At 37.4% G+C, this 139,185-nt stretch overlaps 2 protein-coding genes across 2 annotated transcripts; both read right to left on the bottom strand.

Annotated features, from left to right (window-relative positions):
* Positions 1-19,513: 19,513 nt before the first annotated feature.
* On the bottom strand, positions 19,514-123,089 carry myo5aa (myosin VAa). Its single transcript, XM_081372883.1, has 42 exons — positions 122,787-123,089; positions 105,814-105,924; positions 101,438-101,609; positions 101,209-101,353; positions 97,734-97,890; positions 95,922-96,065; positions 88,161-88,242; positions 85,036-85,143; positions 83,865-83,971; positions 82,670-82,935; positions 82,487-82,568; positions 82,226-82,366; positions 78,906-79,031; positions 72,786-72,869; positions 67,643-67,801; positions 67,377-67,474; positions 65,219-65,305; positions 65,014-65,122; positions 64,571-64,782; positions 63,010-63,166; positions 61,034-61,273; positions 59,686-59,934; positions 57,677-57,770; positions 55,646-55,794; positions 55,375-55,488; positions 55,052-55,189; positions 52,507-52,563; positions 51,847-52,074; positions 51,273-51,373; positions 49,357-49,413; positions 48,518-48,598; positions 45,837-46,035; positions 32,977-33,042; positions 32,302-32,395; positions 30,867-31,010; positions 26,311-26,465; positions 26,106-26,195; positions 24,552-24,702; positions 24,169-24,451; positions 22,955-23,129; positions 21,643-21,723; positions 19,514-21,538 (listed from the first exon to the last, which is right to left on the bottom strand). The coding sequence occupies exons 1-42, from the start codon at positions 122,811-122,813 to the stop codon at positions 21,386-21,388; spliced, it is 5,673 nt and encodes a 1,890-aa protein (XP_081229009.1). The 5' UTR covers positions 122,814-123,089; the 3' UTR covers positions 19,514-21,385.
* A 5,541-nt stretch (positions 123,090-128,630) lies between these two features.
* Positions 128,631-138,044, bottom strand: arpp19a (cAMP-regulated phosphoprotein 19a). The gene is made up of 4 exons (XM_081372119.1): positions 137,978-138,044; positions 137,752-137,894; positions 131,567-131,686; positions 128,631-130,529 (listed from the first exon to the last, which is right to left on the bottom strand). The coding sequence occupies exons 2-4, from the start codon at positions 137,794-137,796 to the stop codon at positions 130,359-130,361; spliced, it is 336 nt and encodes a 111-aa protein (XP_081228245.1). The 5' UTR covers positions 137,797-137,894; positions 137,978-138,044; the 3' UTR covers positions 128,631-130,358.
* Positions 138,045-139,185: the final 1,141 nt, after the last annotated feature.

Below are 139,185 nucleotides of genomic sequence, written 5' to 3'. Positions count from 1 at the left end.
TCATGGCAACACTCTTCTTTGCATTATATTGCACATCATATTAAAATAACTTGCATCTAGGGTTTTCTCTTTACTTGCAACTATACTGCAAATGAGCATCAGTAACTCAGTGGTTGTTTCTGCTAGATCTCTCAAATTTTAATACCTGGTAGCTACATTTGTGTCAGGAACGTAAAGAGAGAACTCAAACGCAGAGGATTCGTGCAACAGTTTATTTGGCACAACAGAAAATCCAATAAACATCCAATGTGTGTAGTGACACACACACAAACTTGTCCATGTGTTTTCTGGATGTGGGTGCGTGATTCATCTGCCTAACGGGCACGAGCGCTGTTTGGCGTGTTGGGCTTAATCACGCTCGGCAGCGCTGTTTTCTTTGCGGGAACATGACCATTGTGATGTTTAGATCGAGATTCAATGATCTCCGTGTGGGTAGAGTCCCCTCTGCCACACCCCAATCTATCTCTCCCTCAACAGGGGATACTTTGGCTGGTGGCCAGGGAGATCTGACGGTTACGGTGTGGCACAATAATCTACGAGTCATTCCTCTGGCCACGCCCCCCTCCTCATCGCAAACCGTGGAGCAGATGGCCATGCTTTGCTGGGCAGCTGAAATCATTGGTTGGAGTGGCATCAGGACGCCTCCAGGTTGCCAGAGTTCCCGTGACTTATCACAGCCCGCGGGCATCTTCCGCCTTCACTGCCCTCGTTGGTGAGGCGATAATGGTCTGTATGTTCTCACCGTGGAACGCTCTTGCATGATTACCATGAATATCCACGATAGTATATATTATGGTACATAACAGTCTTACAATATTTTACATTATTCCTGTAAGGAGGCCAGCTAGCTACATCTCTTATTCAGATAGCTTATTGATATTGATCTACATAGAGTTAGGAGATTGTGTGTATACTGTCTCGTTTTTAATGCATCTCTCTTTTTCACACTGTTCTAAGTATGAGTGCCACTGCCATCATAAATTAATTCTCATGATCTATTTTAAGTATTAATGTAAAAATGTTTATGGTTATATTACTTCCATAGAACACAGATGGTGTTGCTAAAATATCACCTAGCTATCATCATATAGAGACTGTGTCTGTTCCCCGAACTTGGAAATCCAAAAAACGTTTAAACTAGGGCTGTCAATCGATTAAAATTTTTAATCGCGATTAATCGCATGATTGTCATGAGTTAACTCGCGATTAATCGCATTTAATCGCACGTTTTTTTATTTGTTCTAAATGTTCCTTAAATTAATACTTTTCAAGTTTGTAATACTCTAATCAACGTGGGCATGGATAAATAGATGCTTTATGCAAATGTATGTTTATTATTGAAACCATAGTCAATATAGAGCATAAGGAGGAGACATGTTTCAAAGGTCATAGATGTTTTTCAAAGAACTTGTTCATGTCTATTAGACATGTAGAAAGAACAAAAAAATGCCAGGTTACCATTACTTCTCTTTCTTTGCACTGAGCAATTTACTAACACAAACGTGTTTAGATTTTTGCATGACAGGGGCAGCTCTTCTAAAAATGCTAAAGGCTACATTAATTATTTATTATTACATTGTAGTTTCTCTCTCTCTGTGCCCATTTTGATGAAGCAAAATTCTCAATAAAAATGTTTTCATTGGTATATTTTACTGTTTCTGTTGTCAACGGAATGGATTTGAAAAGGTGACTGAAACGCGACCCATTAAGACATAACCAGCTCTTCCTTCTAAGATGTTAAGTTAATCTGCACAAAAATTCTGATAATCGAGCCGTCGTCTGGTGAAATCAAATACACATAAGATAAAGACAATATCTGTGCTCTGATTTCGGCTATACTTGTAAAATTAGAGAAGCAACATAATATCTGTGAATTAAAGAGCTGCTCCTCCGCGCGAGACGCAGAGAGAGAGAGAGAGAGAGAGAGAGAGAGAGAGAGAGAGAGAGCGCGCGCGTGCTGGGAGAGCAGTACCGGCGGTATACCGGGAGATTCTCAGAAACTAAATAAGGTTTGGGCGCTTTGTTGAAGGGAAAAAAAATCGCTAAAGGGGTCTGCAATGTCGCTAAGTTAGCAACACTGTGTATCTCCATTTCTCCAACTAGGGGTTGGGCCACGGGTCAAACAGAAAAGACGCGCTGCGTTAATCGCGCGTTAAAAAAATTAGTGCCGTTAATATGATTTTGCGTTAACGCGTTATTAACGCGCTAACTTTGACAGCCCTAGTTTAAACCCATCCAAGGTTAAAAATTTAATTGATGTTCAACAAATAAAAAACAGCTATAATACAGAGGAGCAAATGCTAAAGCTTGGGTTGCTGAATATTCGATCGCTTACTTCAAAAGCACTCGTTGTTAATGATATGATTTCAGATAATAACCTAGATGTGCTGTGTTTAACAGAAACCTGGCTAAAACCAAACGATTACATTACTTTAAATGAATCAACCCCGCAAGATTACTGTTATAAACATGAGCCTCGTCTGAAACGCAAAGGGGGTGGTGTTGCTGTAATTTAAAGTAATAGTTTCAAAACCACTAAGAAATCAAGTTTTAAATATAATTCTTTTGAAGCATTGGTGCTTAATGTAAAAATATATAGTGTAAACGATAAATCACGTTTGAGATTTGTGCTGGCTACTGTATACAGGCCACCAGGGCACCATAAAGATTTTTTAAGATTTTATCAAAGAATTTGCGGACTTTCTATCAGAATTAATATTGACTGCAGATAAAGTACTAATTGTTGGTGATTTTAATATACACATCGATAATGAAAAAGATGCATTGGGATTGGCATTTAAAGACATTGTAAATTCAACTGGAGTTAGACAACACGTGTCAGGACCTACTCATCGTCGTAATCATACTCTAGATCTAATATTATCACACGGAATAGATGTTGATGCCGTTGAAATTCTGCAGCAGAGCGATGACATCTCAGATCATTACCTAGTCTCGTGTAATTTGCATTTAGCCAAGGCTGCAAAGCCGACTCCGTGTTTCAAATATGTGAGACCTATCACTTCTGCTACTAAAGATTGCTTTATTAATAATCTTCCTGATCAGTTTCATCATCTCAGCATCCCAGATAGCTTAGAAGAACTAGATATTACAACAGAAACTCTCTCTTTTCCAGCACTTTAGACACAGTTGCTCCGTTGCGCTTAAAGAAGATTAAAGAAAATAGTCCAACGCCGTGGTACAACGAGCACACTCGGGCCCTTAAGAGAGCAACCAGAAAAATGGAGCGCAACTGGAAGAAAACAAAACTAGAGGCATTTCGCATTTCATGGAAGGAGAGCTCAATTACTTAAGGAGAGGCTTTAAAAAGCTGCTAGATCTGCTTATTTTTCAACCCTATTAGAAGAAAATAAACATAATCCTAGGTATTTATTTGAAACGATGGCTAAACTAACGAAAAATAAAGCTTCAAGCCCAGAAGTTTCCAAGCAACACAGCAGTAATGATTTTATGAACTTCTTCACTTATAAGATTGATAATATCAGGGAGAAGATTATAACTATGCAACCGCCCACTACAGTATCGCATCAGGCAGTGCATTGTAGTCTCCCTGAGGAAAAATTTGATTCATTCGTTGTGTGTGTGTGTGTGTGTGTGTGTGTGTGTGTGTGTGTGTGTGTGTGTGTGTGTGTTCTGTTTCAGCTTACAGTTCGTTCAAGTGCTACCAGTCTGATCTACGGTTTCATCTATCCAAATATCTGAGTAAAGTAAGATTTAATACTTTTTCAACTTGATTTAGCCAGATATTTAGTCAAATACTGGCACTGGTCCCCACTACAGCTTTTAACACTGTACACTGTACACTGGTTTGGTTAGGTTGGTTCATTTTGGTTTACATCATGACAAATATATTTTCAACCACCTCCCCATGTAATGTTGTTTCAGATAATTATTTAATATCATATTAAGAGACTGTGTGTGTGTGTGTGTGTGTGTGTGTGTGTGTGTGTGTGTGTGTGTGTGTGTGTTCTGTTTCAGCTTACAGTTCGTTCAAGTGCTACCAGTCTGATCTACGGTTTCATCTATCCGAATATCTGAGTAAAGTAAGATTTAATACTTTTTCAACTTGATTTAGCCAGATATTTAGTCAAATACTGACACTGGTCCCCACTACAGCTTTTAACACTGTACACTGGTTTGGTTAGGTTGGTTCATTTTGGTTTACATCATGACAAATATATTTTCAACCACCTCCCCATGTAATGTTGTTTCAGATAATTATTTAATATCATATTAAGAGACTGTGTGTGTGTGCGTGTGCGTGTGTGTGTGTGTGTGTGTGTGTGCGTGTGCGTGTGCGTGTGTGTGTGTGTGTGTGTTCTGTTTCAGCTTACAGTTCGTTCAAGTGCTACCAGTCTGATCTACGGTTTCATCTATCCGAATATCTGAGTAAAGTAAGATTTAATACTTTTTCAACTTGATTTAGCCAGATATTTAGTCAAATACTGGCACTGGTCCCCACTACAGCTTTTAACACTATACACTGGTTTGGTTTGGTTAGGTTGAGTTTATTTTGGTTTACATCATGACAAATATATTTTCAACCACTATATTTTCAACTCCCCATGTAATGTTGTTTCATGTTAGCTTCAAAGAACAGGGATATGGGCTGATTGACTCCAAAATACTTGAAGCAGCATTTAAAAATCTGGTCGTTTAACCCCTCACTGGTTGCTTTATGAAATGTTTGATGAAATGAAATGTTTCTTTAGAGGAAATGAACAGAAAGACTGTGCCAGTTTCCAGCTCCACCATAAGACGGAGGACCCGTGTAGATGTGGGAAAACGACTTGAACAAATTAGGGATGAGGATGACTATCTCAATCTGACTGACATGGACACAGAGACAGGGCTAAATGACAGGCATGAGAATGACAATGACAGTGTAGGCTTGTTAGAAGATGGTCTCGGTTGTGCAAATGATACCTCGGGTATTGCAGCAGGAGCAGTCTTTCATGAAGAGGAAGGTGGCATGGAGTTTGAGTCAGACTATACTGAGGGTCTCTTAGCTAGTGGCAGTGATAGTTCCGAACCTGAAGATGAGATCTATGAGATGTCCTTATCTGACAAGATTGCGGACTGGGCCAGACACTTTGGAATTTCATTGGTTGCTCTTACTGCCCTACTAGGCATCCTTCGCCTCTCCCATTCTGAGCTTCCAAAGGATGGCAGGACACTCCTTAGGACAAATACTAAATATTCCATTCAAGAGAAGGCAGGGGGAAAATACTACTATTTTGGCATCATCCATTCACTTAGTTCTACACTCAGCGGGTATGCACACACGCTAACTGATGGGTTAACTTTGAGGCTACAAATAAACATAGATGGGCTACCATTATTTAAAAGCTCAAGTGTTCAGCTGTGGCCCATCCTGGGTCTCCTGCTCAGTGTCCCTATGAAGGAGCCTGTAGTGATCGCATTATACTCTGGAGCAAAAAAACCTTCATCAGCAAAAGAATTCCTCGAAGACTTCACCAAAGAATTAGTTAATCTGGAAAAGGGTTTCTGTTTCGAGGGAAAGACTTTGACGCTTAAACTTGATACAGTCATTTGTGACACACCGGCAAGAGCATTTGTGAAACACACCAAAAGTCATAATGCCTACCACGGCTGTGATAAATGCACAAACCCTGGTAGACACGAACAGAGCCGAATGAGTTTTCCATGTAAAGATTATGCACTAAGGACGGATGAGTCTTTCAATGACAGGTTAGATGAGATACATCACCATGAGGGGCCACATGCATTTGAGGGTACTGGGGTTGGCATGGTGTCACAGTTTCCCCTAGATTACATGCACCTCGTGTGCTTGGGTATCGTTAGGCGCTTGCTCAATATGTGGCTTCGTGGTCCTCTGACTGTCCGTGTCCCTGCAACTATAGTTGAACAAATGTCTGCTAAATTGGTATCCATGAGGCCTTATATTCCGGTGGAGTTTGCCAGAAAGCCGCGATCTCTTAGAGAATTGGATCGCTGGAAGGCTACTGAGCTAAGACAATTTATTTTGTACACTGGACCTGTAATGCTGGCCAGTTTTCTGGACAAAGACCTGTATCAGAATTTTATGCTTCTCTTCTCTGGCATCTCCATCTTAGCAAGCCCAAAACTTTCCTACCTCACTGATTATGCTGACACTTTACTGAAGTCGTTTGTGCAGCACTTTGCTACATTTTATGGGAGACACCACGTTGTGTATAATGTACACTGCATAACCCATCTGGCAGGTGAAGTTCAGCAGCATGGTCGCCTTGACTCCTTTTCTGCCTTCCCATATGAAAATTATTTGCAGAAGATAAAAAAACTGGTTAGAAAACCGGAATATCCTTTGGCACAGATCATTCGTCGTCTGTCAGAAGTAAAAATTCGGGAGGTCACATTACCTGGCAGCACTTTAAGACGGCAGCATTTTGTGGGCCCTATTGTTGGGGGGATGGCCATCAAGGCACAGTATGGCGAGATGTCCACTGAGAAGTGGACTCTCAGAACATCGACTGGTGATAACATCTTCAGGCTTGGAAATGACATTGTCTGTATCCAAAATATTGTGGAATGCATTGGAGGGGGCATTTATGCAATATATAAGGAATACAGAAGGAAGTCATTGTTCTTTAGCTACCCATTCAGCTCGGATACACTGAATATTTACATCATTTCAGAAAAATCTGAGATCATCAAGGCTGCCAATGTTTCAGAGCTTGATGGGAAATGTGTTGCCCTGCCCCACAGGGAAGGTTTTGTGGCCTTTCCTCTCCTGCATTAACATGCAAAAAATGCATTTCAATCAGTTTTTTTAGTTCAGACATTTAGTTACTTCATTACATTAGTTTTTGTTCATTTCTTTAGTACCAATCATAATCATAGCATGACTAGTTTAGATCAGGGTCTGAGGACTGACCAAAATTTGACTTTCTGGCAGTGGTTCTGCTGCATCAGAAAACGGGCTGATAAGTTGCTGTAAGTACTTTGCTGAAGTTAATCATCTTTCAGGTGTCAACTGTCAGTATCATGGTTGTGCAAGTGTGTGCAAACACTTCACATGAGCCCCTATATTATCAAAATCAATAAAAACAAAATGTCTAAGCTTTTTCCACTAGATCTTCTTACTCTGACTCACAATAACTGTGCATTCACACTTGTTTCTTTTCTTGTCTTCTCCATTAAGGATGTTCCATGTAGTTGAATTTGTTACCAGTAAAACCGTAGCAGTGGTGCCCCAAAGCTGGTACGAGGATGGTTGTGCAACATGGCCAAATTATAACAGCGATGAAAGAATAAATAGGGCTGTAAAACATGGAGAGGAGCCACAGGATGACTGGCAGACACATGATGTCAGAATCATCAAATCATCTGGTATGCCAAATCTCAAAGTTGTTTCTTGGCAAAGTGTTTTTTTTTTTACAAATCCTACACTTAAAAATCCACTACCACCACTATTTAAAAGAATATGCCACCGTTTTATGAAATTGGGTTATTCACGGTCTCCCCTTGAGTAAGATAAGTGACAAAAATGTTTTTGCGCACTTATCTAACTGTAGGGGAGACCGTGAATAACCCAATTTCATAAAACGGTGGCATGTTCCTTAAGACTCATGTCAAGCTTCATGTTTACCTTTCAGATACTTACATGGAGGCACATCAAATCCTGAAGAAGGCTCTGACATGTAGCACCTCGGACCTCCAAACTGAGGATGAACAGGAACGGCCTGGGAGAAGGAGAACAACAGCGAAGTTAGTGTTTGTATGTGTAACATGAAGGAAAAACACTAACACCATATACTTTTATTTAAAAAAAAGACAAAATCAAAAAACAGTTTAACCTTATATTTTCTCTGCATACAAGAACATACGAATGCTGGACATTCTGAACCACTGTTTCATGTAAATTTCTGCTTTAGAAATCTCCACCAAAAATACATCTTACTAGTGGAGTTTCAATGTCCTCCCTGAGACTTAAGCCCCTGAGCCCTCATGGACTTAAAAGGATTAGTTCACCTCAAAGTTGAAAATTGTGTCATCATATACTCACCCTCAAGTTGTTTCAAAACTGTATGAATTTCTTTCTTTCTTCAGCTGAACACAAAGAAAGATATTTTGAAGAATGTCTGTAACTTGGGTCCCATTGACTTCCATAGCATTTTTTTTTCCTACTATGGACGTCAATGGGACCCAAGTCTGTCTGTTTACCGACATTCTTCAAAATATCTTTGATTTGCATGTAGATAAATATCTTTTTTTTTTAAACAGACATTTCTTTGGTGACACTGATGTAGAGGAGGACTACCGACCCCCAAAGAGGTCCAAATCCGGGTCATCTGCTGGGACAAGTCACCAACTCCCTGCAAATAGTCCAGAGCTCTGTGAAAGTAAGAGTCAGAGAGTATTGTGGGATTACAAATTTATTAAAATGTTTAATTTAGGTTTACATTGAATTTAGCATGTTACGGTTAGGTATAAATTATTATTATCAGAGTTTTCTAGCAAAAGACTCCGGTCAGTCCTGTTTTACTGAAACTCTTAATGGCTCTTGGAGTTTGTGTTTTAGCAAGAGAGTCCTGCCAGTCCTGTACTCGGGTCTCAGCATTTGAATAGAGATGCTGAGTGAATTAGGGTGGGGAGCACTCTCAGTCTAGAACCGGTTCCTAAACCCGTCTCATCTCCAAGTTTTGGTCCCTGCCCCTAAATGTATATAAACTGTAAGAGAACATTCACTTAGTCAGACTTTGTGACTGCAGCTGATCTCAATAAAGAATCCTGCTGAAGAAACAACCAAGTCTCCTGGTCTTCGATTCTGAGTTTAAAACAGTATTCATGTCCTAAACATTTAAAAAAAAATAAAAAATTAAAAAATGGAAATATGTGTTTCTATTTCTCCACCACAAAAAAAACATACACAAACCACAAAATGACCCCCACTCACTACACGGAAGAGCAAGTTTAGTGGCAGACTCTTGTCACTAGCATGTTCAACAGACAGGCTGAGGAAGTCCTTTCTTCCCCGGGCCATCCAGCTTTTAGCTTTATCTGCTCTATGCATACTGAATATGTAGTCATTTTACAGTTGTCCACTGAATGTTTTTTAAGTCTGTGTGATTGTGTTGTGTATGTTGTATAAGCTTGACACCAATAACCCCCCCGCCCCAACCCCAACAACAACACAGTGTTTGGCAGAACTGCCCCTCCCCAACCACTACCACCACTACCACTACAGACACTCCTCTCTCAACCTGCACAATGCAACCAGCAACAACGGGGGCCAGAGGAGCCAAGCCAGGTCTACAGACCTACCTGGAGAGGTGGGAGACATGGCCCAGAAACCATTCCCTGCTCTGGTAAGAAATAACTGTAACTACAAACTAAAATACCTTGACTTTAACCACAGGGAACATGGAGGGACTTAAGTGCATGGAATGGAGGGGGAAAAATTATTTTATAATACTATGTATTCAACAGCTGCTCAGGTCCACATTTTAAGCCTGCTGGAGCACATTAAGCAGCAGCAGGACCAGCTGGTGGCCAAGGTCAATCACCTGAGCAGCAGGGTGCTAAACACCTCAACAGCTCAAGAGCCAGAATGTCCTGAATGCATTCAGCTCCCCATCGAATCACTGGAAGCGGTGGATGAGCTTGAAGCATTCCTGAAAGATGCTGCCAATGCAGCAGCCAAACAAAGAATGGTATGCTCCTGCCTGTCACTCTCAACTCTAATTGGTGGGTGTGGGGTGGAGATGGGGCAAAGATTGTCGTACAAGTTATTACATCAGGGCTTTATACTGTACCTTGTCTGTATTTTAAGGTGTTTTGTGACTTACTTTTAGATTTCTTCTTTGGCCACGATCGGTGGCCAAGATGTGAAGAGAGTGGCGTGGAACATCCTCTCTCGGATGTTCACTGAAGAAGTGGCCAAGACCATAAGCTGGAAGGGGGCAAACGGCAAGAGGGCATTCGGTCACATGTCGTCAAAGACACTGCTGTACCGTAAGTCACTTTAAGTATTCAGCAGCAGGGAAGGGAAGTGTAACGGCTCCCACACACAGCTGCGTGCTCGTGTCCTACCGAGGCTCGTGTCGTCCCCACCCCCTTCCAATGTCAACTTCCGCGCATGATGTTAGCTGCTGGATATCTCAACTATTGAGCGCTAATGTTAAAGTTGCATTATAGTTCTTAAAGCATATCATACAGTAATTTGAACATGTGTATGTTGGGGTACTTACGTCATGTGGTCATGTCACTTTTACCGTCTTCCCCAGTGTAGGCTAAGAAGTATCTAGGGTTAAAACACACACACAGTTAGCTTGGCTACTGTACCATTACGGCATAGAGAATATACAGCCAAAGCAACTTAACTTACCACTAAATAGCAAGAGGGCTCTATTTTTTAACATTAGCAGCTAGCCCAGTATTAAAATGAGCAGTTGTATTGGTAAGTAGTAACGTTAGCTTCAATTATATGCAATATGGTACAGCAGTTAGCTAAGTTCCATTTCAGACGAATACAAGCTCACTACACCTGTTAGCATAGCGTTACCACAGATCATTGAATACTGACGACCCACTGCAACCATCTCTGTACCATGTTAACAACGACGACAACTTTTGCTTGTAACGTAAATCAGCAAAACTTAGCGCGGTTATCTAAACAAAATAATAGGGGAGCATACCTTTATGTGATGTTGTAGAAAATCCGCTGAGGCTCCACGTGTCCGTCGTGCTGAGATTTTGTGCGCCTGGGGTCAACTGTGAACGGTGTTGCCAGATTGTGTTGAGTGATTTCCACCCAATCATGATCGAAAACCCGCCCCCTTCAGCAAAAAATCCGGCCCCAACTATGATTATTTTCCCCAGCCGACGAAGTCAAAAGATGACAATCTGGTACACTGATTAATTCCAGCCAATAACTGGGCAGCCCGGGCTTAAGTCATAAGTAGCCTACCAAATACATGTTGAATTTAAAACCTCATTTTGTGCTTACAGGTGCTGTACGTGCAAATGGTTTGTGTCGTACAGCCACAGACACAGACATTCAACGGTATGCCATAAGATGGTTCAATTTGGCTGCAGACCGTGGTGCGGCGAGGAGGCGCCTGACCAACCGGTCTAACCAGGCTGAGGCCGAAGATTAGGCTACTTATTTGTATGTGTTCTTTTTGTTATGTTTATGTGTTCTTTTGTTAAATAAAATGTTTTATTTCTTTCAAATTGTTTGTTTTAATTTAAATAGTCTGTCGCAGCAGGCTACACATTGTTTTCCAATTCAGAGACCATGCCCTTTACAAATTCCATTGGCCTGTAGCCCATTTATAATCAGAGAACATCTCCTCTCGTAGCACTACTTACACAACTAGTCTTGCTGATCCTAGCACTTAGAACTGACACTCGACTGTTTAAAAACAGAACTCGACACTGATGCACTTATTCTTATTGTACTCTATACCTTTTTAATATATATATAATTGTTGAGAGAATTGCCTTAAAATGCAAACTGTAGGCTACCATATTAAAAATGGATTCATTGCATTAATTTTGGATGAGGAGGATGTTATCAGGCAGTGTGGGGGGAAAAGTGGCATTGAAGACGGAATTTTATGAACGGGTCCAAAACGGACCCGGGCTGGATACGATGCTCATATGAACGGGTCCAAAACGGACCCGGGCTGGATACGATGCTCATATGAACGGGTCCAAAACGGACCCAGGCTGGATACGATGCTCATATGAACGGGTCCAAAACGGACCCGGGCTGGATACGATGCTCATATGAACGGGTCCAAAACGGACCCGGAGCGGATATGCGGACCCTTGGGGTTAGGATTTCCCAAGATTTTCCAAGATGGCGCCGCCCATACCCCCCATAAACGGCTTCAAACCCGTTCTTCAGAAAGTCTATGGGTGACGTCACAGACACTTTGTCCATATTTTTTACAGTCTATGGTTTTGACCCGTCCACACTAAAACGCCCTCCGGAGATTCAAAACGAAAAACGGGTCGGCAGCGTTTCTAAACTTCTCCGTTTTGAGTCTCCGTTTTTGCCGTTTTAGTGTGGACGGGAGGTCCAAACGTAGCAAAAGGTCTCCGTTTTTAAACTAAAACGCAGTAGTGTGGACGGGGCCTAAAGTGAGTGTGGAGAAGACGCGTTCAGCCGTGATCCACGGATGTAACCTATAAGAGTATCCAGCGTTGGATCACTAATGGCTCATTTCCACTGAGCGGTACGGTATGGTACGGAACGGAACGGTACGCATTTGTTTGCGTTTCCACTATCAAAAGTTGTGAATGGTACCAAAATGCCGAACCGTACCGTACCACTTTTTAGGTACCCTTCCATTGGGGTACCTAGCACCATAGATATCTATGCCTAGCACAGTGGTACGTTACTAAAAGGTGGAGCTAGACTCACTGCAGGACGTTGATTGGTTGACAGAGAATCGTCACTTGCGCGTGCTACAAGGAGAATGACAACATAAGAAGCGCCATTTTTTAATATACAGTTTAATATAATATTACTGTTACTGTGTCACGAAATTTAATTTTAAGAGTTTTTCAGGCGAGAATGTAGTTGTTTAAAGCTCAAATCTGTGGTTTATTTATAAAGATGTTTTTTTTTTTTTTTCGGTTGTGAGATCCATGTGATCAGCGGGCGCTCGGCGCTCATGTTTCCCGGCTGGATGAGCCTTTCCTCGGCTAGTTCTTCTGACGTTCGCCGCTGACTCCGACGGTAGTGGTTAAACATTAGATATAATTCTTGATAGATATAACTTGTGTAGACCTAACGGGCGATCTTTGGTCTCGTGAATATATAATTCGTTCCCTGTCAATCGTTTTGGCTGAGGGCTAAGTTTAGTTTCATATTATAGGCTATTTGTATTTAACTTTACTGTTGTAATGTTAGACTAGAGCGCTGCATTTGTTTGCTTTATTTCTTATTGTATAGCTTCTTGTACCTTTTACTTAAACTTTTATATTGGCTATTATTGATAAAACTTAAATTTTACAAAAAGAAATGGTTTCTTGTAATTTTTTTATACAAGATTATCACTGATGTTTATTGCAACATTTGTACAAATGCATATATTGCCTGGAATATGTGTATTTTATTTTTATTTTATTTTAAACGGAAAGAGGTAACGTTAGGGTTGTGTTTTAAATTTCGTTTTGTTATAAATAGAATAACGTATAACGTGCAGTGAATAATCTGCGTTGCGCACTAACCACATTTGTGTCCCTATAATGTTTAATTTATTTAAATGAAAACGAAAAGAGGCAGAGTGGTGTTTTATAACATATTTCGTTTTATTGTTGCTTAAAATGTACATACAGAGCAACAGAGATAACCGGAGTAGCAGAGCGAGCTGAGTGGCGCTTTTAAGAACGTGCTGTAGGCTACCATTTGCATGTAGGAGTCGCACATGGCAAGTACAAACTTTACGTACTTGATATTGAGAAAAGCCTAATGTCGGCGCTTCTCTTCTTGTGACACATGTCGAGGAGCAAGAACAAGATCTGCTGTATGTCATCCATTGTAGTTTACTGTTCTTATTCGCACGAAAATGACGTCGATCGAAACACCACGCCTATCAAGTAAGGGTATTGTTGGCAGTGGAAACGCTAGCCAGATCATTGTTAACAGACCCGAACCGTACCGTACTGTACCGTACCATACCGTACTGCTCAGTGGAAACGAGCCATAATAGGCTTGAGACACGTCTGCTCAACAGTCCGCGTTGTAACTATGAGGTTTGAGCAGTAGTGCTTCTCAGTGAGGAAAAGTGGAAAATGTTCGTTGTGAGTGAGTTTAAAGAGAAAATCAAGAATTATAAATCAAATCGATAGAGCTCCAAAGACAACAACGTGTTCAGACGCAACGTGTTCAGACGCGACGCATGCGCAAACAAAAAAAATTATCGCCCAATCAGCATCCTCCCTGTTGTATCTAAGGTTGCAGAAAAGTGGATCGCCAAGCTGCTGAATAAACACCTCAGTCACGGCCATTCTCTCCTGCACCCCATGTAATTTGGGTTTCGCCAGTACTACTCCACAGAGACGGCAAACTGTGTCTTCATAGAAACAGTGAAATCCTTGCTTGATAAAACCACATGTGTTGGTGCAGTCTTTTTGGATTTAAAGGAGACATATCATGTTTTTAAATCGTTCCTTTTTTACATATAAATCATACATTTGTGGTCTATATAAAGCGGAACTGGGTCTGAATTCCTCATTATTATAGCTCCACAGGCCCCTTTTCTGATGTGCATCTGAGAGCAACTCGTTTTGGTGCGGTCTTTTTAAATGCAAATGAGACACGTCATACCCCGCCCCCTCTCCAGGTTGTAGAGGTGACACTTGGTTCAACTCCACCCCGTTCGGCCATTTTTGTAGTTTGATAGCAGAGATACGATTATCTAGCGGCACAGAAACTTTTGGACATCCAAGATTTGTGTCAACACAGAAAACATTTCATCATTGGATAGTTTTTTCGTTTTATAAAAGTGTTGTTTTATGTCAGCTTAATGCCCGGAATGCTTTTCAGAAAAGATAAGGCAACTTATTTAGCACAATTCACACGGTAATTCAGGAAAAAAATATCTCCGAATGCTCCACATGAAACTTTGGTCTTCCGACCTTTTACCACCGTGTCGAAGTATTTTGATTAATATGTGCGAGGGAGAGAGAGCAAGACAGCGTCTAGTTTGGAGACGGTGAAGTCTTGTTTACTCTTTCGCCTGGCTCAGGAGAGAGAGCGCGCGTGCACGACCGGGTCTCTCTCTCTGCTCGTTCTTTCAGTTAAACATGCGCCCTGTCACAAGCGCGGCAGTTCATCTACATTACTCACCGATCAAATAAGACTTTGGCGGGACAAAAAAATCGCTTTGGCGGGCACTAAAACAAGTTCAATGCAGGAATAACCCTGTTGTTGCTGAAGTAACTAGTTATCCTTGAAGTGCTTCGCGTTCGCGCACACAAAATGACTTTATGGGTACATTTCCGTTAAAAATAAAACTCAACCAGGCACTTCGAAGAGTTTCTGATGCTGGGAGACGGTGTCATGAAGCGTGTGGGTTACTACATCCAACAACCGAACATTTTGACTTACCCTCTCGTAAGTTCTGCATCTTTGAGCTTGGACTACAAAATCGTAGCGAGAAATAAAAATGGCGGTTTTGAGCCGGTAGTCGATGTCCTTATTTGGCAGTTCCGCAGCAAATACTGTGACGTAATTGTTCACAAAACGTCATAGAGAATAGAAAAATCAGAACAGGTTGAAAAATAAGGCCAAAACCATAGACTGTAAAAAATAGGCCAAAACAGAATAAAAAGATATCAACGAAACACCTGAAGAGACTAATTTCAAATTTTCTATACTTCTAAACTAAAAATATACAACAAAATGCATTTAAGGGCTAAAAAAGTGGATTTAGCATGATATGTCCCCTTTAAAGAAGGCGTTCGATACAGTAGATCATCGAGCCCTTCTGTCTAAACTAACTCACTTCAACTTTGCAGAAGATGCGCTAGTTTGGTTTCAATCTTACTTGTCCAATAGAAGACAAGCTGTGAGTGTTGGTGGCACTATGTCGTCTTACCTTGAATGTTCAGCAGGAGTCCCACAAGGCTCTATTTTGGGACCAGTACTATTCTCTGTATATATAAATGATCTGCCAAACGTTTGTCAAAAAGTCCATTTCCAAATGTATGCTGATGATGCGGTTATTTTTACACCTGCTAAATGCACACAGGAAGCATCATCCATTCTTACATCAGCACTGGAGAATGTTCAGCATTGGCTGCTTAAATCCTGCCTACTATTGAACAAAAAGAAAACTGTTACCATTATTTTTTCAAAAAAATTCATAAAACTGGAGCGGTCCAATGTGTTCCTGGGGGGAGTGGAACTTGACATTGTAGAAGAGTTCAAGTACCTCGGGGTCACACTGACTGGACCCAACGCTTTCATTCAAAAAACACATCAAACTTACGGGGAACAGAATCAAATTCAATTTACATCACTTTAAACAAATCAGACCATCAATGACAATTACTTCAGCTAAAATGTTTCTACATTCAATGATATTTTCACATATTGCATCTCAACCTGGTCACTTAATTTTAAAACCCATAGAAATGTTAGTCAAAAAATCTATAAAAATACTTGATCAAAAGCCTCTGTCATTCCATCAGTGTAATATTTTGGGAAAATACAATATGCTCAATTTTGAAAATTTAAAAAATAGCTGTTTAATTTATAAAGTTTTTCACGGACTGGCCCCACCTTCACTTTCTACATACATCAAACCAAGGTCTGACAGAGGTTTTTGTACCAGAGCCTCATTTAGAGGAGATATAGAGATCCCGCACAGAAAAACTACCTTTGGACAAACTGTTCTGTCTATCAGAGGAGGTCATTTTTGGAACAGGCTCCCAACAAACATTAGAGAATGTCCTACTTACTGCACATTTAAAATGCACCTTAAACAGCTTCTTAAAAGTTCCCAGTCATGTCCTCATTTTGACTAATTTTATTGATGTAAATGTAATCTGCCTGAATGTGTGCTAATGTGTTTCTTGCTTCATACTGTATATTGTCTGTTCTTTTGTGTTGCATGACTATTTATGTTGTTGTCTTCCTGCCTCGGGACTACAGGTGAAAATTACCATTTATGCTATAACCTGGCTCATTTACAATCTGTACAGAAATGTTAGATTGTTCATTAATGTGCACTGTCCCGAATAAATAAATAAATAAATAAATAAATAAATAAATAAATAAATAAATAAATAAATAAATAAATAAATAAGTATGCTTTTAATGTCTAACCTGGAAGTTTGTTTTGAAATGCTTTTATTTTGTACAAAATGGCACAAAATCACACGTGGTGTTCCTGGCCTACAAAAAAGGCTATAAATCTCGTTATGCTATATTATCACCAAAAATGGAATTCATACATTTTATCAACTTGTTTTTCTTGTTAATCTTTCAATTATTATTTAATTTTGAATCCGATTGATCGTAGGCCTCATTGATCTGATGATAAAGTTAATCTCTGTGAAAAAGAAAGCCTGTAATACTCAAAATAGTTTGTTTGTGTGCATGAACGTGTGTGCGTTAGCGCGAGTTGCATGTATCCACACACGCACAGGTCCGAGGCCTTAATCTATGCATGCACACATATAAATATGTGAACATGAAAATGAATATGCCTCTGAACACTAAATATTTCTCTTATTTTCGATCATCTCCCCCATTCATTTTCAATGGATGTCATTTTTGACCAATATAAGCTCGGATCAGTGAGGCCTATCAATCAGTTTCAAAAATAAATACAAAACCTGACCTAATTTAAAGAAATCAAATTGACAAAAAGATTCAATCCAATATTTGGTGATAATATAGCACAACAAGAGATGTATAAGCTATTTCTGTAGTTTGTTTACCCTATGTGAGCAAAGTCTGTAAGTTTTAATCTAATGAGAAACCAACTAACATTTTCAGGAAAAAGAAAATCATCTCTGGGTCAGAATGACCCAAATACAACATAAGGATTAATCAGCATAAGACAAAAACTCGTTTTGAAAAAAATTTTTATGATCTACTGACTGTATTTGAACAAACAAACAAACAAAAAAAAAGTTAAAATGTACCTTTAAATGCATCATAATGTAATTAAAAAGAAAACATTCAGGTAGTGCTGAATTCATTTATTTGACTTGAACAGCTTTTGACATTAGTATATCACTCCATGAAATTGCATTGATGAACACATGAAATAATTACAGCTACAGGGACTACAAACTCTGGTCCTTCAGTAAGAGACATTCCCCCCAAAAAAACTCAATCTGCCATCTGAACAAGTTGAAGGAGAAGCAAACATATGAGATGTGAGATGTTGAACTGATCTGCATTACTACAGCAACTATTAATGTCTGTATAAGCTGTCTTTATACAAGCATGAGAGCAGGCTGATCATGACACTACATTGAGCATCAGACTGTGGACTGGCTGTTGTCATGTGAATGTCTTTTTTATTTTTGTTATTTTTTTTTTTTTTACAAACCATTTAGAACTCAGAGCTGAGGAACTCAAAGACTGAAGCAGGGCTGTTGGATCAGTGTGACAAGATTTTTTAAGATGTGCAATTTAATGTTTTAAGAGAAATTCATTTGAAAATTAATATTATGGGTTTATGCGTCACAAATTTAAATAAAGCAAATGAATAGAATATGAAACTTGACAGAGAAACAATGTTTACATTGACATGTCGTCCACTCAGAGGTAAGGCTTCATCTAAAATATGACAGTAAATAGAACCATGAACAAACACGTCAACATTCAATGATTTTTTTACATTTTCATTTGTTTGTGTTCCAGTACAATTTGATAATTTTCCATTTGAAGTGATATGCATTTTTATCAAATTGCATTTGTAAATCTTCCACATTTTTATTTCTGTTCCATAAGAACTGAACAAACAATATTAATAAAAAAAGCTCAAAAAGGTCACACACACAATGGTCCCATGATCATAAAACTCCTGAATGATTCTGTGCACTGATGCTGAATGCTGAACTTGATACAATGCAAAAACAAAACAAACAAAAAAAGCAGTACAAAAAAAATCTCACTGGAAAATAACACAAAAATACTTGTTTACGGAAATGAGCTTTGCACTGTGATGTATGCACATACACACGAGTCACGCACACACACACACACACACACACACACACACACACACACACACACACACACACACACACACACACACACACACACACACACACACACACACACACACACACACACACAAGCTTTGCTAGATACAGGAAGGACTGTAACTACAGTAAGGCATGGCATGATAAAATCCCAGCGCACTACAGTGAAATTACATCAGATTCTCTTTTCTAGATTCTCTAGAACACACGGAACAAGTGTGGAAGATTTCAAAGCCGAAACCCATGCAGTACAGAGCAGAAACAAAGTATCAACATGAATCCTTTTCTGATCCCAAAACACTGAAATAATGTAATGTAGTATAACAGTGTGTGTGTGTGTGTGTGTGTGTGTGTGTGTGGGTAATGGAAAGCAAAGCATGGCTGTACTAAAGTGTACTACACTTCAATTTCAGGAGTTACAGATCAAAACAAACAGCTTTTCAATAAAAAGCTGCCTGACACATTCAAGATAATACTGATATCTTGTCAGACATGAACACAAAGGACAAACAAACAAAACAAAACAACGAAAAACATAAAAAAAAAAAAAAATGTGTCCATATTTATTAACTCATCCAACAGCACATGCCAGAAAAACAACAGCTGTTTCTAACTTTTAAAAACGCATAATACTGAAATAAATAACAGCAGGTTTTTGATAAACATCTTCATGTCTTGAGAGTCAGTAGTTTGGGTTTCTTTAGTTCTGTAAACGATATCCAGTGTGTTTTTGGGCCTTTGTGAATCTCATGAAAAATATCATGACGTTTTCTTATTTGTCTTATTTCACACCAAAAAAAAAAAAAATAATTAATTCGGAAGAAAAAAATATTGTATATTACTGTATATATACAGTATACTGACAATACGATTTTTTTTTGCCTATTTAAGCTTATTTAACCAACACATCCTCATTACTGTACTGTAAAATAATAAATGATATTTATATTGTAAAGTACACAAGTATAGATCATGATCATTTATGCTGATTTTAATAAAATACACTTGTTGAGATAGGATGATATTTTATTACATTGCTACAACGTATGCGAGTTCATATATATATATATATATATATATATATATATAAAATGAACTTGCATACATTCTATACTGTATATATAGTGGGACTATTTGGGGGAAATATGCTTGTCATAAAAAAAAATGCAATCATACTGTTCCCAAAATTGGCTCCTAAAATTATTTGTGCAAATCTATTTAGTTATTTTTTATATTTGATATTTCACCGGGACATTTCTTCATGAGATTCACCCATGTATAGAACGGTGGAGGGCCCAAACCATCTGAAACCTTATTAAACCTCATTCAGGAGTCTAGATCCCACCTGAACTAACTCTAGCTCTGATAAAAAACCTGTAAAACAAGGACCTCAGGCTCTTGATATGTACGATGCTGACAGAGCAGGTCAGTATGATGCAAACCCAAAAAATCCCATCATGCACTGGGTCTGGACTGTACCATCTCTTTGGAAATGATTCCTGAAGATCAGAGATGTAAACTTGAGGAAGCTCTTGAGTAAGAGATCAGCTCGAGGACTGTGCATGGATTCTAAGTTTTCTTTTCACCAGTTTTCACCAGACATGACTACCTATTAGCTAATCACCACACGCTACTAACCGATAATAATCTACGCTAATGAAGTCAGCTGAGCTCCAAGGTCTAGGTTATTTATCTGATATGGATGAGAGCAGAGGACTACAGTATGTTCCACAACTGGATATCCAGATTAGCTAGCATCTGAGAGAAAACAAATAAATGATAGGGTAAAGCAATAAATAAGATATCCTAGCATCATACACTTTCATAGATATTTATATATGTATAAGATTATACAGCCCCGGGAAACATATTCTGGATGTGACAGTGGTCTGAAAAGGCATTAGTGTTAGAATGAGTTATTTTGACCTTCATTCTTACTTTCAATAAGCGAAACATCTCTGAAATATTCCAGGTGAATCTCGCAAAAAAATATATATATCCAGGTTCCACAATCGAAAGAATGAAGTAAATGAAGCCCATTTTTTAAAAACATTGTTTTGTATTAAATATAAACAATGTAAAAAAACATTGTTTTTTGTTGTTGTATTGTGACTGTTGTCATGGATATTTCTGCCCATATTCTCCTTACTTTTGAGCAGTTTTGAGCATTTCTTTTATTCACACTATCCTCAATGTTACTCAATAATAATATATATATATTTTTTTACTGCATTCCAGTGAGTTCCAATTATTTATTTGATTCAGCATATGCCAGCAAATACTGTACAATGTGAATAATATTATTTGTTTTGACAATAATAAGATTTTTTTTTTTGCAATAAAGCAATGAGAATTTGTGAAGGGAAAGTGCTTAATTATCATTAAAATAGCATCACAATGTCCAAAAACTTAATGGTATAAAGATGGGCTTAATTTTCTTTAAGTAAAACAGGTTTTTGCAAGATTCACCCTTTTAAGGAATAAACAAAAGTGATGAAGAAGAGCAAAAAGAGGGATTGGTGACATGGTCTAAATTGCATTCTCTTTAATTATGTGGCTTATTTACCTATAACAATTAATTAATTATTTATTTATTTATATATTTTGGCTCCCTGTTCCTGCCGTGTGATTGGCTGAGGTGAGGTGATTGACAGGTCTACACGCGAGTGAGGAAGGCCAGATTGAGGCTGCCAGGGATCTGAATGGTTTCCAGGGCCAGAGAGGAGGGGTTAAAAGGGAAAGTCACGGGGTAGATGACTTTGGTGTCCATCAGCAGCTGAGGCGACTCCTTTCGATCCCGTAAACGCGTCTGTCAGAGGAAACACACAAGTAGAAGCATTCAAAATCAATACAATTATATAATGACTTAAAGAGCACAAGATCTACTATGAGGTTGAATTTTTTGAAACATACCTGTATTGTTCTTATGAACAATACTGACACACGCTCTTCAAATGCATTGACAGGCGTATACAAGTTCAGCACCTTCACGATCTGGATAGAAAATAAGAAATGATGAGGGTGTGTGTGTGTGTGTGTGTGTGTGTGTGTGTGTGTCAGGTTGTGGTAAGCAAAAAACATGAGAGAAAAAAAAAATGTATGAGCAGTTGCATGACCAAACAAATCCAAAAGTAGGCTTCCAAAAAAGAACAAAAGTTTGTTTCGGTCAGTCAACCATGTACAACCGAAAAATAAAAAAAACTACGGAACCCCTAAAGGGACATGGTGACGGAAAAAGATATGAGATAAGAAGAAATATTCAGTATAATCTGTGTTATTCTGACACAAGTAAAAAAAATCTGTAAAACATTACCACAGTAAAGAAGGCCAAAATAAATAAATAAATACAAATTAGGCAATACAAGCATAAATATTACACTGTAAAAAATGCTTTTCTTACACAGTATTTTTGTCTCGTTTCCAGTCGAAATATCTAAGAATTTTTAAATCAAGAAGCATTACTAGATAAGTAAAATGACATAAATTATATCTTGTTTTCTGAAAAAAGTAAAAATAATAATAATAATAAATAAATAATAATAATCAAAATGAAGTTTTTGCCTAAAACAAGCAAAATTATCTACCAGTGGGATAAAAAAAAAAAAAAAAAAAAAAAAAACTTAATTAAAATGGAAAACAAGATTATTTTTCTTACCCCCTTGGCAGATAATTTTGCTTGTTTTAAGCAAAAACTCAATTAATTTTGATTATTTTAGAATAGAAATAGAAGAAATTAGAATTTCTTATGTCATTTTACTTATCTAGTAAATGCTTCTTGACTGGAAAAAAGACTAAGTAAGAAAAGCATTTTTTGCATTGTAGTCCATTTCATTTTGACTCATCACACTGAATTTAAATAATAAACAAACAAACAAAAACAAACAAACAAACAAACAAACAAATAAATAAATACTGTTTAATCTATTTTTAAAACAAAAATATTGCCTCAAGGAATATTACAATGTTTTGCACGTTGGGAACTGCTGCTATAAAAATGTGATCCTTGAATTTATTGTAATGTGTATTCTTTTTAATGATTAGTGGGTCGTTTTGTTTTGTTTGCCTGAAAAATCTATGCTATAAATGGACTTTTTCAAATAACTAATATAGGCTTCATCAAGATGATATGAAATCTACTTGTGCAAAAGAAATGTCATAAATCTCTAAAATGATCAGGGAAATGAATCATAATGTATAGAAAGAGACAGTCTGGAGTGTGTGTTACCTGTGCTGTAGAGAGGGCGTTACACATGGAGCAGATTGCCTCGGCATCCTCATCGGTTTTCTTCTTCACCTGCAGTAGTTGTGCGGCCTGAATCAGCGGCTCCAGCGTCTCTTTTGCACCGCATGTCATGAGATTCTTATCTCTCAGCCACTCCTCCAGCTGACTCACGTTATACCTGAACACATACACACATTAACCCTTGTACCAGAGACTATATTACTGGAAATAAATTCAAATATGGCCAACAACTGAATTTCTGAGCTAATCTTGCCAATGCTACTTGTATATTTAATGTAATCTACACCACCGCTTAAAAACTTGTGGTCGGTAAAAGTTTGTATGTTTTTTAAAGTTATGTTTATGCTCACCAAGGCTATAAAAATACTATGAAATATTACAATTTAAAATAACTTTTTTTATTACTTGAATGTTTTAAAATGTATTCCTCTGTTGTCAGCAGCCATAACTCCAGGTTTCACTGTTAAGATCATTCCAATATGTTGATTTGGTGATTAATATTATTATCATCATCATCACTACTGAGAACAGCTGAGTTACTTAATATTTTTGAGAAAAATATCATCGTTTTTTTTCCAGGGTTTTTCTCTAAATAGAAAGTTTAAAAGAACAGCATTTTTGTAATTGTTTTAAAAAAGTCTTTACTGTCCCTTTTGATCTATACATCCTTGCTGAATAAAAGTATTAATTTCTTTAAAAAAAAAAAAATCTTACTGAATCCAAACTTATGAATGGTATTGTAAATCTCATGTGCATACTGATCGATAATAATATTGATATACTATAATATTTATACTATAATTAATAAAGAAAATATATATTATATAAGTCAATGGTGTCCATCAACTGTTTGGTTACCAACATTCTTTACAATATCTTCTTTTGTGTTCAGCAGAAGATAGAAACTCATACAGGTTTGGATCAACTTGAGGGTGAGTAAATGACAGAATTTTCATTTTTGGGTGAACTATCCATTTAACTTTTATTTTGTGATTTAAATTGAATGATTATTATAATATTTTTAAATAAAGCAGCATGTTTTAAGGCCTTATTTTTCACTATGGTTTCAATAATTATTGGTATTGATTAATTTCGAATAATTCCAACCCTATTTGGCAGCCACTATATGTTAATCTGGTCTGCATATATATATATTTGCACTGTTCTGCAAACATCTAGAAGTGATTTGCCCGCACCTGATCTGCATGCCCTTGCTCCAGGAGCACATGTCTTTACGCAGCAGCAGGTTGTTGAGAGTAACGGCTCCGATGATGTAGAACTGCTGCTTGACCACCTGTTTGATGAGCTCCGGGTCGGTCCCGTGCTGACACATGATGGAGTGGAAGGAATTGAGCTGGCGGATGATGGAGTCCAACGTGTACGTGCCCTCGTCTGCGATACTCGATGTCCTCTTACGGAGACCCGTGGGCTTCACCCCGGAAACGCCCTGGATGGTTTCATGTTCCAGCATGCCAGAGACTGGCGAGAGCAACAACAGACAGAGGGATAAATACGGAGAGAGGGAGAGAGAAAGAGTGATACAGATCGAAAGAAAGACACCCAGAGGTCACGTGCTCACCGATCATGGGCTGCAGGATGTTCTCCATAGACTTGATGAGCTGTTGGTAGATCTGAATGGCCAGATCGCTCAAAACCTGCCGGTACTCGGCCAGGTCAAAGTTGGAGAGACAGTGATCGTTCTGTTTAGGGGAGTTATGCTTCATGAATTGCTGGAGAGAGAAGGAGAAGAAAGTGTTGATTCTGTTTAAGCAACAAGAAACTGTGTCCACATATACACTGCAGAGACATCACACACCTTTAGAACAATGGATTTACATTATTTTTCCAAGACATGCCAAGCAGTTTGTGATTAAACACCATGATGATTTTTTTTCTCATTACCGTAATGCATACTGTTCATTCAGACTTTACTAAATTTAAGATTTTTTAAAGTCCTTTTTAAGACCAAGTAAAGAGAATTGATGTTCTTTAAATGTAAATGTCTAGGGAGAAGCACAATGAGCTGTATTAGCAACTTCAGAGTTTGACAATACAACTTCCAACATATATATATCCATTACTTTTTAATTCATTGTACAAAAAGTCGCTTGAATCGCTCTGATTCTAATCACTAGAATACGAACATAACTTTTACTGTACAGTATCTCCTGATAGCACTGCAAAAAAAAAGTGAGGTTCTTCCTCAGTATTTTTGGCTTGTTTTCCAGTGAAAATTGTCTAAACGATTCTCTACTGGAGATACAAAATTACATAAAATATGAAGTCCTGTTTTCTGTAAAAATAATCAAAATGAAGTGAGTTTATGATTAAAACAATAAGAAATAAAACTTATTTCAAAGGAAAGTGTTGATAACTCATTGAAAGATATTTGTTCTTGTTCTTCGCATAAACTCGCTTAATTTTGTTTAATTTTTCAAGACTTAATTTTACAATTGCATCTCAAGTAAATGTTTTTTTATAGATGTTTAAATAGTTGTATTGAAAAACAGCATAAAAGGACGAAGATATCTTTTTTTTTTTCAAGGCTTCAACATTTAATGCCATGACTTTATGAATTTAAGACTTTCTGCTAGGATTTACGATTTTTTTGAGACTTTTTTAATGCCCGCAGAAACCCTGTTATTATGTACTTATCTTTCATCATTATCATTAGTAGTGATTCTCATTAGATGCTCATGTAATACATGAATTGTTCCTTTATTATTAATGTTTTAAATCAGAATATATATTAAAGGCAGTACAACAAATACTACCACAATATATAATAGTTTATATTTGTTTACATTAGGGAAATGAGAATGACATATTTTGCATTACATTTACAAGAATTTGGGAGGAGTGTCATGAAAATCTTCATGAAAAATCTTCATGTTATTTTTGAAATGTAATTTCTTATTCATTTCGTTTGATTTTGGAGTGAAATGTGACATGAACATGTTCTTGACATGCAGAATTGTTCGAAAGTGAATTTGTCAAAAGCGTTGTAAATAACCACATCTTGCTTATACAAAGTGAGATTCAGGGTTCCCAGAAAAGGGCTTCAAGGGCAAAAACACAAGAATAAATTCACATTTCTGTAGTGTATATACATGTACAGTATGGGTGATCTCACCTCATCGCCACTGTACTGTTTCAAGCAGTGCAGGAAACGACACGTGTTGGACAACCAGAAGGAAACAGTCTCAAAGTCGTCGCCTCTTTTCTGTAGAAAAAGCAAAACAGTGATAAAGGAAAACAGAGTTATTCTGCCTTTAAATACTATTGTAAAAAGAAGTGTCTGTTTTAGCATTATAAATGTGAATAGTGTGTGTCGAGACCTTGAGGATCTTCTTAATGCTGTTGATGACAGAGGTGAGAAGAGATCGGACTTTCTGGTCATCATTAACGTAGTCGGCATGGCGTAGACACATGAAGAGGATGTATGCCGGCAGACCTGGTATCAGATTCACTGCCACACCACGAGGCTTCAGCTCTGACAAAAATCACACATGCACAGATCAGAGTTTAATGGAACACTTTTATTTTATTATTATTTTTTCATTTCACTAAGGCTATTTTTATTAAGGCCCTTTACCAGTTTTCTTAAAAAGAGTGTAGCGTGGAATGGAAATCATGTAAGCTGGAATCGAACTTTAAGTTTAAGTTTAAGTTTAGATATTAATACTAATAGAGGACAAAAACTGTATAATAAACTGTATAAAATGTATAATAATATTATTAATAATAAAATAGATCAAATAAAATGAATTAATTAATCAAAAGATCTAATGGGGAAACTATTTTAATTTTCATTTAATTTGTTCATAAATGTATTTTAGTAAAATAGTAATAAAAATAATTTAATAGATTTATTGGTAACTTTATTTTGATGGTCCACTTTGGACATTCTACTAACTATAAGTAACTTTGCATATACATGTCAACTAACTCTCATTAGAGTATTAGTAGACTCTGCTTGAATAAATGTATATGTGAAATACATTTATTTGTGAATAAAAGCTATCTGTTCATTCATATGGATTAGTTTTATGATCTCTTTATGAACTTTTTGAAGCGTCTAAGTGGTAGTTGTGTACTGTAGCTGTCAATGGAGAGTTCAGAACAGGTGATGTCAGAACTTTAATTTTTGGGGGACTATCCCTTTAATATCTGCTAACGCATTATTTTCATGGTCCCGCAACAGACATTCTACTGACTATAAGTAACTTTCCAACTACATTTCAATTTATTCTACAAACCTGAAACTTAATATCTAAAAATCTACTACAGTCTACTACTACTGTAATGAGAGTTAATTGACATGTAGTTGCAAAGTTACTTAGTAGAATGTCTAAAGTGGACCATCGAAATAGAGCATTATACAGTGGTGTGAAAAAGTGTTTGCCCCCTTCCTGATTTTTTATTTTTTTTGCATGTTTGTCACACTTAAATGTTTCAGATCATCAAACAAGTTTAAATATTAGTCAAAGATAACACAAGTAAACACAAAATGCAGTTTTTAAATGAAGGTTGTTATTATTAAGGGAAAACAAAATCCAAACCTACATGGCCCTGTGTGAAAAAGTGTTTGCCCCACCTTTTAAAACATAACTTAACTGTGGTTTATCACACCTGAGTTCAATTTCTCTAGCCACACCCAGGCCTGATTACTGCCACACCTGTTCTCAATCAAGAAATCACTTAAATAGGACCTGCCTGACAAAGTGAAGTAGACCAAGGCCCTGTTTACACGAGAACGCTCGCGGGTGAAAACGTAAAAATATTTTATCAGATGTGCCTTTCGTTTAGACGGCGACGGCGTTTTTGGGGCTTAAAAACGCAAAAAAGTGAAACCACCCTCCAGAGTGGAAATCTTAAAAACGCTCCACCGTCGCGTTCCCGTCTAAAGGGTAAAAACGCAAAAGTCTGCTAGACAGTGAATGCGCCGATCACCGGTCCATTGCCACCTAGCCGCCTGGAGTATATACTACATCGAATTTCACTCACTTTTGCGTCACCATATGCACGCAGATTTCCCCCCCATAACGCTCGTCTAAACGCAGAATAAAAAAGTGATAACGCAACGCCACTTTTGCGTTTTCTCTTCAGTTCGTTTCCGTGTAAACATAGCCCAAAAGATCTTCAAAAGCTAGACATCATGCTGAGATCCAAAGAAATTCAGGAACAAATGAGAAAGAAAGTAATTGAGACCTATCAGTCTGAAAAAGGTTATAAAGCCATTTCTAAAGCTTTGGGACTCCAGTGAACCACAGTGAGAGCCATTATCCACAAATGGCGAAAACATGGAACAGTAGTGAACCTTCCCAGGAGTGGCTGGCCGACCAAAATTCCCCCGAGAGCGCAGCGACGACTCATCCAAGAGGTCACAAAAGACCCCAGAACAACATTCAAAGAACTGCAGGCCTCACTTGCCTCAGTTAAGGTCAGTGTTCATGACTCCACCATAAGAAAGAGACTGGGCAAAAATGGCCTGCGTGGCAGAGTTCCAAGACGAAAACCACTGCTAAGCAAAAGCAGTCTCATTTTTGCCAGAAAACATCTTGATGATCCCCAAGACTTTTGGGGAAATGCTCTGTGGACTGACGAGACAAAAGTTGAACTTTTTGGAAGGTGTGTGTCCCATTACATCTGGCGTAAAAGTAACACCGCATTTTAGAAAAAGAACATCATACCAACAGTAATATATGGTGGTGGTGGTGTGATGGTCTGGGGCTGTTTTGCTGCTTCAGGACCTGGAAGACTTGCTGTGATAAATGGAACCATGAATTCTGCTGTCTACCAAAAAATCCTGAAGGAGAATGTCCGGCCATCTGTTCGTGACCTCAAGCTGAAGCGAACTTGAGTCCAGCAGCAGGACAATGATCCAAAACACACCAGCAAGTCCACCTCTGAATGGCTGAAGAAAAACAAAATGAAGACTTTGGAGTGGCCTAGTCAAAGTCCTGAACTGAATCCTATTGAGATGCTGTGGCATGACCTTAAAAAGGCAGTTCATGTTCTAAAACCCTCCAATGTGGCTGAATTACAAAAATTCTGCAGAAATGAGTGGACCAAAATTCCTCCACAGCGCTGTAAAAGACTCATTGCAAGTTATCGCAAACGCTTGATTGCAGTCGTTGCTGCTAATGCCGAGTTCAGACTGCATGATTTTAGCCCCGATTTTGGCTCGCCGACAGGTTTTGAGAAATCGCCGACAAATGTCCGAAATCACAGGCAAATCGGTGCTCGTTCACGCGAGTGACAATCACGCAGTGTGAATGAGCAAAGACGCGATCTGAGAGAATCACAGACGAGTCGCCGACGCCCGTGAGATATTTGGGATGCTAAATATATGGACCTGTCGGCGATTCAAAATCCTGCTGTGTGAAAAGTGTTCTGACTGAAAACTACATCGGCGATGACCGACAGCCAATGAGAGAGCAAGATACAGAGCAGCGGGGAGTTCGGGGAGGAGTTATAGGCAACAATATCAGTATTTTAATAGATATATTTACAATTATATCAAACAGAAACAAAGCACAAACATTTGCTTGACCAGCAGCAACAGCAGCACATTGCAACATTATTTACCCCAAACTCTCTTTGCAGAACACACAGTCCTTGCTCCCCTTGCCTTCCCAGCCATTTCCTCACGCATAATGTTTTTCTTTTTCTCCTTTTCGCTGCAAATCAGTGCACAGACAATTTGGATAGCAAGCTTCTTGCAGGCTATCATAAACTCGCGCGAGAACTGCGGTCTTACGCACGCGGGATTTTGCGTTATTTCCTTATCACTTCTCTTGTGTGTTTGGTTGCGAAACGTAGTTTGCGGGCCAGACAGGAGTTGTCGGCGATTCTTCCTCCTGAAAGTCATGCAGTGTGAAACCTCCTGTCGCCGATGCATCGTGCAGTGTGAACACACCAGCAACTGAATGTTACTCTGGATAGTCATGCAGTGTGAAAAGAACAGTGACCCGACTACTTTGAAAATCGTGCAGTCTGAACTCGGCATAAGGGTGGCCCAACCAGTTATTAGGTTTAGGGGGCAATCACTTTTTCACACAGGGCCATGTAGGTTTGGATTTTGTTTTCCCTTAATAATAACAACCGTCATTTAAAAACTGCATTTTGTGTTTACTTGTGTTATCTTTGACTAATATTTAAACTTGTTTGATGATCTGAAACATTTAAGTGTGACAAACATGCAAAAAAATAAGAAATCAGGAAGGGGGCAAACACTTTTTCACACCACTGTATTTGCAGTTGTGGGTTTATGTGCTAGATTTACTAATTCCAGCGCAAACCCTCTTTTAGCATTAAAAAACTACTTTCAAAATTGACCAAAGACGTGCAGTGAAAGAATCCAAACCTTATCGCTTATGTTTTTTAGGAGTTTTCCATTCAGAAGAAAAATGTATGGGAGGAGAGTATTTAAAAAAAATCGTGCAGTGTGATTTACTAAGGTTAGTGGTAGTCAATTTACTGGTACTTGTGAGATCATTTAATGCCCCAAATCCATTTTGCACTTTATATGGCTGCAATAGTTGCTTCTAGGAGGAGGCACTGTATAGAACAGAGAGGTGGTAGAAGGGAGAAAATATTCTCCACTCAGGTTCATTTATTTGGATTGCCAGAGGCGCTACGTTATCCCAACATATGGTTTGCAAAACCATGTTATTTTTGCGTTTCTTTGCGACCCAATGCTAATTTGCACTGATTTTGGTAGATTGCGTTGGTCATAATGGAATTGATCTGGCTTCGTCTGTGTTCTAAAATTTGTGCACTGTCAATATAATCACCAGTATTACTTTCCACTCACATCTGCCCTTTTATGGTATTTTGCAGTCTTATGTTAATTTACCCAGTTTATTAAATCTGGCCCTAAGTATCTTACCAAGTATGAGATTTTTGACCAGTTTGAGTTCATCCTCTTTCTTGTATTCCAGCATTCCCTGGAAATCTTTCTCCCTGCGTGGAATGTTCACTGGATGAACAGGCTCATCGGTCGTCTGTCCTGGAGACACATCCATCTGCCCGCCTACAAAACACAGACAAACATCCACACACAAACATTAAGGCTCATATCATGTAGATTTAACCCTTAGGGGTCGGGCGCCGCGCCGGCGCGATACCCCTGCTTTTTTTTCTTACCAGTGTGAAAGAGACTCAACTAACTCTGTTGATTTTTGTCATACATATAAGTGTCATATATGATTCAAAACTGTAAAATGTCTACACTCATAATAAAAACAAAATGTTGTGATTTTCGTAAAAGGTGTGAGTTTACCTTGGATTTACTTCAGAAGAAGAACGCGATTTGAAGATAAGAAAGATTTTTAAGGTAAGAAATTTATTCTCACTTATATTAGCGTGTTATTGTTGCATAATCTTCACATTGTACTAGTTGAACTGGTGCCAGACTAAAATGTATGAAATCGACAGAAACATGTTGAACTGTAGACAGGTAGGCAACACTTCAATGCTAAATAAATATGATGCTATACTATTAATGAATTTACCTACTATTAATATAGTATAAATAACAACACGAGATCTGACAGATGATTTCTGAACAGGGTCACTAAACAGCCAGTGACACATACCCAGTGGCGTAACTTTGTTTTAAAAAGTGGGTGGGACGTTTTTTTTTTTTTTTTTAAGGGGGGGGGGGGGGGTTATGAATGCTGAATCATAAATCGATGTATGTACAATAACATTACGATGTCCAGCAATCGATTGAAATAGTGCATGGGTTTAATTTGTCGTTTAATGAGGTTTGATATGTTGGTGTGAGTAAATCCATAACATAAACGTGTATATTGAAATGGTCCAGTGGTAGAATTTTTGCCAAGCGTGTCAGAGGTTGTGGGTTCTAATCCACACTCGTATAGTTTTTTTTTTTTTCTCTTCTCATTAAAACCGATTATGTTTATCAGTGGTTGTATATCAGGCAAGCATACGTTTGTATGCATTTTGTTTGGTAATTTCACCGGAACGAATAGAGAGTCTCCACAACGGATTGAAGCGCGCGTCCGAGTGAAGACTGTGCGCGAGCCACAAGAGAACACAGTATCAGCGCCACTGATCGCAGCGGCAACGAGCACTTTGACCACTTGATTTCAAAAACAACACATTTCAGCGGTAGATCGCCTCTTACAAACGAACTAAATGAATGCTCTGCTAGTTAACTGGAGATGTTTTATTTATTTGTATTGGTACATTCGTGCCGCGAGATGTTTCAAAAGTGGTGGGGACAATATCGACCTTAGCAAAAAGTGGTGGGGACATGTCCCACCCGTCCCACCTGCAAATTACGCCTATGCACATACCTTCCAGGTCATTGATCTTCTTTGCAAAGACTTTGAGCTGTTTCTTCAGCTTGCGGACGGTCTTATCCTGTTTCTCCAGCTGCTCCATGAGATCCTGTCACCAGAGAGACCAGACATCATCATCAACATCACCACCATCATCATCATCATCATCATCAGACTACTGTAGCAGCGTATGGAAACTCTTTGGCAGCAGAGTGAAAAATAGGGTTTATTTTAGTGAATCGGGACAAAGCAGGTCAAACGAGCATCTTTCAGTTCTGCAACAATCTGAAGACATCAGCTCTGTCTTTCATCTGTCCATGCAACTCATTAAACAGAGAGAAAAATAGAAACAAAGATGGGTGAATCTCACAAATAAATGTCACTTTTCACCCCATCCAAAAAAATTGAAAAATAAAAAAGAAATATTTTGCTTAATGAAAAAAGAATATTTTGAAAAATATAATAAATTTTTTTATGATGTGGTGTCATTTTTGTGAGATTCACTTACAAGAGAGAAACATTAAAATATATGATATATTAAAAAGAAAACATTAAAAAGTGTGTTGATTCACACTGCTGTGGGTTAAACACACAGTTAGAGTTCAACGCAGCTCAGATTCTGTGCAACACACGCTAGTTTCCGTTAGTGTTCAGATACATGCACACACACACACACACAATCCTACATACAACCATCCTGCGTAACATGCTGATTCTGTAGGCTTTATACTCCTTTGGATCATCAGAGTGAAGCTCCTGTGAATGAAACATCTCCACATCAGATGAGCCCTTAAACACCTGATGCAGGTGCATAGTACAGCACTGAAACCAAAATCACACTCCACGGTTTCATGAGTGAGTAAATCTGAAATCATTTAGAATCACATGAAACAAAAGATTGAGCAGCAGGATATCTGAAATGTCTTTTCAATGCAAATACCACTTTTGATACTCATATTCATCTGGACATCTGGAGTCTATGGTCCAATATATCTGACACATTTTACCCCATAGCTACCATTTGGGAAGAATTATTCTTTTAATAATTCATGGCTAATAATTAGTCAATGTTTTATACACTGGCAATTCAAAAACATATATAATACCGTATATCATATATGTATGCTATATATGTATTTGGCGACACAGCTTACCCACAGACACATTCTACTCCACTCTCCCCTAAATGTGCTTTCAGCCTATCAGAAGTTTCAGCCTAAGTTAAGTCTGCAGTCCACCCTTGTCAAGCTATTAATTAAAGACCCCATAAAATGGTTTAACAAAGGCAGTTTTCTTTCCTGTGCTGATGTTCTTTCTATTGAAACAGGACAACACAGTCAACACTACTGATATCAAGTCAAGTCAAGTTTATTTTTTTATATAGCGCTTTTCACAACACAGGCTGTATCAAAGCAGCTTCACAGCAATAAATTAGAACAATACATCAATGTTTGTTTCTAGTGGAACGTCTACGTTTGGTAATGCTGATCAATAGTATCGTTGATTGATTAATTAAATTAAATATCCCCAACTGAGCAAGCCAAAGGCAACAGTGGCAAGGAACCGAAAAACTCCATCAGGTGACCTAATGGAGAAAAAAAAAACCTTGGGAGAACCCGGGCTCAGTCGGGGGCCAGTTCTCCTCTGGCGTTTATATGCTAGAGGTCGGATTTAACTGTAAGATTAAAAGTATTATATGAATGCCTGGCTGAAGAGATGCGTCTTTAATCTAGTTTTAAACTGGGAGAGCGAGTCTGTGCAACGAACAGTATCCGGAAGACTATTCCAGAGTTTTGGTGCTAAATGTGAAAATGCTCTCCCTCCTTTGGTGGATCTGGATATCCTAGGTATGACCAAAAGCCTCGAATTTAGTGATCTTAAAGAGCGCGATGGATTATAGGGCGATAGAAGATCCGTTAAATAGACTGGAGCTAAGCCGTTTAGGGCTTTATAAGTCAGTAGCAATACCTTGTAATTAATACGGGACTTTATAGGTAACCAATGTAGTGATGATAAAATCGGTGTTATATGATCATATTTTCTTGATCTAGTTAGAACTCTAGCGGCGGCATTTTGGACTAACTGTAGCTTGTTTATTGAGGATGCAGGACAACCAGCTAATAAAAAATTACAGTAATCTAGTCTCGAATTCAGGAATGCATGAACTAACTTTTCTGCATCAGAAACAGATAGCATGTTACGTAGCTGAGCAATGTTTCTAAGGTGGAAAAGGGCTGTTCTTGTTACATATGAAATATGATTTTCAAAAGACAGGTTGCAGTCTAATATAACACCCAGGTCTTTTACTGTAGAGGATGAAGTAACAGGACATCCTACTATGTTAAAGTTGTATTGTGAGAGGTTTTGTGGGTGGTTTTTTGAACCGATAAGTAGTACCTCTGTCTTGTCTGGATTTAATAAAAGAAAATTACGCGTCATCCAATCTTTTATATCTTTAACACACTCTGTCAATTTGGATAATTTAGCGTTTTCATCCGGCCGTGATGAAATATAGATTTGAGTGTCATCAGCATAACAATGGAAACTAATTCCATGTTTCCTTATAATATTTCCAAGTGGCAGCATATATATTGAGAATAATAGAGGGCCTAACACAGATCCCTGCGGCACTCCATAGTTTACTGGAGTTATGATAGATTTTTCTCCATTTAAATAAACAAAATGGTAGCGGTCAGATAAATACGATCTAAACCAGCTTAATGCTTGTCCTTGAACACCAGTATAATTTTGTAATCGATCTAAGAGTATTGTATGATCTATAGTATCGAACGCAGCACTAAGATCAAGTAAAACTAATATTGAGATACAGCCTTGGTCAGAAGCTAAAAGTAAATCATTTGTGATTTTAACGAGCGCAGTTTCAGTGCTATGATGCGGCCTGAACCCAGACTGAAACTTTTCATAGACGTCATTTTCTTGTAAGAAAGAGCCCAGTTGAGCGGACACAACTTTTTCTAGTATTTTAGACATAAAAGGTAGATTTGAAATGGGTCTATAATTTACTAGATTATTCGGATCTAATTGTGGTTTCTTAATGAGAGGTTTTATAACTGCCAGTTTAAATGTTTTTGGAACATAACCTAAAGATAAAGACGAGTTAATAATATTGAGGAGAGGCTCTTCCACTACAGGTAACACTTCTTTCAATAGTTTAGTTGGTATAGGATCTAGTAAACATGTTGTTGTTTTAGATGAAGTAAAAAGTTTATTTAATTCTTTTTGTTCTATAGTTGTAAAGCACTGTAATTGTTCTTGTGGGGTGATAATTGAGGCTGAATTATAAGGCGCGATTGAGGATTGAACGTTTACAATTGTGGTTCTGATGTTTTCTATTTTCTCAGTGAAGAACTTCATGAAATCATTACTACTAAACTGTAATGGAATATTTTGTTCAGGAGTCATCTGTTTATTTGTTAGTCTCGCCACGGTGTTAAATAAGAACTTAGGATTGTTATGGTTGTTTTCTATTAGTTTGCGGAGATGCTCAGCCCTGGACGCTTTTAGGGCTTTTTTATAGCGTGACATACTGTCTTTCCGTGCGATTCTAAAGACCTCTAAGTTTGTTTCCATTTACGCTCTAAATTACGGGTTTCTCTCTTTAGAACACGCGTAGTATTGTTGTACCATGGTGCTTTACTTTTCTCTCTGACCTTTTTTAATCTAATGGGTGCAACAATATCCAATGATCCAGAGAGAATGGTGCTCATAGTGCTAGTTAATTCCTCAAGTTCATCTGTTTGTTTGGGTTCACTGAGCAGCTGAGACAGATCCAATAAGCTATTTGAAAAATGATCTATGGTGGATGGAAGGATTGTTCTGCCTAATCGATAACGCGGCGCAGCATGATATATTACAGGAGTTCGTAATATGCAAGTTACCATGTAATGGTCAGTGACAACGTCACTTTGTGGAATGATATCTATATCGGTTGGATCGGTTCCATGTGATATAATTAAATCGAGTGTATGATTAAATCGATGAGTTGGTCCGGTAAGGTTTTGCTTGACCCCAAATGAGTTTAATAAATCTGTAAACGCAGCCCCTAACGCATCATTTTGATTATCTACATGGATATTAAAGTCTCCAACAATTAATGCTTTATCGAAGTTAACTAATAGGTCTGAGAGAAGATCTGCAAACTCTTTTAGGAAATCAGCGTAAGGCCCAGGCGGTCTATATACGGTAGCCAAGGCTAGAGATAATAGGGATGTTTTTCGAACATCTAAGAGCGTAACATTTAGTACAAGTACTTCAAATGAAATAAACTTATAACCCGTTTTCTGAGTAACATTGAGAATATCTCTATAGATTGTTGCATCACCGCCGCCACGACCAATCAGACGGGGTTCGTGCTTATAGGAGTATCCTGATGGAGTAGACTCATTTAGACCGAAATAATCATTTGGTTTAAGCCAGGTTTCAGTAAGGCAAAGTACATCGAAGCTATTATCTGTGACTATTTCATTTACAATAACTGCCTTAGGTGTGAGTGATCTAATGTTTAGAAGACCTAGCTTTAGAAATTGTTTTTGATTACCAATAGCAACATTTTCTGGTTTAATAACAATTAGATTTTTTCTAGATCCTGCAGTAGATTTATTATTTGATCTCACTAAACGAGGAATAGACACAGTTTCTATGCAATGTTCTACACTATTTATATCAGTTAAATTGGTGCAGCAGAGACTATGATTTGGACTTTTGGTTACTAGTCAAAAAGGTATTTAACATTTTGGAGATGTTATCTGACAGAAGATCCGATCCGAATCTGCTTGGGTGTAAGCCATCAGCACGGTAAAGCCTAGGACGCTCCCAAAACAGATTCCAATTATTTACAAAGAGCAGTTTCTGCTCATTGCACCATGACATTAACCATTCATTTAGCGCGAATAATCTACTAAACTTTTCATGACCTAGTCGGTACGTGGGAAGCGGTCCTGACACAATAATCGTTATATCAGGCGATGTGCTGCGTACCGTATCGATCAGATTCCTGAAGTCTTTCTTCAGAACCTCCGTCTGGCGCAGTCTGATGTCTGCCCCTCCCGCGTGCAGGACCACAGTTCCGACGCGCTCGTTCAGAATCTCGGGAACGTGAGCAGCGATTTCAGAAACGCGAGCACCAGGAAAGCAGTGATTATGCACCTTACTTTTATTTAACGTGGGGTGTACGTGTCGAACGATGGAAATCGCCGATGATCACAGCATTGCGTTCTGTTTCGCGAAGAGGGGAGAAACGGTTTTGTGTGGATATCTCGAAAACCGGGAGGGTCAGAGAGAGTTTTCTTGGTCTAGACCTGGCTCGCGTCTTCCGCTGCGGAAAAATCCAGGCTTCGTGATGGCATGTTGGAGCCGGGGTGAACGAGACCATGGCTGATCGCGACCTCGACGTTCGGGACCGATGTTGAGGAACGCACGGAGTAGACGAGGTCGGAGTCAGCTGGTTAGTAACGTTAGTCTCTGATTTGTGTGCCTCGGCGCGCGATGTTTCAAGAGCTAACCGCCGGTCTATCAGCTCAGCTTTTCTCACTAAAAGGTTGTGGATCTGTTTCTCAACAGCTTCCAGCTCAGACTGCACCGCGTGCAGCTCAAATGTGTCCTCACCTGCACCAAAAGGTAAACTACTTACATTTGATATATTCGCCATTTTAACAGATGGACAGTAAGTTAAGTTAGCAACGACGCTACCAGTGATGCTATCAATATTAATACTATTTTATGGCTTAAGTCTTGGATATAATCCGTCTTTTTATGGGTACGGGTGTAGAGTAGACGCACGATAGGCGAGAGAAAAAAATAAATAAATGTTTGTTTGTAAATGAGTGCGGAGAAGACGCGTTCAGCCGTGATCCACGGACATAACCTATAAGAGTATCCAGCGTTGGATCACTGATATCTGGTGGCAGGTAATTAGGGGGAGGGAAATTCTTATTAAATAATAACAATACTACTACTACTACTAATAATAATAATAATAATAATAAATAAAAAAGGATTCTGTGATCTTGCAATTGCAATAATAAATGCAAATTCAGTCGTTTACTGAATTATTAGCAACAGCTTGCATTTTTGTCTAATTTCTGCAATTTATTCCTGCAAACATGTTAACCTGACAGGGGATGCAATATTTGCGATAATACTTTATTTTGATGGTCCACTTTAGACATTCTACAATAAGTAACTCTACAACTACGTCAACTAACTCTCATTAGAGTATTAGTAGACTAGCGGCTTAATATCTGCTTTATTTTGATGGTCCTTCAACAGACATTCTACTGACTATAAGTTACTTTGCAACTACATGTTGTTAAGTCTCAGTTTGTAATATTGTAAATGTTATGTGTACATGTGTTTGCTTGTCTGTTCTACTTTCACTCTAATAGGATAAGTAGAATAAGCAATGTCAACTTATTCTACTAACCTGAACCCTAACCTAACAGTCTACAACAGTCTACTAATACTCAAACAAGAGTGAGTTGACGTAGTTGCAAAGTTACTTAGAATGTCTAAAGTGGACCATCAAAATAAAGTGTAACCATATTGGCTAATCAAAACCAATAAATCTGAGCCCTGACAAATGATTCACTATGTGTTTAACTGTCACACTGCTGTATTGCAGTGCATTCACTGTAAAATGAGCAGAAATGGCTGAACACATGGAGCATCAACCACAATTGGTCAAAAAATATACAGGTAATTGTGCTCTTACAGGCCCTCATTTACAACAGAAAAATGGGCATATGGTCATTTCCATGCAAAACTTGGCATTTATCAAAATTGATGTGAACAGTGGCTCGAACTTCAGTTTTCAACTCGTGCATGCAAGTGTTTTATAGGGGTGACCCCGAATAGTCGAAGATTCGATGCTTCGATTGGAGGAGCCTGATTCGACTACCGATCTCACGGTCGAATCTTCGCAGAGGTGTTATGAAACGAGGATCATGCCACTTTGGCTATATGAAGGGTGCTCAATGTCTGATTTCACATAGAACTACCAGTTTTCTGTCAATATGTTAATATTCAGCCTATTATGATAATGCTGTATATAAAAATGTGCAAAGAAAGAAGCTTTTAATAAATATTTTTTAACGTGCGTAAATAAATCCAAACACCCCGTGACAGATTTAAGTTTCACTTTCAATCCGTGACCGACAGAGGAGTGTCTTGGCTGCCAGGATTTAAATCTTTAACAATGTCTGGGATAAAAAAATCTAAAGTGGGAATGTACACCATCAGAAAGGATATTCTCCAAGGCTGGATTTAGCATCAGGAAAATCTGATCGCACTTCTGCCGGCCAACATTAACAAGTTGGTTTCCACGGGACATTCTAAAATGCTTAACGTGAAAAAAGCTTTTAAAACGCTTAAAAGGCACTTTAACGTGGCTTAATGCATGTACACAGTACACACTTTATTAAGAAACCATACTATGTGCAGATAAACAGATGAACCCAGAATATGAACACAATGCGTTCCTCCTATAGTAAAGCGTTTTCTTTACATAATTTGATATTTTAATTGAACTATTTTAGGAGATTAAGTCGTTAAACGTTTTTCACGTTAAGTGTTTTAGAGTGTATTTTATCCGCACGCACAAAAGACTCCAACGGACACAGACAGAGTGAAAGACTGGATTTGTTCTCTCGATCAGGTAGGGTACAAATGATTTCAAAACTTTTCAGCCAGTTCTAATTTGATTTTTGGATGCTGTGAACATTTTTAGCTAAAAAGACTGCCACTCCAGTTTAGCATTTACTGTTGTTTCTGCAGTTAAAAAGACAAAGTTGAAAATTCTGGCTACTGTCGTAATTTTAATAATTTCTTTATTTTCATTTTATTTATTGATCTGTCAGGGTTATCTAATCTAACTATATGTGGCTTGTGTTTTGAATATGTTCCACTGCACTTTAGGCATTTTGCACACATTTGCTCATCTTGTGACTTGATTCTGATTTATTTCATTTTGTATTTTTATTTATTAGAAAGGTATATTCTGTTCTAATTTAGTTTAGTAAATTAATTGTTTATTTTTTCGGTGCATCGATGTTGTGCTGTACTTAGAGCCTGCTCGCACAGGTCATTTAGCCGATTTAATTTCATTTGCATGTGAAATGCAAATCCTGTCTGCAGTGTGGCCTTTCTGGAGTTATTTATGTTATTTCTTAGTTTTATTGATCCAAAATGTTTTTATTAGAGGTGGGCATAGATTAATTTTTTTAATCTAGATTAATCTAGATTAATTTTGAAATTAATCTAGATTAATCTAGATTAAAATGGCTCATTTGAATTCTGACGAAGGCATTCAGAATATGTGTGCTACCCAAATAATGACTATAAAAGTAGCCTAAGTCTTTGAGAACGGGTTTCTCAAGCCAGGTGGCGCATTAGACCAGGGGCTCATCTCCTGTTTCCAAAATGCATCACTAACTGCTTGAGAAAGCTGTTCTACTCATAGACTGTAAAAGGTTACTTCTGTACTGTTACCGTCCATAGGCAACATAGGCCTATGTTATTATCAACTACTATAGGCTATCAATTAGGGATGGGCGATATGGCCTAAAATCTATATTTTGATATACATTGCAGCCTCTTGCGATAACGATATACAGTATATTATAATAAAACCATTTCAAAACAGGTTACACAGACCCTGCTAAACAACTGCAAATTTTTTTTTAAAGGGTATATGTAGTTTTGAGAACATATATTGTGCAAAACTGTAAGTATACAACATAATTTTGCAGATAAATAAAATTTAAGTACACTAGCTGCAGAGATCTTAAGTAGGTCTAATGTTTATTATAGCTTTGAGCTTATGAAACCCCAAATTTAAAGTTATAATATTGTCTAACTGATGTCTTTTCAGTTAAAAAGAAACACAACAACGATTCTTAAAATCGGGCGTAGACAGAGATTATGTGTTAACGTTACACCACTAAAATATATTGGATTGAGAATAGGCTAATACGCGCGCGCTGGTATTCAGTGATATCAGTTTCAGTTTCGTTTTGAATTTGAGGTGGTAGAACGGATTAGTCGTGTGTTAACTTACCGAACCGTTACCCCACACACTCGGATAGTTTGCTGCTGTTTGACGGACGGCTTAAATCCGAACCAAGTCCAAATAATGGATGTTGCAGCTTTCACTTTCAGCCGTGTTTACTTAAGATGACGACGAATATGCGTTGCAGCCGGGTTTACCTCGCGGCCGCGGGTAGATTGCGTCATCATAGCTTGTGTAGTAGAGCCATCTCCCAACCCAACTTGGGGAATAGATTAACGGCGATATTTTTTTTATCGCGCGATAAGAGTCTCGCGTTAACGCAGCGCGTTAACGCCGATAACGGCCCACCACTAGTTTTTATACATTTTCTTCTATATCTTTGTGTGATTTTCTGTACATCGCGGCTTTGAAATGTTAAAGCCCCGATAAGCCAAATAACCCAAGCTAGTTCGATTCAACTTGTGAGGTCAAAGTTTCAATCTCCAGGTCAGAGAAGGTCCTCTTCTTGGCTGGGTTACATTTCTCCATGTCATAGACTCGAAGGGCAAGGCTTCTAAACCGTGAATTTATAGGGGCGAGATATTTAAATGAAGACTGTTTTCAGATGACACATTTATCAATGTCCAATTTGTCACTAATGCTAATTACTTCAAATGAAAACAATGAAATGCCAAAAAAAAAAAAAGGCTTTGCTCATCCTCATGCCTTCCTAGATGCATATGAGTTTCTTTCTTCAGATGAATACAAACAGAGATTTTTAGAAAAATAACAGTTTAAAATGCATATAGTTATATTATTTTTCTCACACACATGAACCGTTTAATTTCAGAAGACATTGATTCATCAACTAGGGTTGCATGGATTACCGTCATATTCACTTTGCATGGTTTTTGAAGCATCAACTTTGAGGGATCTATCCACGTGCATTATATTTTCTCACAGAAATAGATTCTTTTTCTAAAAGCCTGCATTTGTGTTCATCTGAAGAAAGAATGTCATATACATGGGGGGTTAGTAAATGATGAGAACATTTAAATTTTTGGGTGGATTATCACTTTAAAAACATAATGATAATTGGTGGTTTTTACTGGACCACACTTTTTGATAACAGCTGCAGCAATTCCAGTCATTTTGGGCCACAAAAAACAGAAAAAAGTTATCCTGATGGCAGGGGAAAAACATCCATACCCATGAATAAACTTTGCATATCTTTGCAAACTGTGCATATCTCCTAAAGGTTAATTTTTTCAACTTACAGGAGAAAGTCTCGGTTACATATGTAACCCTCGTTCCCTGAGCGTGGCAATCTCGCATCATGTTATGCTGAGGAGCCGAGACTGAACTCCTGGCTGTTCCAGCGGTACAGCGGTTGTGGCAGGGGGACGTAACTGTTGGCTCCGAAGCAAAAATATGATGCGAGATTGCCGCGCTGCTCCTTTTATACCCACGCGGTGGGGCAGAGTTGCGCTATGCATTGTTTTGCCATTGGCTCGTTTTCTAGAACTCGAAGGTGATAGCCTTCTAAGCGAAACCCCCATTTCGTCATTCACTGATGTAACTCGTAGTGACTGAACGAAAGAGAACACTAGCATACAGATGAGCTGAAATCTAATATGCATGGACTAAATACCACAAAACTACATTTATGATCTCATGGGGTCTTTAACTTTTACCCGAAATTAAGAAAATAAACTTAGATTTAAAATGCTTTCTGCTGAAGGCTAACATTTATAAACTTCAAACAACCTTTTTATATACTGAGATGGATTAAGGGCCAAGAACAAGTCTAAGGCTACGTTCACACTGCAGGCTGAAACGACCCAATTCCGATTTTTTTGCCCCTATGCGACCTGTATCTGATCTTTTCATGACAGTCTGAACGACACAGATCCGATCTTTTCAAATGCGACCCAGGCCACTTGGGTATGTGGTCCCAAATCCGATACATATCCGATCTTTTGAAATGCGACTTCAGTCTGAACGGCCAGGTCGCATGTATCCGACCCGCACGTCATTGATACGCGAAAAACGTCATAATTCTGTAGTCGTCGGTTTGAAAACGGACTGCATATTCGTCGAGCTGAGGTAAATCTGCCGAACGGGTCGACCTCGACGAGCACGTTAATAAAAAAAAAAAAAAAAAAGCCCACGGCCATTATATATACACGTTATGTTAACTTATTTGTCCTGAATCTGATATTAGATAGGTCAGCGGCTGCTGTCTGGCTCTTGTGTAACGGTCGCTGCGCGCGCTCGTGTGTGTGTGTGTGTGTGTGTGTGTGTGAGGGAATCACAGTTAGTTCAAGTTTAGCTACTTCCGCAAACAACAAGTGACGTCGTTGACCGTTGAGTACTCTTCTGCGCATGCGGGTCACTTCTGGGTCATTTCACGTTCACACAGGAGATCACAAAAGGTCGCATTTAATTGGAAATGTGAACGGCCTTGCAAAAAAATCGAATTTTTTCAAAAAATCGGAATTGAGCATTAAGCCCTGCAGTGTGAACGCAGCCTTACAGGCTGCATATCTTGAATGTGACATTAATAAAACCAACTGGGATTAATATTAGGCTATTATTATCAGGGTTTCCCCAGGTTTGATCACCCCAAATTTAAGACTTTTTTAAGACCTTTTTAAGACCACTTTAATGAAAATTAAGACCTACATCGCACCCATTATGCAGTCGTAAAACACCAGATCAAATCCCAATAATGACTATTACTAACAAATGTTTTAATTAAAAATACATTATTATAAAAAAAACTCATTCAACAACACACTGCAAAGTGATGTTTTTGGTAAATATCAAACATTCATAACAATAAACAGATAAACTAACTTTTCAAATCGTCTTAGTAAAGTTTCTCAGCATTCAAATTGCTTCAACCATTGCTTCAGAGGGGTAGACAGATAGGTAAGAGAGATATGGATAGTAGGGGTGTAACGGTTCACAAAATTCACGGTTCGGTTCAATACACAATACACTTGTGTCATGGTCCGGTACGTTTTCGATACAGCAAAAAGAAAGAAATGCCAGAGAATTTTTTTTTTTTTTTTTTTTATTAAAACTAACATAATAAAGTAGGCTATGATATATATATATATTTTTTACTTTGACCAATGATGAAGCTATAGGAGCATAAACAAAACAGATCCTTGGAAAAAATGAAATGTAGCCTAATATTGTAGTAGTTATAAACAAAGGTCTATTTTTAGTTCAGATTAACATTTGAGGGCAGCAATTGTATTCATAATGTCAAAATAAAACCAATGTAATGTTACTTGAAGGCATTATAGCCTACTATTCCTGCCAAACTTCCATGGTTGCAGTTAGTGTTACTACAGTAAATCCATGGTCAATGTTGCTGATCTGTGTACACTGAATAGTTCATTCATGGCACAATGTTTCTTCTTGGCTTCCACGTGCTGTTTGATCCGTTAAAAACGGAGAAATGTGAATGTTTCTCACTAGATCTCACAGCGATGATATTACTTCTGTGGCGAATTCAAATGATGTATTTACTGGATCTCTTATTACCGCTGTGTAACAGTGTTGCTTGATCAAGATCGGCTCGCGCTGCACTGGTCCAAACTGATAAACGGTCCTTCAACCACACAATAATGAGTAGCTCAGTTTCGTTCCGCTTACATTACGTTTGCATCTGATGTTGGACAATGTTGTGGTCGCGCCGGCGTCTCTTACATTATGAGCGCGCTTGCCACGCGCAACGCGCCAACATTTGAAATAATTAACGAACCGTTCGGTTTGAAAATGCGTACACCGAACCGAACGACACTTCCCCATGATGTCTCTCCTCTCAACTGATGGATTAGAATGTTGATCCATTGCCGCCGGCGCGAAAACCCAAACTATTGTTTGCGCATACTAGAAATTAAGTTCTCTGACGTTACACTAAACCCTGTTGAATTTTACGTTGTTGTTTTTTCCCCCATTTCACCTTGCGTTGCAGTCTGGTTGACTTTGAATAAATAGGCTAGTATTATGAAATTTAAGACCTTCGTTTAAAAAATTAAGACTTGGACAACGGAATTTAAGACTTTTTAAGGCCTTAATTTAGGAACATGACATTTAAGACTTTTTTAAGACTTTTAAGACCCCGCGGCTACCCTGATTATACACCAGTTTAATATTATGAAAAATAGGTGATAACACTTAAACTAACTGTCTACTACTATACTCCTTTCAACTAATCAACTTACATTTATGGGGATGTCGGGAGACGACTAAGTTAAAGGTATAGCGGAGGATTTTTTACTTCCGGGTGGATCACCTATACTATTGGTCCTCCTAATTGTCAATCATTCTGGTGAATCAATCAAACTTTTCAAAAAGTGGAGAGGGCGGGTCTTATCTAAAATTCGGAAAGATCCTCCGCTATACCTTTAAGTTATTATTTGTTCAATAGTAGGAAAAACAATGTAATTTTTAAGAAGTGGATAGTGTGTCTGGCTGGAGGTGGAGAAGCACTGGTATAGGGAAGTGTCAGGATAGTGTTTGTACTGACCAGGTTCTCGTTGGTGAGGCGTGTGATCTCATGTTGTAGACTGGCCTCGATTCGAGCCTCTGGAGGAAGTTGTAGATTCTGAGCCAACAGCTGCTGCTGACGGTTATTTTCCTCTTTAACACTCTGCAGCTCTCCACGCAAAACCTCCACCTCATTGTCATGAGACCGACGCTGAGCCTGCAACTGAGACTCCAACAACCTATATGGACGGAGAGAGAGAGAGAGAGAGAGAGAGAGAGAGAGAGAGAGAGAGAGAGAGAGAGAGAGAGAGAGAGAGACACTGCCTTTGAGTTGAGGAAATAACCAGAAATACACTTCTTCATTAGAGTAGCATTAGCTTCTGTTTTGAGATCAAAGTGTTTAAGGAATAGTTCATCCAAAGATGAAAATGTTGTCATTATTTAGTTATACTCATTTTAAACCTGCAAGGAGAAAGTCTGAAGAACTTTTATGCAGCGCAATGACAGAACACATACAAGTAGTATGAAATTTGTACGCTATATTTCCAGGTCATGTGAAGTCAATATAATAGATAACTTTGGTTGAGAATCAGATTGAAATTGTCATTATTCACTGCTAATCTTCTTGTTTCAATTTTAAAATATTGTGCTGATCAGTGTTATTTTATATCATTGAGATACTACTAGAGTTTTTTATATTTTGAATTATTTACTTTTTTATATTTTAATTTTAGTTAAAGTTTTAGTATTTTAATTTTTTTAAATATATGTTTATATAATTTTTATTTCAGTTTTAGCTTTAGTTATTTTAGCACATCACATTAAACTAAATTAAAATTAGAAATGTTGCCATGCCTGAAATAAAGTTTATATTTTATTTTATGTCAAGTAATGATTTTTTTTTATGGTTTTAGTTTGAGGGGCCATTAACACAACACCGTTTTCAGTTAAAAATGGAAAACTTTGTATGTACTTTGGCCGTTCATTTACATGACAATGCCTTTTTGGGGGCCTGAAAAGGCAAAATTTTTAAAACGGGTTTGAAAGTGCAAAAATGTAACAACAAAAACATACATTTGTGAAAACGGTGATGTCAAGCACATGCGTAGTACATGTTCAGTCAATAGATGTAGTGTTTCTTTACAAAGTGACATCACCAACTACTGGCCTGGCAGCAAATTACAGCATTTTAGGAATTTTCTAAAAAACAACTTAGAGGGGATCGTTTTGACAATGTTGTCGTCTGTACGCGAAAAACACAAAAGGAATAACGTTTCTATTTTTAGTACATCATTGTCATGTAAATGCACCCTTGGTTAACAATAAAAACCCTAGTGCTGATGTGATACACCAGGTTTGAAAATACAAAAAGAAAATGTGCTATAACTAAAAGAGAAACACCAATTAGAATATGCTGAAAGTAGAATGAGATCTGAGAGTGGAGGTGAAGATTTTCAGTGATAATTATATATCCACCTGGTTCTCACACAAAGCTATCGTATAACTTCAGAAGATTTGGAATACTGCGCACAAGCTGTAAAGATGGTACTTTTTATGGTACTTTTGTGGGTTTTTGTCCTTTTTGGAACTTGACAGACATGGTCGCTATGAACTGTCATAAAGGTTTGGAAGAACATCCAGAACAAGATGTTGTGGCATAATATAAATAATGGGCAACTTTTAATGTTTGAGTGAACCATTCCCAACTAAGGCTAAGGCCCCGTCCACACTACTGCGTTTTCCTTTAGAAACGGAGAATTAAAAGCAGCGTTTTAGCTGCGTATTAGAACTGATCTCCGTCCACATTAAAACGACTGAAAACGCGGATCACGTGACCATTCACCAACACTGGGCATGCGCGTGCCGGTGTAAACACAACTTCATTGATACAATTATCCCACCATGCGCTTGTTTTTCCCGGGTTAACCCAAAACCGACGCTCCATGTACGGTCGATACCGCCGCTGCACACGGGAATTGTCACAGATCGCTCGAATAATAGCTTGCCTCCGGCGCATGTAGGCAGTTATAGCATTGTAAAATGCAGAATTTACTTGGACTACAGCTGCTAGCAAAGATATACGCCATGACTGCTGACACCCAATCATAGAGCCGAGCGTGAGCCTCTACTACGTCATCGTTTCTAAAGTCCTCCGTTTTGACCCGTCCACACTAAAACGCCCTACAGAGATTCAAAACGAAAAATGGGTCGGCAGCGTTTCTAAACTTCTCCGTTTTGGGTCTCCGTTTTTGCCGTTTTAGTGTGGACGGGAGGTGCAAACGTAGCAAAAGGTCTCCGTTTTTAAACGAAAACGCAGTAGTGTGGACGGGGCCTTAGAAACCTGCCCATTCTTTCTTGCAGTGCAGCAGTCAGCATTCAACTCTAGTATTCAGTTTTACTTATATTTTTATAAAATCTTTTTATGGCTACATGCTGTTTTAAAATAAGAATTTTGCAACCCAATTTAATTTTGGTTAGTCCTGTATTAACACTACAAAGATTTCTTGCAGGTTTTGATACGATGAAGCACTACTCATACTGTATGTTAAGGAGAACAGTCTGAACACACTATTGTTTAGGGAAGAATAAACAGCAAAATGTTAGATGATTATGTCTTTAGAAAGCTAAGAAACCAAAATCAGTCTAAAAACGGAGAATGGAGAGATGAGAAAGCTGAGCGCTCAGACATTTCTACATGCTCTCATCTCTCTGCTCTTTAACCTGTTTGTTTCCTTTAACCCTTCATAAACCAACCACAGCTCTCCATCCTCATTCAGTTTATGGTAATCAGGGAATGGGGATCTGATGGGGTGGAACAAAGAAAGAAATGGTAAGAACTAAAAATAAGGACAAGCGAAAACAAAACATAGATGTGTGTGGCATGTTGAGGAGTTTTACAGGTTATTTAAAAGAATTGTTCACCCAATATAGAATATTTGATATATGTGAGGAATGGAACGTAATATAAGTCCAACTAAGATTTGAGAGCTGCTTTATGGAGGAGGGAAAGATTAATGTAGGAAAAGAATTAAGTAAAACAGTAAAAAGATGTCAGTAAATAAAACAGAATAAATAATGAAGATAAAATAATGATGATAAAGAAGACTGCAAGTGTAACCATCAAAAAAGAAATAATTTGCCATCCATTCATTCACATAAATGAGCTATTTGTGCACTGAAAATAGGCAATAAATGGCATCCAAGCAGTCAGCCAAAAGCCACATTTACCTTTGGACGGACAGAAATTCTGATCAACACAATGTGATTTTGCTGGCATATTTTGCACAATCGTTCATGAAGATCGCTGCACTGGTATATTATTGTGCTATAATCCATTTCAAATAAACCCTCCTCAAAAGCTACCTGAAGCAAACTTTGGATGTTTAATATTTTAAAAGCGAACTAGACTTTAGACAATCCCTTCTTATTAGTTAAAGGTCATGCCTAGCAAAGCTTTTCTGTATGTTTTCTCATCTATGTATGGGCTCTGGAATGCTGCTCTGCTCTGAGCTGCACACACATGCAGTGAGAGCGGCCCATCATGCCTGTCCAACTGTTACCTCAACCTGCTCACAAGCTCGTTCACTTCAGTCGGTCTGCGTGTAAACCTGGGTGATCTGTGCAGGACAGAGATGAGCCGTCAACAGACAGACAGACAGACAGACAGACAGATACAGACAGACAGAGGCCTGATCCTAAACACAGAGGCTTGTGAATAAGGTTGTGAGAGTGATAAATCATAATTTCCTCAGTTCGAGATTGATGTTATTCAATGGATGTATGCAAGACACTACAAAGAAGATAACCAGCAGCAAAACATAGATCAGAACAGAGGTTCTCAAACTGAGAGGTTCGAGGGGCATAAATAGAGATGGGTAGTGTGATGGTAGAATAGACCACTTGGGTGTTTGCAAAACACAGATGATGTGTTTTGTGGGCGGAGCCTACATGGTGACAGAAAATGACAGTTCTGCAGTAAGCAGTTTATGGAAGCCACGGAATAAAATAATAAAAAAGGTAATTTCAAGTTTATATCCCCACAATTCTGAGTTTTTCCCCCTCACAATTCAGAGTTCATATCTTCTTTTTTCTTGAAAATAAATATTTTCTTTCTAGTTGTGATATAAACACACAATTGTGATTAATAGAGTCTGAATTGGGAGATAATTTTTTTTAAATATAATTTCATGCTGTAACTGTAGAGGTAATACATTATGTCCCCTATGAACTGCATATGTGAATATTATATGTAGACCTAATGTTTACATCATATATATGCTTTAATAGTAGACTAATCACAGGTTTTATCAGCCCAGTCTGTCCATTTAATGGAAATTATTTAGTTTTGACATGCCACACCAAAGCTGTCTGATTTAAGTGCAGTGTGACTGTAGGTTGTTTACGGGTGCCAAAACACACCAGAACTTGCCACATTAACATATAGAATTTAACTGATGTGCTGTTACACCTTGATGACTGTGCAAGTGGGCATTTATCATCTATTGTACAATGGCTTCAAATGTCATGTATCCAGTCATATTTAAATTCTATTACTGTTTTGAATATCTTGATTTTAACTCAGCCTTATGTAATATAACTTTTTGGTTCACATCCAGTTAAAATAAGAAGAAAAATATATTTGTTTTTTAAGTAATAGTCCATTAGATTATTAGAAGCTTATGTAATTTACACTACCGTTCAAAAGTTTGGGGTCAGATAGCAGACAATATAATCATGGAGGCGCCGGCGCCGGCGCCGCGGTCACTTGCATTGCACGTTAACTGGAGCGCATCTCATCATAAATTAACCGAAACTCAGTGTATGCCTCACATACATGAGAAATACATCTGAAGAAAGCTTGAAATGTCTTTAAACGAAACAATCAAAACGAAAAGAAATAGACTACTCTCTGATTATGTAATCCATGATGTGGGACCTGATAGTCATTTATGTGATATTCATGCTTTTTTTTCTACAGTAAAGCACAGTCCACAAACAATCTCAAATGCAAACTCCCTATAATAAGACAAATCTCTGGAGGCATGCTCCAAGCACACTCTCATTTCCTCCCTTTTCCCACATTTGTAGTAATGACACTATAACCAAACCAGAAATTGTAACGCGCGAGTACGCGAAAGTCCGTATTATTATTTTTTTGCAAAGGTCCCCTCAGGGGCTCCGTTCCAAACAAATAAAAAACATCGACCCCAAACTTTGGAATGGTAGTTTACACAGCATTTTGGGGTACAATTTCTGAAAAAGATAACTACATAGTGATATTAGTAGTACCGGTAGTAGCCCTCTGGGGGATACAAATCAAAGTTTAAGAACCTCTGATGAAAAACATGAAGACTTCACTATGAGTAGGGCAGAAAACAGGACTTCACACAACATATATACAGTATGAGATGTAATGGATTTGTGATTCAGCACATGATATCTGATAGTGGAAGAAATGTAAAGAGAAGCACTGCACCTGTTGGTGTCTTTGAGACCCATGTAGGCCTGGGAGATCTCCTTGGCATCGGTCAGCTTCTGCACATCCTCAATGTACGGCAAGGGTTCAGTCATGGTTGCCTAAACACACACAGAGGATTCACACTCATGTAAGTTATAAATCACCGAATCCATCAACTAACTGACTTTTGAGCATCAGACACATCACAAGAACCATTTCTCGTTCACTTCATTCTCAGTTAATAAAAGTGATATTTGAACTTGTAAACTGTAAGTTAATATACAACGTTTGCACTTTTCATATAAATAAATTGCCAAATGGCTTACAAACTCTTAATGTTCGACAATATCTTCCCAAACTCTGAACGACAGCAAACGTTAGCATTATAGAGACTAAAATGGAGATGGAAGTGATGTAAATGATTGTTCTGCTGTCTGATCAACATACCTTTTCATCCTGTTGTGAGTGCAACACAAGACAAAAGGAGAGATGAAGTTAGAAATCTTAACAAGACTTATGTTATGCGAAGAATGTTAGTGACAGATATTAATGCACAAAAACTGAAGTAAGAATTAAAGGCTTTGTGTCTGACCTTGTGTTGCATGGCCTCTTTCTGACTGACAAGTTGAGAGCGCAGGATGAGCACCTCTTCCTTCCGCACCTCCAGCTCCTCGTTGGAGGAGTTCAGCTGATCCAGCAGGACAGTGTACGGAGGAGAACCCGGAGCAGCGGAACCGGCCTCAGCGCTGCCTCTCAAAGACTGACGCATCTCATTCAAATGATGTTTGAGCTTCTTATTCTCAGACTCCAGCTCCTGACGCTGAAGAGAATTCAGAATTATCAACATACAAAAACATTTAAACATGTAAAAAAACACACATAATATTACTATATAACATATAATATAGTACGCTGCTTTATCTTCCTCATTTCAGACGTCCATTGTACTGGACAATTTTTGTTCTATTTCCAGCTACGACAGCAGGAAGGTGTTTCAACACAGCTGTAATTTTAGCCAAGGACCATACTAAAAACATATCTTTTAAAAATGATGCCATAAATTGACCTGAAATAGACATTTAAATAAATACTGGTAGTGTGGGCTACGATCAAATCTCACGTCAGGTCTCAGCTTGTGTACGCAAGCTTTTGAGTTAGTGTGGACTTGCGTGCGTGTAGCATAGTAAATCTGGTGGAGAATTGTAATGAGAACATTTTGTTCATTTAGATTATTACGCGTGTGTGTGTTTACCTTGAGAGATTCATACTCCAGCTCAGCGCCACGAGCTTTCTTATGTTCCTCATCATCCTGGCCAACAAGAAAACACATTTTCAATTACAGTAACAGTGTGTATGTAAAAGTATATGTATGTATGTATGTGTTTGGGTTTACTTAGCTATACACTGAAAACAATATATCATAATTTTAAAGTTAAAAGACTGTAAAAAATCTATGGTAAAATCTTAATTGGTAATTGTAGGGTCCCTTACTATATACGGTGAAAAACTAAATAGATCTAATGGGACATTTCATTGTCATTTTATAATTTAAGGGGAAAACTGTAAACGTAAACATTATATGAGTTAATGAAAGGCTAATTTTGCTCGAACATATATATATATAAAAAAAGTAAATCCAGAAAAACTAGTCATTGTTAATCATTTTGCAGAGGTATATGAAAAAAAAATGTGTTGGTCATCACATTAGAAATAACATTTATGATATTACAGTTTTGAAGTGCTGGAAAAAGATGTGTAAGTAAGTACTTGTACAATACCAGTTACTTTCTGTTACAATACCATAGTTATGGTTAGTTACTACATTAGCCTAAATCCATAGTGAATGTTGCTGATTTGTGGACTGAAAGCCTTCTGTGTTTCTCCTGGTTTCCACGTCAGCGCTGTTTGATCTGATATCTATGGTTTATAACAGAGAACTCTGCGCCGAATCACAATGTTTCTCACTGGATCTCGCAGCGATGATGTTATTAATTATGAGGCAAATTCAATGGATTTCTTCACTGGATCCCCAGAGTCTGGATCTCCAAGTCAGTGTTGTGTGATCGAGATCGGCCGGCGACTGGCAAGTTCGGGGCGCTGCACTGTCTATTATTGGTTCGAACTAATAAATGGTCCGTGAAGCATAAATGAGTAACGCATTTTCGTTCTGTTTCATTTTGTTTGCATTCGGCAACGTTGTGGTTGCGCCAGCGCGACCTAAATAAATATTTGTCCGCACCAGCAGGAAAAATGGTTGCAAAATGCGACCAATTGGTCGCAGTCTGGAGCCCTGAAGCCATGATGTCTCTTGAGAAAAAAACAATATCGCTCTTGCACAGTCGTAGCTCATTTCCTCACGGGCCAAATTCTCTGGGTGGGCAAAGCAGAGAAAGGGGAGGTAAACCTTTCCCCATATGACAACATATAGGTTAGATTCCAGATTGGCCCATCTGAGCTTTCATGGCGGAGCAGGATACCCAGGGCTTGGTTTACACCTATCGCCATTTCTAGCCACTGGGGGACCACAGGCAGGCTAGGGGAACTCATATTAATGTTAAAAAAACTCATAAAATGAAAATTTCATGGGACCTTTAAAAAAAACAAGTACATTTTTCTTATTAGTTTATCTGGATGTGAACCAAAAAGTAATATTACATAAGATTGAGTTAAAATCAAGATATTCAAAACAGTAATAGAATTTAAATCTGACTGGATGCATGACATTTGAAGCCATTGTACAATAGATGATAATAGATGATATATGCCCACTTAAGGCCAATTTATACTTCTGCGTCGGGTGCGCGTAGAAGGTACGGCGTAGCATACGCATTGACGTGTACCATACGTCGTACCCTTCGCCGTACCCTGACGCGCACCTCCTCAAAAATGTAACTACGCGTCGCGGCGACGCGGACCGCAAGATCTGTGATTGGTCGGCTGGATAGCATCGCGTTTCCTCCTACGCATTTCCGGAATGATCTTCTGCACTCTGCACCGCCCGCCCGCCATTTTTAAATTCCGAAGATCAGTGAAGAGCCATGGAAATAGACCAAGTGACCGAGAGATTGCTTAAAGAAGTGCGGAAATACAGCCATCTGTATGACTCCTTCAGTCCGCCATTGCTCGTAGAAATCTAAACTCAAAACAGCCGCGAGGAATGTAAACACAGTGGAACATTAAAACCCACCCGCGCCAACTAGCGTTTCGGCGGTGTAACTGCAGAGCAACACAGACATTCGCAGAAGTATAAATGCTCACGACGGCGTCGCCTACGTGCGTAGCCTACGACGTACACTACGGCGTACACTCGACGCAGAAGTATAAATTGGCCTTTACACAGTCATATACTGTCTATGTATATCATATATGTATGTATATATATATATATACAGCTCTGAAAAAAATGAAGGGACCTCTGCAAAATTAGTAGCAATAACTAGTTTTTCTGGATTTACTTTTTTTTATATGTATATGTTTGAGTAAAATTAACCTTTCATTAACTCATATAATGTTTACGTTTACAGTACATATATATACACGTGTACTATATATATATATATATATATATATATATATATATATATATATATATATATATATATATATATATATATATATATAATTTTAGTATCTGGTTTAGGGAGATTTAGATTATATTTAACTTTAAATAAAAACATTGATGGTATGTTCTCATTTAGAAAGCAGAGTAAAGTGTGTGTGTGTGTGTGTGTGTGTGTGTGTGTGTGTGTGTGTGTGTGTGTGTGTGTGTGTGTGTGTGCGCGTGTGTGTGTGTGTACCCTAGCTCTAGCCCGCTGAAACTGCTCTTCCCTCCGATCGAGTTCGTTCTGCAGTGACTGTTTTTCTTGCTCTAGTTCGGATACTCTCTTCTGTAGCTTCAGGAACAGGGACATGTCCAGTATCCCCTTGGAAACATCCTGAGGAGAGAATAAAACACATCCCATTTTTATATCCACAATATGTGCCATTTTATGTTTTATTCCTAGGATCTTTATAACGTCAAAAGCCAAAGAAAGTCAGAAATTAGTTAACTGGCCTAAAATGAATTTTAAATCATAAACAACTGAGTAATATGAATGATCTAAATGACTTCTGCTCTCACCTCCCCTCCGCGGGACCCTTCCTCGGACTCTGCAAATTCGGAGTTGTAGGTACATTCTGATTCGTTGCTGCTGTGTGTGGAGTCTGTGCGCCTGTGACCAGGTTTTGGAACATTCTAGAAGAAAGAAAGGACCCATCAGAGAACTGGAGGCTTTTACTAAAAGGAGTGTGCTGGATCTGAGCCTAAACCAGCCTAATCTTTCAGAATACCCATTGATTAGTTGATTTTCAAGATGTGAAGTTAAGTAATCCATAAATGATCGTGTCCTCACCACTGCAAGTGTGATCTCCTCTTTCAAATCGTCGTATTTCTCCTCTAGTCGGAGGTGTTCGGTAAGGAGGTTCTGGTAGCGAGACCGTTCCTCGTTTAAATCGTTTTCTAGCTGCTGGGTTTCCTCCTTCAGAGCCCTCTGCATTTTCTCTATAAAACACATACATGTTAAACTTCATTCAAACACATTCCCAAAGAACAGTCAACCAATATTGAATTACTCAATCATCTGACTGCAGACTGACTCATGTTGTTGACACTGCAACAGGACAGGGACGAGTATCATATTAGGAAAGCACACACAGAAATGACAGACACTGTTTATAAAGGATTTGGATTTGTTTTTTTTTTATCTGAGTGTACACTAGGTATAGCAGTGTGTAAGACTGGCCAATGATTTTTTTCAATATTTTTCGTATTATCAGAATAGTACATTTTCTGATGATTTTAAAGTGCTGTTTATTTGGCCATTCATTTTCCTAAAGACAGAGAAGTTTCACACCAGCGCTAAGAAAGAAATATTAAATAGAATGTCTGATTTAAACCTCAATAGATTTGGCACAATGACGATATGCAGTAATAAAATTGTTTGTTTGAACAATTAATTTGCAACCATGACTCAAAGATGTTCACAGTAAGCTCCCATGTGACATATTACATGCTTAAATTGTTTTAGTAAAAATGTATGCGTCACAGAATGATAGGTTGAAGAAGATGAGACGAGGCAGCGCAGAACTAAATGCAGCAAACTACTTTAATAAACAATATCAAAGTAAAGAAACACAAAAGGTAAAACACGAAAGACACGTAACAGTGTGACACATCCAAGACAATTAACTCAGGGGCCATTTACACAACACCATTTTCATATAAAAACTGAAAACTTTTTGGTCGATTATTTACACGACAACATCGGTTTTTGAAAACAATACCATTATTGTCTTGTTGTATTGTGTTAGTTTAGTAAATAGTTTTAGTAAATACATCTTCTGAAGTCTATAGATATTCAGATATGTGTCTAATCATGGTTGCAAATGCAGTCAACTTGCTCTCGAGTGTTGACGGACAGGCTTTGACTGTTCCAATATGGCGGATGGTTTATGTATAGCAGCCCACAGAAATAGCCGATAATGTGTATATATATATATATATATATATATATATATATATATATATATATATATGACCATGACAACAAATGAACACAAACTAGAAAACATGATAATGGAAGGAAACACAGGAAATATAGCAACACAAACTAAAAGTCCATGAAAATCAAACCAAATCACCAACATAATGTTACATTTTGTAGTTAAATAGTGATGTTTTTTAGCCTGGGAAAACCCAGACTACTTCCGGCGAATTTTAATTCTCTCTTCAGGATAGTCTGGAGAAGAGCCCATTCAAACTCATTACTGTGCCGCTGAAATCGCGGCACCAATCAGAAACGTTTGGGGATTTACATGCAACGCATTCTCATCCTAGGGCGTCATAATACTGACGCTTTTGAAATTTCTTTAATATCCGACGCAAAGGGCACCCTTTAGCGTCAACATGTGACGCCGGTTGCCGCCGTGAAACATCACTCGTTTGAATCATAGACAGTATATAAACGAATCAATTATCGCGTCTGTTTTGAGCGATTTAAACTTACCGTTTTCGTTAAAACCGGAGCAAAGAACAACACTCGAAGCATACGTCATCCCCTTCATCGATCTGATTGGTTTTAAGACTATACAATTGCGCCCAGATGAATTTGAGCTACGTCAGTTGGTGACGCCCCTTTGGAAATGATTTGTATACATAGCTTCCCCAGACCCTATACTCAGTTTCAACTGAGAAGGGTCTAGTTTTAACCAGGCTAGATGTTTTTTACAATATATTGCTATACTACTGGTGCATATAAATGATGATTAACATGACAAAAAATTCTGTGAAAAATATTAAATAGTTCTACCTTGTGTAAAAACACTGTTTTTAAAGAGTTTGCACATACATCGAACAACATTGACATATTAAAGTTTTTGCTTACCTGTCCACTGCTGGCCTTGTTCCTGGATCATTCGGTTCAGGTCGTTTTTCTCGTTCTTCAGCAAGTGGTTTTGCTCCTTTAGTTCTGAGATCATCTGTCACAAATATTACACAAACACAATCAGTCGACTGCATGCCATTTAAGTCTTTAAAAGATTATAAAAACAAACAAAAAAACTATTAGCTGTGGTAATCTGCATCGTGTCACAGATGCTTGTATTGAATGGGGACATTCATTTACTCAGCACACATTCAATATTGTATTATTGTGGCTTTGTGAATCGTTCTACTCCTCTACTGTACCATCCTAAAACTATGCTACTTCTAAAATTTGTGCTGAGCGCTAGTCTCTATCTCTCTCTCACCTGTGTGAATGTACAGGTCTCTTCTCTTCCCAGATTTAAAGCAGTGTTTCTCTAATCCCTGAATATGGAGATAAACAGGAGTATATCTGTGTCTTTAGAGGGCTCTACAATCTAGGAGGACTGTCTAAAAGCAGGGTAATGTGGGTAACCTGTAGGTCGAACTTGACTTTGAGGATCTATTGTGAAGAATTTGCTAATGCAACTAGAATTTGCTAATGTAATGCCATACCATCAATAAGGTTTACGACACACATCAACACACACTTATATAAATTATTAATTTATATACGAGTCAAACACTAATAACTTGGACACTAATGCTACATTCACGCCATGTCGTAATTACCATAGTCTCAAAATGACAACATGTGACGTTATATTCGGAGCTGTTCACGTCCTCAGACTAGGAATTATGCGTTTCTATGGCACCACTATCAACGTCTAAATGAATCTGCAGCGGTCAGGTGGTACAGCAGTCATGTGGTACAAGTAAGAGCTCTCAAACAATTGCCATGGTACAAGCTGTAATTATGAGCTCCATGAGGACACGAATGCTTGTTACAAGTTGAAATTGTGTAATTGCGGTAATTACGACATGGTGTGAATGCACTTTTAGACATTTTAATATAATTAATTATTCTATTTAACTAATTTGCAAAGGTTTTGTGAATCACTCAATGGTATGGGAGAACTTTATGACACCGGAATCATGAATGTACTGTGGTACATTTAATTAATCGCTTTTTTGAATCAGTAAATTGACATGAGCCATCCAAATTAACTGACTTCTGGAACACTACTGAGTAATGAATCAAATGAACGCGTTCTCTATGAATCCGTTTACTGAAACGAGCCATTCAAATGAACCCTCTTTAAAGGAACACCACTGGGAGACGACTCAAACGCATCAGTGATAAGCTGTCTGAATGAATTGACTTCCAGGGCTGCGTTTAACTCCACTTTTAGACATATAGTACACTTCCCTAAGCACTTCCCCTCAGGGGAATCCCCAACGCCATTTTGATGTGCGTTCAACTTCGTCAAGAGGGCGAAGAAAGTATTATTTGGACAGACCCTTGACCCCTCAATTTTGTCAGAGGGAGCGAGTTTACTCATATGTACACAAGGGAGATCCATAGACCACAATGCGCACATTGTTACGCCACAGCAGATAGCGCTTAATTTTCCCACACAACTCTAGTGTTTGATTTTGGAGTTATTTTGACATTTACCAGCACATTACTTTTAGCTATCTTAAACTTTTTTTTTTACACAGTTATAGTTCATTGTATTGTTATCATTTTCGTTTGTGTCATTTTTTATATTTTGTCCAACAGCCCAAGCATGCATGCAGAATGATCCGTAAAACAAATCAATAAGGATAAAAAACTGTAAATAATAAATCAGATCCATAGCGGATTCCAAGTGATCAAGGGCTTATTTAAACCCGTTGCAAGGGTTCCACCAGTAGTGGGCGCTCAATGTTAGCAATGACGTACATCTGAGTGAACGAGACAGATGGAAATTAGTGAGGGAAGGGCATAAAGAAATGGACTTCAATCCCCTTTTTGAAAAGTGCTTTGAACATCGCACTAGTACAGGCACATCACAGCTGCACACAACTACACAAGTGAACGTGCAGCACCTGTTCCATCTCGTCCTGGTAGGTTTTCGCCCAATCCTCGATGGCTTTCTTTTCTTTCTGTGTGTTCTTCAGGTCTTTACGCAGTCGCTCCAGCTCCTCCAGAAGAGTTGTAACTTTGTTGGCGTTGTTTTTGGCATCCTCTTCTGCCCCTCGCAGACGGTGGACTTCCACACGCATGCGCTCAGACTCTGCAGCATGGCTGATCTCTAGACCATTCAAACGCTCGCTGAGAGAACGGTTGTCCTTGTTCTAGAGTGAAACCAAAACAGAACATCAGTTAATTCTATTTAATTACACAAGTACTATTTTTTGGTTACTATACTTGAATCATTTTACTTTAGTGAATTCATCTTAAATATATTTTTTTATGTCAAGGCAGTCTTTGTGGCATTCTCTTTATTCGCCAGGGATAAGAAATCTCACTTGCAGAAGTGGGAGGGGTTACTCGATTTATGCACATTTTTGCCACAGTCTTGTCCCACTGCCTAGAAAGCAACTGAACGCCATTTCAAGCGCCTTCATACTTGAAAAACCGTGGAAAACTACTTTTAAACAGGAAATGACAGAATATGTACGTACATATTTACAGCAGGTCTTTTCGCACGGGATTAGTATTACCTGGGGTAATTTTCCTGACCTTTTTATAGATGGTAAAAGTCGCAGTACTCTTTACTGCCATTGTCCGTAATGATTACTGAGATGGCACATTCGGACGGGACTAATATCACTGAGAAGATCTGGTAATAATTACTTTACCCCACCTCTCCATGTTAAACTAATTCAGTCTGAATGGGGCTTTAGACAAAAATTCTGCACAGGGAAGCCCAGATCTAAATGATGTTATCATACACAGCTAACACACTATGACTCATTGCAAAGGAACTAAAATCAGCTAGAAACAAATTAACACTGACATCATAAAGTCAACATGAAAGCATGGTTGCAACCCAGTTTCCTTCCATAACCTGATGTTTTTTTGACTAAATAAGGATATTCACAGGACAAAAAGGGGGGTAGAATTTGATTGGGAAAAGTAGAGTCAACGTGACAGCTGGTTGGATGGAGGGAAGCTAAAAAAGCAAAAGGGCAAAAGTTGTTTCATGGGTGGAGCAAGCTATTACATTTTATGAAAGATTTATGACGACAAACTTTTTTATGGAACAAAGTGCACTGATGCCCAAGAAGAACAGGTACGAGCATTACGATTTCATATTGGCTTAAGAAAATCCTCCTGAGTTTTACGCTGGACATACAAAAGTAACTTTTATTTTGCTACTCAGAAATCATATTAACTGAACTTTTGAATGAGGCACAATAAGCCACATCATCTCAGTGTGAAGTGTGGTACCTGTTCGTCTATCCTGCGCTGCAACTGCATGATCTTGTTCTCCATGCCGATGTTGAGTTTCTTGAAGTGTTCGACCGAGCGCGCCTCGATCTTGAGTTTTTTGAGTTCCCTCTTGGCTCGCATGCGACGGATGCAGCACTGCAGGTACACGATGGCTCTGAGCGATCGCTTGAACCACTGCCGCGCCAACCAGCCGCGCACCATCTTCTGAATGATGATGGCCTTGTGCTCACGCAGAAGCTAAACAAATACACAACAACACATGATGAACAGGAGAAAACAACACAAATATACAAAAGAGTTAAGAAAGACATAGTGATCACTACAGTGACAGTGCAGTGAAATGCTCTCAAATCGCTTTTCTCTCTCACACCTTCTGCCTTTTTAATTTGCAGATATTACACATCCTGCCTCGATAATCCACTGCTGATCAACAGAGGTCTGACCGAAGCAAAATAGAGGAGTGAGAGAGTAAGTAATAATACAGCCACAGCTGCTGTGGTCCATCAGTGGGACAGTCCCTCCACTGGAACAACAACCTGTTGCCTGTGAGATCACATGACCAAACACACTGGCTAAGAGACATGAGGTCATCACAACACTGTGCTACTTCATCCTCTTCCAGAGGCTTCAAAAACTTTAACTAGAGAAAACCAGTGACCACCTAGTAAGCCAGCAAAACTCAAGGTTGATAATTCATAGAAAAGACCTCAGGATGAAACAGAATTGCTACTTTCTTAGTTTAATAATTTATTTATTGTTTTGTTCCTGGAAGGTGCTCTTTTCAAATAGTCTAGAGTGGAACCAAACACAATTTTTTTTTACGGTTTTATACTCTTGGCAGCCAATCACTCATCATTTAAAATAATCTCTCAATATTTCAAAACTCATTGTGGTTTATTCTCGTTTTTCTGCTGTTCCAGATTACACCTGGGTGCAAAAAGTCTCTACATATTTTATTTTGATTTTTTATCTTATTATTGATATTTAACTTTAATTTCATATATTAGTTGTTTACTCTGTTTGCTATTATAAGATGCAAATGCTTTGGTGATAATAAACATACCGTTTCTTTCATAAAAAGAAAGATTTGAAAATTTGAAATCAAAATGAAAATTTTTGATTTTACATTAAATGTATCTTACCGTTCAAAAGTTTGTTTGGTATTTATTAATAATGATACTTATTTGAACTAAGTATCTCATGCTCACCAAGGCTGCATTTATTTCAAATGTATTACATTTATTTATCATGCATTTACATAAAAAAGGAAAAACTACAATATTGCAAAATATTTTTACAATTGAATTCATTCCTATGATGGCTAAGCTGAATTTTCAGCATCATTTCTCTAGTCGTCAGTGTCACATGATCCTTAAGAAATTACTCTAATATGCTGATTTACTGATCAAGAAACATTTCTTATTATTATCAATGTTTAAAATGGTTGAACTGCTTAATTTTTTTGTGGAAATCATGATACACTTTTTTTCAGAATTATATGATGAATAATAAATTGAAATTAATGCATCCTTGCAGAGTAAAAGCAAACTTCTTTCTTTATAAAAAAAAATGAACAAACTTTTGAACAATTAATTTGACTAATTTTAGAATCAGTCACTCCTATGTGTTTAATCCACTGCACCTTTAACCTCATTCAGTTCCCTAGGGGTGTAGTTAGCCACTTTCATAGGTCATGTGTCCAATGCCTGAAATAATTCACTGGTTTCTAGTGCGTTAATTATAAACCACCCTGCCAACATCATATGTTACCCTGATGCATGCAAGTATAAAACCCAGCTTGTTTAAATGTTACAGCAAAAACAGAACTAAATTACAAATGCAAAGGTGCATGTAAATAAAAGTGCAATATTGAGAATAGAAGAGTTAGAAGTGTATTGTTAGCAGTGTGTTTGTGAGGCTTGTATATGTGAGATTGTGTAAAAGTGTATTAGAATGTGTGACTTCCTCCTCACCGCTTTGTACAGTTGTCTGGCCATGTAGGCCCTGAGGATGCACTGCATGACCAGAGCAGCAGCCTGCTTGCGTTTGTAACATGTTCTCTGGACATACATGCGCTGGTACTTCTGAATGATGATTGCGGCACGTGTGCGACGCATGAATTTTGCAAGACTGTGGGTCAGGAAGAACAACGTAGAGGTTAACACATGCAAACCTCCCCAATTAAATGCTAAAAAACAGTTTAGAGTGCAATAGTTGGGTTCTCCGAAGTAAGAATTCCATTCATATTTTAACAATGACTTATAAACCCTTAAAGACAGATTTACTGTGAGCTCCAATGTTGTTAATTAATGGTACATGCTTTTGTTGAATCCATCAGTTCACATTATTTGAACCTATTTTCCAAAGAATGGTGCTTAAGAGAGGAATTTCTGGTGAAAAACTACATTACCCTACCCTGGAAATCCAGAGTTCACGCGAGAGCACAATTTGAATTTGCTCAGCAAGTCACTCTGGCATTAAGTAATGATGCTCATTAACTAGCCTATGCCCTTGTAGCCGAGCTGCACCAATCACATCGGTGTATCTGATATAGGCGGGCCAGAGGCGAGCTAAACAGATGACGACAGCGCTGTGACGTCGAAGTCATTAGAAAACATTGCAAGATGGCTATGGATGACCACCAGTTGTTTGAAACAGCTTTGGCTGCTACAATGAACGAGTTAGACTCGGCTTTTTATCTAAAATAGGAACAGAAGACGCCGCTTGAATCGTTTCTTTGCAAGAAGGACGTTTTTGCTGTTTTGCCGACCGGATACGGCAAGAGTCTAATCTATCAGTTAGCTCCACTGGTACAGTAGCTAAGTGTATGGGGCTCTGGATTAAGTGTACGGTCACCCCGTGGATTGTTGCGATTGGTCGTAGTGCTATCCAATTGCGTGCAGTGAGATTTTCAAATGCATGCTTGGTGCCGCCCCTCGAGCTGGGCGATTTTTATTACTCAATGCCAGACCTTAATCTTTCAATTTTTGGGTCTGGATTCCCAGGCTAACATTACCCATGATTCTAAAGAAATTTCTACCAATCAGAGTCACGGTGAGAAAATTGCACAAAAAGATCTGTGCAGCAAACGGCTGCTACCATGATGCACCGTGAATGTCTCCCTACGCTAATTGTAAATGTATGCATATTTTGCAATAAATGTAATAATCAACATCTTTAAATCAATAGTTTTATACTTCATTTTAGTTATGATGAATGTGATTCAACTACAATTATGTGATATGATTTTGCTCTTTCCCTCATTATAGTACACAGTCTTGTGCCTTTGTCTTAAAAAAAAAAAAAAAAAGTGTCTTCTAATCAGAGTTTGTAATGTTGTAATTTTCCTTAGCTGGGCTGGCTGGTATAATAGCTTTAAACTCATAGCTTATAATTCCGGAACCATCTCCACAGTCAAAGTGAACGGGCACTGTTACATTCTAGAAGCTACGGGTCATCTTATTTTGTATGATTATGCTTTTCATAAATGTAGTCTGGCTCCGCCCACTATGAGATGAGTCCCCTCCCCCTCACCAGCGGGCCTGGTGTCCCCGGACGTATCTCTGGATGGTTGTGGCAGCATGTTTCATGCGCAGGTACTTCTTGCGCGCCAGCCAGCAGCGAATGGTCTTCTGGATGCGGATGCAGGCAGCACGCAACTTATCTGCACGCAGTTTCTCCAGGTACGCAACCTGCCCCGCTCGGAAGAAAATCTTGGTCTTGCCAAACTGGTACTTATCTGGATCCTATTAAGAGAACAAAAAAATGGAGAGAGAATTAAAAGACTTTTCATTCATGTTAAACTTTACCTTCAACTACATTTTCTATAGAAAATGTGAGTATTGCCAATTCTGGGTGGTTTTCAGGGCATTGTTGCGTTGCAGTGTGTTTTTTTTTTTTTTTATCAAGTCAAAAGAGTCCAAGTCCACACAGAGTATAAATATAGTTTTATAAGCTGAATTGTCCTCTTCTTGTACCTGCACAAGTTTCTCCAAAACGTTCTTACAGGTCATCTTCCTGTCAGGTAAAACATCTTTTTGTACCATCAGGACACGGTACCTGCTAAAGAACTCTTGATACGTCCACCTGACAAACAAAACAGTCGTGCAAACACAAATATACAGTCAGGAAGTGTTTGACAAAAGGGAGTTCAGTATGTTAATGTATAGATCTTCACTGTACCTAGATGGGAAACCAGCAGCAGAGATGCGTATTGTTTCCAAAACTCCACATGCACGCAGTTGCTGCACTGCCCTCTTGGGGTCAAACCTGGTAATGACAGACATCAGATATCAGCCTAGAATCACTATCACTTCTTCTAAATCTACTGATATAAACACAGTTCAAAATGATATTTAGAATGAAATCTCATGAAGAAAAAATATTAGGCCTGCACATTGTCTAAACTAGTGAGCTGCCAACCTAGACAGCTTTTTGGGGCATGATTGGCAAACTCCTGATATGTAGTGAAATTATGCTACCTTTTGCAGTTCTGTTTAGCACTGCAGGTAGCACATAAATTACACGCTGCAGCTTTAATATAGGCAAAATTTCTTCATATAAGATGCCGGACAAAGCTTAGGGAAATTTTGTAGCTTTGGGATTTCATCTCTTTATGCATCTCTCGATTCTGAGAAAAACAATCTGATTCTAGGTTCTCAACTTTTTTGTATCGTTGTACAACAAAATATTCAAAGCCCCCCTCTTCAAATTTATTAAGATATTTCCGGTACTTGCTGTGATTGTGACAAAGAGACTTGTTTTTTTTATTTTTTTTTATTGATGTATTGAATTAAAGGCAGGGTAGGCAATTTATTCCAGAAACATTTTTTGTTATGCTGGTTAAAAGTCTCTTCACATCCTGATAGCAATCACTAAGGCCTCATTTACACTGCAGGTCTTGATGCCCAATTCTGATTTGTTACCTTTATCCGATTTTTTTGACCGTCCGTTTACACGTTATTTCAACTGTGATTCATATCCGATTCATGTGTTTACACTTGCCATACTATCTGAAACATCGCGCATGCTTAAAGGGTTAAATTATCTTGCACAGATGGGTTGACGTGAAATATGATTGATGCTAGCTCTGCGATATTATGTGAAGTTCACCAAACATCACCATGATTTTGAGGCGAAGGAGGACGAAGAGTGCCATCATTGTGCGCATTATGCTTCAGTTATTGTGTGTGAGAGAGATCTCAGGACTGGTGGGAGCATATTTGCTTTAAATATTGGCTTTAATGAGGAGCAGTGGGTCTGAAATTTGGTTGTGTGTAACAATATGTTGTGTCAACGTTTGTTCATATTCCTCTCCTACGACAACACAACGTTTCGTCGGGTCATCCGTCCCTTTGCAGATGCACATCAGTGTTTCTCTCGTCATTAAACCACAGAGACGTTGCCTAATGCCTCAGAAAATCCGATCTGCCTGTTTACATGACAGTCGCATTGGCACATATATGATTTATTTCCACATATGAATCAGGCCTGAAACCGATCTCGAAATATCCAAGACACATTTCACTGACAGTGTAAACGAGGCCTAAATTAAGTTGTCTAAATGTATTTATATGTGTGTGAATATATATATACACGCCATAACTACTGTACTTTAGATGGAAGAAATTAAAACCCATGTTATACTCGGAGCGTTTTGTGACTTGAATTTATGCATTTCAATGGCAACACTATCAACACAGAAATTAATCTGCAACCGTCAGGTGGTACAGGTAACAGCTCTTTAAGTTGTTTGTTTATAATAATTGTAATGTTTTCTTTTGTGCTTTGAGACATGAGGCAGTTTAATGCCGTAAAACACATTTTATGTGTTCATTTGTAGCATTATAATTAAGATTAAAGTTATGTTACTTTAATGCATTAATGATACAGTATTAATTTAAATACTTATATGTCATCCTGAGGCCCACTTGCAAGTTTGCTGAGGCCCTCTAGTGGGCCCTGCCCCCCCAGCTTGAGAACCACTGTTCTAAGGCAATTCTTGATCAACATTTTTTTTTACAAACTTTAACTATCAATTGTATTTGTGCATTATTGTTACATTAGTTATAAGAAAGCTAAGCTATATGCCAATGTAAATGACTTCCACCCTTTTTTTTTTGCTCTCTGTTGTAGTGAACACCACTTGAATCTACATATTAAAAAGCTGACAATCTATTCCGAAAGATCAGAGAATCTCAACTTATGATCACAGTATGTGTATACACAGAGAGAGAGAGAGAGAGAGAGAGAGAGAGAGAGAGAGAGAGAGAGAGAGAGAGAGAGAGAGAGAGAGAGAGAGAGAGAGAGAGAGAAGACAGAAAGCTGATGAAAAACTGACGTGAAGGCAAATTTGTAATCGTTGGGTTTGATGCAGCGAACGTAATGCGGCGTAGTCGCATTCAGCGTCTCCATCAGCAGATGCAGAGAGTTACGGAACTACAGAGAGAGAGAAGTAAACATTTATTCAAAATTCTAACATAAACTTATTTTAATCAGTATTTTTAATCTCATCCACTGTCACTGCTTATTTACACAGTATAAAACAAAAATACAATTCATGTATTTAGATATTCAATAAAAGTACAAATAAGAGTAGGCTTCTACCTGCAGTCCGACTGTCTTCTTGTGTTCTTTGCTAGCTTGGCCAGTTTTGCTCTTGACTGGTTTGACACTGAGGCGAGTGCGTCCTCCAGTGGTAGGAGCAGCACCGGTTGGACTCGTTGCTTTCTCCTCATCATGGAACAGCTCCACCAGCAGGTCAAACTGGGAATTACAGCCAAGACAGTCTTAACATACAAGCCATGTGAGGAAGAGTGGTCAGATACTGCACCGTCATTAGTCAAAGGGACTTTTGGACATGGAAATTAAGCTAAGATCTTATTAAAAAACTGTAATTAGCTCTTAATTTTTTTAATTAAAGTCCCCCTGTAGTCAATAATTTGTATCCCTTAAAACTCATCTTTGATCACCAAAATTACTATTTAAATGTTTTTTCCTTGAAAAAATGTTCTTCATGCCTTAAAATAGCCTGAATGTAACTCTACACCCTTTGCCTCATTTAGTATATGCGGTTCTATGAATATACAAATTAGCCCCACCTCCACTCACTCACACCAGCTCAGAGATCCACTCGTTGAAGATCACACATTGACGTGATGGGTTACAACGTAGTTTGTGATGTCAGAAACAGCATTGATTTCAAACAGCGTTTTTGAGACTGTCTTTAGTTCACTGCGGTTTTAAGGAGAAAATACTCAGCAATGGTGTTGACTTATGAATTTGCACATGGTTTGTCTTAAAGCATATTAAAAATACCACATAGACATATAAACAACATTAAAAACTTGACTTTCACCACAGGGGGACTTTAATTTGTATATGGACTCAGCTCCAGATAAAGTCAGTTGTCACTCCTCGTCTGAGTGCTTAATCCTGTTATGTACATGGTTTACTTATTTACGGAAGTGAATCATTCTTTTAAAGGAAGAAGCCCCAAAAAGCTGTAGTTTACAGTGATTTCAGAATATCTAAGGGGAGTTGTTAGGTACAACGAAGAGCAGAGTGCCTAAAACCCATGTTTAGCAGTTTTAAAAATCACTGTAAACCATGGCTTCACGAAACTCATTGCTTTTATAAAATGGTTGATACATTTTCCTGGCAAGGTTTCATATAATAAATGCACAACAGCAGTGATACTGATGTAATGATATCAACAGGAGTATTTTACGACATTTTCGAATGTGACTCAACCAATCATAATCAAGGACGGGAACTATCCATTTTATAAAAGAGAATTCACTCCTGAAAACTTTAGGGAGTTACAACTGAATTCTTAACTGAACTGTGTTAAACATGTTAGCATTCATGTTTTTGTACAGGCTTGAGACACTAAAACTTAGCAGTGTGTCGTTGCCTTTGTCAACTGAACTAAATCTGTACACTCAAAGTATTACTTATTTTAATCCAGTAAAGCATAATAAACAATTATGCATGTCAAGACAAGCAAACCGTTATACAGTGGGATATTAATGAACAAAAGGGGCCATGATAATGTCCCTAGGGTCTCATTAACTTTGATCGCTAAGAGTTTGCGTTCTGAGGGACACTAGTGCTGGTACTAAGCAGCATGCAGCCTAAGCAAAATAAAAGTTATTATGGGACCAACAATTTAAACATCAAGTCCCCACACAGCAAACAAACAAACTCCAGCTTTGTGTTCTAATGTTCTGCCTGTTTTTACATTTCTTTAGTAGTCTATGTATAGTACATATGAATTTCTTTGGCTGTTGCATTTTAAAAAGCATAGTTCACCCAAAAATGAAAATTCCATCTGTATTATTGTTCTGTATTGTACTGTGCTATGTTTTATTGCTCTAAACCTGTATGTTGTTATTTTTTCCCATTAATTACCTTGATCGTGGCGGCCTGCCACAATTTCACAATGAGCCAAAAATATTTGTGCACTTTTCATAACATTTCATAAAATGCAAAGAGTTTTTGGTCACTGGAAAGCTCTTAATTGTGCTCTCAATGTACACCAGATTGAAGAGTTGGAGTTTTTCCCTCTTTTCCACCTCATTTTTAAATCGATTATGAATGCCCGTGTGACCGTGCGCATTTTACTTTCGCTAGTGGCAAATCTGGAGCGACAATTGCTTGAATAGTGTGTTCATTATTATTATTATTATTATTAATGAAAACCACCACAACAAAACAGTACAATGGCAAACTTAAAACTTAGAACTTTTATTAACAAAACAAAGTAGACGAATAAGGTGTGTAAATTAGAAGTGTTACCTCCAGATGCTGCCACCTTCTTCAGACAACGTTTACAGATTGCCTCATTAATGTTTGCAGGTTCCCTATTAGCATTGGGTTTAAATCCAAAATATTGCCAAATAGGTGCTTTTACATTTCGTTTTGAAACCAACTCTTCCGCCATTGTCTTGTCTGTCAGCTCACCTCTCTCTCGTCACGTGATAAATGAAATCTGACTTCCGCTGCGGATCTGTGCTTCGACTCTCGTTCGGCTCACGCTGGATTGAGCAGATGCGTTCAGTTTTTAATTGTAGTATCTGTTCTCTAACTGAACTAAATGATTTTATCACAGTAACAGACTATCGCAACGAGCCTACTTTAAAACGAACAAACATTTATTATGCGGCGACATGCCCTCAAAGTCTCACTGTTGGAAACACTTTCAGAGAATAATGACTAAAATCTGTTTATCAGATGAAGCTCATATGAAGTTTATGGATCACATCGACCAATTTTTTTGTTCTTTTTGAGCTGGTCACTATAAACTGAAAGTGAGTGAATAATGATTAAATCTTAATTTCTGGGTGAACTGTCCTTTTAAGAGCATAAAAAAATGTACTGAAAAGGACAAACAGTCCAGCTGATGTCACAACATTTCAACTAAACGGATGTTTCATTCTGTCTGGGCAGTTGAGTTTGTTTGGATGGTGTTTGGAGGCTCTAGAGCTGAAGCGGTTTTATTTTTCTACAGAATCAATCCAGTATTGAGATTGTGCCCTGCACAGCAGAAAGCAGCAGACTGAACATGCTGATACACACAAACGCGCACGCATCTCTCATAGGCACACACATCCAAACTATCCAATCTTAATTTTTGTATCTACTAGACAGCAGTGATATTAGAGAGATAGAGAGCTAAAGAGACAGCATGTATATGCTAAATTTTACCTTCTGCAGGGGTACAGGTAGTCATGTTCACAAACAACACATAGACAACATGACACGATGAGAAAATAGAAACAGAATTACTAAATGCAGAAAATACAGATACATCAGACAGATGTATATAATGTACTTGCTGAACAGCAAAACAGCTCAGACACCAGCTCTGAATAATATTATGTTGGCTTGACAACGTAATATCAAATATCATTCTAAATTTCTCTTTTCGTGATCCACGTCCAAAAAGAATCAAAGAGAATTGGACTCACTTCAGATAATATATCTATTAGTGCTGTCAATTGATTTAAAAATGTAACTAATTAATAAAAAAAAAAACTACAGTATTGTGTACTTTAATCACTGAAACAATACTTGACAGCCCTAATATCTCTTTGGGGGAAAAATAAGCATCAAGCCCTAGAACCGATGTTAAATTTCGTCTTGACAAACAAATTCATTCAAATGATGAATGGCACAATGAATAGAGAATGATTTAAAATATTCAGAAGTTTTTAGGACGTTTAGCTGATGTCTGGCTAATTTATAAGAAAATATAAATGTGTACCTAGATGAAGTAAGCAAACACACACATGATATTATGAACAGATGATCAATGATATGAATGTGAAGCAAAATGAATATGGTAAAAAACAGATGACCAGTGTAACGTGAAGTGAAGGATTTGGATTATCCGCTAACAGACTGATCTGGAAAAGCACCAGAGAGCCCGAGCCTATTACTGATATCAATTGTTAATTTTAAATAATACTTGACTTAAAGAATAATTCTGTCAATCAAATTCAGTTTGAGGCATTAATATTTTTCCCAGGCAGTTTGGATTAGTACGGCATGTGTTTGCTCTTACCGCACACATTTACTGCCTCACGCTGAGGAGAAAAAGCATTAAAGAGCATTCAGAAACCCCCAGATACAGATGAAAATGATATGATGTTACAGAATCAAAGGTTCACTTAGTCAGTATAAAAACTACCAAGACTTGTCCATGATTTTTCAAAACTGTAAAAATGTCCATGACTTTTCTAAGCCTGAAAACATAATTCCTTATTTCTTTGACTGTGGGAAGCCCTGCAATTTTTTAGCAGTCAGGTCAGGTCAATAAAAGCACAGAAGCTTTTGTGGCTAGTTCACTAAAAAACACAGCACAATAAGAATACCATGGTATTCTTTGATATACATTGGAGTACCACGTAAATGCCATCCCAGTTAGCTAAGATGGTAAATAAATACTGAAATAATTCAGTACCATGGTTTATATCAAAGTGCTATGGTATTACAATCTGATCATTTGTTTGGGAAACTCTGATCTCTGAACTCTGATCTATGGAGCTTTTCATTCAGTGTGCCTGTGTCTCTATTCCCAAGTATGTTTTAGAAGTATGTACCTTCCTAAAAAATCCACAGAACACACCCCAGGCCATGAAGGCACAACTGACGGGTGAGGATTGACTTCATAACATGAGCAGGTATGCAGTAGCGTTCTGTCTGAACAGGTGTCATTAAAGCAGTCAGAGCTGCCGAGTCATGCAGAGGCTCTTTTAGAGCTTAGAAACAGCTCTGATCTTTAGATACTGTGACTCAAGATACCGTAACATGGTGAACTAAGACGGAACAAGGATATGTAAGGATCCAAAGAGCTAAAAATATGAACTTATACTCCCTCAGCTGTGTACATATGTTGGAACAGTGCCAACGGACTGCACTAATGCTCCTTTACCAGCAGATGGCACCGTGCTATTGACCTTCTCACACTTTAAGCCTTCATTTAAGGTCAAAAATCTTGGATGAAAATAGCCTGGCTACAGCTAACACTGGCTTTAAGGCTGGTGTCTCACTATACAGGCATTAACTTAACTAAAACCTCACAGTTTCTGGTTAATGAACTGGTACATTACAGGGATAATTTAACACTTCCTGGCCATTTTCACCTAAACATTACAGCCCTTATTTACAAGCAAATTGAAGGCCTTCTGATGTAGTCATTTAAAAACCACTCTTTCAGAGAGACAGAGAACAGGTTTTCACTCACCTTACTGGCCTTCAGAACATGTATCTGCTCCTCATTTACTGTATCTTTATTCTTCTCCAGAAAACCATCACACTGATACTCCACCTGACAGATGCAGAGAGACATTAGAGGTTATCATAGGAAAGAAAATCCATGAACGAGTCTCTGAATAGTTTCTGTTTTTTTTCCTTCACAGCTGTATAATTACAAATTGAAAATGTTCGACTTACTGATGTCTTTAGGTTGAAAGATTTTTGTAAAGATGTATAATACACCTTATTATACATCCTCCAGCTACAACCTCACAGTGTTATTTTATTAAAACTTTTGAATTAGTTTTTTAAAATTTATATTTTCTGTTTTTATTTTTTAAAAAATGTCATTTTTAGTATTTTTTTAATGTCTATACAGTTTTTATCAATTTTTATTTCAGTTTTAGTTATAGTTATTTTAGCAAACGAAAAGTATCTAACAATCTAATTAATGGACCCCTTTCACAGACTGTGATGGTTTTAATTTTTTTCCTCTTTTTGAAAGTTGTGCAAACACTGTTGTGGTGTTTTTCTTTTGCTATTTGAGCAAATGGGAACATAACAAATATATACACTCACCTAAAGGATTATTAGGAACGCCATACTAATACTGTGTTTGACCCCCTTTCGCCTTCAGAACTGCCTTAATTCTACGTGGCATTGATTCAACAAGGTGCTGAAAGCATTTTTTAGAAATGTTGGGCCATATTGATAGGATAGCATCTTGCAGTTGATGGAGATTTGTGGGATGCACATCCAGGGCACGAAGCTCCCGTTCCACCACATCCCAAAGATGCTCTATTGGGTTGAGATCTGGTGACTGTGGGGGCCATTTTAGTACAGTGAACTCATTGTCATGTTCAAGAAACCAATTTAAAATGATTCGAACTTTGTGACATGGTGCATTATCCTGCTGGAAGTAGCCATCAGAGGACGGGTACATGGTGGTCATAAAGGGATGGACATGGTCAGAAACAATGCTCAGGTAGGCCGTGGCATTTAAACGATGCCCAATTGGCACTAAGGGGCCTAAAGTGTGCCAGTGGTAACAAGGCATGATGGATCCATGTTCTCATTCTGTTTACGCCAAATTCTGACTCTACCATCTGAATGTCTCAACAGAAATCAAGACTCATCAGACCAGGCAACATTTTTCCAGTCTTCAACTGTCAAATTTTGGTGAGCTGGTGCAAATTGTAGCCTCTTTTTCCTATTTGTAGTGGAGATGAGTGGTACCCCGTGGGGTCTTCTGCTGTTGTAGCCCATCCGCCTCAAGGTTGTGCGTGTTGTGGCTTCACAAATGCTTTGCTGCATACCTCGGTTGTAACAAGTGGTTATTTCAGTCAAAGTTGCTCTTCTATCAGCTTGAATCAGTCGGCCCATTCTCCTCTGACCTCTAGCATCAACAAGGCATTTTCGCCCACTGCCGCATACTGGATGTTTTTCTCTTTTCACACCATTCTTTGTAAACCCTAGAAATGGTTGTGCGTGAAAATCCCAGTAACTGAGCAGATTGTGAAATACTCAGACCGGCCCGTCTGGCACCAACAACCATGCCACACGCAACAATTGCTTAAATCACCTTTCTTTCCCATTCTGACATTCAGTTTGGAGTTCAGGAGATTGTCTTGACCAGGACCACACCCCTAAATGCATTGAAGCAACTGCCATGTGATTGGTTGATTAGATAATTGCATTAATGAGAAATTGAACAGGTGTTCCTAATAATCCTTTAGATGAGTGTATTTAATGTAGTTTCTCATTCACCGCTATAGAAGTTTACTCAACTGTGACGACTTCCGCTTCTGAGAAACCCGGAAATGTGAAAAGGGTCAATTTCTGATTAACATCATGTCCCGCCCTACATTTTTTCTCATTCGTGAAGTCATTTCACTTAGTATGTCACAATATGGAAGAAAAGACCATATTAACTTCTATTTCATGCCAACTGGAATAAATACTATAAATAAATAACTTCATGCTACCTGATTAAGCAATCTTAACCAATTGATTTTTATTGTAAAGTGTTACCAATATTTATTTACTTTTGTAAACTCTCATTTTGGCCTTTTTTTATTTCAGAAGAAACATCTGAGATCAAGTATTTACTTAAATAAATAACCAGTGCTGGGTAGTAACTGATTACATGTAATCCTGGATTACGTAGTCCAATTCCAAAAATATACTTGTAATTAAATTAAATTAAATTATGTTTTAAAATACTCATAATTGTACTACAGTTACGTTTCTATTGATTACATGATTGAGTAATTTTCACAATTTATTGATTCTCACCAATTCTTTTTTTTTTATCTTTTAAATTGTTTTGAGGAATTACACAAGACAGAAGCTACACAGCATAACAAATAAAAGATTTAATATTTTTAGGGGCCAAGCACCGAAGGTGTGGAGGCACCTATTGTATCTGTTGGCGTTCTTATTATTAGGGGCCAAGCACAGAATGTGCGTAAGCACCCATTGAAATGGTTGGGCGTCTTCTTCTTCTTCTGCTGCTCTGGGAGTCTATGGCAGCCCATAGAACCGCTTGCGGGAAAGTTATGAAATTTGTCACACTGATAGAGGACAGTCTGAACTGTCACCATAGCAAATTTGGAGTCTCCAACTCAATCCCTCTAGCGCCACCAAGTGGTCCGGAGATATGAAAAATGTTTTTGCTATTTTTGCAAAAATCATAAAAGTTGTCGTTAGATTCAGGGCGTCATGCCGAGTCGACTGATATCCATTTTAGGCCACTTTAGGCATATCCAACCATTTTAGGCGTCGACCATTTTGAATTTTGTACCAAAATGCTGTATTTTATGAATGCATGAACATATCATTAAGGAACTCGGTATGTGCCATCAGCACCATGCCCTGAAGGTACTCAAACGATTTTTGAGACAGCTTTTGGTCAAAAGTTATAACAAAATTTAAAAAAATGCTAATAACATTTGAATAAATCTGCCTATTGTAATGGCACTGGCATTATTATGAATCTTATTAGATTCCTTGGGTTATGCAGAGAACATAGATACCAAGTTTGCTGTATTTGGCCTAACTTCCTATCCTCCATCTTGAATTTTATTCAATACCTACTTTTTCAAACTTCTTCAAACACCAAAATCGAATCGTATCATCTCCAGACTATGCCGACTAAAATTTACGGATTTCGGGTTGATAGACAAAACCGTTTTCATACACTGCAGCAGCAAATTAGAGGCATAATGCCAAAAGGACTATTAAGGCTTTATCTCTGCAATGCCTGGACATATTGACATCAAACTTTGTATGTGTCATTGTCACTTCACTCTGACCACATCACATCAATTTCATAACTGCGCCACCTATTGGTCGAAAGTGATAATCCATTAAATCATATGTTTAGTTACTGTATTTATGAATATTCAGCTATTTTGCCTAAAATCATCTTAAAATGTCTTTAATTGCTCCTTGCTGCAGTTGGTCTGACACTGTTGGCATGTCTTATCGTCTTCTTGCGCTTGGCCCCGATAATTGCTGCTTGCAGCTATATTATTTTGATTGTTTTTGTTTTAACATTTAATTATTACTTTTTCATAAACTAACAACCCCCCTGCAGTTCCTTCACAACCCCCAGTTTAGAAAACCCTGACATAAGGTAATGTTTAATGCACTACAACACATATTTTCAACATGTTTTTTTCCTTTGTATTTTTAAATCACTACAGTACAAGATTATCCGATTACATCTACATTTATGCATTTGGCAGATGCTTCCAAAGCGACTTGCATTGCATTTCAAGGTACACATTTACATTCTTATCAGTTCTTGCTTTCCCTGGGAAGCAAACCCATGACCTTGGCGTTGCAAGCACCAACACTTTACTGTTTGAGCTACAGGAAAGTGATTAAAATCTATGTGATAAACAAATTAAAGTAAGGTCAAAAGTAATTAAAAAGTAATCAAAAAGTAGTCAGATTACATTACCTAAAATGTGTAATGTATTAGATTACGCTACTAACTACAGTTTTCATTATGTAATTTGTATTCAGTAATGGACTACAATATGTAAACAATCTACCCAGCACTGATTATAACTAAGAGGTCCATTAAACCCGGGTTTATACTGCACGATTTAGAATAGTACTTTACGACGGTTGCTTGTCAGACTGTATGAACATCATCCTCACTGTAAGCCATGTCACACTGTATGATCTCAGTTGTCATTAATGTCAGACTATATGGCAGTCAAAACGCTTTAAAAATGGACGCATGCAAGAAGACTCGTCAGGAGTTGTACATCACCAATCTGCGACACGTTAAGTGACGTGAGCTGCATTTACATGAGGGATTTAAATGGTGGCTAGCAAAAAGACAGTCTCTAGCGTTAATTTTCATCATGGCTTCTTTTAAAAAGAAAACGTTTGGCGCTCCGATTGGATTTGACAGTTGTCGTAGGAGAAGTCACTACAGGACTGCGTGGCAAATCTTCTGACACTGCCAGAAATTTGTCTGAGGTAAAATGTGATCACAACAGTCATTAATCTGCAGTCGGTGAACATGTCAAACTAATGATCAAAGACTTCAGATTTGGGCCTTCAGATATAAATTACATGTTATATTATGTATTCTATTAAATTTATATAATTTAGAGTGTCATTTATATTAGTAATACTGATTAGAGAATCCTGATTTAACCTTGAGGATGTTTGAGAAAGCTAATGCTCAAACCCTAATTTGACTGTGTTTATTGAATGTCTATCACGCACTCTAAATGTGGCTTATGATATCCACCCTCCTTCTCATTTCCTCACAGATATTATAGACCATTTCTAAAAACAGATCCACAGCGTGAAGACGTATGAGCACCTTTACGGAAAGCACACAGGAGACTTGACTCAGTTGTTTTGGCATTAGCATGTTTCCAAGCTAACATAATGATACTCTATTAAAATTTGTTTAGAACTATCTATTCATGTATTAGTGTCTATTGTTTAGAACATCCTTTATATCAGAAGTGTACTTACAATGTCTTAAAATGCTAGACCTGTTTCATATACAATTCATCTGTGGCCTGTTTGACAAGAGTTTCTACAGAGTTATTACAAACAAAGTCATCATGAAATCAAAATTGACCATTCTTATTTTTTATGGAATATTGAATTGCATTATGCAAATATTGCATTATTATAAATGATTTATCCGTGCACATCATTATTTTTTATGTCCCCTCGTAATTTTTAATCAAAATAACTTGCAGCATCATCTCTTCTCTGATGAGGTGTTTACTGGGAAGAGGAAAACCTTATTTTTCTTGTTCGAGAAGCCGTTTCACTCCGATATACATCACAATAGGGAAAAGACTATCTAAACGTCTGTTTCATGTTGACATTAAAAGTGAAATCTTTCTTATTTGAGGTGGATTGTATGCACATCCAAATCGCCCCCTTGAAATTATAAGGTTCTATCTGCGTTCTGAGCAGTTTTGAGATATTGAGCTTTAAAGTTTTTGCATTCCATTCGACTGTGTAGAAAGAACCTTTTTATTTTCTAAATAAAAAGTTCCAAAATGTACACAACTTAAAAAACAACATCACATAATGTAAAGAAGTGGTCACAGAATAAGAATATGTGAATAACTCAATTTTGACAAAAATGTCAGATAGAACCTTATAATCCCAAGGGGACGAAATGGTAATTATTAACTAAATCACCTGGATTTATTCCAGAAAATGTTTGTCAGCCTGTTATTGTGTGTGAATCTTTGTGACAAAACATGATAATTTGCTTCTTTATTGTATACTGCTTCATATAAGATTGTGTTGATAAATAAATGAATTTTCTGCTGAGTTTAGCGTGACACACAACAAATAAATGCTCAACACCAGACAGAACTCAGTCACGTCTAGGACGTTTCTGGAACGCATGCCAACAGTGAATGCTTTTAATATGGTGAAAAAGCACTGTTCAGATGCAGTATGTGTGAGGCAGCTCAGTAGGTTTTTTTGGAACAGAAATACAATGTATCTGTGGTCAGATATTTATATATAAAATGAAACAGTTTATCAGAAATGCTGAACCAGCCTGAGTGTGAAGTGTGCGTGTGTGTGTGTGTGTGTGTGTGCTCACCTTATCTGCAAAGTGCTGAATAATGAAAGCTTTATTGGACATCCGTGGCTTTTCAAAAAGTGCACACGTCTTCAAATGAGTGTTATACAGTTTCTGAGCCCAGGAGTCATCTGAACCCTTCGGCATCTAAGAGAAAGAGAGAAAAAAAGAGGCTGTACAGCAGGGCTATTCAATTGGCGGCCTGCGGGCCACATGCGGCCCGCCAATCATCTCCATGCGGCCCGACGGCACCAACCTCCCTCCTCCTCTTTTCGCTCCGATTGACCTGAGAAACGTTTTACCTGTGAATATTTCAGCAGTTATTATATGTGTCCCGAATTTATGTCGACTGAACCAGCGATAGGCTACCAATCATTCGTGAATGAATCATTCTTTTGGTTCGATTCTTTCTAAACGCGCTTGCATAACGGTCTAAAACTATTCGGATTCATTCGGACTGCTCCGTCACTGAATCATCTGAAGCGGTTTCTCGTTCAGTACAGTTACAACAAATAGCGATGTTTTCAGTTGTTTCACTAGTTGTTTAAAGGTCCCGTTCTATGCCCCTTTTCACAAGATGTAAAATTAGTCTCTGATGTCCCCAGAGTGTGTATGTGAAGTTTGAGCTCAAAATACCCAACAGATCATTTTTTACAGTATGTTTAAATTGACTTTTTTTGGGGCTCAGAAAAACGAGCCGTTTCAGTGTGTCCCCTTTAAATGCAAATGAGCTGCTGCTAGTCGGCACAGGGGGCGGAGCTTCATGAGCTTGCGCTCAGTCTGTCAGGAAAAATTCATCTCACGGAATGATGATACTACCAGAAACTGTCAGTAACGGCGTTCATTTCGAGTCGGACAATAATGCCTACAGAGTCAGAGTGCTGTATAGAGATGAAACAGGTATGGTTTAGTAGTTTAATTACGGTTATTATAACGTATTTGTCATCTGCTTGTATGTATCCATTATTTATTAATAGCCTACAAGTCTGCTGTCTGAATGATGATCAAACATGTACTGATGAGTTTAATAAAGTTTATTGTACATCACACAAAAGATGAAGCGTCAGTTTTACTTCAGAAAATCACCGTAAGAGCGGAGTAAACGCAGTAGGCTAAGTTATAAGAAGTGCGCAAGTAGCCAGTAGAGTTGAGGGAGCATTCCTGTGGGCGGAGGTTAGTCAAGAAACGGTTCTGGTGATGTCACTAATGCAGGAAGTAGAGGGATGTAGTCCAATCGAGCCGTTTTTTGTAGTCAACTTCTGTTAAATAAAATATCTCGCTTGGCATTGAACTTTGAGCTTTATAATTTTACAGATATTATTTATGCTCTAACAGCAACATTACACAATAACTAAAGTTTGAAACATGGAATCGCATGCAACGGGACCTTTAAACACGGCCCAGCGCGGAGTTGCGTTTACTCCCGGTCCCGGACACACTAATATTAAACAGCGTTGTGACAACCAGTGGAAGCGTTTCAGTTCGACAGAAACATTTCTGTTACAAACCACAAATCACTCGATGATTTAATTAATATTAAATCGGATGAAACAGCCTCAACATTCCCAACAAGACTGATGAGGAAAGCAGGAGAAACATTGTGGCATGAACGAAATTAGAAGACTTTAAATCCCCTAATCACCCTTACAAACATTTACCACATTTACTGTAGTAATTTACCATGGTTGGGCAGAAATGTGCAATATTTATATTGAATACTATGTAGTAATAAATAAATATAGTAAATATATACTATAATATTATATAGTATAATAGTAAATATAGTGATTTATATTGCATTAGATTTATTAGGTGGGTAGAGGAATATATATTTAATGCTTGTTATGAAATTATGTCAGTTTCTTTGTAAAGGTGCTTAGTTTTTAACTTGTGTTTAGGCATTTTTTATACAGTGGGAGCGAGTAGCCTGTGGTTAACAAGTCTTACTGTCAGAATATTTTCATTTAAGCATAACAATTATAAATAAAATAATAATTATTTCTCACCAACAGCTATAAGTTTGTATAAATAATTTATTTGTTCAAAGGAAAATAGTTGTACACAGCTGTAAATTATCAAGTTTTTATTTATTATGGTTTTATATATTTGCATACTGTTGGGTACCACATTTCCAAGTAAATACCACACTTCTTTAGGGTTACTTTAGCTTATTTATTGAAACTGTTATGTTTCAATAAATAAGATAAACCCCCAAACCAACCCACCGGCCCACCTCAACTTTTCGATTTGATAATGCGGCCCTCGAATGAAACTAATTGAATAGCCCTGCTGTACAGTATATGAAGTAAGAACTGTAGTCTCAAACAGGATTCCAATCACACAACACAGTTTTTTTGTTTGTTTTGTTTTTACAGTGATGTACACTACCGTTTAAAAGTTTAGGGTTAGTATTTAAAAAAAAAAAATGGTTCCACAAAAATCATTAAACATCACGACTGTTTTGAATATTGATAATAAGAAATGTTTCTTGAGCACCAAATCAGCAGATTTCTGTGACACTGAAGACTGGAGTAATGGTTGCTGAATATTCAGGTTTGCCATGCCAGGAATAAATTACATTTGAACAGATATTTTAAATTGTAATAATATTTCACAATATTACTGTTTAATTAAAATCAGCCTTGGTGAGTATAAGAGATTACTTTTGATGGGATGGGAGTGTACTTACAATGGAAGGCAAGGCAATTTGTGGGTTTGAAAGCACAAATGTGAAGTTTGTATGTTTGTTGAAGCACTTCCATAAATTCTTGTAAATCATCATGCATGCAATTAAATACTTTACTGGCATTACATGGTTACGACAGAAATATTAGGTTTAACCTTGCAAAGCAAAGTTTATAAGTGATTTTATTACTCTAGTCTCATATTCAACTTTCAAAACTGAGTGTGTTTATATGTACATTGCGTTGCCCCATAAACTTCATAGTACACTAAGTGAATTAGTGTAACTAAAATATTTGCTCTCTTCAAGTCAAAAATGTTTTCTGTGGTCGACAGATGCTGTTGATGAAGCTTAATTTGTATTGAATTCCAAAAAATCATAAATGTGTCACAAATATGCATCTATTAAAAAATCGTATAACATTCTACATTAAAAACATGTAGTTAAACAACAATTTTGTTAAATTGAATTATTAATTGTTGAATTTGCAAATATTTGTTTTGCAAATTGTCACATATTTATGAACACCTTGGATTTGCGTATGGATATTTTGAAACTTTTTTCAGATATTTTAATTCACGAAGCCAAAAGTTTATTAAAAAAAAAAAAAAAAAAAAAAAAATCAACATCTTAATTTACAATAAAACTGAATATGTACCTTGCACTCTTCGTCCAGCAGGTCCAGGACGCCCATCTTGGCCTCGATGAGGTTGATACACGGCTGATTATCATAGAAATCAATGAGAGTCCAGGGGATCTGCTCTTTCATGTACTCCTCCTGCTCCAACTTAAACACATGCTGCACACGAGAAGGCAGGAGGACAACAGGAGATACATTACAATAAATTAAGAGAATAATCATCAATCAAGCATGAACTCATGAGATATGGTGTCATGTGAAGTGTGTCAGAGGTCTCACCATGTTGAACTGTTGCTGTAGTTTCTCATTGGCATAATTAATACAGAACTGTTCAAAACTGTTGATTTCAAAAGTCTCAAACCTGGAAGAATAAAAACAAAACATCACAATTGACTTCTGTAACTCTAAACTGAACCAGTGTGGTCTGTTCTCAAATGTGTGTGTGGCTGTATGAACACGCACCCGTAAATGTCCAGGACTCCGATGAACGAGTGCTGCTTGACCGTAGAATGTAGCGATTTGTTCACATGGTCCACTATCCAGTTGAAGAGTTTGGCGTAGATATGTTTAGCGAGGGCATCGCGAGCATTTATGGCCTGTAGTTTGGGGACGGGCTTTATGTACGTCTCAGTTGCCGTCTTCAGCTTCTTATGACACAGCCAATGAGACATGTCTTGATACGTCACGCCCATCAATTCACAAAACACACTCAGGTGACCATTATTTGGCTGGACGGAAAAAAGAGAGAAAATTACATCATTACTTCACAATGAAACAAATTTTGGTCACACTTTATATGATGTGTCTTTAACCACTATGTGCTAAACTTTTTTTTTTTTATGCAAGTACAATGTATTTATGCTCATATTGTATTGCAAAATACTTTTGCTGCAATTAAGGTGGGATGCGGGTAAGGTTAGGGACAGGTTTGGTGGTATGGTTGGGTTTAAAGGTGGTTTAAGGGGTAAGGAAAGGATCAACAGTGTAATTATAGATGTATTTGCAGAAATTAATTACAGCTGTAATTACATTTTATAAATATATATTCATGTTTGAGAATTCAATGCACAATACGTGCATTGTATCATATGATTAAAGACACATTATATAAAGTGGGACCCAAATTAGTACAGCAATAACTCTGGGGTATTTAGTTAAAAATGACCCTGTATGTGTAAAAATGCAATAAATTGTAAAATCTTAAATTGATTCAATCATTTAACCATATATCTTTGATATTGTTGCAAAAACACAAACTGTATTATCGCACAGCTCTACAGTATACATATGCAGTATGTATATATATATATATATATATATATACACACACACACACTGATATATAAAAGTATATAAAGTGTACTTCATATAAAATTTCAACTGCCTGACTTTTTTTATTTTGTCACAAAATGTAACTCTATTATCTTCCAGCTCTAATATGCTAAATGGGACTATAATGCATGAAGATGTTAAGATCTTATAAACATTAACAGCATGATTTTCTGAAAAGCGCTACACAATAAAGTTTCTGTCATAAGATGCATTCCACAGTGTTGCACAGTTATTTGGTTTCTATTTTCGCCATATAGAGATAGTCCTGCCCACAGTGAAATCACATTGGTCCAAAATGCCACTTAAAAGTCAACATAAAACTCACTGGAATGATACTGCTGTCCGAGTCTCTATCCTTCACTTCCACGTTCCCCAGGTGCAAAATCGAAGCCAGAATCCGAAACAAGCCCATCTGATAGGACTCATTTACACCTGAAGAGAGACATCAACAAATGAACAATAGAAAAACACAAGATCTCATACAAAAACTCAATCAGTCTAATAAGCTATGTAGAAACTGTATAGCTCTGAAACCTACTTGAACTGCCTTCATTTCATATCTCGATTGAGTTAATGTTGCTGAGCTATTACAATGACATAATAAGAATTTTTAAAAATCCTAACAAAATAATTGGCCAGTCAATTTAAAAAAGAACATTTTTATTGATACTTTTGACATTGAATGAATAACATTTACTTGTTTATAACCCACGTTTCTCTGAGCTTGCACCACAATGCATTCTGGGACTGCCCAGTCCGCTATCAGGGGCGTCATGCACCTAGTTTTCAAAGATTCTGAGTCATGATAGTCAAGTGGTATATTATTATAGTATGCATAGTGGCTGGGTTCAAATCCTGATATAATATCAATTTTATTTTGAAACAAGCAAAACTGCAACTGATCTCGACTGCCAGTGATCACTCTGCAATTTCATGTATGGAAAACAGCGGTTTGACAGAAAAAAAACCCAACCCCAAGTAAAAATAACTATTACGGTTTATGATAAAACTTTACTTAACTTTTGATATATGATGAACTGAAGCAAGAACATACATTATTAACTCTTTATTAAAAACTATTCGGTGTTGTGTTGTCAAATTAATATTTTGACAATTTTGGACAGAATCGCCCAACCATCGACACACAAAAACTCCTTGGTTCTAAATGAGTATTATGTTCTATTTTGGCTTCAAAGCAGTAAATTTCACAAAAAGGTGACACCTTGGGGGCAATAATAATAAGTATTTTACTTATAAGTATAAGTAAAAAAAGTCCATAATCAAAATCCATTGGCTCAAAAATCTGAGGGAGCACATGCAGATCATAATACAAAAAATTACAATATAGCGCTTTTGGTGTACAGTAGTACATAGTAAAGCTCTATATAAAAGCCTCATTCATTCATTTATTCACTCAATCACTCACTCATAATCAGCCATTTACTTCCTCTATCACATCTCAACAACATGAGAAATGATTGAACTTTCAGTCTGACCTAGCAGTGTGAAGGCGTTCTTTGTGGTCGACATCTCCTTGGCATCATCTATTCCATCTATCACTGGGTTCCTGCCCTGTTTGGTGTAGTGAAAATTATCAGCCTTCCCTGTGGAGAAAGAAACACAAGCACAAACTTTTATTATATCACTCAAATAAAAAAAAGAAGTAGCAGTAGACTGAAGGATCTACCCCAAGGCTGGGTTATCATCAAACCCGTATGTTGATGTAAAATAATCAATCTTATGAACCAATACTTTCTTATGTTAGATATGTTCAAATCAAGGAGATAAAACTGTATAGTTAAAATAAAAAGACAACTGCAGCATGTATCAAACTAATTTGGCTCAAACATATGTACGGTAAAGTGATTTCTGTGCAGGGGATCAAATGAATTACTGAATCTATTTTCTAATTTGACGGTTATTTGAAACGTACCATCTGAACGTACTGATTAACCAAAATTAACTGGACATTTCAATTTAACCTGAAGAAGAGGTCACTGTGAGTGAAAATATGTTCGATCAGTTTGCTAGGTTCTAACCTAATATGATTCCCAAATGACTTGGTTCCTTTTAGTGAATCAAAATCACAACTTACAACTGCATCATGTTGTAAAAAAGACTCATCAAGCGTAGCGTTAGTTCTGGCAGGTCACGTCAGTCAAGCTCACATCAGCTGACTCTCAGCTGATCCACGTCTACCTATAGGAATGTGATGCCTACCACAGCATCCCTATATAAAAGGTCCATTCAGTATTATCAGCCGCTTTATTGCATTGCTCAGGAGCTAATTACCCTCCTCCATCCCAGCTCCTCCTCTCATCCAGTCAGGACTTGGCCTTTTGATATTCCTCTACGAATCAGACCTATTTTTCTTGAATTGCTGTACATTAAATTATTGAACATCAATGATATCTGCAATACTGCACTCCCTGCTCATACACATGCTAGGCTGCATGGAAGGGCAGGGAGTTCTTGACCAGAGCAGAACCATACAGCCAACCCAAACTATATGCTACTTGTCAATCATCTTTGACGATAGTGGTCCTGACAGAACTGAGAGTTACTGACTGGCTGGTTCATATGACAATGTTTAACATTACAGTAAACTAAAATGTATTTAGTTAAATATCAAACATTCATTTGGACACACTGTGCTCATCAAAAGAGCTTTAATTATCCAGGAAACTCCCCAACCATTAATAAATAGAAACTCTGTCATTAGTACTACACAGATTTGCATTAATAAAAACTATTCTCTTATTCACAGACACAGACCCTAAAACACAAAACCTTCTTCACAGATTTAAAGCACGATACACTGTTGCTTGGCAACAGAGACCTTATTGAGAGATTCACGCGCACACACACACACTCTCACATTAACGGGGCGTCAGCTGAGCAGGAAGTCAGCTGAGTAGGCAAACAGCAAGAGACAGAGCACAGAGCCAGCAGTGTGTGTGTGTGTGTGTGTGTGTGTGTGTGTGTGTGTGTGTGTGTGTGTGTGTGTGTGTGTGTGTGTGTGTGTGCGTGTGTGTGTGTGGGTGAAGCAAACAGAGATGATAGGGAGAGGTGTGTGTGGAACTGAACTACAGTAGCTCCAGTATTAATATGCGGCTGTGTTTGTGTTTGTGTTTGTGTGTGTGTGTGTGTGTGTGTGTGTGTGTGTGTGTGTGTGTGTGTGTGTATTTAGACAGCCCGCCTCTCAGTAGGACATCTCTGATAGCCGCTCTCCATGCTGTGTCAACACGAACACACTCTAATCAGACACGTTACCCACAAACGCACATTCACCTATTTAAATAGGGACATGCCGTAGACTTTTTAATTATGCATAATTATTTCCAGAGACTTCATAATTTTTTTTATATAAAAATTTATTATAAGTACATAAGATTAATATAGACGTATAGATTAACCCTATATACATTTTTTAATTATAATTTTTTTTAGGATTTAATCATCCAATTTTTAACATTCACTCTTTTACTCACCCTCATCTCATTCCAAACCCTTAAGATTTTGGTTCATCTTCAAAACACAAATTCTGATATTTTAATGAATCTTGCGAGGTTTCTGTCCCTCCACTGAAAGTCCAGATAAAACTTAGAAGATCCAAAAAGGTCATAAAACGAATTCATATGAATCGAGCAGTCTTGCTAAAGAGATACGGTCGCTTTATAAGATGAACAAAGGTAATTTAGGCATGTATTTGCATCTAAACAATGATCAACAACACACATCTAGAGCATTACATATGGTAAACATGGAAGCTCAAACGTACGTGCATGATACACAAGAACCGGTGACATGCACAAGCGTCTGTGTTTACCCTACTATGTGATGCTCTCAATGTATAAAAGCCTCAATTATATATTCTCATCATATAAAGCGTCCGTATCTTTTCACAAGTCTTAGATATAACCATATGGATGTATTTAACAACTTCTACGTTTTTTACCTGGACTTTCAATGAAGGGACAGAAACCTCTCATGTTTCATAAAAAATATCTTAATTTGTGTTTGGAAGATTAACCAAAGTCTTGTTAATGTAAATGAGTAAATGATTACATAATTAAAATTTAAGGCTGCACTATGTAACTTTAGGCCCTCTAGCAGTTAAAATAACAAAAAACTGTGGAACATTGTTTTGGATTTGGTTCGGCTCCACAATTTGGTTGATTGTGGTTTGATGGTTACGGGATACTATATTAGAGCAGACGGACAAATATATAATGTTTGTATGTTTATTTTGTTTTTACAACCAGTGAACCCTCTGAGGTTTTCCGATTTAAGTGATCCATAGTCAATTTTTATTGTTGATTGTGACAACAAACTTCCAGTTTCACGCTATAGACAGTCAAAAATGTGTACAGAAACAGCATGGTTAGGAAGATGGCTTTTTTGAACTCTATATTCTTTCTCTATATATAGTATTCTCTTTTAATATTTTAAAAAAATTATCAAAACAAGTTAAACTGTGTAGCTTTAATATTTATAAACATACAAGGACCCACCTCCCAACAATTCAATTACAGCTAAAATACTCCCATGAATGAGTAATCCTAATCTGAATAAAGAAATTCTCCTCTTGAATGAAATATGCTGGGTTATTTTGGCTCACCGAGTTTCAGGGCTTTAAACTCCGGGAGGTGAGCAGATGCACAGAGCTGATAGAAGATATGATAATTCCTCTCTTCATCCGCCTGGAGAACAAGGAACGCAAGAAAAACAAAAATAGCATATAAGATTATTTAAGATCAACAGTTGGTTCCATCTGCAGTATTTTATTGCGTCACAAGAAACCCAAACAGAATTTGTAGGACAGACGTTCAAAACAAATCCATTACTGCTCATGAAGCAGCATGTACTCAAAGTGGCACTATTATGTTTTTTCAAATATAACCTTTCATGCAGTGAGTAATGTAGCCGTTTGTGAATGTGAAAGGTCTGCAAAGTTTCAAAGACCAAAGTGCACGACGAATAAAGTTGTTGTCTCCTAAAAGAAAGAATCGATTCTGAACTTCCGAAATGAGTCATCAGCAACTCCAACCTATGGTCTTCATTGGCTGCCCGCGAGCAATGTCTACTTTGACCTGTCCTCAAACACTAGTTGTAGCTGAGGCCTGGAAGAGTTTGGTTTGTGTTGTTGACGTGTCGAGAAGATGCTGTTTTCAGCTAATCCACTTTGTATGTGCTTCAAAAGGATACGGACTCGTTTTGGAATTGATACAGTAAAACTGACGCCATCGTTTCTGGTCGTATCACTGTGAATATTCAGTGGCCCACTTAATGCAGATATAGTAATGGATGTTTAGTTTCTGTCATGTAAGTGGTAGACCAATCACAACAGACTGGGCCATCTGACCAATCAGAGCAGAGTAGGCTCTCAGAAAGGAGGGGTTTAGGTTATTCGAAAAAAACGTTTTCAGACATGTATAATATGAGAAAATCAAAGTGTTTTTTGAACTTTGATGCATGTAAACCTATAGTAGATGCCTCCAAAACAAAATTAGGAACCTTTTATACAGCATAATAGGGGAACTTTAGCATGTTTGAGAGGCCTTGAAGAACAAAACCTTTCTGGATTATTATATGATCATAAAGTATGTTAATTATGAATTGTGTTGGTGTTCATCAGAGATAGTAAACCTGACTTGTCAGCTTAATGTTCATGCTATCAGATCTATTTATGAATCGATATTCAGAGCTTTCAATTAGCACTAAGTAAACCAAATATCCATGAGCAAAATCACATTTCACTTTGGTTTTGAATTATATCTGTGATATTATGGACAGAATATGGATGGACAGAAACTTATATCATGCTAAATTTGTGATGACTACTGAACCATTATTTGAATGAGCTGCCCCTAAACACATGGTAGGTCCCAGTAAATGTGAACTCTTACTGTCTAAATGGGAAGTACCTGGCCAGAATAAGCTGTGGACAGCTGTGGATTAACTGTACCACAGGGGCCAGTTTGCATAAATATCAACTTAAGACTGTCAAGCAGCTAATTAGGGCTAATCAGTCTTACTTTTCGGATTCAAATTAGACAAATCTACATTTTATGTAACTGACTTAAAGTTATGAACAGTCTTGAAGAAAAAAATTTAGATGACGAAATTGTAAAACTAGTCTAAGCATTTTATGCAATCGGCCACAGACATCACCATGGTGATTCAAGACCGAACATTCTTAAAGGGATAGTTCACCCAAAAATGAGAATTGGCATTAATTACTCACCCTCATGTCATTCCAAACCCGTAAGACTTTTGTTCATCTTCCGAACACAAATCAAGATCTTTTTGATGAAATCTGAGAGCTTTTTGACAGGATACGTTTATAAAGAGATTGTAAAACAAATCCTTATGGATCGAGCAGTTTAGTCAAAATTTTCTGAAGAGACTCGATCGCTTTATATGATGAACAGATTGAATTTAGGCTTTTCACATAAAAACATTGATCAGCGAACAAACAGAAGCTCAAACAAACCTGCTTGACGTGCGAGAACAAACCTCTTGTGAAGCTCAAACGTGCTGCGTAACACACGAGAATGAACCTCATTGGCTCTCGCACATCAAGCGAACATGCTTGAGCTTCCATTAGCCATAAATGTGTGAGTTTATGAGTGAATAAAAGCCTAAATTCAGAAATTTTCAGTCTCTTCAGTAATTTTGGACTAAACCACTCAATTCATATGGATTAGTTTTACAATCTCTTTATGAACTTTTTGAAGTGTCAAAGTGGTAGTTGCGCAGCTGTCAATGGAGGGACAGAAATCGCTCAGATTTCATTCAGCTTCATTTGTTTTCTGAAGATGAACGAAAGTCTCAGGTTTGGAACGAAATGAAGGTGAGTAATTAATGACAGACTTTTCATTTTTGGGTGAACTATCCCTTAAACATTCCTTGTAACTGCTATTTTCTTCTTATATTCTAAATTGAGAATAAAGTTCAGAATAATTTCTTTCTTAAGAGTAATTTAATAACTAATATAAATCATTAACTCTCCATTAAATGCAATCTGCCTTTTTGCCCCACCAAACTAGACCATCAATATATGAAAACTTATGGGGAAAATAAAATATGCCTTTTTTTCCCCATTAGATTATAATTTGAATTACTGGGGCAATGATCAAAAGAAATCTGTAGACACAGGGCTCGCAAAATCGCTAGCCCGACGTCCCGGGGCTATTGTGTTTTCCAGTCGGGCAACCAAAATGCATAACCGGCCTGAATCTGAAATAGTATTCGCTTCAGTCTTGTTATAATCCGATTCAGCGCGTTCTTCATGTTCAATCCGCAGCGGCGCAGAGCAGAGCGAACGTCAGAAACAGAGGACAGGGTGTGTGTGTGTTCATCTGAGTCTCATTGGTCTGTCACTGCTCGTCAATGTCAGAATATTTGAGATGGCCAATCAAATCAAAGTAGGCGGGATTTATGTTCACAGAAGCTGCTGAGCGCGAATTTGAGTAGAGCGACTGACGCTTCAGTTTACGGTCAAGTGTGAGATAAAGTGTAGTAGCTAAACTAAACATTTCACATTTGACAGTTTTTTTTTAGGTCATAAATGTGAAACGAATGACAAAAATAATCAGGCAAACAAATATACTTTTGTCGAATTTCGCCATTTTGAACTGAAAATAGGCCTATGGCCTATGTGGAAAAAAACTTGCAGCGCCAAATACGCACGGGGACAACGATCGAGGTTCAGCTTCAAGAGATAGTGAGACACAGAAATATATCATGTAGTTTATCACATCACACGAAGTTCAAAACATTTAAATGCACATATCAAGAAGTAATTAATGTATATGAATCTTAGTTGATTATAGGTTTGAGCTGGTTTGGTTGCGGAGAGACGGAGACGCGCAGAGACGGCAATTAACGCGCTGTTTGATTTGTGATCATGCTGTGCTTATTCCATTCATTCGAGTATCATACTGTTCAAGACTTAAATCATTTAAATATGCATACAAAAATATGATATCATTTCGTAGAACATGTCTTTGATGTAGTAGCCTATTTGAGTTGATATTTGAGCCTACTCTTGCCAAGCTCGGATTTCTGAAAGATGCACGCAATTTCTGAAAGAAGCTAATTCTGAAAGACGGATCGTTTAATTTTTACTGTCAGTCATTATTGCATAGAGATTTTAGATAAGGTATTTGGCTTCGGGAACACCCCTTATCTAGTAAAAAAATTCTGGAGGATGACCCACCCACATTTTTTTTGCTTGCGACGCCCATGTGTAATGTAATTACATTTAGTTTATAAATTAGTTTACTGTCATTGTGAGGAGAAAAGAAACATTAACAAAATAGTTTTCATCATGTTAGGCACAAGATTAATAATAAATGTGTAAATGTTGAGAATTAATGTAAAACAATTCGTAGCCTTAAGTAAATTAAAAAAGTTCAGCTTTAAGAGGGGAAGAGACAGGGCAAGATGAGGAGACTGAGAGGAAAAGAAAGAGTGATGGATAAGAAGTGAGAGCAGGTATTGACAAATAATCTACTGCCCGCTGACGGTTGTAAAGCTATTGTAATCCAATTTTTTTGGCCTTCAAAACATCTTAAAATGCACAGATCAGATAAATCAGTTTTCCCTGAACCCCCCTAACTAGCCTACTTCACATTCGGGACCTCAGTGATGATAAAACCCTGCCATCTGCATGGTAATGAAACTAGTTAATAGTGAGCATTAGACCCTAAACTAAAGTGGTACCTTTTTTTTTATTTATTTTTTTATTATACCCTCATTGGGGGCTGAGCCACAGACACAGACTGTTTCATGTTCCATACTGGTCACACAAATTTCAGTTCAGTTAGAACCAGATGCATATTTGTATTGATGATTATAATTTGATTATTTTATATCCAATTGTTGATATTTGTGTTTTGAAAAAGTTTTTGATTCATGTTTTGACTCCTAACCAGTTTTCTACAATAAAAATTGTCTTTTTATTTGGGCTAGTAAAATTCATTTCGGGCTACCAAAATCTGAAGAGTGCCTGCCCGAAGGGCTACCAGCGATTTTGAAATTTTGTGAGCCCTGAGACAAATATCCCTTTTTAAATAAAATTCTGTTTACCACCTACTACAGTTGATAATACAGTGTTAATTGTGCCAGGCAAAAAGCTCTGACTAATATATACCTATCAAAACCTAATTTATCTAGAAATAAGGAGCATTCATGCTGAAAAGAAGGGTAATTATTTAAATTAAATACACGCATGACACAATACCAGCACAGATTGCAGGTGGTTAGTGAATAAGACGCAGGTTTTTGTGATGAAATACCACACACAAAAACGGTGCAACCCATTACTGTCACAGTAATGCATGTTAAGCATGAACAAGCTTGCAAAATACCATTAAATTTACATACTCGCATAAGTACATTTCTGGTCAAACTCTGCATCTGACAATCACACATACTTAACTCATCTGGAATTCCCCTAAGCACAACAGCAGTCTCTGTGAGTATATTATATAACACTGAACAGACATGTTTAACTCCATTATCCTCATTCCTGTCAGCTTTAATCATTCTGGGCCTCCCAGAAGGAGAAAAGGCCTCTGAATTCCAAACATGTTTCTCACACCTGGGCCAGATTGAGTCATTTATATAGGCCTGATCAATTTTGGGGTCCATAATACTGTTGCAACCTTGAATGACAGACTTTATTGAATTTTATCTTTTAGATGTGGGCAAGCGAAAGACCAAAACTATGGCTGTGTCTGAAATCGTTCCCTTTACCCTTACATGGTGCACTATTTGATAATTATGCATCACTTTTTACACAGACACTAAAAAGTAAAATAAATTTGATTCAACAATCAATTCATTAATCAAATTTATTTAATAATCAACACACAAAACCATGTTGTATATAAAAATCTAAAATTGCACAATATATTTTTTTAATGATGTATTACTTCAATGAAATTGAAATATTTTGATATTTAGTTTATCCATGTCGTGTGCACAATATAGACACTGAAACAGTCAAAACACGCCATCAGAAAAGCATCACTTAAACCTCACTGTATCAGTCTATGATTTCCGCCCAAACCTCAAAAAATCATTTTCTGCCAAATATTATCAGTTGCAGAAATGTTGGTGCATAACTATGGGGACGGCCATTTGTAGTGGTGTCCAAAAACCAGTGGACGAGTGAACTCATGCATCCCATAATCTCCAGCACACTCAGTGTCTGAATTTGCTCGCTTTTTTTCATTCATTCAGTGTACCATATTAATATTAGTAATGTAGTGAATAATGAATAAGCGGTATAGGGGACGATTTCGGATACAGCCTATATTTGCTCAATGAACAGCTTTCTTTTAAAACCTAGTGAGCTGCCTTGTTGTCTACTGTTTACATAGGCAGCTACCTTGCAAGGCAGCATCCATAGGTGACTCTTCATAACCATTAAAAAAACATTCCTCACTTAAAGCTCAACAAAGACTCGACTCACAATTTATTCCAAATAAGTGTGAAATTAGCATCTTAGCTAACAAAATTATGTGATACTCCAAGCATACAAAGCCCTCAGCACATAGAAATATTAAAACACTCCATCTTAAATTTGATTTAACTGTATTTATCAATACTTTTTAGCACTGCCTGACATAATATTTTAAATGACATTTTTCTCGCTTTATCCACGATTTTGGAATTAATTTTTTAGCTAATCGCAGTACATTCTGGAATTTGGCCAGATAAAGCTATCGAAGAAGGCAGCATAATATTAGCTTATAGCTCACTAGGGCTTGGAGTCCTGAAAGTGCAGAAAGACATAGGAGCCTTCAAGAAATGAAAATCGTACTGTGAATTAAATCCCTGAGGTAACTGAGAGGAGCTAAAATTAGATCTGCCATAAGCAGGAAGTGCGGTGTGCTTCAGAGGGAGTGTACACAGACAGTGCTCCTGTCTGTGTACACTGTCTTAGGCCATTGTTCAAAGCAGTTTCAATTTAGTTATAGCACAAAATACACATGAATGAACACCAGAAGGAATGTTGAAAGATCCAGTACAGCTTACTGAAATGTATCATGTCTCATGTAATCGCTCAATTAGTGTTTCAACCGTGGAAAGGTGTCGATGAAACAGCTTGTAAACAAATATGTCACTTAACATTACATTTACCTCAGAAAAGCCATTCAATGTCTATAGCTGGATAGTTGGTTGGAACTCTAGAAAGGAGTATTTTGCTAAATATGTGCAATATAACATATTTTTTATATGTTTACATGTTCTTTAATATCGAATGTATGTTTGAATCCCTTCGTCAAGTTTTTATGACAGCCACCGTTTAAGTATTTATATTTCAAAACACAAAGTGGAGTAGAAACATAAATATGTCATTAAAAAGTTATATAATAAAGTTGTTGATGTGCAATTCAAACATTTGTATACAAATCAGTTGTTAATTTTAACCTTTAATATTATAGTAATGTTGGAAAACAGCATGACTCGTATGTCCCCATCTATTCATGCAAATGTAAAAAATCAAATTGAGTATCTGATATGTCTGGGATACACACTTCTTTTTTACATAATAAAAACCATTAGAAAGACTCAAAAGCGCACAAACAGAGTTAATCTCTGGATCACTAAGTGTTTGATAACATCTGGTGGTAATTCTGAAATACAGCAGGCTTTTAGTTTAAGACTCCAACGAAGAAACCACACATTCATTCAGTATTCCAAAGGAAAAAAAAAAATTGGCATGGAAAATCACATATGAGGGCAATGAGAGAAATCAACATTTCCATCTGAGAGGCCCAGATTTCCATGCTCTTTCCACTACCATCTAGATTGATTTTTAAACATTCATATAATCATACCTTTGTTAAACGGATTTGTTTTGCTTCAGTAAAGTTCTGGGATGACCATGGCACTCTTTTAGAGTATAAAACCTTTATTATTTCATGGCTACACAAAAAAACAAAAACTTCCCTGCGCATTTTGGCACATGCAAAAATGTGACTGATTCAGAAATTGTCATGTTTATGACATCACAGCCATCACTACATTGACATTTGACCACCCAGATTTTTACATTATATTTATATACTGTTTAATTCCATATTTTATGCCAAAGGCACTATTACTCTTTTCATCAGCAAGGTTAGCCAATCCTGACATAGGTCAAGTCTTGAAAGTACAGTTGCAAAGAGGCTGTTTAATTCTAAATGCCAAAGAGAGGGTGGAAAATGGTCTTGATAAATAATATTTTATGCTCAATAAATATTTGATTTAAGATTGTGGACCTTTTGGGCCAAAATAAGATGCTGAGAAGGTTTAAAATATGTGTAGTTTAAGATATAAAGACCAAAGTGACAGAATGTCATTCATACTCGACCCTCACCTGAAATACGACGCGTGATTTCTCCAATAGATATGTCCTCATGTTCGCACCGATGATGTGATACCTCTTATCAAAGCCGATCTCAATGTATTTCCCAAATCGACTGCTATTGTCATTCCTGGTGGTCTTGGCGTTACCGATGGACTAGAGATGAGAACAGAAAAGACATCAGCTTGAGTGGAAGTACTGGACTGACCTGGGGGTTTCTTTATTGTTTCAGTTAGAAGAGAACAGGATTAAAAGTTTAAGGAGCACACAGAAAGGTTATTGATTAAAAAACAGAGTGACAGGAAGATCATGTGTGTGGGAGACGACAGCAGGTCAGGAGGTTTGATACTGCCTCCCCCACAGAGCAGAAATCTGCTGAGGAACTGTCAAAATCAGAATCAGCAAGCAACTGAGCTTCTGGAAGAACAACGTGTTTATAGGGCACAAATTCATTAAACCTGACCCCCCAAAAAATAACCAAGCTTAGATCATGTGTTTTTAAGGTGGTTTTTACACTGGGTTTTTACCAGTTTATATCAATGTGTTATTTAGCTCTGAACAACGGTATGTATCATCAATGTGAGTACTAGAGTTAATGCCTGTAGCTAGGCTTAACCAATAGCATGAGTTTGAGGGTGGGGCTACCTGTCTGCATGTCCAATGGTAGATTGGGGAAGTATGGGGGGGGGGATGTATAAATACTTTTACAAACTCTTTTTAAGGCTGTACAAAAATCAATGCTGATGCAAAAGGCATGGGAGAGTCGAATCTCAATTTTCAAGAACTGACGAATATGTAAAAGTAAGGTATTTGGGGTAAAAAGTGCACCTATTGTTAAAGGCTATGGCTAAAGCCACTATAACTGACGTGATAAATAACTGGCTGACTTTTCCCATTGTTTACATAATAGTAACATTAAATTGTTTCAAATAGCATTGTTTCTACCTTTGAGACAAACATCATATCTATAATGAAATTGTTAGATTAAAAATTTTCATATAATGAAACATCATATTTACTGTTATTGTAAAGCCATCAAAATTATTATTTTTTCTTTCAAAAAAAAAATCTATTGTGCATTTTTTCATTCAAAACTTGTTTTGAACAAGTATTAACTTAGATCATACGGGGAAAAAAAATACTTTAGCAATGTAAAAATCCTATTGTGTTTCTTTTTTTTTTTTTTTTTTTTTTTTTTTTAAGGGAACCAGTGTGATGCTAACTTCCGAGGCTGGGTTACAAAAATGCATCACAGTATCTGTGAATAATTGGAATTTTGAATTTGGCCAAAACAAGGTATCATAATATGCTTTATTTTTCATAATTATAATAATTTTATGTAATTATTCCACGTAACGTTTGGAACAGCCTTCATGTTTGGAGTTCCCATGATGCTTTTACATGCCAAAATGTATATGGAGGTAGCTAGTGTCTGAAACATAGTGATTTGTTTTACGTATGTTTTACGTATGTTGAAGAAATGTGAGTTGAGGACAGCAGAGAAGGTCATGTGAGCTTTATGCTAACACTAACTTTACTCTAATACACATGAGAGCACTCAAATACACACACTCTCTCTCTACTGCTGTACTGAGTGAAATGAGCCCTGGGGAGATGAAGAGCATGCAGTGAAGAGCAGATATAATGCTCTGAACAAGACTCATATTTAGCCAGTGAACAGCTTTTAGTCTCCCAGCCCAAGGGTTTTGGCTCTCTGAGATATAAAAGTCTGTATTATTAAAGACCTTCATGAAAACAAACAGCCAGAGTCTCAGCACTGATTCCAGAATGACGCACTAATCTAGTGATGCAGGAAAAACTCACCTCCATGATGGGGTTGGATGCCAGAACTTTCTCCTCTACGTTGGCTTCACTGGCAGAGCCGCTGACCGTGGCAAAGTAACGCATGGCGTATTTTGCAGAAACAGTTTTCCCTGCTCCAGATTCTCCACTCACAATGATGGACTGATTCCTCTCATCCCTGAATGATGCAAAAATGAAAGAACAAGTTCAAATAGATTTTTTTTTTTGAAGAAGAAAATGTGCTGTTGTGAGTGGTTACTAGTGTCGCTAGGACACTTAATATTCAACAACAGTACTGATCTTCTTGCATTGACACCATTATATGAGAACTGAACTGAGCTGGACATCACTGATTTCTCCAGAGCGGCTAAATTAACTAAACTTTTTTGCAACAAAAATCAACCATTACTGAACTTACTTAAAGGGATAGTTCACTTTGAAAAAAAATGTTGGTATGTTTTAGCTTACCTCAAGGGCATCCAAGATGTAGGTGTCTTCTTTTCCGCAGTAGTTTCAATTTTGATATTTTTAGGCCAAACCGTTCTGGCTACGGTTTCGTTCCAATGAACTGCAGTAGCCAAGGCGACGTCTAGTGTATATATCTATACCCGCCCGCGCCCTCAGATCATTTGGACGCGGCTGTGTTCAAGAGGTAACAACGGTATAAATACTGTTCGTTTTCTCACACAAACCGCTCGTTTCGTGTCTTAGGCCATCAATGTGTACTTACGATGGGGAATTGTTTAATTTGGACGATGTGGAATTGTTTTAATTTTGACTCTGTGCTTGCTCTTTGAGACAGTGACCATAGACCTGCATTATATGACTGACAGACAAGAACGGTTTGGCCTAAAAATATCAAAATTGAAACTACTGTGGAAAAAAGACACCTACATCTTGGATGCCCTTGAGGTAAGCTAAAACATACCAAAATTTTATTTCAAAGTGAACTATCCCTTTAAGCTGGACTACAATGCTATTTTCTTCTAGATCTGCAGTGCAGCTGAAACAAACTTTGTTGCATTATTTTCATGTTATCACTGTAAAGCTGCCTTTATACAATCTGTATTATAAATAAAGGTGACTTGACTTGGCTAGGTACCAGGGTGCTTACACACTAGAGTTTACACATTAAGAATGCTGAAAATCGATTGATTTGTATTGGTGTATAATGGTGTATTGCAAAGACAAAGATGAAAAACACAAGGCTCTGAGAAAATGACGCTCCATCATGTGAAAACTGAGAAAACTGTAGCTTTTGCTGCAACACTGGCATCCACTGATCAATGAACCTTTCAGACAGACAGGTTCAGTAGTGCACACCATTGCAGCTGCAGTGAGAAGGAACAAGAGACCCAAGAAAACGAGCGAGCGAAACATAACCTTGGCTGGTCTATTTTTGGCTGGTCTGCAGTGAGCAACATCCTGACCTACAAACCTTCCCTTTAGATTGAGCAGTATAGCAAATACTAACACAGCCAAGTATTACACACTCTATGCAAATATGAATACTTGGCTGATGCAATGTAAGTGCAGATCCCCTGTACCTAAAAGGATAGTTCATCCAAAAATGAAAAGACTGTCATTTTATCACCCTCATGTCCTAACCTGTATGACTTTCTTCTGTGAAAAAAGAACTTATTCTGAAAAAAGTTAATTTAGTCAGTGGGGTATAACGTTGTTTGGACCCCAACATGCTTCAAAACATCACCTTTTTAAGTTTAAGTTTAAAACATGAAGGTGAGTAATATAATGACCAAATTAAAATTTTTGGGTTAAGTGAAAAATCCCTTTAATGCGTGTGTTTGCATTTCTAAGGCACAAGGCATTTAGTAACAAGCCACAGTACTCCTCAAGTCAAGTCACCTTAATTTATATAACGCTTTTTACAATACAGATTGTCCCAAAGCAGCTTTACAGAGAGCTTTACATACTCAAGGGAGCAATAGTTATCTTCAAATGTCTGTGCGCTATTTGAAGGTAATGCGTTATTAATGGCCTGACATATTACTTCAAACCAAATCGAAGAATGAGCAGGTGTGACATCATTCAAACTTAAACTGGCCAAAATGAAGTTCGCTTTGAGTTTTTGTCGGTGGTTCAGAACTGTCCAGATAACTTTGCGTTGGCTAGCACCTTAGATCTGAAATTGGTCCAAGACAAATACGTAACAGGTAGGTGTACTCTGGGGCTCCACCTTTTGTGTGCTTGTGTGTGTGTGTGTGTGTGTGTGTGTGCATGTGTGTGTGTGTGTGCGTGTAAAGCTCCTGTCAAAGTTATTTCAATAGGAATTCACATTATTGGGAATTTGCATAAGGGTAATATATTTTCCCATGCAGATTTCGCATCAGCTTCAGCTGGTCATGTAAGTTTGCTGTGTTGACCAATAGAAAGCTGCTTGGTTGACTTCTGTTTGAACTTCATAATACATAAGTTTTGTCCATGAAATTCGTCTGCAATTTAAAAAACAATAAAGTTTTGTAACAATAAAGCCATTTAACTTTACTTAACTTGAACGGCATGGTGAATATCAGAAAAATATCCATCTCTCTAAGATCAGATGCTTTCTCAACTGTACTTTTCACATCATTCTTGTTGTGTGTTTGGTGTGTTATTGGCCCTGTTAACACCTGGTATTAAGATGGGTTTTGGTTGATCGGATCACAAGTTGACGACTCTAAATACAGGTGTAAATGGGGTCTAAAGCGTTTTGAGCTTGTCCACTTCCAACCACTTCCAGAGGTAGTCGAAAACGCATTAGACCGGATTGCTTTCGTAGTGTAGACGCTCATGTGGTCGAATGTGTTTGAACAACCACAAAAGACGCCTACTCTCTGCCTACTGACCTAATGCGTAAACATTATGGGAAGTGCGCTAGCCAGACGAGATTTAAAATGTCGGCTGAAGTACCAAGTTTGGTTAGAAGTTGAAAAACAAACCAAGCACAATGTTCTCTCACCATTCCTGATTTCTAACACACACTCACCGCGTTTGGCATGGTCCTGTGGCTGTAAGAGCAATAACGAAAGCTGATGCTCTCTGTATGTTTTTCCGTCGTCTCCTTTCGCATTCATATGCAAATTACACAAGCTTATTTTGTCCATTAGATCGAAAGATCAAAAAAAAAAAAAATAGACCGTAGTCTAATAGACCCGCCCATAGACCCTCCCCTCAAAGAAATCCAGACAGAAGTGGTTGAAAGTGGACAAAAGAGAAACACCAGGTGAAAACGTGTGTGTCTTCCTCGCCTACGCATTTTATGCATCTTAATACCAGGTGCAAACAGGGCCATTTAGAAAATAGTGTGCAGCACATATTTACATATTCATCTAAACACTGCTCCCATCAACATGGGCGGTCATGTATTTCAAATTTGTTATTATCCCTGCCCTGAAAAAAGAACAAAACAGAACTTCACCATGAGTATATCAGGGCCTTTATTCAGGTAACTATCAACCAACGATAGTTTAACTAACTTAAACTTGCTCAGCCCCACCTGGCCATCTGTTTGTAAGCCTCTTCTGCCACTGCGAAGATGTGAGGGTCCATGTCGCCCATATTCTGCCCGCTGTACGCATTAATGATGTCGGATCCATAGATGGGAAGCGTCTCATATGGGTTTATAGCAACCAACACAATACCTGGGTCAAACGATAAAAGACAATTGAGCTCAATAATTCTAGGCACATTAAATGTGTGTATGTCTTGTGTATGTGTGTGTTTACCGCAGTAAGTGTAGATGAGTTTGGAATCAGTGAAGCGCACTTTCAGGTTGTGTAACACAGCAGGCTCGTGAAGGTAGCTGAGAGCCGTCAGGTCATTTTCTCCCACCAGGATATCTGGGTTACGCAGATGTGGCAAGTTGTTCGTCTTGGGGTCCAATTTGTACTCCAATTCCTGAATAACACAATTCACAGCACACCAAATTATATGAAGTTGTGTTTTGAAGGGAACCGTCATACATCTTCTGAAGTCAAACAATGGTTTTCTGTGAGGAACAGGCTGAAAAACTGACTCATTCACGTTTCAGGATATTCAAATCTGATTAGTTGCAATTGGCTGCACGCCACAGTAGAATTTGACATCTGACATTACTGAATTCTGAGGCATCAGGATAATACAGGCTAAAATTAATGGATAGATCACCCCAAAATGTCATCTGTCATGTGTTCACCCTCATGTCCTTCCAAACCTAGGCTATATGAATTTCTTTCTACTGTGGAGCATCAAAAAAGACATTCTGAAGAATGTTGGTAATCATGCCGTTTTTGGTTATCATTAACTTCCATTGTATGAAAAAACAAATATTGAGACTGAGAAAAATAAAGGTTTTGATCGACATGAGGGAGCCAAATTATGACTTTTCATTTTGGGTGAACTATCCCTTCAAGAGCTATCGCTTACGGAATTTTTTTTTTATTAAATGAAGACTCACACAAAGCTATCGTATGACTTCAGTATGACATACTTGTAATAGAGCAAAGTCACATGTTTTTGTCCTTTTTGAAGCTGGACAGTTAATATTCACTTGCATTATATGGAAAAGATCTGTCTCAACAATCTGCAAAACATCTTTTGTGTCCCACTGAAGATTTTTTTTGTTGATTTTGAACATCACCAGGGCTGGAATAGGCAAATGCTAGAGTCGCCACCCATCTGTAGGAGCGACCACACTGAAGATTGTAGGTGTGTTCAACTTGAAGCTAAATACTGTACCACAAGAGTGTTTCGAAAGCATATTGAGCCGTATGCTCTCTAATCGCTCTTGTAATACTTTGATGTCATACACCGATCTGTCTGCGCAGAGCCGCTTCAAGTCGAACACACCAACAAACTTCACCTGATTGAGACTGATGGACGAATTTATGACACATGATACATTAGCATTAGTATGCCATAGATAGCCTAGAAGCCCTCTGGTGCCCAAGGAAGAAGAAGAGAAAAGGAAGAAAAAGGGGATAAACACAGAGGTAATGTGATGTTTTGAATGAACATTTTATCAAATCGCATAGTAGTTAGACAATAACGTTGGTTATTTTGAAAAAGCTAGCTATCTAGCTAGAGATAACGTCAGTTATTTTACCTTAAAATATAAACATTTTGTGTAGAATTCACTTTTAAAAAGATCTACATTTCTCAGTTTCATTCATAGTGATAACATGAAAAAAGATTGCTGCCATCTACTAGAAAACAAACACTCTTAAAATTAATTTTGAAAAATAAACCGAATGTTAGAGAAGAGCTCAATGAATATTTGTTTTGTGCATGAATTAAGGATGTCAAGTTACACAAATTGACGGTATGTTGCCAAAGAGTACTCACGAAGACGAAATAACAAGAGAGCAGTCTTTAATTCAAATAATACAGAAAAACAGGCTAGCAACACATTACCAACATGATGTTCAGACAGGACAAAGAACTCAGGAAACATGGGACTATAAATACTAAACCAAACGAGGACTAATGAACTAATTAACAAGGGACAGGTGAATGAGATGAATCAAAGAAACACATGGGAAAACTGGGTCTACTGAAAATGAGCAAAAAGAAGGTGAACACAAAGACAAAACATAACTCTGACATCTACTGCAGTGGCAACAGTCTGTGCAAATGCTGCTCAAAACTCCATGATCCTCACCAAATGAATGAGGGGTTTTTAGTCTAAAAAAAGGGCTAGTGGGATTGTAAAATGAGTCGATGTGATTATTAAATAATTAATTTAATTAAATGATCAATCAAATATAACGACTAATACAGATGCCTGCTATTCAGAATGTGTAACTCCTGTTGTGGACGCGCTCTTCCTGGAACAAGTCAAGTCAAGTCAAGTCAACTTTATTTATATAGCGCTTTTCACAATACAGATTGTATCAAAGCAGCTTCACAGTATTAAATAAAATAGTACATCAGTGTTTGTTTCTGGTGTAAAACATCCACGTTTGGTAATGCTGATCAATAGCACTGTTGAATCGATTAATCAAATTAAGCATCCCCAACTGAGCAAGCCAAAGGCAACAGTGGCAAGGAACCGAAAAACTCCATCAGGTGACCTAATGGAGAAAATATCTAATATCTGAACAACGCGCTAAAACTAAACCCAAAGAATTAACAACGTTTCATTACAATATTGTTCTCTTTATAATGTTATGTAATATGACATTCCCAATCATAGTTATTATTAGTCGTGCATTGCTGTTTGAGCTGCGCACGCTGAAGCTGAAGACGATCACCGGCGCGGTTAACCAACCACGTTCATTTTTAACCAAATGCATCCTATATGATGCATCAGATATTTACATGCCTACACAAAATAAACACAATATTACAACTACATTTGCACAAAACAAAAGGCTAAAGGCGAATGCACACACAAACTTATAGTCATGAAAGTGTAACTCCTTAACGTAAAATGGTCCCGTCCCAAACATAACTCCGGCGCGCTCGCTTAATTTTTCCTCGTGTCTGCTTTACGAGTTTTGCAGTTGAGCAGCACACATGTGCATGACCTTGCTTAATCGGCGATCGATAAGTTTTAGCGATTAAGTTATGATCGTCGATTAATCGTTAGCATCCCTAGCATGAATGCTAGAACGAATTACTTGTGTTTAGGCTATAATGTGGCTTAGGTGCTATTTTTGTAATTTTACAATTATCAGCTTTTTTTTAATCATATAATGTAACACCTAATGGTCACATACACTCCAGTATTTATGCAGTTTCTGTGTGAGTGTATGAACAATGATCAGTGGTGGAATTCATTGGCTGTGATGCAAGGGGAACCAGGTAAAAACTTGCCTAGGGTAGTAACTTGGTCAGGGCCAAACCTGAACAACATGAAGGTAAGTAATAAAATTGCCATTTCTTTAACTCATACTGTAGTTGTCTGAATCGTCAATTAGAGAAAATTTTAGTAATGAATTGACTAAATGAATCGGTGCAATAAGGTAATAAAGCCATCAATATAATAATCCACATTAATATAAATTACAAGGACTATTAAAATATAACCACCGCTACTTTAACTTCTACAGAGATCACTTATGTGAGAGTTAAGACTCATGTAGACCCGGAGCCATTGTTTAAACTTTAAAGGAATATTCATGGTTATTTTGTGCATAAAATGGACCAAAAGTGTAACTGACATGGAAAAAGTACAATAAATAAATAAATTGTGGACATGAGAAGCATGCAACACTGTAGAAATTTCAAAACTAAAGTGTGATATTCGGATAAAGAAATGGTGTGACCATCGGACAATTAAATGCTCATTGGGTCACGATCACAAAAACAGGTTGAGAAGAAAAGATGCAAAGACACATACCTAATAATTATGCACATCTAAATATGAGGTCTTCTGTCATCAATCTCCAATAATTTATTACATTTAATCTTAATAGTAATTATTACAATTGATGTGGTAACTAGTAGTTACTAATTAACTAACTAATAGAGTAACTAATAATTATGCATACACTGTAATTCTTTGTTTGTTTGTTTTTTGAGCTGTTTAGTTATCTACATTTAAGTTAAGTGGAACTACTTTTTCAAAGTATTATTACATTATTACTGACATTTTTCCAGAATTTGTTTCATGTAAAAACACAGCGCTTCACAGATCATGTAATATCAGGTGTATTCCATGCCCCTTTCTGGAACACACTGAAATAAAACAAAAGTGGTTTTACTTTTTGCATTTGGCAGATGAATTTGAATTTGACAGATTGAATTTTTTTTTATTTTTTTTTATTTTTTTTTACATTGTTATTGAGATAAAAGTTAGTTGAAAGATAACTTTGCTCTGACAGGGTTGATAAGTTATATCATTCTATATCAGTCTCATATTAACAAATGTAAAGTTTAAATGTTATCATTATAATTTATTATGGTTAATTCTGTATGCTTGACTACTAGGACTCTGTTAATGCATTAACTATAAGTGCAATTCCCATTCCCATAACACAAAGGTTGGAGGATGAATCCCTTGGACAAATCCCAAGAAAATTAAAGTACTCCAGTAAATCCAATGTACTGTGAGCAATGTTCACACAAATAATCTGATGAGGCTTATAAACACTCATTACTCAAATATACACACACTGACCTTTCCATCCTCTAGCAGTAGTTGCAGTACTCCGTCTCCTTGTCTGTAGTCCTTGGTGAGCTCTGCTGACCTCCACACCTCCTCTACATCCGGGATCCAGACCCGGGCATACTGTACAGAGAAAATTATCAGTTAATATCACTCGCCTACACAATGTTCCTTAAATATTGCTCTTTATTTGGTTGTTTCAACACACATATTTGAAAGCATTGTGATTAATGATTAGAGAAAGTGTGAAAAACAGATTCAAACATTTAATCACATGCAACAGGAACTCAAAATCAGGCAAAAGAGACCCAGAACCAGCAACATTACATCTTGCAATTATGCTATTTTAAAGGGTCCTAATTTTGTTTTAAAGGTCTCCTATAATAAGTTTACATGCATCTAATGTGCATCTTTACTTTTCTCATTATATACACTGTACATCACCTCATTTCTCAAAGAGTCTGAAAACGTTAGTTCGAAGATTCAGTCTCTTTAAACCCCTCCTTTCCACGAGCCTACTCTGCTCTGATTGGTCTGTTGTGATTGGTCTAGCTTACAACGCTTGTCGGAAACAAAATGCATATTATCATATCTGAATTTCAGCTCCGGAGGCTTCCTCAGCACAGGTCAAAGCAGACATCATTCGCGGGCAGCCAATGAAGACCATGGGCTGGCATTAGGCAAACTTGTTACATTGTTAAGTAGGTATGTTACAGGATGTGAGACTGGAATCGATTCTTTCTTTTAGGAGACAATGGGCCCTATTTTAACGATCTAAGCATATGGTCTAAAACGCAAGTGCAGTTAGGGCGTGTCCAAATCCACTTTTGCTAGTTTAACGATGGGATAAATGGTTGGCGCGCGCAGCGCATGGTCTAAAAGGGTTGTCTCTATTCTCTTAATGAGTAATGGGTGTGTTTTGGTCTTTACGTGCAATAAACCAATCAGAGTCTCATCACCCATTCATTTTAAAAGCCAGTTGCGCTTGCGCCATGGCGGATTCGCTATTTACATGGCAGAATTTGACAGAATTGGAAAGACCGAACGCGTCTCCAGAGCGCAAACGGATCTGCTCGTGCGCGAGGTTAAAGCACTCAATCAGACCATCTACGGGACAAGCCAGATTCCACCATATCTTTATTTACATTTACATTTATTCGTTTAGCAGACGCTTTTATCCAAAGCGACTTACAAATGAGAACAATAGAAGCAGTTAAACTAACAGTAGGACAACAATATGCAAGGACAACTTTATGTACACAAAAATAATCTTTTACATTGTAATCATTTTATTTTTAATATTTGGCATGTTTGTGTGCTGCTGTGCCTCCCTGTGTGTTTAATAAGCAGTGTACGCGCGTTGTGGACCCGCCTATAGGCGCACATTACTAACGCGCTCTTTAAATACTTTAGACCAGGTTTCAGTTGGTCAATGGCGCAGTCTATTTCAGTTGCCTCAAAATAGCAATGCGCCATCAATGCGCCTGAACACCTTGTTTTCAGACCAGCACGCCCATGGGCGCACAGATGGGTGCAAATGCATGTGCTATTTAAACAACATGGCGCAGGACGTGAAAATGATAACTGCGTCGGGCTAAACCAAGCAAAAAACACTTGCGTCGCGCATGGTGCTGCATTGCGTCAGCTGTATGATAGGGCCCAATAACTTTATTTGTCGTGCACTTTGACTTTTAAAACTTTCCAGACCTTTTACATTTACAAACTGTCTTATTTCCAGTTCAAAAATCTACAAATATCCAGATGCATTTACTAGACAAGTAAAATGACAAGATATTATTATGTTTTGTTTTCTGAGAAAAAAAATCTAAATTAAGTGAGTTTTTGCCAAAAACAAGCAAAATTATCTGCCAATGTTGGGGTAAGAAAAATAATCTTAATTCAAAGGAAACCAGATTATTTAAGATTATTTTTCTTACCCGATTGGCAGACAAGTTTGCTTGTTTTAAGCAAAAACTCACTTCATTTTGATTTCCTCCGAGAAAACAAAATATGCTAATCCTACGACATTTTATTTTAAGATATTTGACATCAGAATTTTAAGATATTTGGCCTGGAAACAAGACAAAAATACTAAGTAAGAAAGCTTTTTTGCACTGTATTACATGCAGCATGAAAGGTAATGTTTGAAAAAACATAAAGGGGCACTTTAATATAAATTTGAAATTTTAAAGAACCATGTCATCCCATACAACATTTTTCATGCAGTGCTGAATATTTATTGTTTTAAATATAGATAGCTTAAAATTTGAATCAGCTGTCCTCCTGCCTGATCTGCCTCATCACTAAATCATAATTGCAACCATAATAAAAGAGACAGCATGAATGCAGTCATGACAACAGTAGGCAAACAGCAGATCATCTGAGAGAACAAACAGAACCAACCAATAATCCTGATTATATATGAATGACTAACCCTATAAACATGAAGGAAGAAAGAAACAAACAACGAAACTAAAGAAAAGAAAGTAGTTGAAATTAGCACATTTATGACAACTATGCTGCACACTAAGTACATGCCTCCAGACCATATTAGACCAGACTGTGGTCCATAATCCATAATATAAAAAATACAATACAAAAAAAAGATACAATATTGATACAAACGCTTTTAGAGCTGACACAAAATGTAAAGAGAAGTGAGCATGGATGATCTATTTCAAACAATTCTGTCAACTGGCTCCTACATGTTTCTGAGTCAGTGTGTGTTTTAAGCGTTTCAGAAAGCAGCCTGACCGTGTCAGCAGTGGTAACGTCAGAGTTAGTCACGCGGGCCAGATGGGATATAGTCCAGGTTTCCACACCATCAGTATAACTCAATCGTGTATGAGGCTGGCTCACAGACACACTGGCTTACACCTCAGAAAACTGCTCATGCATTTTTAACAACATGGAGTGATGTTAACTTCAAAAGTACCAATACTAGTGAAATTTCACAATACTAGCCTACAGAAAAAAAGTATAACATTATCCTTTAAATAAATTGTTAACAAATTAAAAAATAAAATAAAATAAAATAGAAGTATTTCTCAATTAAGCTAAATTAAAGGGATAGTTCACCTAAAAATGAAAATTCTGTCATTAATTTCTCATCCTCACGTTGTTCCAAACCCATAAGACTTTAATTCATCTTCGAAACACAAATGAAGATCTTTTTGATGAAATCTTTCTGTCCCTCCATTGACAGCTACGCAACTACCACTTTGATGCTTCAAAAGGTTCGTAGAGAGATCGTAAAACTAATCCATATGAATGGAGAGGTTTAGTCCAAATTTTCTGAAGAGACTCGATCGCTTTATATGATAAACAGATTTAATTTAGGCTTTTATACACATTTAAACATTGATCTGCAAACATAAACAGAAGCTCAACCAAACATGTTTGATGCGAGAGAACAAACCTCTTGTAGAAGCTCAAACGTGCTGTGCAACATACGAGAATGAACTTCATCGGTTCAAACGTACTGCGTAACACACGAGAATGAACCTCATTAGTTCTTACATGCTTGAGCTTATTGAAGAATGTTTAGTCTAGATGTGAATAAAAGCCTAAATGTGTGTGCATAGAGGGTTGTATTATACATGATAATTAATGGTCGACTCATATGGATTTTTTGATGGCTGGTGCCAATATCTTATAGAACAAAGTATTTATGCTTAATATTTAATACGATTAATTTAATGAAATTTTAAATGGCATCAATATGGCCAACTGGATATAGCATAGCATAGTTTGAAATCAAGGGTTTAAAGTTTGTCAATTGAGTGTGTCCAGTGTCATTTGAACTCTCCTCTCCGCATTCAATCCGCATAAACTTACAGACAGAATACAAGAGTTCATGCAGTCTACAAATGCACACTTCACAAGATTTCACAGATGGATTCAACTTAGTCTGCAAGGTTTGTGAAATCAAATGTTTATTAGATATTCAAAGATTTGAATATAAATGTGTATTTGCTAAATGCTGACAGTAGATGAGAAAGTGTTATATTGTTTGCCTTTCTATTACTAATAATATAAAAGCAGACACTATAATAATAATAACGTATTAGACAGAGTTGCTAAACAGAGAAGATGGAGAATGGAGCGCTGTGTGCTCAGTTGCTGCCGTTCTCAGCGATGTCAAAATAAAAGTCCTACTTTCAACACAATTTTACATAACATACGGTTCAGAAACAATACGCAAGATGCAGGGACTTATGCGTTTGATTAACCTGAGTCTCTGGAGAAGACCATCCCAGAACTGAGCTCCTAGCAACAGAGAGACAGGAACAAGAGGAGAGAGGGTAAAAATAGCATCTCAACACGATCACACACACACACACACGGTCACTACACCCGACACAACTTGCTCCTCTCTTCCACTTGGTCACATTCACACTCAATGACGATTACCCATAATGCCAGAAAATTGAGGATTACAAGACAATGTGAAAATCAGTATGTGTGGTTGCAACACATCTGAAAAAACATGATAATCCTCATGTGACACAACCACATGATTCAGCAGACAGAAACAGACATACGCGCACACACACACCTGACCCAGCAACTAATGAAAGGGCATCTGTAATGTGACATAATACTTGAACTTGTGGCATGTTCAAGGCTTTATTGTAGAAATATTCAATGCTCATAGGCCTCATAAACACTGCTAGGTTTTGGGATTGAAGACTGCATTTAAATGCGTGAGTGAAAAGTTATCATTTTGTGTTTATACAGACAAGTCACTCACAAAACAAAAAATTCAGATATAGAGTAGTTATAACTACAGTAATGTCTTGACATCTCATGTCTTTAAAAGGGTCATATGATGGTTCTAAAAAGAACATTATTTTGTATATTTGGTTTAATGCAATGTGTTAGAAAAAAGTCATTATTTTACACATACTGTACATTATTGTTGCTCCTCTATGCCCCGCCTTTCTGAAATGCGTAGATTTTTACAAAGCTCATCGCTCCAGTACATTGTGTTTGGCCCAAAAACCTTAAACGTGTGACGGAAGTGTCACGCCCGTTACCATATTTGGAACATCAGCACCCAAAGCAATAATGACAGGTGATGATGTCGTTCGTTACTACCTTATCAATTCAAGCCCGAATCTGAACCGGAAAATGCAGACGACCAAGCTGATCGATCAACTTTGCCAGCGCGACTGGACCAGATCGTATTAGATTGGTAAGGTTTTATTTCATTGGGGATGTGTCCGTTCAAGCGTACGGAGATGCAAAAGAGGAATCAATGAGGTGTACGCGCGCTATCTGAAACACGCCTCTCTGTTTGTGTGCCTTTCGGGTGTGTGTGGCTGTGCGCACAGATAACAAGCACACAAGTACCAATTTGATGGTGAAACTTAGCGTCATGCATGTAGACAAGTGATCATGTGCAAAGACTCCAAGTGTGGGTATTTGGATAGGCCCAAAGGTTGCTTCTCAATCCTCAAATTGATGCTTCCTCGTTTCCTCGCTTCTACGTCCTCCAGCCTGTGACCCAGAAACCAATAGATCTCAGCCATTTCTAAGGACATCTCAGTTCTCTAATTGCACCGCGAGGAGGCGAGGAACGAGGAACGAGGAGTGAGAAAGCTTCCAGAGGAGTCATGAGCGAGGATACACCTCCCTCGCATCCTAAGGGGGAATAGCTAAGATGCTAAGGAAAGTAGGGCCCTATGATTTCAGCGATGCGGAAAACACGGACAGCTCGCGGAATCCATAAAAAACAAAAAAATAAAGAAATTACTGTAGAGCGTGAAATTTCACAGAATTTGTCCAATGTTTGATGAATAAATAAAAAGCAGGTCAGTACATCGCGATATAGACTAGTGTATGTGAATATTAAACTGCAAAAGACTATTTAAATATGAATCCTGCATGTTCTGCATGTCTCTGTGAGAATGAATGGCGCAGATGAGCGGTTTCCACACACACACACACACACTGAAGCACGCGTGATGCTCGCTGTGTTTCCAGCCTCTGCCACCTCACTATATGAGGACATGAATGCATGAACTTCATTTCCAGAGCCGCACTGAGAGTCACTTTGTGAGCATTTTACCTTTGTGTTTACTTTGTGTTTCATTTGAGAAAAACTATCGTCATATACTGTATCATAAACACACAGAAACTCAAAGGTGTTCACGGCAAAGTAAAAATTATCAAAATAAAAGTTTGGTTTAACTTGAAACTGTGACAGAAATATATTACTGTTCTACAGTAGAATCTAGCTACGTATCAATGTAATAATAATACTTACACTAATAATAATAATAATAATAATAATCATAATAATACATTATTATAAAAACTTTTTTTTAAATAAAGTTTATTTAGTTTCAAACGATTAGAAGATAAATTAATTTAATGTTTTATGCCTTCATTTGATTGCCAGAAATTTTTAAATACACAACATAGAACTTCTGAAATAAAAAAACTTTTCTTAGAAATTACATTTTATTTTTAAATTCATAAATTGTTGTTTTATTAATTCAATTAACTAGACATGCTTTTTGATTATTAAAATTTAATTAAATCATTAAAATGGAATATAGAAAACTTTAAACAGAAAGCAGAAATTGTTTGGTAAAAATTAAACAGAATTAAAAAACATATAATTTTTTTTAAACTTTTAATAAATTGTTGTTAAATTGTATGTTTCATGATTTCATTAATTAGACATGCTTTTTGATTATTAACATTTAGTTTAACCCAAAAAAAAAAAAAAAAAACTCTAGTAAAGGAAGTGAGGAAAGGAACCAAAGATGCACAAATAGGAAATGAGAAGCACTCAAAAATTGGGCTGCACAGGGACAGTGTGAGCGGACGTCTTTGGGACCCTTCTAATGACGTATATTATGTCACAAGTACAGTGTGCGGACTGTCGCAGAACACGGTTTTCCTAAGTATACTTTTGGCTTAAGGTATAGGCTACATCGATTTTGATGCGAAAGCTTAGTGTAGGTGTGTACTGCTGAACGCATAGCCTTTAAAAGTATATATGAAGCGCATCGAGTCCAACAGCATGCAAAGGTTAACCCAGGGGAAACCCCAGCATGAAGACTTAACCAGGGTTTAGATGAGACTAATCCCAAACAGGTGAACTACACCTCTAACTAGTCATTAACTTAATCTTCACCTGATGTGACATTCCAATCCCATTCAATTGGAGTATTTCATTGAAACCCACACTGATCTCACAGAACCACGTGAAAACTCATTTCAGGAACACGTCATTCCTAAGTATTAAGTTCATGAAGTGAAGATTATGAGGTGATTCAGACATAGGCTACTCATTCTTTCACTGCATTTTTAAGTGCCATCATGAACATAGTATTGCACACATGACTATCAATGATCTGTATTAAAACAATAGTTTACCAAAAAATGAAAATGCTTTCATTGTTACCAACCCTCATGTCGTTCCAAACTCGTATGAGATATTCTGAAGTAATGCCAACTATAATGAATGGAGACTGAAGCTTTCAAAAAGAATTCAAAGACATTGTTGACAGTACTAATATGTCAATATGACCTGAGGTCATATGATAACTTTGTGTGAAGAATGTATGCAAGTCTAGTGATTATTAACTGATCATTTTGACCCCAGACCTACAGTAGTTCTCTGTTCTCCTTAGTTCATGAGAGAAGTAGCAATGTCCAATTGGAAACCAATCCTTCTTTTGAGTCTCCAATAAATCAGTTGATTGGTTAAAAAATGATCTGAACAATTTGCTCAAGAATTGCAGTAATTCACTGGCTTGATGATATTGGCGCAGAGGTTAAACGCTCAGTAGGTTATCAGTTAATAACATATTGATCTGTTCTTTGCAAAGTGCTATTTTATGAAAACTGGAATATAACATAAAAGGGTGAGTAATTACAGAATTTTAAATTTTTGATGCACTATTGATAACTTCTTTAGGTGTCTGAAGGGTGTGCAATATAAGCAAATAGTTACATAATAACAAAAACAATGGAAATTAAACTTGAAGTTCAACTGACAAAACATTTTTACTGATATATCACCCAACCTAAGTTGCCTCACACAATAGATAAACTAGTGTTGTCTTAAATATAATTTTTCGACACGTATCAGCACTGAAATATCTGAAATTGTTCCAATATTCATTTTCCGCAGAAGTGAGACACCAATGCATATCGAAGCTTGTTTCCGCCACGGAAAAAAATAAATAAAAGGTAATTGTGACTTTATCTCAACATTTAGTTATCTCAAAACTGACTTTTTTCTCAGAATTGTGAGATATACACTGACACTCACAACTGCGAGTCGAATTCTGAGAAAAAAAATCAGCTCACAATTCTGAATTTATAACTCAGAATGTTCATTTATATCTCACAATTCTGAGGAAAAAAAGGTGATATAAACTCGCCATTGCGAGAAAAAATTCAGAATTGCGAGATAAAAAGCCAAATTACCTTTTTTATTTTTTATTCAGTAGCGGAAACCAGCTTCCATAGATACCAGCTCTATTTCTTGCTCTCTCTTCTGTCCGATAATGAGCTGGCACACACCCAGCTCCTCTTACTCACCCGCCTCAATTCACTCTCGTTGAATAGTGTTGGTGTTACAGGGCCTAAATTTCAGCGCAGGATTACACTATTTTACTTATTCCCGCAGGTTTCGCACTCACATCCAAAGCCCGCACACATAAAGCCACCTCTCAAACAGCTTGCAAGTACCAAATTTAGTTATTTTCCGTGCGCTTAAGCAGCTATACACACAAAATAATGTAAACATGCCCGTCTTGGCAAGTATTCACATGAACACATTCGGTTTGGTCTAAAGTGAACATTTGGGAAAGAAAACGCATGTGTAACATTATATTGGATCTGTAAATTAGCTCTTAAAGTGACAGCAGCATGTTAATAAAAACAAAAGAAAAAGAAAAATCACTCACTGCTCTTGACTAAATAACTTTGTAACTTTAATTGTAAGGATTATTCTGTTTTTAACAATGAAGTCTATCAAGTGTTGTTTTACATTTGATTACTTGGATCAATGTAGTATTTCTGTGCCTGAATGCTACTGTTAAACCTACCTGACAAATTTAAAGCACTGTTTATTACATTTGTATATTTATTCTACTGTATTTATTTGTGCTGTTGTTTGTAATTTGTTTCTTGGTTCATATTTCATTACTGACTGTTTACTTGTCTTTTCATTTTTTGTAAATTCAATCCAAAGTTTGAAATCAAGCTTCCTTGTGCTTTGTCTAAGCTATTGCAACAAAATTACCCCATTGTAAAAACACAAATACATTGAGGGTAAGTTTACATGGCAACGATGTGCTAAAAACGTAAATGTTTTTTCTTTGTACAGATGACAACATTATCAAAACCATTTTTTGTCCCGATTTTCATTCTAAGGATGTTAATCTTGATAACACTGTATTATTACTTTGTCTTCTGGGTAAATTTTATCTTCACAATTTTATAATTTTATAATGTTCTCCTCTGATATAGAGTCCAATTTTACTTCCTTTAAGAAAATTTTAAAACCTTTAAACACAAAGGCTTCGGAAACATAATCATTGAGTCTGTTATAAGAAACCTTTAATTTTTCATGATGACAAAATGTTATATTGTGTTGATTTCCGTAATTTTTATAACCACTTGTGATGATGTCCGTATGCCACCCTTAATTCTTACTGTTAATATCTGTATCCTTTCATTTGCAAAAAAAAAGCCTATAGACTAAACACGTAATAGCCTACGCATGTCCATGATGTCACCGTTTCCACAGATTCGTGTTTTTGTAGTTCACACAAAGATAAGGCTATCGTTTTTCAAAAACTTGCATTTTAAAACCCGTTTTCAAAAGTTTTCATTTTCAAGTCACCTAAACGCTGTTGTCGTGTAAATAAACGTCCAAAACGCATATAAAAGAAAAACGTTTTTCGTTGAAAACGGTGTCGTGTAAACGGCCCCTGAGTGAGCAAATATTTAGGTGAGATAATTGTAATGGTAATTGATTCATGTTTATATGTGAATATAAACCTAAATTTGAAAAAAAAAAAAATCTGTTCATCGTTTAAAGCGATCATGTCTCTTCAGAAGACTTGGATCGATTCATACGGATTACTGTTACGATGTGTCATGAAAATATTGATTGCCTAGAATTTCAATGGATGGACAACAAAATTATGAGATAATATTAAAAATATACAGTACATATGGCAGTTTTTTCCCAGTATCGAAAATGGTATCGAATATCAATATTTTTCAAGGTAATGTATCGAATGCATCATGACAACACTAAGATAAACTCCAATTCTTCAAGCATGTGCAAATAACTTAAAAATAGCTAAATCGTGATGATTAAAATACAAAACCAAATATGACCTTTTTAAAAGAGGAATGTTATTATTTCTGTGTGTTTTAGAGAGAGAAAGAGCAATGGGGGATGGGAAGGTACTTTACAAAGCATTTGTAAATGGTTTCACGGCCAAACGGAGATTATAGAATTAACCCTCAGCTTTCACTTCAGAAGTCACAACTTGTTTTCCTCTGTACACTTACACATGCTTCACTCCACTCATCGGCTCGAAGATAAACAGAGATCCATTTTTATCAAACACACTGATAAAAACACACATTTGAAATCTCAAAGAGACAAAGAGGTCAGATTCAATCAAAGTGAGTCGATTCCTCCGTAAATCTTGATGTTGAACATCCAAAAGCCCAGTAACACTGGTCTCCGGTACAGCCCTCTGGCAATTCATAAACTAATAAAACAGAGACACACTATAATCCCCCCCTCATTCTGGACAGACCACATGGCTTTCTGTGTGAGAGCTTGAAGATTACAGAATCAATTACATGAAATTCCTCATCTGTATGACATTCACATCTCAGCTGACTGCAAACTGTGAGAGAGAAACTTGTATAAAGGGAAAAGTTCACCCATGTGACACCTCAGAAAAATGTCCAAGCTGTTCTATTCCATACTATTGATACTTTTCACGTGACGTCAGTTGTTTCCCATTTCCTTGTACTGGCTGGCGGGCAACAATGTCATTCTCTAGCAACGAAAACCAGCAAACTAATCAAGGATCTTGCCAGGACGTTGCCAGTTTTAATATACAAAAGTTGGTGTTTTAAGGTGTACACGACATGTCAGTTGTTGTTCGATTGGATGCACTAACCGCGTTTGTTGCCCGCCAGATATCACGTGACTGCAAAGTGTCAATAAAATGAATGTGATTTACAAGCTGCATAATATATCCTGTACACAATATAATTATTATATAATAACAACAACTCAAGTTAAGTTGCACACTGGTCACACTTCTTGAGAATACAAGCACGAATAAGATCTGTTCTTTACATAAAGGTGTTGTATGACTAAATACTTGGAATATAGTATGGACTACATTTAAGATACTCTTATGATGTTTCTGTGTCCTTTTTGAAACTTGACAGCCCCAGTCCTTTCACTTTCATTGTGCGTAAAAGAGCAGTTTAGACATTCTGCTAAACATCTTCGGGTGAGTTATCCCTTTAAATGTTACATGATGCTCTGTACTTTGACCTCACAGTCTAAAGGAGAAAACAAGGAAAAACAGAGAGGGAGAATAGAACAGACCATCACATGACAGACGCTCATGTGAAAATCTGCTGCCTGCTGTTTCCCAGAGTCTCCCTTCACCAGCAAACCCTTCACCCACCGCACTGTTACTATTGACCAGCTCTCACATATGCTTGCCAAAAATGCCTGAAATCCCACAAAATCTGTTTGTTGGACAAAAATAACTACATTGCACTTGTTTACAGTTACTCCAAGCATTCCTAAGTCAGGTTATCCAGGATTCTCTGGGGCACAGAACAGTGTTAACACCCATACTGATGAATAACCACAGCCGAGACAGGACCTCATCCAAACGTAATGACGCGAGATTAAATTCAGTCAAATTAAATGGAGATGCGATGTACACACGGACAATAAAATCCCATGATATGAGATCACGGCCCATTTCCTTCAGGCCACTGAGCAGAGCGTCTTCCTTGTAAGCATAATTGTTGCATGATTCAATCCTTATCAGTTCCCACTGATTCATGCTTATGGATACTGCAAAACCACTACAGAAAATTATGACTATGAAAAAATTAGCTTTGTAAATTAAATTAAATTAGTTCATCTCATATCGCCCCTGAAAGCATAAATATTAAAATTAGATAGTTTTGGAGCTATTATTGGATATATTTCTCTTTTTCTGCATCTATAATTGTGCAAGTAATAGTAAGTACTAACTTGCAGATTTTTTCGTTTTAGTTTTTTTCAATAAAAAAGCCGTTCTTTAATGTCATTCACCATCGTTTTGAGGTTCTCTCTCTCTCTCTTTTTTTTTTTTAAATATCGGTTCAGGTACCATTTTAAAAGTATCGATTTGGTACCGGTATCGGAAAAAACCCAAACTATACCCAACCCTACTTTGGAGTGGACTGTGAGCTTTGTAACCTTACAGATTTTTTTATGCTCAAACAGCAACATTACACACTAACTAAAGTTTAAAAAATGAAAAAGCATAATAGGACTCCTTTAAATTCAATGCATTTTTACATTTTATTAGTATTGTTATTATTATTAATATTATTATTAGTAGTAGTATCTAGTTAATTCATCTAATCTAATCGGTATCCATAATAGTTACATACAAAGTATTTGCTGAACCCAAACTGAATCAGTTCGACCCAGAATTGATGTCACTAAAAATAATTAATCTTTTATGTGTCTTTTTCATACAACAACAAATTGAAAAAAATAATTAAAAAAAAAAAGGGGGAAAGACCACCAGGGATTTTCAAACCAATTCATATAGTTTCTCCAAAAACCCAGATCACCTACTAAGAAGGAAGTAGCACAGTGAAATTAAATGTGTTAAAAACAAGCAAAAGGATATTAATTCCAGTACTTACTTTAACAAACATAAAATCCAACTCCTGGTTCATGTTTAAGCATAAACTGCTCTATTTCATACTGAACAATAAAAGAATGAAGCCTGCCCTATTTCTGCCAAAGCTGGAAGCAGGTTATGGATCGCTCAATGCATCTGATTGGATCCCTGATCCCAGGCGGATAGGCTATATATTGAGGGACTCTGAGAGAGACGGTCTTCCGAGTGGCTGATACTCTCAGCAGAGAGAATTGTTTGTCTGTATCCAATACTCCAGTGTCACATGAGCAAGAACAGAAGCTTTTAAAATGAAAAAAGAAAAAATGTATCATTCTGCAAAGCACGTACAACAACTGCTGCTTGCAGGAGGGACGGTCAGTGGATAGAATAACAAGATACGTTTAAAACTTGTATGTGAACATGTCTGCCACATGCAGATAGTACAGGGATCTTGTTTAACGCTCATTCCATTTACCCCTATACAGAGCTCATTTACCTCCTAGTAATGCAACACACATGTCAAGGGTTTGCCATTTAAAAAAAAAGAAAGAACGGAGTCATTCACATAGGCCTATCTGTTTATCACACGGAGGCCCAATAACATTGTTACAACATAGAATGTCCAAGATAATAAAAAGAGAAGCATCCATGTTGGTTTAGAAAATTTTGGCAAGCTGTTTCAAACTTCACAAACAAACTTCGTTTTGGCCTGATTGTCAGTTCATTCTTCGATTTCAATTGAAAATATATCAGGGCCTTTACACCATTTAAATCAATAATGTATTTTCCTTACACCTTGAATGTGTCAACATCCTACTCAGTATCTACATGTTTTTAAATATATTTTTCAAGTTATCATTAATTATTAATTCATAAATATCATATAGTTTTTGGAAGGTTGTACCATATAACATTAGTATTAATGAACTAAACACACAGCATGGTCTTCAGGAGTCCTCTCTGAAATGTAGGCCTAATTTCTTGTGTCTGCATGTTGGCAACAAAAGTTTTACAAATATTTGTAATATTTTAACAAAACTACAAAGCTGCTTTTTTCTCCAAGAAATATGCCAAACTACTTAAGATTTTGAAGAATTGTTTCCTCGTAATGAGGCTTTTTCTGTAATAATTTCCTCAACCTCATGTAGTTCCAAACCTGTGTGACTTACTTTCTTCTAAAAGAACGCTGGGGTGCAAACAACACTTTTTCAAATGATCCTTTATGTTTCACAAAAAAAAAAAGATATTTAGAATGACATGATAATAATGTCTTTAAATAACAATGTACTGCATGTATTTGTAATGGATTTGTGAATAAATTAGGCTAACAGATCTCTGGATGTTCAAACGTTTACAAGCACACATCTAGGCTACCTAACCCCCGCATTAACACATCAATGATGTCTGTTAACTGATCAGAGTCATGATGAGGTAATAAGCACAAAGCAGCAGTGATGCCATTAAATTAAAAGTTTGCTGGCTTTGTGTAGCACCTGCCACTCTGCAGATCCTATTGAAAAATCCCACCATTAGAAACATACAGATGAGGTTTATTTTTAAAAAGATCCTTGATAATTTCAACCTGATCTTATTATTTCAGTGTCCAATGTGTACAAACTATATTGGATCTGACAGCAAACCTACTTGACTAACAACAACTATAATTGACATGACCTCACAGAAATAAATGAAATAATAAAAAGGAAAATACAACCTCATCATTACATAAATAGCTTTCTCTTTACACAAAGTTCCAGATGGTCTGTTAGTATACAGTCTCTGGTTCATGTCAAGAGTGCAATTTCACTCTCTGTTATAAGGTTCTGGTGATTTAGCAAAAAGTAAGATCTGCAAGCAGCCTGAGGCAGAATTCCAGACTAGCAAAAAGAACTGGCCATTCCCTGCATCAGTGCGAGTTTTATCCAGAGAACATGAGCACACACAAATACCTCTGTGTTCTCAGTGTTGCTTACAAACCCAAGGAAATTGTGAACTGACTTCCTGGATTCATTGACCTTTGAGAGAGGATAGGAAAACCTCATGCTGACTGCAAGACTGCCAAATAAAATATTCAGACATGACATCATTGCAGTTAAGATCATTATAACAATGCTTTAATTGTCTACTGATTGTCTTAACAGAGAAGCTACAAGATTACACTGCATTAAAGGAATAGGCTAGTTCATCCAAAAATGAAAATTATGTCAATTTACTCGCCCTCATGTTGTTCCAAACTCATACCGTGGCTTTCTTTCTTCTGCAGAACATGTAAGAAGATATTTTGAAGAATGTTTCAGCTGTTTTTGTCCATATAATCAAAGTCAAGTCAGAAACTTTTAAAAACTCAAAAAAAGGAAATCAATCAATACAACTCGATTGATACTGTATATTCCAATGCCATGATGTTTGGGCATGTGATGTGTGAGAACCAATGCGATTTGATGTTAGTTGTGGTTTGAGGTTTGTGTTGAATGTCTTGATCTGATTTGCGGGTGAGGTTTTCGAGCTGTTCATCATACAAAGTGATTGTAGCACTTCAGAAGATTCCTTTCATGAAAAATGTAGACCCCTTTAACTCATAATATGGACAAAATCAGCTGAAACATTCTTCAAACTATGATCTTCTTTGTGTTCTGCAGACGAAAAAAAAAAGTCATATAGTTTAAGAACGACATGAGGGCGAGCGTATGACCAAATTCTCTTTTTTTTTCATTTTTCAATTCAAGACTGTTGAATGCTTTTTAGTGAAAAAATATGATGTTATGACAAAAAACATGGTTGAATCAAACTAAGTGGTTGAACAAAATGGGTTTTTCAATAGCTTTATATGAATATCTGTAGCAGGGTGGCCAATGTCTTATGTATAATTTAAATACATACCTTTAACAAATGTAGGATTTAGTTATAAATGAGACGCACAACTTGCCAGGACATAAACAAGCAATACTGTAAATCAGTAGACCACTAAACACAATCACGCTACCCATTTAAGTCTACTAAAAATAACCCTTGTCAAGCTACAAACCCTTGTTGTAGGCTACATATAAGACTCGAATCTAAATAAAATGTGCTGTGCTCTAGCAGCTTTCAAAAGGATCCATCAGTGCATTTACAATAAGACAGCTGCATCATGGGGGATGGGTGGGCCTCCCCCCTTCTCTCCCTCTCTTCTCAGTAAGGAAAAAAAGCCATTCGTCATCTGAGACATCATCATGACTACATATGTGATGATGTCATGTTTCGACTTCTACGCAACAATATTCCAATGGATTTTTTTCTCAAGGAGACACGCCTTGATCTGTGCGGACTGGCCTACAGGCCGCAGTAGGGGATTGCAAACGACTACAATGGAAGACGCGTGGATGCAGCTGTTATGTTCGATATGCTTGCATCAGCACCAGAAATGGTTGCATCATCCCATGCAGGCAATGATGCTCGCATCAGCACCGCCTGCATCCCACTGGCTCTCTGCGGTCAGCCATCAAATACAACTGTGACCCATATCAATACATAACAGGCCTTTGAAAACCCCAGCTTCCCTGCCAAATACTTCCAATCTTTGCTGTCCAAGGATGCCGAAGGTGTTTGTCCATCAGCAGTCCACCTAATACAGTTCACAACATATTTCTAAATAAAATGACCAGCAATGCAGAGGAGTCATGCACATTTAACTGTATTCATTTTAAATGCTTTGTTCAATGCGATCCCAAATAATTAAGGTTGTTAATTTAAAGGATAAATCGAATTGAAATCTCTGCAGACAAAGGAGAAAAAAAAACTGACAGCAATATTTTACACATCTTCGTATTACTATTAATAGGTTGTTCATCGGACATAAGGCATGCATGATGGATTAATTCATTCAAATGATCAGAGGACAAAAATGACAACATATGCCCTAAGCATTACGCGTGAGCAACGAGCATCAACAATAACACCACTTTCAGACATATGCGGGAATTGGCATCGCGTTGACACATTTTCATTGCATTTACAGTCTTTTCTGGCATCAGCATTTGATGTCAACACGATCGCATGATGAGTGTGTGAGTTTACCTTTGTATATAATTCAGACGCAGCCATGATGATGATCGCACAATGTTCCTGCAATCACAGTCAGCTGAACATCCGATCAACGGCGAACATTCAAATCTCTTTTCTAGGTCTCACTCAGTGAAAAGCCTTTAGAAGAATGTCATGGAGACAGAGGATTCGGCTCATTCCTCATGAATCCGCCCGTGTTTTTGGCGTGTTCGTTCTTGGTGCGATCTATGCAGGGAATGAGTCAATGAAAACGCGGTTGCCATGACCGAGAGAACTAATGACGCAAGAGTGCGCTCTGGTGGACAACATTGGACCATCACAAACTGGCATCCCACCAGTTTTCTATTTTTCTTTTTTTTTTTTCTTTTTTTTTTATGAGGACACATGACGAAAACGATTAATAATTATACGAATCGTAAATGTAGATAGTACATATTATAGTTATATAAAAATAAAATATATTAAAATTGCATGTAACAAAAAAAATTATATATTCATTCTCTGAAGACTCCCCCAGTGAATCTCGGCCATACTTTCCCCTACTTACACGTTTACTCGTTGAAACCACTATATAATTTACCGTAAGGTTTTTTTTTGTTTTTTGTTTTTTTTTTTGCGGTGAAAACATTGTTAAGCTACTAGTAAACGGTATTGTAAACTACAAACTGTAAGTCGTAGCTAGGCTACGGCTGCGGCAGTTCGTGACATAGGCCTAGTCACAATTTAATCTATTGATTCGTGTTCGTGAACACGAATTTCCATTTTTTTTCTTTCTTGTCACTCAGCACGCGACTTTCATCTACGATATACAGTATAAGAATTAGCCCATCTTTCGTGCCTGCACCACGTTTTTCTTTCAGCCACTCTTATTTGACCTTTTTTGTTTTGTTGTTTTTTTACTTTTTAAGCGCTACATTACTTGACATTTAATCAGAGATTTTTTTGTCCTTGTTTTTATTCTGTAGGCTACTCACCACGTAAATCATCGTCAATGGTTCCTTCCAGTTAAAATATAGTAAATATATTCTTCCCGTTAATTAACGAGATTGCAGAGTTGTGCCACAGCCATCGCTTCTAAATGTTGCTGTTTCTTCTTTGAGAAATACTGATTTTCCATCAGTTTGTGTCAAATCTAACAGTAGGCCTAGCCTATAATACTACAATACCCATGAGCCTTATCGACCGTTATGACCATCAGTTTGAATTGTTTCTCCTTGAAAATAATATTATTTAAATTACAATTATTTAATTTAATTAATAAGTTGACGCCAGAATGAATCATGATACCACATGATCGCCAGCATCCGTTGCTATGGAGACGGAGCCAGTCTTTGCGATTGGCTGATTTCTACAGTGATTTCTCATTGAGCTCAAACCACTGTGCAGGTATGAGGCTCATAATTAAAAAGTTTTTGCTTAAATGTTTCTCTGCCATTACACTCAAATGGTTTATGTGTTAGGGCAACGAAAGCCCGACAAATGTTTTCCTCATTATCAGAGAAAATTAAGCTATCTCTAGTTATCTAGACATCTAGATGTAATTTTCTCTCGATCATCGTGGTTCACTCAAAAGGTCACTGTAAACTTGGTCTAACGTTACTGCATATAAATCTGGGATGAGGAACCCCAGACGCATGTTACTCGCTTTTTAACGGTCGTCCAGGAAATAGGAAAAACGTGAATTTTTTATTCATTTATCTTAAGTAGCCTATTTATAGGAAAATGGGATAGGTGTACACTTTTTAAACCTTATATCAACATGCCTATAGGCTATAGCCTACATAACATGTTCTGTTCGGACCAAGCTACGTTACACCTGATTTTCAAAACCCAAAGGCACTTTTAAGAGCCAACCTCTATCTATCTCTTCATCAATTTCTATCTCTCACAACCTCTCTGTCCATCTATCTCACGATCTGTATTTCTATCCATCTCTCAAATCTATATCTTTATCTATCTATTTCTCAATCTTTCCTCTCTGTCTGTCTTACTTGTCTGTCTTATCCGACTTTGTCAGTCTGTCTGTCTGTCTGTATCTGTCTGCATTGCAATAGCCACCAAACTTAACCTTGACTCACAGGATCCCCACTACCAAGAGGGTAGAAGCATGGCTCTTGAACTGAAACATGACCATCTAGCTGAAGCCAGGGTTAGAGTTTTTTATACCTTTATACCTTGAACATACAGTTGGGGGACAAATTAAAGTAAAAATGTGCTGAATGTGGAAGGATGAGTGCAGAAGATATCATTCTTGAATGATGCAATTAAGCAATTAACATCATATCATGCTCTGTGGCATGTGTAAACGAGGGAATATATTTTGGCTGACTGGAGCTCCATCCCCCCGAGTTATAGAGACTTGGAGACGGCTCATTTAAACCATTCAACACCTTAATAACACACTATGTTGTGTTTTCCTTTCACTAGTTACCCCCCACTAATTAATTAAATTAAATTCCAGTGCCTTTAACAACATCAGCCTTACAAGAAATATTCACTCCAACACACAGCTGTGGAAAGGAAGCGTGCACGCTCTGGAGACCCTTCACAGACCTCTAAAAGGGACTTTCAGGACGTGGCAAGGCGAGGAGGGTGACGCCAAGCCTCAGCTACAGGTTATCTATTATTTGGCATTTGTAGTAATCTTTTAATTCGTTGTCCTAACATGTAAACTATGTCCATCTAATGGCAGAGAAAGGCATCAATTATAACATTTAAAGGAGTAGTTCACTTTAAAATGAAAATTAGCCCATGATTTACTCGCCCTCAAGCCATCCTTGGTGTATATGGCTTTCTGCTTTCAGACAAATACAATCAGAGTTATATTGATAAAAACCCTGATGCTTCCTTGCTTTATAATGGCAGTGGATTATTATTATTAACTATTGCAATCATCAGAATGAAGCTCAAAAAAGTGCATCTATCAATCATAAACGAACTCCACACGGCTCCGGGGGGTTAATAAAGGCCTTCTGAAGTAAAGCCATGAGTTTGTGTAAGAAAAATATCCATATTTAAAACTTTATAAAGTAAAACAATTGGCCTCCGGCCAAGTGTACAGCGCAACTTATCTGAGTAAAGCGACGTACTGCTGATATTTCACTACGGCTACGCCATGACGCACTACGCTACTTCCGACGTCATAAGTTGCGTAAGTTGCGCATTAGGTGTAAGTAGACTGCGCATGGCCATTTGACCGAAAGCTAGAATTTTACTTTGTAACGTTAAATATTAATATTTTTCTTACACAAACTCATGGCTTTACTTCAGAAGGCCTTTATTAACCCCCCCGGAGCCGTGTGGAGTTCGTTTATGATTGATAGACGTACTTTTTTGAGCTTCAATCTGTTGGTTACAACCCACTGCCATTATAAAGCTCAGAAGTGTCAGGGTGTTTATTAATATAACTCCAAATGTATTCGTCTGAAAGAAGAAAGTCATATACACCTATAGATGGCTTGATGGGCTAATTTTCATTTTAAAGTGAACTACTCCTTTAAGCAAAAACATTTTAATTGTGAGCCTCGTAACTTACCTGGCTTCAGCTCAATGAGAAATCACTGAAGAAATCACCCAATCGCAAAGCGGACTGGCCCCGTCTCCATAGCAACGGATGCTGAGGATCATGAGTCATGCTGGTGTCCACTAATTAATTATGTAAAAAAATATATTTTTACATTTTAATTGAATTATCCGAAACTCAGAAGAATCTAAGTAAAAAAAGTTTACATTAAAATTTTGGCTTTTTTCAAGCCAATTTAATAATAATAAAAAGTTTAAGTAGTAGATCAGTAAAGGCGGGCGTACACGGTGCGAGTTCGGACCAGGATCGGACACTCGGGAGGTCGTGAGATATTGCACACGTTGCGAGTCAGTTTAACTGATAATCGCGTCAATGCAGCTGGTACACGGCACGACTGTCCTGTACGAATTTTATCCCGAGCCGGCAGCAATCACGTGAGCTTTCGCGCTAAACACAGAGACCGTCAATATTGCATGCAGGCAAAGCTTCAGATAGAAAAAATGACAGAAATATGTGTGCAAATGATTTGTTGTAAAGCAGAGAACAGTAGCCATTCAACATAAAAACTAGAGAGAGAGAGAATTATTATTTTTATTTTATTATTTTTATTTAATATTATTATTATTATTATTTTCTGTAGTACAATGTTCAAAATAATTTTCTATGCTGTTTTGATGCTTTGGCAATACAATTGTATTTTTGTCATGCCAATAAAGCTTTATTGAATTGAACAGAATTGAATTGAGAGAAGTGTGTGTGTGTGTGTGTGTGTGTGTGTGTGTGTGTGTGTGTGTGTGTGTGTGTGTGTGTGTGTGTGTGTGTGTTGTGTGTGTATGAGAGTGTGAGAGAGACAGTGTATGCGCACGCTGTATGGTTGCTGCCACTGAGGTATAGCCCCACGTGGTTGTGTATAATTTGCAAATAGGGGACAGCTGGTAAAAATCGGGCCGACTCCCCGAATTTTTTAAACATGTTTAAAGATGATCGGGAGGTCGGGGAGGTGCTTATAACGTGCTCGGCTCGGCTCGTAATTCCTCTCACACGTTGCGAGCCGCGACCATGCGAGCATCACCGATTCCACTCGATTTCTCCCGAGTGAAAAAAATCATCTGCGAGCTCGTAAAAACAGCAAAAATCGCACCGTGTACGCCCGCCTTGACTTTCTAAAGCCGACTTAATAATTGCATGCAGCTAACCTTTAAAAGGAGTTTTCCTTTTTGACAGAGGGGAAACTGGAATTTCTTTTTCTTTTCCAAACTTTTTCATTAACTTTAAAAAAATATGTGCTGCATCAGTAATATACACATCATTTCCATTAAACAATCATTTTTAAATGAAAGAATTGGCAACCAAGCAAACAAAATTACTCTTTTATAATAATTTACTTGCCTTGGCAAATATGAGCAAACCAGGGTATGGAAAAATTGATCTTCTTGGTCTTTTATATCACAAAATATGAAACCATTCATCTTTATTATTATTATTCTACACAATTATTTGTTACTCAAATATATCTGTCTCTTCCTTTAATACTTTGTGCAATGCCCCCTTTGCCAAAATACCAGCTCTGAATTTTCTGAAGAATGTATCAGAGACTATTCCTCCATTCTTCAGATTCAGAGCTCTATGGTAATGGACTCTCTTCATCAGGTCATCACACAGGTTTTAGGTCATTTTACATCAGAATAACGAAAAGGCATCCCATGACCTCTTTAAAGGTTAAAGACTAGGCCCATTTTGCTCATATTTACCAAGGGTGGCGATATTTCTGCAGGACGCATATTTTTTTGCCCATGAACGCGTTCTAATTTTTTACTTTGCTTGTCTCTAGAATGTTATAGAGAAAAACAAAGTATATAGGCCAGACGAAAATAAATTAAATATAAGTCTTTCCAATATGTAAAGATAAAAAACAGAATAGGCCTACCTGATATTCCTTCCCCTGCACTTTGTTCCTCTCCTCCACTCAATAAATGTTTGACTCTGGCATTAAAGCCCTTTTGAGTCAGCTCATCTACAAATCAGGCAAAGCAGAAGTGAAAACAACTTGCATGTTTTCATTCCACACACGTAGTGATACACTACACGCAATTCCAATATTATTCAATATCACAACAAAAACCTCATTACATACCATTAACCAGTTGTTGTCTTAGACTGTCATAAGCCTTCACCTTATCCATATTCCTGTTCTGAAAGGCTTTGTAACACAATATGACGTTAGCATGTTACCATATTTGTAAATGATAGCACTTGTTTTTTTGGATTCTGAGAAATGAGAAGATAGTCCAACAGATCTTTTGCTTATAAAAAAAATAGACTCAAAACCACAGAACGTTTGCAAAACTATTTTATTTACAAGTCAAAATGGCTCAAAAGCGGCCACAGTTTATGCTCATGCAAACCGTGGACAATTTACTGTAGTGCGACGACGTGGTGTGAGGAGCCGACAGGCAACTGTCTCCCTCCTCTGCATAGAAGACAATGTACAGGAGATCTCATGGAGTTTATTACACATCAGAAGGTGAAGTATCCTCACTGCCTGGTGTCTACAACCAGACACAAATGATGCGTGATGTGAACGTGGCGTTCTAGAACTGCTTGCCAATCTGTGTGTTGGCACTACATCATTATAAGGCTTTAAGCTCTATGATACAAGGCAAGATGACAGCAGCCTCAGAGATCTGCATTACATGCTATCAAACATGACTAACCAAGTGTCCTTCACTTAAAGCTGAAGCATGACAAAAAGAAACAAGCATTCTCATGAACGAAACGGGGTGCAGATCAACCACATTATTAGAGATTACTTTCAATTCATTATTGATTCAAGCAATTAACTCCACAAATAATGGAAAAGTTCACTCTGAAATGAAAATTCTGATTTCATTTACTCACCTTTCTGTCGTTCTAACCACACACGACTTTCTTTGAAGCCATGCGATAAGTTGTAATAGAAAAAAAGCTATAACATTTTACAATAAGGTTCCATTTGCTCGCATTAGTTAACTACATTAGTTAAACATGAACTAACGATAAAAAAATAGCATTTTGTAATCTTGAACCAACGATGAACAGTTGTATTTTTATTAACTAACTTTAAGATCCATAAATACTAGAACAAATGTGTTAAATGATTAACTAATGTTATCTAATGGGACCTTATGTAAAGTGTTACCCAAAAAAAGCTTTCAGATCTCATTCATGCATATTTAGACTTGGTTTGATGTTTGTTCGATTTTTGTTTTATTTACGGAGCTTTTGGGTAATGCTTACTGGTGCTGCATTTCTCATGAATGATTGCAAGGAGTCATCTGAATGTTTTGAGTTAATGTATGGTTTCAAGATCCAAGTCTCGTGAGGAATATTTCCTGTACTTTTTTTGAAATTCCTCGAGCTCTACAGCCCAGACCTTCTTTGATTGAAAAAGAGCAGCTTGGACATTACACTAAACATCTTCCTTTTGCATTCGCCAGAGGAAATAAAGTCATACGAGTCGAGTAAATAATGACAGAATTTTCATTTTTTGGTGACCTATAGACCTCTAAGCCAGAGGTCTTCAAACCCAATCAAACACACCTGAACAAGCTAATCAAGCTCTTCAGTATCACTTGAAAAACACACTGGTGTGAAATTCAGTTGTGCTGAAGCAGGTTAGATATACACATTGCAGGACAGTGGGTCCCCGGGAACAGGGTTGAAGACCTTTGCTGTAAGCAGTGGGTAATACAGGAATGGTTAGAATTAAATGCAGAACATCTTCTAAAACGCGTTTTGCCCTCACTCACTAGCAAATATGTACACTTTCAACTACATACTACGACACATTTAAAATATCAGAGGACCTTTTGAGAACTTTGAGAACCGCCTTTGGAGCCACGACCCAACTCATCTCACAGTGCGGCATTACAGCCCTGTAACATCTGCAACTCTTGAATATTCAGTGTATTTTCAGATAAGACAGGAAACGAAAGAGGACGAGGGCAGGAATGCAGGATCGGATATAAATGTGGATGAGGAGACAGGAAGAGGGAGTGTGGAGTGAAGGACAGCAGCAGGTATCAGCCTGCCAGTTTGCTGGCCACCAGAGAGGGTTTCCTCTGCGGCAGGTCCTGAGGGGTGGGGATGTGGTCTCCGGTGATCTCGGCCTTCTCTGTCTGTGCCACTGGAAGCTGCTTGTTCTTGGTCTTGGCCTTCGCCATGTTGTAGTCGCCCGAGTCAAAGTACTTTGGCTGGGAGAGAAAGCAGTCGAGGAGAATTTGTTTGCATGAGTGAATTATGGCACAGTAAATGTTGTATTTCTGTTCCAAAGCACTTTGAAAGATGTTACACTGGAAATATACATAAACCTTCATGCCACTGGATGGGATTGAAATAATGTTTAACCAAAACTAGACTGCCAAATAGAAAATTATCTGAACACATTTTAATGTCGTGAGCAACGCGGTAAATGTCATTTTACTCCGTCTACAATATCGGTCAAAAGTTCAGAATTAAGATTTTGAAGTTTTTGAAAGACGTTTCTTATGCTCACCAAGGATGCATTTATTTGATATTAATAACACAGTAATATTGTGAAATATTATTACCATTTAAAATAACTGTTTCTTTACATAATTTTTTTACATAATTTTATTCAGCAAGGACACATTAAAGTGATCAAAAGTGAGTAAAGACAATTATAAAGTTACAAAAGATGTCTATTTCAAATAAATCTGGTTCTTTTGAACTTTCTATTCATCAAAGAAACCTAAAAAAAAATTATATAACATTTTCCACCAAAAAAAATATTAAGCAGCACATTTTTTTTTCAACTTTGGTAATAAGAACCACTATTAATAATTGAGCACCAATAATAACTGATAAAAAATTGAGCCCCAAATCAGCATATTAGAATGATTGTGAGACACCGAAGACTGGAGTAATGATGCTGAAAACTTTGCCATCACAGGAATAAATGATATTCCCATTTTTACTATATATTGATCCATTAAATGCAGCCTTGGTGAGATGAGACACTTCTTATAAAAACATTTAACTGGAAGAGTATGACCGAGTTTACTTTTCTCCTATCCGTAACACAGTTCCCATGCTCTCTGTAGCTCATGACTCAGTCACATGATCCTGTGATGTTCTACTACTGCCAGTGTAAAACCACCAAATACCTGTGATCTGTATCTCTTCTTATAACCCAGTGGTCTAAAACTAAAATAAAAGAGTTTTCATCCCACCAGTAGGAGTAGAAAGAGAGAGTATGAATGAATCTCACCCCTTTCTGCAGTCTTTTTCTGAGCAGATCGGATCCTCCGGGTTTATTACCCAGGTGAGGGTATTTGGCCTTCAGTTTGGCTTCTTCCATTTTTTCTAGACAGATCTTATTCTCCTCATCCTGAGAGAAAACACACACATCACTCACATATTTAAATGTGATACATTTAGGCCATACTGGAACCATTTAAAAATATATCAAGGACTCCCATACGGAAGTTTTTCTAAACAAAATTCTGAAATAATAAATCATAGATGCATCATGCCCGAGATCTTATTATTAGGAGATATCAAGCTCAACGAAAGTGTAGCTAACGGTCAAAATGAATCGCATTATAGTCTTGAAGATGAAGTTAGAATCGACCAAACACCTCCACGTTTTCCCTATTTAAATACAGTTACACGGTGCAGTAAAAAGTCACGTTGGTTCTAATGACAGAAGTAAGGGGGAAAGGATTTTTCAGGAGTGACTTTTTAATGCGCAGAGTCGAAGTGCTCCCAGTGCTATTCCACCATACATTATAGTTATCCTTTTTACCCGCTTAGAAAAGCGCCACATTTTATTTTGTGTCACCATACTTAGTCGTGTAAAACATGGAGGTGTTTGGTCGCTTCTAACTTCATCTCTGTTTGGTCCCTAATGAATGAACTGGGCTAAGCTAAGTGCTATCAAAGTGTCGCTGCGCACCAGAGCGATTGAGTGCACGCACTGAGACGAGAGAGGTATGTATCAACTCGTCTTAGTTAAGGGAATAACATAGTTTAATATGAAAAAACGGTGGAGTGTTCCTTTAAAGCAGCTCCGTGCAGACCGATCGGTGCCTGACAAATGCAAAGCATTCTGGTAAGAAAATTTCTCTGGACTGGTTTGTTTCTGTTTGCAGTAGCCCTACTGTTCTGTAACACGGTGTGGTATCGCCGTGCTGGGCAACGCTGGTAAAATGGTGCTACCCTCTTATTCACTGATCCACTCCTTGCCATTTGCTCACATGCTCTGATAATAATAGCTTTGTAGGGCTATACTTTTTGATATTTGGTCAAAATCAATCTGTTAAATCTGATTCTGTTGCATAGAACTGAATGAAGAATAATATATTGATATCTTAGTATTATTGATACTTAATATAGTCCTATTTTCTGTCAAATTTTTGTTACTGTAAATAAAAGTGTGGTTATTGTATTGTATTGGCTTGTATTTTAAAGGAGAACTCCGGTCAATTTTAACATTGAGCTAATTTTTTTGTACATTTGGAGTGCTGTCAATACAGAGAACAACGACAAAAATCGGTGTTGCCTACATCATGTTATCCTGTTTTTAAAATTTGCACCCTGTTGACTTCAATGGGGCAAGTTTTAAACCTGCTTTTAGCCTCTTAACATCCTTGATGTGTCATTACAAGTGCACAGGTCATGTGAGTGATTCCTTCGGGGTGAACACGGGTTAATCTGACTGCAGTAAAAGTGTAAGATATGAATAGAAATTATGTTTATTCAGCCAGCGCACATACCTGTATTTTCTTCCTGTTTTCGGTCGAAGTCCACAGTAATCTATTGTCGAGTTCACACGCATAGGTTTAGTACCTATGATCACGCGCATGAACTCGACAATCGATTACTGTGGACTTCGTCAACAGGGTGCAAATTTTAAAAAGAGGATAACGCGGTGTAGGCAACACAGATTTTTGTCGTTGTTCTCTGTACTGACAGCACTCCAAATGTACAAAAAAATGAGCTCAATGTTAAAATTGACCGGAGTTCTCCTTTAACTTAAACTTGCTAAATTTTGCAACTTAAAATAAGAAATTCATTATTTTAAAAAAGTAATTTTCTGTTTCTTGCCAAGTGCATCCAGAAGTTTTGGTTTCGGCCCATAATCTTTATTTCTGTGCATCCCCAACTAAGAATTTTTATTGATAAATAAAATTTCTGTGATAAAGCACGCAAACACCTCACGAGCGCCACTATGAGAAGCGGAACTTCTGGTTTTCAACTCTGAAAATAGCCCACGACTCCTCTTATAAAACAGCATTTTTTCTGTGTAAACTCCAAAACAAATGTTTAATGCCAAACATGTTGAAGATTAGCCGATTAACCGATAAGCTGTCGATTAATTAAAGGAGTAGTTTACTTCAGAATTAAAATTTCCTGATAATTTACTCACCCCCATGTCATCCAAGATATTAATGTCTTAAGTTTCTTCAGTCGAAAAGAAATTAAGGTTTTTGAGGAAAAAATTCCAGGATTTCTCTCCATGTAGTGGACTTCAACGGCAACCAATGGTTTGATGGTCCAAATTGCAGTTTCAATGCAGCTTCAAAAATCTACACGATCCCAGCCAAGGAATAAGGGTCTTATCTAGCGAAACGATCTGTCATTTTCAAAAAAAAACAATATTTATATACTTTAACCACAAATACTCGTCTTGCACTAGCACTGCGATAAGCCACTCTTTACACAATCATATTGAAAAGTCACGCGTGACGTAGGCGGAAGTACCAACCTAGTGTTTACAAAGCAAACGTACAAAGACTAAGTCAAACGCCCTTTACAAAAAAAAAATTATAAATAAAAGGTAAAATAATGATGTTGGATGATTTTGAAGGAGATGTGTTTTTCACCCTACCCTACATTTTCCGCCTATGTCAGGTTACCGCCTGACCTTTCCAACGTGATAACGTAATGCGTGAAGTCGTGGACATGCAAGACGAGCATTTGTGGTAAAAAAAAGTATATAATTTTTTTTTTTTTTTTTTTTAAATGAACCGTTCGTTTCGCTAGATAAGACCCTTATTCCTTGGCTGGGATCGTGTTGAGCCCTTTGAAGCTGCACTGAAACTGCAATTTGGACCGTCAAACCATTGGACCCCACTGAAGTCCACTATATGGAGAAAAATCCTGCAATATTTTCCTCAAAATTCTTAATTTCTTTTCGACTGAAGAAAGAAAGATATGAACATCTTGGATGACATGGGGGTGAGTAAATTATCAGAAAATTTGAATACTGAAGTGAACTAATACTTTAGATAAGTTGAAGTCTTTCGGCAGTACTGGTAGCACAGAGTACCAGGTCAAACCCGAGGTCCGGGCTGCTTTCAAATGCTTCCATGCATATTTGTGAGAGCGTTCTGTGAAGAGTGAGAAAGGTTTCTATTTGCGATATTCATGATGTGTTTTTGCAGTTGTGGCCAATCACAGACATGTCTGTTGAGCATGTAAACACAACGGCCAATCATAGGCATTTAAGTTAGCCCCGGATAGTTTGTTCAGCACATTTGTAGTATGCATTAGTTCAATTAGGACATTTAAGTACCTTTTGTAAACGTGCCCTAGAAAAAAACATTACTGGTGTGCATCTTAAGACAAAACAATGGCACTGGCATAAGTTACTTTCAGTTAAAACAGCTCAAACATGCATTTTAGTCTGAGACTGCGCCCTGAAACATCCTGAGCACAGGAATTCAAGAAGAAATGAAAATACAGGCATTGGGCAGTGTCTAGACACAAACACCACACACACTTCTAGTGGACCGTAAGTAATGACAGAGGCATTCTTTTTGTACGAGTCAATACTTTATTTTTTCGAAAATACTCCATAGTGCACCTTTAAAGGGGCCCTATTATGCTTTTTCACTTTAGTTAGCGAAACTTTAGTTAGTGCGTAATGTTGCTGTTTGAGCATAAAAAAGATCTGCAAGGTTACAAAGCTCAAAATCCATTCCAAAGGGAGATCTTTTATTTAATAGAATCCACTTTTTAAGAGCTACAATGAACGGCTCGTTTGGACTACAACACGTTTGTTTTTTTCCGGATCTTATGAAGTCATAATGTTCCTCATTTAAATAATTCCCTCTCACGAAATACGTAGAAAAGTTGGCAAGGCCTGGTTGAGCTGCATTAGAGAAGTTGAAGAGTGTTGTTGCTGTTTTTTTCCACCCCGGAAAAAATTTTGTCCTAAGGCTGACGACCTTAGAGTAGTTCAAAATTATTTTTAACACTGTTCCTGAACATTATAACCTCAACGTTTGTCGGAGAACAGAAGATAGACAGAGTAGAATGCAGGCTATACGCATACGCTAAAGCTTATCCTGAAAGACAGAGGATAACATCGTATACAAGCAAAAAAAAAAAAAAACCTTGCACTGAAACATCCTGTGAAATCCGTGCTTGCAAAGTACGTACATTAAATCCGCTCTGCAAGATCCCCTCGTCCGTTAACATAATCAGAGTCTGAATCGGGATCGAATTGGTTTGAAATTGACACCATCCTTAATATTTACATCCGAGTAGAGCTCATGGTTATGAAGGGGTGGGACATTTTCCAAATACACGCTAAGTGGTGCCAATCACAACACACTGGGCCAGCTAACCAATCACAATACATTTCGTATTTCGGAAGGAGGAGCATCAGCAAAAACGACGCGTTTGAGAACAACTGGGGAGAGATGAGATGTAATAGTGTGAAATATGTGAAAAATAATGTGTTTTTTGAACAATCAAGCATGAAAACATATTACAATACACCCCCAAAAACAAAATAAAGACTTCATAAAGCGGCATAATAGGACCCCTTTAAAGATAAATTCCTCTCCTTGACCCCAAATCCACTCCATTGGCCGAGAAAGCTTTTTCACTAAACTGTGCCCAATTAGAAATTACGGAAAATCAGGGTTTTTTTTTTTTAATCCTGGCATAAACCATTTTTTGTCCAGATGGTCCAAAACCATCTTTTACATTATGTATCCCATTATATTGCTTAAACTAAGAATTGTTAAATTAAACATTTCCCTTTCTCTGTGCTTTCAGTTGACCTTTGATTAACTACTTAACCTACTAGCTTGGCATAGCACTACATGATTAAGAAAAAAAAGCTTTTTTGATTAGCTAGCTAGAATAAGATATTCATATAATATGGTACGTTTTTAAACAGGCATAGAGAAGGAGGGTTCTGGGGGTGATATGATCTTGCATAATCTTGGAAACCACATCTTTTGATTGGTCGAGCAGCATTCGAAGAGTGCTTATTTTTAGCCAAACTCTGACTGGTACTTTCATTGTTTATATAAGTCTGCTTGATTGTACTAATGCGGTTTGAGACTGTGTGCAGCACTGAGTTAAAAGCAGAGCTAGGCCTATATCTTTTCTTGGAAATAGAAGAGGTGGTGTGTGTGATTTTGCCTTAAGCTTGTAGTGTTTTTTTTTTTTTTTTACTCAGTGAACAGTGCAGTTTCTCTCAAAATTGTAATGCTATGGCTTCTTTTAGAACTGTTTTCATAGGCAGCGAATAATTATGAACTGGCTAATTTGTCAAATTATTCAATATTAACTTAGAATATTATATAATTACTAGTATCGAGCAGCTGTCATTACCTAAGGCCTCATGTCTCCAGCCAATTTATGGACATATTGATATTCAGAACAACAGCGAAATTGCTTAAGTGTCAAATTTTTAAATAAATCAAGGTCTACAAAGAAAATCATATCATATGCTCAAACGTTGAGACAATTTTCAATTTCATTTTAGGGCAGCATAAACTGAAATTTTATTAGGAACTTTCTAGAATGTTTTCATTATTTACAATGAAATGATGGTGCTGCTTTATTCATTGTTTAGTTGTTCAGAATTTCATCATTCTAAGGTCTTTATGTAAATCCATAAGGATCTCCCTGATGTATACATCCACAGACTGTGACAAGATGCAGGTTATAAACACATTTAAAGTCAATATATTGAATAGCCTAACTGTTCAACAGTTAACTTAGCTTCACATGCTAACCGCTAGCTAACATCATCACAACTCAATCTAGAACAAAACAAACCAACTGCAGCTTTATTATGAATCACATCTCGACATATATATGTATATTTATATATCGGGTGGTTTAAAACCGCTAAGTTAAGTTAGTCATTTCAAAGATTCAATCAGAATGTTGGTATTTAATCTTAGAAGGCCTTTATACATCAGTGGAGAGCAGCAGGCTATACACAATGTTCAAATACACTAGCCAGACAGAAAATAAAGCAATCATCACATCTATCAACGATATCACAGTAGGTTTTATGCGCAAATCGCCTTTTATTCGATGTCTCTTTGATTCTATAGTCTGTAAATAATGTACTGTTTTCGAAAAAGGCTTAAATCTGACTGACTGCAGCGGTTATATTTCACAATCTTCAAATATACTTACTTTCTGCTCCTCCACATTCGTTTCCTCAGGCTTTGTGTCCTCCATTTACTCTGATATGATCGGTCTGTGATGTTTAAAAATCACAATCTGAGCTCCTGATCTGCGGAGTACTCTAGTGTAGCCCGCTCACGAATGTACCAATCCTACAAAATTGAAGGCGGGATCATGAATATTAACAACGCAATGTGACGTTCGCAAGTTGAAGGCTTATGAATACGTAACGTACAGTTTGCTGGACGAACACATGTGACACAATTGCACCCGAAAGCTGAAAAATGGGTGTTTTAGGCATCCTACAAAATGTAGATAATGTAGAAATGTAAATATAAATTATTTTGATACTAAACTTGCATTGCAGTAATATATTGCAGTAATATATAAATAACTTTGATTTAACCTGCACTGCAGTAAACATGTAAATATTTTGATTCAGTGTTGATACAAAATTTCATGTACATTGCAACATAGTAAACATCTGTCTAAAGGCTGTAACAAGCAGAGATGGCAGTGCTATGTCTTGAGCCTAATTTTGTCATTTTTTGCCTAAGGTTGTTGCTGCTGGCTGTTAGTATCGCAGGGGAAACAGGTAGGCCTAAATTTAAGCCAAAGTAATAATTTAATTTATATAAATTTTTGACAGAATCACTATTTTACAATTCATCAAACTAATTGACATTGATCAACTGAACTGGCCAAAATTATTATAAAATAATTGAACACTTTGATGAAACTAAGGCTAATAAAAGAAAAAAGAAACGACATTAGTTCCCTTTCGGTTCACTCGACCCGCCAGTAGCTGCCACTATGGGAAGTCCCTCCAGGTGAGATGATTATCTGAAGCCCATTTAAAGGGATCCTATTATGCCCTTTTACAAAGTCTTGATTTTGGCTTTGAGGTGTAATAGAATATGCTTTCATGTCTGATTGTTCAAAAAACACTTTTTTTTTCATATATTTTACATTATTACAGCACCTAGTCTCAGCCTTAGACATCACGCCCACGGAACGTTGGCTAAACGTCTGATGCATATGGCACACTTTTCTGGAAACACTTCAGGAGTTTCGAAGTCGCGACCTGATTGGTTGAATTCTACAGGATGTCCGCGAGACGTGTGTGTCGCGTTCTTTAACGGTCCGTCTGGAAACAAATGCCGTGACGCCAAAACCCCTCATGAAAGAAGAAAGCCGTTGTGTTTACAACTGAGACAAATGAGCGCTTACCAGGATCAACTAAACGCTGGATTTTCAAAAGTATGTTAAGTTTGCGGCTCCACCGTTGCAGTAAACTTGCACAACGTTCTTGAATGAATAATTTATTAAATGCACGCCGGTCTGTTATTGAAGGGACATCGACATTATATTGGCACGCCCCTAAACATGACGCGGAACAAAACGAACTGTGATTGGTTGCGTTATATGTCAGTCAAACGTCCT

The sequence above is a fragment of the Scardinius erythrophthalmus genome, assembly GCF_964197995.2.
Source record: "Scardinius erythrophthalmus genome assembly, chromosome: 8".
Lineage (NCBI taxonomy): Eukaryota > Metazoa > Chordata > Actinopteri > Cypriniformes > Leuciscidae > Scardinius > Scardinius erythrophthalmus.
Note: the sequence above shows the minus strand (reverse complement) of the source record. Positions and strands in the feature narration are given on the sequence as shown.

Coding starts and splice junctions, on each gene's coding strand:
- myo5aa (XM_081372883.1), bottom strand. CDS start 122,813: ATGGCTGCGTCTGAATTATATACAAAG. Junction 24,703..26,105: donor AACAGTACAGTGGCGATGAG/GTGAGATCACCC, acceptor TTCTCTCTCCAG/CAATTCATGAAGCATAACTC. Junction 21,539..21,642: donor TGTTCATAAGAACAATACAG/GTATGTTTCAAA, acceptor TTCCTCTGACAG/ACGCGTTTACGGGATCGAAA.
- arpp19a (XM_081372119.1), bottom strand. CDS start 137,796: ATGGAGGACACAAAGCCTGAGGAAACGAATGTGGAGGAGCAGAAA. Junction 131,687..137,751: donor CGAATGTGGAGGAGCAGAAA/GTAAGTATATTT, acceptor GTTTTCTCTCAG/GATGAGGAGAATAAGATCTG. Junction 130,530..131,566: donor GAAAAAGACTGCAGAAAGGG/GTGAGATTCATT, acceptor TTTCTCTCCCAG/CCAAAGTACTTTGACTCGGG.